Here is a 125,472-nt window from a genome sequence, read left to right on the forward strand (position 1 = left end):
CTATTTAGTTGCTTGTGATTTTCTTTTTTTAAAATTTCCATTATTTGAAATGTATTTGTGGTACAATGCTTTTGACACGAAATAAATAAACTGAGCATGCTTTTTGGTCTGATTTTTTGACCAAATTTCTTACACTTATACATGAGTATAGAGTAGTTTCCCAGATACTATTGAAATGCATCTGAAAGTTTGAACAGGGAAATTAATTTTTCTCCGACTGTTGCATGAACAGCAGACTATTTTTCACCCAAAGTGCTCTTTTTCCAGGACATAAATTTCAAGAGATCGGGATCCATCATCTTTGAAATAATTGTGTTTTTGGAAGTGTCTGCCCTCATCAGTTCTACCCATAAGTCCAGAGCTTCTTCCAAGAAGGTCCATCAAGTAGATGATATACACAAATCTATTGAAGTTACTGTTTACACCTCAGAAACCTCTTCTTACCCTCTTTATATGGATAATCCTTACTCTACAATCCTTCCTATTCCCTTGGAAACGATCTCTTTCATCATCTGACATTTTGCTTTGTTCATTGTTTGTTGTCACTGCAAAGCGGTTTCCATAATAAAGGAAATTATGACACTATATAAAACCAGCTTTGAAATTCACAATGTTTTTGTCAAAGATATGAAAAAACTCCTACAATATTTGTAGGATTCCTAAAAATCATGCTGGTGTAGAAGTTGTGGATTGTCCTTTTACTTCTGTTTGAGTATTTGGACCTTTGTTTTGAACTGAAAGCAGAATCTGCAAATACGATTAGGTTTTATCTCTTTTAAAAAATATATTTATATAGTAACTTGTTTCAGCAATGTAAATATAGTTATATAATTTGTAAAATGATATCAGGGCTCACCGAGTGGCAAATCGGCACCGCATCAAAGAAGGCAAAGATTTGGGGACTTCCGGTGCGCAGGCATGGCGGCGAGATAGGCACTTTAGATCTCTCCGGAGGGTGCCAGCTGAAACCGGGCGACTGGGTAGAGCAATAGCTCCCTCCACCTCATGGATTAAGGTGAGGTGGACAGCGGAAACCGGGGGTCAGCCGACGGACCCAGAAGGGGCCCATTCCTCAAGAGTGGGCTCCAAAAGGGACCCGGCAAAAGACCCAGTGGTTAAGGCGGGTCGCGGTGGAAAGCGCGCGGGGGAGAAATCCCCAGCAGGAATCGCCGACCGGGCGCATTGTTTTAATGGAAAAATGATGAAACGACAAAAGAATCTTAAGATCTAACCAAGGGGCATCGTAACGGAGGTTAGGTCTCTGGAGAATAAGAAGAGAGTAGGAAGAAGACTTGCCTTCCTGGAGGGGGGAAAGCTGTGGAGAAGTAAAGCACATAGCACATAGTATATGTGCCTACTGATTTCCTGCTGAGTGCTATGACAGAAACTAATTAATATTAAGGATCGGAAGGGAAAGGAAAAGAAAAGATTTAAAGGCCAAGCTAAGGCTAAGGCTAAGGATTAAAAAGGCTAAAATAAACAACAAATCAAAGCTAGGAAGATGGCGGAGTACTGACCTTGGAGGAAGATAAGATAAGAGCCCTCCTTCTTGTAAACAAAGCGAGGTGCTGCGGAAAGCCCCGTTGGAAGAAACCGGAAACAACGCAGAAGGGAAACCACGCGAGAGAAAGGAGAGGGAAAGGACGTGACGTGAAGAAGGGCAGAAGAGGCTCAGACGAGGGGGAGACAGAAAGGGCGGAAGCAAAAGGAAAGAACAGAAGAAACCCACAAAGGAGAGGCAGGAAACGCCAGCAGGATTGAGAGGAGGAAAAAAAAAGGGAGAAAGGGAGAAGCGGAGAAGGTGAATCTCCGAAAGGTAAAGTGGAAAAAAAAATATTCTGGGTAGGGAAGAAGGAGAGACTAAGGAAAGACTAAAGCTTAAATAAATAATAGAAATAGGTGTTGGAAATTCCCCAAAAGAAACGGCAAGATAGCAAAGACAAAGGCCCCCCAAGGGGAAATAGAGGAAAGAAAGAAAGACCAATAATAAAGAGATACAAAGAGATATAAAGACACAAGTAAGCGGAGGAAGGTGAGGAAAGTATAATAGGTAACTTGGGGAACTGTATGACTAAAGTGAAACTACCAAAAAGGGGGAAGACTTATAGGGGCGGATCGACAAAATAAGCAACTATATAAGAAAGCATACACGAGTGGAAATTTTGCCTAACTAATTCTATTGATATTCAAATTAATTATTACTAGCACGAAAAGAATATTTGAAGAAAAAAAAAATACTCAGAGAACACGATGGCTACATTTAAATTTAAATCAGACAGAGAAATAAAAGACTCAAGAGGTGCGATTAGAAGACCATCCCTGAATGAGGAAATGAACCTGAAGGATATGATGAAAGACATGATGAGAGAGATTCAGAAAATTCAGGAGAAGCAAGACGTATACCAGAAGATTCAACAGGAACAAATGTCGGATTTTAAAAAGGAGATTAAAGAAGAATTGGGGATAATGAAGAGCGAGATTACAACATTACAACAGGAAATAAAGGATCTGAAAAATGAAAAGAAAGAACTAAAGATAACTCAAGAAAAGACCCAATATAAACTAAAAGAACTAGAGAAAAAAAATGAAAAAATAAACGCAAAACAAGAAGCCATGGAGGCAAGAGAATTGGAACATCAATTAAGAATGAGAAATATACCGGAAGAGCCAGGAGAAAACATAAGAGAGAAAGTAATAGAGATACTAATGAAACTTCTGGACTGCTCCGAACAGGAGATACAATTACAAATGGACAGAACGTACAGGATCAACACAAATTTCTCAAGAAGAAACAAAACCCCGAGAGACGTGATAGTACACCTTACAAAGAAAATTGCAAGAGATGAAATATTGAGAATAAATAACAAAAAACAGATATTCTACAAAGAGACAAAAATAGCGATATTGAAGGAAGTACCAAATACAATAATAAATAGAAGGAAAAAATATACCTTCCTGACAGAGGAATTGAAGCAACAGAAGGCGAGATACAGGTGGGAAAGAGAAGAAGGATTAATGACAACGTATAAAGGTCAAAGGTATTGGATCACAACAGAAGAAAGAGCCCGAGAATTTTACAACACAATAAGAAAGGAGAAGGATGAAGAATCTGAAAGGAAACAAAAAGAGAAGAAAAAACCAAAGAGACAACGTATAGAGTCACCCGAAAAAGATGATTTGGACATAAAAGAATGCAGACTGAACCTAAGGGGAAACATGGAACCTACGAATTTAGGAAAAGTGGAAGAAAGACAGGTGGAAGAGGAACAAGAGGATAGAATGAGAGAAGAAGAGGAGGAAGAGGACGAGACAGAAGCAGTGGGTGATAAGGACGAAGATAAATATGAGTGAACTTAAAATTTATTCAAACAATATTAACGGACTAAATTCGGCAACAAAAAGGAATAAAGTATTTAATGAGCTAAAGAAAAAAAGATATCAAATTATTGCTCTCCAAGAGACCCACATATACCAAAAACACGTTAAATATCTGGAGGAAAAAAAACTGGGACAATGCTTTTATGCCTCGGCATTAGAAAAAAAAAAGGGGGTAGTGATGTATGTAGAAAGGAGAATACCAGCTAAATTAGCTTTTAAGGATGAGGAGGGTAGATTCATAGGAGTAAAAATAACGATTCAGGGAATAGATATATTAATATGTAACATATATGCACCTAATGGAGCAAAGTCAGCATTCACAGAAAAACTAAAAGGCAGTATAAATGATCAAGAATATGAACATTTAGTATTAATAGGAGATTTCAACGGTGTAGTAGAGGGGGAAATAGATAGGAGTAAAGTAGCGAAGAAAGGGAAAAGTAAAAATAATATAGGGAATTTACCAAAAACAATGATGAGCATGATGAAGGAACTAAACATTCAGGATAGCTGGAGAATAAAACATGAAGGAGTAAGGGATTTTACTTTTTTCTCGACCAGACACCAAAGCTGGTCGAGAATCGACATGGCGTGGGTGTCAAAGTCCTTAATACCAAAAATAAGAAAAACAGTGATATTGCCAAGGTTAGATTCAGACCATTGCCCATTAGAATTAGAGATATTCTACAATAAAAAAGAATGGAAGTGGAGGTTAGATGAAAATCTATTGAAGAAAGAGGAAGACATTGAAAGAATAAGGAAAGTAATACAAGAATATTTCGAGATAAATGACACAACAGAGATAGACCTATTTACATTGTGGGAAGCAAGCAAAGTAGTAGTAAGAGGGAGATTTATCCAACAAAAAGCAATTAAAAAGAAGGAAAGATTAAAAAAAATGAACAAGATAATTGAAGAAATAAAAAAGGAAGAAATTAGGTTAAAATCAAACCCAAGTAACAAGGATACCCAGAGGAACATAGAAATCTTACAAAAACAAAGGGAATATTTGATAATGGAGGAAAGGGCTAATAAACTGAAATTTATAAAGCAAGATTTCTTTCAAAACGCAAATAAACCGGGAAGATGGATGTCTAATAGAATTAAGGAAAGAAAGGAAAGTAAATATGTAACAAAAATAAAAGAAGGGGACAAAATATATACAAAGGAGGAAGACATAAAAACCCAATTCCAAAAGTTTTATGAAACACTCTACCAAAAAGAACAAATAGACGAGGAGAAAATAATGAAATACATAGAAGAGAGAAAAGTGACCAAAATCTCAGAAAAACAAAGAGAGGAACTAAATAGGGAAATTACAGAGCAGGAGATAAAGAAGGCCATACAAAATTTGAAACCTAATAAGGCCCCAGGCCCAGATGGGCTAACAGCAGTATATTATAAAACCTTCGGCCAAGAGCTAATACCATACTTGAAAAAAATTATGAATAGGATTAGAGAAATTGCAAAAATGCCGGAAACATGGAAACAAGCAAACATATGTACAATACATAAAGAAAATTCGGACCCAGAAAAAATTAAAAATTACAGGCCAATTTCACTATTAAACTTGGATTATAAAATTTTTAGCAATATAATAGCGGAAAGATTTAAAAACTTTTTAAAAAACTGGATAAAAGAAGAACAAACAGGGTTTTTGCCCAATAGACACCAAAGAGAAAATGTAAGAACCATCATTGACTTGATTGAATATTATGAAATAAAAAATCAAAAAAAAGTTCTTTTACTGGCCCTCGATGCTGAGAAAGCTTTCGACAATGTAAATTGGTCCTTTTTCAAATTATTAATAAGGGAAATGGATATAGGTTATTATTTCCAAAATACAATTGATGCAATATACACCTCACAAAAGGCAAAAATACTAATTAACGACCGAGAAACGAAAGATATAAATATAGAGAAAGGAACTAGGCAAGGCTGCCCCTTATCACCATTAATATTCATTTTAACACTGGAGATACTATTAAACAGAATAAGGGAGGAAGAAGAACTGAAAGGAGCAAAAATACAGAATTATGAATACAAAATCAGAGCCTTCGCGGATGATATTATATGTGTAATAGAAGACCCGGACACAAAACTAGGAAAATGGCTAGAGATAATAAGAGAATTCGGAGCAGTAGCAGGATTTAAAATAAATTTGGAAAAAACGAAAGCAATTACCAAAAATATAACAAAGAAGGAACAAGAAACTTTAATGAAAAAATGGAATATCCAAATCGCCCCCAAAATAAAATATCTAGGAATAATTATAACCCAGAAAAACTCTCAGCTACTTGAAAATAACTATCTAACAAAGTGGAAAGAGATGAAGAAGGAAATGGAGATTTGGGGGAAGTTAAAACTTTCATTGTTAGGCAGAATAGCATGTGTAAAAATGAGTATTCTACCAAAAATGATATTCCTATTTCAGAATCTGCCGATAATTAGAAACCAAAAGACCCTTAAAGAGTGGAACAGGGACATAATGAAATTTATATGGCAAAAAAAGAAACCGAGAATAAAGCTGAAATATATGATCCAGGAAAAGAACAGGGGGGGACTAGCGACACCAGACTTAAAACTTTACTTCGAAGCATCGGCTTTAATGTGGGTACGAGATTGGACAAAATTAGAAAATAATACATTGCTAAATTTGGAAGGAATAAATTTAAGATTGGGTTGGCACGCATACCTATGGTATGGGAAATCCAAAATTGAGAAAGAATTTAATAATCATTTTATACGCTCAGCAATTCTTAAAATTTGGGAAAAATACAAAAAGAAATTATATGACAAAACGCCTTTATGGGCTTCTCCCCTAGAAGCATCGCAGAGAAGACTACTGGGATGGCACAACTGGCCAAATTATAAAGAATTATTAGTAAAACAGAATGGAGAATGGGAAATGAGACCCCAACAGGAACTGAGAGAAATAAATAAAAAGATTTCCTGGTATCAGATATGGCAGGTAAAAGAACATTTTAAGACAGACAAACAAGTAGGATTTGAGGAGCAAAATACATTCTGGGAAAAAATAACACAAACAGACAGAAAAATAATAACAAAAATCTATAAAAAATTAATAGAATGGGAAACAGAAAAAGAGGAGGAAAAATCATATATGACCAGATGGAATGAAAATATAGGCAGGAAGATTAGGAAAGAAGAATGGGAAGGAATCTGGAGGGAGAAACTGAAATATAGCTATGCAACAGATCTAAAGGAAAATTGGATTAAGATGGCCTATAGATGGCACATGACACCACAAAAATTAGGAAAATGTTATAAAAACTTTTAAAAAAATTGTTGGAAGTGTGAGAAGATTGAGGGCACATACTACCATATGTGGTGGGGATGTGAAAAAGCCAAGATATATTGGAAGAAAATTAGGGGAGACATAGAAAAGATATTAGAGATAAAACTGCCAATGAAACCGGAAATATGGTTACTAGGAATAACGGAACAAAAACTAGAAAAAAATAAAGATAAATTATTATTTCTGCTAACGACGGCAGCAAGGATATGCTATGCGAGGATTTGGAAGAATCCTGAAATCCCTAAAGAAGAAGAATGGTTGAAAAAAATACAAGATATAAAAAATATGGATAGGCTCACTTTCCTTCTATCAAAAAGTAAGGGAAATCCGATAAAAGAAACAAATTGGGACAATGTAACAAAATACCTAGAAGGAAAGATAAAACATTCAAAATAAATATAAAAATAAATAAAACAGCAAGACCACAGAATAAAAATGGAAAGACAAGAGACATATATAAAAGAAAAGAAATAAATAAATAAATAGATAAATAAATAAACAAAAACAAAGATAACATAAGAAGCAAAGGAAGTCAGGATAAAATGAAAACTAAGAAGGGAAATATTAAAAAACAGAAGATGAAAAAAGAAAACCCCCCATCATGAATGGAAGAAAGACGGGAAGGAAGGACTCCAGAGAAACGATATGAAACAAGGAAAAGATTGAAGAATGAAAAGGAAGGAAATCTCCAGGAAAATGCCCAGAAGTCCAATTTATTTTATATATATTCTCTATTCTCTTTTCTCTCTTTTTTTTTCTCTCTTCTCTCTTTCTCTTTTCTTTCTTTTTTTTTCTCTTTTTTCTCCTTTTTCTTTTTTCTATCTCACTATCTAATCATGCTTATTATCTTATATCTATATTTTAATATGTAAATGGAAAACTTAATAAAGATTATTTAAAAAAAAAAAAGAAGGCAAAGATTTCTCTGGGCTCAGGTAGGAAACCCTCTGCTTCATGCATACTGGATAGAAAAATGGTATCAACTCCCTCTATAGAAACTATGAAAGCATCTACACTGGCTGGTTACACAGAGAGCTATGTAGTCAGCAGGAAGCAATGGCAACAACATACAAGATGAGGTGATGTCCATATAGACCAGTGGTTCTCAACCTGTGCATCCCCAGGAGTTTGGCCTACAACTCCGAGAGAACACAGCCAGTTCACCAGCTGTCAGTTGGGAGTTGACGGCCAAAACATCTGGGGACCCACAGGTTGAAAACCACTGTTGTAGACTCAACCAATCTGGACCATCTGGACATCAGCCCTAGATTTAATACATACATGCTGAATCCAGGGCTGCTTCAGGACAAATATACCCCAGAGTAACCTACCCGGTATGAATGCATTCACAGTTCCTCATTTCAAAATGTGATATGTTGTGCCATTTTAGAAGCCCTGCATGGTGGCAATCAAAGTATCAATTCTACTTTGAATTGATCTCCTTTTCCAAACCAGATTTGGGTGAGTAAAAGAAAATAAAGAGTATTATCATCTTTTCTTGGGGCGACAGGAGAAATCTGACAGCCATCCTACTGGTTGATCCTCAAATGGTCAGAAGCACTAGGATAGGCAACATCAAAGGAACATAGCAAGTCGTATCATGCATATCATCCCATACTTGGAGAATGAAATATAGTAAAATGAGGGTGGGGGGAGAGAGAGGAGCTACAACCCAACTATAAAATGAGACATCACACCATTAAATACATTTGCAGAGTTTATAAATCAGTGATTATCAGATTACATATGGTTCAAGAAATGAAGCAAAGCTCAAAATGACAGTGTATTTTATTTGTTTGGTTTCTATAAAGCCTAAATATGCTTTTTGATCTTACCAAAAGGCCGAGGAATTTAAATCAAAAAAGCCAAAATGAAGACACAGAAATGGAGAATTAAATGAAAGTTTTTGTTTGATTTTTGAAATATATTATTATTATTATTATTATTATTATTATTATTATTATTATTATTATTATTATTGTTATTATTATTATTATTATTATTATTATTATTATTATTATTATTGAATTTCCGTATTATGTTTTAAGTAGTCTCCTATGAGGCATTTAGAACATAGCATTCATCTTAGATCTGACCTTCGTCATAGTGTACAGGCAAATTATTATCACAGGCAATAACAATATATCTATTTGACTTGTTCTCTCTATAGTTACAAGGTGGACGGGTCGAGGCCCCCGTGAGCTTGAAGGTGGTGACAGAGAACTGTTTCTTGCTACGCCGCAATCTCGTCCCATAAGGCTCCCCTCCACTGCCACATACAGATATGATGTTATTCTTGGTGTCGTTGTCAGGACCCTGGCTGCAGAGCACCAATAACCTTACACAGAGGCCAGTCTCTATCTAATATCTTTATTTAAGAAATATGGGTAAATGATCTTGAAGGGCCACATCCGGCACACGGGCCTTAGTTTGGGGACCCCTGCTCTAGATCAAGGAAAGTCATAGTCTTACTAAAAGTTACTATAGACTGCATTGGTCAGACCTTATAGGGAATAACCCTGTGTCCAGTTCTGGGATCCACAATTCAAGAATGACATTGATGAGCTGGAAGGTATATAGAGAAGGGAGACAAAAAGTCTGGAAGCCAAACCCTATAAGGGACAATGTAGGGAGCTGGATATGCTTAGCTTGGAGAAGAGAGGATTGAAATGGGAAATGATAGCCATTAAGTATTAGAAAGGATGTCTTATTGAGGAGGGGGCGAGCTTGTTCTCTGCTGTTCTGGAGATCGGAATACATTGGAACAATGGATTTGAGTTGCAGGAAAAGAGATTCCACCTAAACATTACAAAGTATTTCCTGATGGCAAGAACTGTTTGACAGTGGAATATATTGCTTCAGAGTGTGGTAGAGTCTCCTTCTTTGCAGGCTTTGAAACAGAGGTTAGATGGTCATCTGTTGGAAGTGATTTAATTTGTGTTCCGTCATGGCAGAATGGGTTTAATGGGTATAATTCTATGATTCTAAGGTACAAATGGTCAATTTCAAGACTGGTTTGTGAGGGGAAACATGCAACCATCCCCAATATTTTTCCCAAACACCCCCCCCCCCAACTAGGTTTCTGCATAGTCTACATTTTTTTTAAAGACTGCAAAATGTAACAAGTCATCAAAACAGTACATAAACATTTTGGAATAATCTCCCATTGAGGTGAAACTTTTTGAAATAATTCTTTCTGGTGTGTGAGTGAATTCAGAACAGATTTAGAGGCCTATGTTACCCCCATGTTTAATGTTGATCAGCTAGAATTCACTCATTGCAAACAGAAGTTGGGTCTACTCATATATTGACAATATTTTCCATTTTCCTTTACTTACCCAAATCTGGTCTTGGAAAGGAAATCAATTTGGAGTAGAGATAAAGTAGGAAGTGTGGGTTGGAGTCTTTCCACACTTAGAAAAGAACCTGATATATAAATACTTTGCTAGTATGGGGAGGGGTACATGGTGAGATTGCCACCTCACCACAATCACATAAGGAAGTCATACCTAGAACTGGACAGGACCAATTTTGCAACAGAAAACCACATAGATGACACAAGGTTATTTTAAGAGCCCATTTTGCAGTTTAAATGACCCCAAATCTTCCTCAAGTTTTGAATGGTTGAAATGTTTGGGATTAGAACATTCCCACTACTCTGTTATGCTATCTGTACAGATAGTTATGCTATTTGTAGAGGATGGGTGTTATAGCTCAGTCTGTCTGAAGCAAGCATGGGCAAATTTTGGCCATCAAGATGTTAGAAATTGTGGGAGTTGAAGTCCAAAACACATGGAAGGCCGAAATCTACCCATGCTTAGTCTGGAGTTATGTCAACAGGTTGGGCAAGAGTGTCCAAAATGTCCTGAAAATCTGTGGGCCCTTCCACACAGCCATATAACCCAAAATATCAAGGCAGAAAATCCCACAATATCTGCTTTGTACTGCGATATCTGAGTCCACACTGCCATATATTCTAGTTCAAAGCAGATATTGTGAGATTTTATTCAGCTGTGTGGAAGGGGCCTAAGTTCCTAAAGAACATTTTATCTTCCCACAAAAGTATGAAAGTGACTCGCTCCATGGGTTTCTCAGATTTTGGGGGGCCTCTGGACATGTCAAAGGGGTCCCTTCTTCACCAAATAGTATATCCATATACATCCTAGGAATTCCAAAAAAATTAAAGGCTGTGTCTTCCAGTGTCACAGCTACGAACGATTTATGATACCATTTAATCAGGCTGTTGAAAAGCACATCCATCATTCCTCCAAGATGAAAATCAGACATGGCTGATAGCAGATAGGCTGACTGAGGTAGTTGCCTCAAGCAGAAGATGCTAGAAGGTGACAGCAAAGTCTTGGAGGAGAATGTCCTGCAGCCCTGAGGGTAACCTGCCTCTTCAAGGATGGTGGAGTGGCATTTGCATCATCTGTGTTTAAAATAGACTCAACAGCCCCATTAGCTTTTGCGCATAGAATAGGAAGGCACCACAATCTCGTTCTTTGCTTCAGGCATCAAAAGTCTTGGGACAACCCTACCCACAGGGTCTCCTCTCCCTCACAAGCATTTTGCTGTCTTATTTAGATATTTAGTAGAGTTATTTTTTTAAAAAAACTGTATTTTGCTCAGCGATATCCATGGTAGTTTGTAGTAAACACTGAAAATCAGGAATTTCTGATGACGCTTGATTTTGATGGTCTTCTTTTCCTGCAGACTCTCTGTTTGGAGTTCCTCCTTCCAGTTCTCTGGATATAATATACTATTCCAATTAAATACTGGGAGACTGGATAGAATACCTTAATTCAGCAGCACAAATTTACTTGAATCGAAAGTTGTAGTCCAACACTCTGCCATTACAACACACTATTTCTCTGGCTCTCACCATGCTGCCTCTTAATTGTATAGTTATGAATAATTTTATCTCTGCCCAAAAGCCGATCTTGGGTTTTCTTTAATTGGGATCTCGGCCTTTATTTCTGGCTTTCTGTACCACCCTTCCTTATATTTTACATACTCCTGATATTTTCCTTACTGGGAAAAGCAGGAGTGATACCCCATTTAGTTTCTCCTCACCGGGTGGAAGAAACTGAAATAGTTCGACTGGATTTTGGACTTTTAGGTCACCAACTCTATTTGAGACTTAAGAAAAATAGAATGATGAATAATCCAATATCTGAAGTCATTGAGCCCCATGGATTCTTATTAGCCACCTTTCATCAATGAGCCGCATGGATTCTTACTAACCACCTTTCATTCATGGCCAAAGCCTTGTTTCCACTCTACCTTCTAGTCAAAGTGATTAGCTTCCATTTGTATCTAGTTTTAAGTGCCTTTTGACCTCAGTAAAATGAAGCTTTGCTTTATTTAAACATCAGCTAGTTCTTTCCTCTTGGTGTGTCTGCAATCACTCAAGTGAACGATGGAATTTCACAAGATTAGGAGGAAAAATGTATCTGGATCTTTGTGAAAGATCTTGCTTTACCTGAATTTTCTACATTCTTGATCTCCCGAGGCTATGTGGCAGTCTGAACAGTTAGATCAGGTTTTAGCCCAACCCTCTCTCCAGAAAGACACAACAGTCATAATCCTTTCTCTGTGCTGTTCATATGGGAAAGAGATCACTCATCCCCATGTGGACACCACTACCTTCTGCCAGCCATGAAGCTCTGTGTGAATACCTGGTCTCAGTTGTCACACCTGTTGATGTCAGCATAAGCAACCCATGAAACCAGCAAATGGAAGGCCAGTTGACCCTCTCCTTCTTGCTGGTTACACAGATCTCTGTCATCAGCAGAGAGCAGTTGTGGCAAGACACAAGATGAGGTGATGTTCAAAGCCCATCTGGACACCAGCCACAGATTCAGCACATACATTTCAAATTCAGGGCTGCTCTAGTGTTATGTGATTTCAGCTTCGGCAAGAACCATGGGTTTGGAGCCTGGTGTGACAAGCTTCCAGAAGGAGATAAGATACAGATGGGTTGAAAGCAAAATCAGAGGCTTTATTCTCAATGGCCAAAAAGGATGTCAGCAGAGACAGTGCTCTCAAAGAATGACATACCATAATTGCAAACATACAGTTTTATTGATACTGGGTTGTTGTATGTCTTTCGGGCTGTGTGGCCATGTTCCAGAAGCATTCTCTCCTGACGTTTCGCCCACATCTATGGCAGGCATCCTCAGAGGTTGAGGTATGAAAGCCTTCGACAACACTTTATTGATACTACTTTGACAATTATTCAAAAATACCCAGTGATTTTGGTCATGAAAGCCTTTGACAATACCAAGGTGGTTTCTGATTAGTCCAAAACATGGCCAACTAGGATCTATTCCCTGGTTGGCCCAGGGCTCCATTTATCATAATTACTGGTTGGTCATGGACATGGCAGGAAATTTAATAAACTGTCATTGGAGTATTTTGAAGACTTGTGTCAGTTCAGATAGGGTTACAATGAGAAAGGAATGTGGTGGGGAAAGAGATAATGGGTTAAAATGGGTTTTGATATGCCAGCTCTGGTTAATACAGTGGGTGCCAGTTAGGAAAACAAAAAAGATGCTCAAGATGTTGGCTATTTCAGTGGGAACCCCTGGGAGGGGTCTAATTTGGTGACAAAGATGAGGAGACATTCTCAGAAATAAATCAGATCATATCAGGGGAAAACAGAAAAAGGCCCAGCGGCTCTGTTGTAAGTCCACTGTGTGTTCCATGTGTCATCCCAGGGTATTGTGAGAGGATTGTGCTATCTAAGGTGTCGCCATCCTCTGAGGCCTGAGCTGTGTGCAATGTGTGTGCAACATTTTACCGGGGTTTAATGAACATAACTGTAAAACTAAAGGAAAGTGAGATCTGTGTGGGCACCCCAATTCATCCTTATGGGGCCGTAGACTATGGGGTTTATCATTTTGGGGGTCTGGTTTTGACAATACCAGGACAAATGTACACTGGAGCAATTTACTCAGTGTAGATGTGTTCACAGTGCTTCACTTCAAAATTTGATATGCTACGTCATTCTAGAAACCCTGCTTGGTGGAGAGGAGAAGTCAATCCTTCCACTAATAAGCCTTAAACCAAAAATGTGTTGAAGTGTATTCAGAAGCAGAGTGAATGGCACCTCCTGGAATAAACTGCTTGACCTAATACTCTGCTTGAATAGCTGAGGCACTTTTTATGTAAAATGCTTAAGCAATAAAAACATCCTGCAATCAAATTCCCCATTAAAGTCCAGGCTCTAAAGTATAAAGTATCTGCAAATTATTGCAACGGGGTTGAGCAGTTAGTAATTTCATATCTTGGGAAAAAAACTTGAGCAAAACATCAAGAAATAGAGATCCCATGTGTTTTGTGAACTGTAGGGAATTTTCATCACATCCCTATTCCCATCTATAGTTCATAGCCACAAAAATGCCAGCTAGGTATGACACACGGAGTGACATTATTTCACTTTTGCCCAAGAACACAACCCCTAAATTGAAGATTTGTACATATACACTATAGAATGAATGCAGTTTGACACCACTTTAACCGCCATGGCTCAATGTTATGGAATCATAGGGAGTTTTAGTTTGGTGAGGCATCAGCACTCTTTGGCATAGAAGTCTAAATATCTTATAGAACTGCAACTGCAATGATTGCATAGCATTGATTCATGGTAGTTTGAGTGGTGTCTAACCAGATTAATTCTACAGTATAGATGTACCTTCTGACTTCACCTTATGTAAGAGAGCTGGCAACTGGAATATCAGCAAGAAAGGGAGGCTGGAGGATGTCAACTCTGCCTTTCTGTCTGAGCCTTCAACATCTATCCTATGACCTCATTGGACAGGGTGAATTTAGCACCTTCTCCACCCCATCTAGTGGACAGAGTCCCACATCAGACATCACATGATGTTGTGTGACTTCCAGTGAACCCCATACCCCCAAGTGGGGTGAAAGTGTCCCCAGAAGCTTTCTGTCCCCCAACACAGGAGGCTTCCTGTGTTGTGCCGATCCCAATGGAGCCAGCACAAGGCCTTGCCAGGAGAGTGACATTTTCCCCATGTGATGCGGCATGATTCATCTGGCCTTTTTGATGAGGCCCCTAAAGGCACCCAGACCAGGCAATGTAGAACTGAAATTAACCTTGTGGTTAGTTTCAGTTTTACCACGTAGTGGCTCCGTGTTGGCAATCACAAAGGCACATGATGGCTATGATAAGGAACTGAATATTGCTATGGAAGGAATCTACCATTCTCTCTTACCATCCCTCAAAATAATGCAATAAATTCAAATTCAGTTTTATTAACAGATTTTTTATTTCTACATAACAATAGCCAAAAGAACAAATATTTGCTTAGCTCTTAGCTTAGCAGTGAGCTGAACATGGCATAAGTACATTTCTCACACTAAATGTAGGGAAGGATAGCATAATTTTAGACTAGGATGGGGAATAGCAATTTTTCAATGCAGGAGACTTTCTAGAAAGGTACAGTACAGTTTTCATCTTAGATCAGACTTTCATCAAAGTGGACAGGCCTTCCACCTCTACATGCAATAACAATAAATCTATTTGACCTGTTCTCTCTGTAGTTACAGGGCGGACGAGAGGATCCCCCGGTAAGCCTGCAGGTGGTAACAGAGAACCTCCTATTGCTACGGCGCAAGTTGTTCCCAAATGCCCTTCCCCCTCTGCCACACACATCTATCAATTGTCTCTTGGAGCCATGGACAAAGGAGTTAACCCCCTTGCAGTTGGGTCTGGTCATGCCACGTCTTTGCATCATGGTATTGCAGTAACGGTTTCCCACGTTGCTCCTGGGATTGTCGTAGTGCTGCCTTCGGAAGGTCTGATAGTCGGCGGCATAGGTCCCAACGATGAACACCACGGCCAGGAGCACAAAGAGAACGGGGCCAGATCCCTTGAAGTTCATGGTCAGATCTGCAAAAGTAGAGCCTATGTGAAAGGATTTGCTTGCCAGCAGAGGGAGATATTCATCTTGAAATAGTTCAAAAATAATGTGTATTTCTCTTTGCAAGTTCTTAGCAGCTTGTTCTGGGACTGATTGTCTCAGGAGTGTGGTTTGCAACATTTGGTCATCCAGATGTTTTGGATTTCAGCTCCCACATTTCCTAATTGCTGGTAAGCTGACTGGGATTTCTGGGACTTGAAGTCCAAAACGGCTCTTGTATAAGGTCTGGTGGATGAATGGCATAAGCACTTTGCATTGTTTTAAACTTTGTATATTGTATTTTATGACTGTTTTAACTGTTTTAACATTTTAGTTCATTGTATATCAGTGTAACGGCATCAATTGCCACTTGTAAGCCGCCCTGAGTCCTCTCGGGTGAGAAGGGCGGAGTATAAATAATTGAAATAAATAAATTGAAATAAAACAATTGGAGGACTGACAAAAGGTTGGGAACCACTGAAGTAGAGAATATCTGATTTCCATGGTGTGACTGAGTGCCTTATGCCAACATTTGAATATACATGATTGCAAAAAGCATTAGTACAATATTTATATATTACGTTTTAAATTCTGTGGTCCCTTATAGTGCATCTAAAGACTAGTGGTTCCCAACCTTGGTCCTCCAGGTGTTTTGGATTTCAACTCCCAGAAATCCCAGCCAGCTTACCAGCTGTTATGAATTGTGGGAGCTGAAGTCCAAAACACCTGGAGGACCAAAGGTTGGGCACCACTGTAGAATTAATGTAGTTTGACACCACTTTAACACCACTTAAACTGGCATGATTTAATGTTAAGGAGTCTTGGGAGTTATATGGCAGTGTAGATCTATCCATTGCATGCTGATATCTCAAACTAGGGATAAAAGGTGTCATGATATCTCTCCATTTGAGAGGGACAATTGATGGATCCAATTCATAGCTAACAAAATAGCAGTTACAAGCTTTGCAACACACACTGCAGTTGTGTTTTTGACTTTTGAGGATTTGATTATTCATGAATTTGTTTTAAAATGTTGTCTCTTGGAATATCTAGATCCTTTAGTGTGATGCTATGGTCAGCCTTCTCCAATCATACTACAGAATCTAGAGATTTCTAGAGAAACATATTAAGAATCTCTAGGTCAGTGGTTCTCAACCTGTGGGTCCCCAGATGTTTTGGCCTACAACTCCCAGAAATCCTAACAGCTGGTAAACAGTTTGGGAATTCTGGAAGTTGTAGGCAAAACATCTGGGGGCCCACAGACTGAGAACCACTGCTCTACGTCCTCCAAAGCAATTTTATAACCAACTTCTAGCAGAGGTTGACCATGGAGTTGTGTTGGAAGACCTAGAAATTACCAGGGATGTGTTCTCTCAAATAGAAAAACAACAATATTCGTATTTGCCATTTTTCACTCTCACGGTGGTCTTATACCCTTAACATCAGTGAATCTGGAAGACTTACTGTTCAAAGGAAGAACAGTTCTACAGAGGATCATAAATCCTAACATGCAGAGGTACGAATGTCCACAAATATTCTCAAATATGACAGAAAAGGCTTTTGTATATCAAAATGCACGCTTCTTCCGAATACATGAGAGTAAAATAAGTCCATATTTAAATGCTTGTTATAGGGTGCATCTACACTATATAGTTAATACATGTTGACATGTTTAACTGCCACGGCTCAATGCTATGGAACTCTAGAATTTGTAATTTGGTACGGTATTATTGTTCTTTGGCAGAGAAGGCAAATGACCTTTCAAAACTACAACTGTCATGATACCATAACATTGAGCCAACATAGTTCAAGTGGTGTCAAACTGCATTCATTCTACAGTGTAGGTGTATCCTAATCCCATATTTAATATTTCTTACCTATACTTTACTCATTATACACAAAAGTAGTCTACCCAATATAGTAGCAAAGATGAGAGTATTCTTCACATACCTTTATTCGCTGAAATCTGGTGTTGAAAAAGAGATGAAGTTGGAAGTCTTCCTTGGAGTCCTTCCACTCGAATTCAACAAGCCCATTATATAAGGACTTTCTCAATTTGGGGAGGGTACATACTGGTAAAAGGAAGCTGAGCCCCCCCACTTCATCACACTCAAAATATGAAGTAATCCATCAAACTGGACAGGGCTAATTTCATAACAGAAAACCACAAAGGTGTTGCAAGATCTTAACTGCTAAGAGGCCCTTTTACAGTTTAAATGCCCCCCAACTAATCTCTTCATTTTGGGATTGTTAAAATGCTTTGCACTAGAACTCTGACCATTCCCACTATTCAGCTATGTTATTTGTGGAGAATGGTAGTTATAGCTCAATCCATCTCGAATTAAGTTGGGCAAGATGCCCTGAAAATCTGAGCTCTTAAATAATGTTTAATCAAGGTTATTATAAAGATGAAAGGGGACTCCCATTCCTTGGGCTTTCTAATAACCAAGAGACCCCTGGACATGTCATAAGGGCATGTTCTGCCTCAAACAGTATCTACGTTCATATCTGGGTTTCTAAAACTGTAAAGGTTATGGGCATGAACATTTTGCCATATTGTATTCACAGGCTTTACTTTGAATATTACATCCACTATTTCTCCAAGGTGGAAATAAGAAAAGAGTTGGATGGAACCCTCCAAGTGTGGATGACAAATAGGCTAAGTGGAGCATTTGTCTGCCTCAAGCAAAAGATGAAAGGAACATTTGCCTCAAGAGAAAGATACTACAAAGTGACAGCAAAGTCTTGGAGGAGGACATACTGCTGTTAGGTTTCTCTTTGATGATGATGATGATGATGATTTTATTTCTTACCTGCCTCTTCCTGTGGCTCAAGGTGGGTTACAGCATAATTAAAACACATAAACATTTTTAAAATATACATAATTATCCTGGAATTAAATGACCCAGTGGAGTGCCTCAGGGTTCTGTCTGCAGTCCAGTGCTGTTTAATATCTTTATTAATGACTTGGATGTAGGTTTAGGCCAGTGGTTCTCAACCTATGGGTCCCCAGATGTTTCAACCTTCAACTCCCAGAAATACTAACAGCTGGTAAACTGGCTGGGATTTCTGGGAATTGTCGGCCAAAATACCTGGGGATTCACAAGTTGAAAACCACTGCCCTATGAGGAGTGGTGTAAAGAGCTGGGTACGTTTAGCCTGTATGTTATCAAAAAGCAGCCCCCAAAAGAATGAACCCCCAAGTCTGTGGCTGGCTCCAGGTTTGTTCAGATAGAGACCTTTTTAAGTCTATCCCAGTAATAGGCAAACTTGGACCCTCCAGGTGTTAGGAATTGTGGGAGTTGAAGTCTAAAACACTTGTAGGGCCCAAGTTTGTCCATGCCTAATCTTTCCCCAACTGCCAATGTCTGACGCAACTTTGGGTTATACCTTCATCTCAATTTTAAAAATACAAGTTTGGTTCGATTCCATCATTGGTGGAGTTCAGAATGTTCTTTGATTGTAGGTTAACTATAAATCCCAGCAACTACAACTCCCAAATGGCAAAATCAATTCCTCCCCCCCCCCCCCCTCCAACGCCACCAGTATTCAAACTTGGGCATATTTGTGCCAAATTTTGTCCAGTGAATGAAAATACATCCTGCATATTAGATATTTACATTATGATTCATAACAGTAGCAAAATGACAGTTATGAAGTAGCAACAAAAATAAATTTATGGTTGAGAGACACCATAACATGAGGAACTGTATTAAGGGGTCTCAGCATTAGGAAGGTTGAAAACCACTGACCTAGAGATTTCTAGAAAAAGCACCTCTTTAGGAATGTCTAGGCCTCCCAATGTGATTCTGTGGTTAGCTTCCGGTTGAAGTTGACCATGAAGTCATGCTGGAAGACTGAAAAATTCTGAGAAAGATGTTATCTTGAGTAATAAAACAACAATTCCTTTATTTATGATTTTTGACTTTCGGGGTCCTATGCCCTTAAAGCCAACTAATGTGGAAGGCTGACATATTTAGCCTCATACGTTTTGGCAGAAGACAGAGCAATTTCTACTAAAGTGTCCCAAAGCTTAGCCCACTGATTGATAAACATGCATGTCAGAAGCTGCATCCATAGGTTTCATATTCTCCCACATGTTCTTATGTTCATATAAATTCAGGGACTTAAGAAAACATTCTTACAAGGGGCATATTTTGCCCTCCCTTTCTGGTAGCTATACCCATATAGCTTTCAAATCCGGATGTTTAACAGCTAGCCTAGCAATCAGAGTCCTTTCTATGGATAGGAAGCATTTCTGAATTCTACTACACATCCCCCCACATTTTATTTTTCATTTCTCAAAAGGTCCCCGTCATAGAAGAAATTTGTGAGATGTGGTAAATTTATATCAAACTCAATCTGAAACAGAAAACTTTATCCCTGGATGTGATTGACTCACTACAAGGCGGTTGGTGGTTTGGATACTGGATCACGTTCCTACCTTGGGCCTGAGGTGAAGTAACAATTTTGTGTGTAAGCTTTATGTAGAGCAAGACTGATTTTCACAACTCTTGAGTAACCAAAGGTTTAGGAATCACCTTGAAGTAAAGAAATTAGTTAAGCAAAAATGGATTTGAACCAGAAGACAAAAATATTGCTATTAAAATGCCATATAAGGTAAAGGGTGCACTAAACAATAGAAATGTTGTTTCCAAGACATTTTTATATAGCAATAAGTATAAGATTGTAATAATTTGTCCGTATAGTCCAGAAAACTGAACAATGTGAGATCCAAACTAGGGATTTCTTTAAAAGACAGGACTGGCTTGAATGTGAAGGCTTCTTGTAAAGTTCATAGACACTAAAATGCCCATAACTGACATTATAGTTACAAAGTACCCCTTTTCTAAAATGCTTGGGGCAAGAACTTTTTTGGATTTCTTTCAGACAGAGGAATACCTGGATTTGCATATAGGTACATTTTATTTATTTATGCCATATGCCAGCAAATATGGAAAACACCAGAATGGCTATCAGGTTGGAAAAAATAAACTTATATTCCACTACCAAAAAAGGGAAATGCTAAAGAATACTCAAACTTTCATACAGTTGCACTTATTTCACATGCCAGTAAAGGAATGTTCAAGATCCTGCAAGGTAGACTCCAGCAATACATGGAGCGAGAGTTGCCAGATGTACATGCTGGATTTAGAAAAGGCAGAGGAACGAAAGACCAAATTGCCAATATCTGCTGGATAATGGAAGAAGGTCAGGAGTTTTAGAAAAATATGTATTTCGGTTTTATTGACTATTCTAAAGCTTTTGTATGTGAGGATCATAATAAATTGTGGCAAAATCTTGATGGTATGGGGAGATCAATTCACCTTGTCTGTCTCCTGAGGAATCTGTATAATCTTCAAGTAGCAACAGTCAGAACAGACCAGGGAACAACAGACTGGTTCAAGAGTGGGAAAGAAGTACGGCAGGGCTGTATACTTTCAACCTCCCTATTCAACTTGTATGCAGAAAACATCATGTGATGTGCGGGCTTGATGAATCCAAGGCTGGAGTTAAAACTGCTGGAAGAAACATTAACAATCTTAGATATGCAGATGATAGCAGTCTGATGGCTGAAGGCAAGGATGTGGATGTGAGAGCTAGATTATAAGGAAGGCTGTGGTGTTGGAGGAAAATTCCGAGAATGCCTTGGACCACAGGAAAATCGTATCAGTCCATACTCCAGGGAATAATGCCCGGCTGCTCACTGGAGGGAAGGATATTAGAGGCAAAGCTGAAGTACTTTGGTCACATCATGAGGAGACAGGAAAGCTTGGAGAAGGTCATGATGCTGGGGAAATGGAAGGAAAAAGAGGGGCCGACCAAGGGTAAGATGGTATTCTTGAAGTGATTGGCTTGATCTTGAAGGAGCTGGGCGTGGTGTGGCTGACAGGGAGCTCTGGCGTGGGCTGGTCCATGAGGTCAGGAAGAGTCGGAAGCAACTGAACGAATAAACAACAATAAATGTATTTATTTACAGCATTTATATTCTGACCTTCTCACCGCGAAGGGGACTCAGGGAGGATCACAGAACACATATACAGCAAATATTCAATGCTGTTATACACAGACAGGGCAGATAACAGATAGAGGCATATAGGCATTTCCCATCTTCAGCATCCTGGAGGTTGTGCTCAATTCCAGCCACAGGGGTCTGCTGTTGTTCCAAGCTCCATGTTGAAGAGCTCCTTTTTTTGATCGCCAGCATTTTTCTGGTATTTCCTTTTATGGTGCTATTAAAATACCTCCCCGCTTAAGTGGTACCTATTTATCTACTCACGGCTGTTTTCAATCTGCTAGGTGGGCAGTAAGCTGGGCTGAAAGTCGGTACTGACCCCGAACCAGGCTTCAAAGTGCTAACCTTTGGACTCATAAGATTTATTGCAACTTGTGGTTAATTTGCTGTGCTAAACCTAGCCCCTATTATTATATAATAAGACAACCTGAAGTTGAGAACTAAACTAAGCATGAAGCTCATTTATATTTCATAAAAACCTTACACACGTAGTCTGAATAATTTTATGCATGTAACAAACGTTGTGTATTCACCACTTCAACTGCCATGATTCTTTCCTCTAGTATCATCGGAGGTGTAGTTAGAAAACTATTGGCAGAGAAGACTAAAGATCTTGTCAAACTACAACTCCACCGTTTCCATAGAATTGAGCTAAGGTTGTTACAAGTGGTGTCCAACTGCATTCATTCTACAGTGTAGAGCAGGCATGAGCAAGCTTGAACCCTCCAGGAGTTTTGGACTTCAACTCCCACCATTCCTAACAGCCTCAGGCCCTTTACTTTCCCCCCTCAGCCGCTTAAGCGGCTGAGGGGGGAAAGGAAGGGGCCTGAGGCTGTTAGGAATGGTGGGAGTTGAAGTCCAAAACACCTGGAGGGCTCAAGTTTGCCCGTTCCTGGTATAGAGACACCCTGTTTCATCCCAAGTTTACAGAAGGCCACGTTCCAAAGGTGGCTGAGGTCAAAGGCATAAGGATGATACCAAAAAACATCATTATTCCTTCTGGGATGACATCTGCAAGACCAACATTTTCCACCCTTGCCCTAAAGGGAACAGCATGTTATATGGTTTCCAGCAACTGCATTGCCTGGAAACAGAGAAAGAGAAACTGCCACTTGCCCAGACAGCAATCAAGAGATTCAGATTTCATTAAGAAATAATGGAGGCAGCGAGAAACGAGTTAGGGAGTTTCCTGCTCAAGAAAAAGTTGGCGGTACTAATTGCTCTCATCTCAGTCCAAAGTCATGGCAATTACAAACTATGCGCGAATTATTCCTTTGTCCAAGTCTGTCTGACCTACATCTTCCCATTTTGGCTGAAAGACAAGCCAACAGAGCTTCAGAAAGTGGCTGTTAATGTTCACTCCTTCTTCTAATGCACTTCATAACTATCAATTCCAGATGTTCTCTTCTTTGCTTAGAAAAACAAAACAATCATTTCGTTGTTTATCTTAGATGTGTTAACTCCAAAAGTCTTGGCAAATGTGCATCATTTTTGAAACTAAAAAAAACTTTGGACCAGATTCCCTTAGTAAAAAGCAACGACTCCGACAACCAGCCAATTTGTCTCTCTGTGGTTCATTGTTTATTATACCTCTCCCCCTTTTGCAGCGGACCTCCCATTTTCTCCCCAGGCAGTCCAAATTGCAAAATATCTTGGCTAGTCTGGATTTTCTGGGAATTGGATCTTCTCCTTGTTTCACAGCTTCAACCAAGCAAGCTCTGCGGATGAGGAAAGGCGGCTGAAAGGAAAAGAAGCTTTAGTTGTTTGCTTTGTAAGACAGGTGGGACTTATCGAAAGTGAAAAAGATCTGAGATACAGGTGAGTCCTGCAATGGGTAGGTAGCCAATGCAATACTGATGTAGTTATGCAGAGATGGAAGTATATTCGAGTTCAAAGGGGAACTGGAGATCATACAACCAATGCAAATTCAATGCATGGTGCAATTATGGGATACCTGTCACTTATCCAACCAGCTTCTTCTTAACATTTTCCACCAAAGGGAAGCTTCCATATCCTGTGGGAATCTATTCCATTTTTTTATCATGTGAGAAGTGACTTGAGAACATACTGCAAGTCACTTCTGGTGTGAGAGAATTGGCTGTCTACAGAGAGGTAACACATCTGGGGACACCTAGATGTATTACCATCCTGTTGGGAGGCTTCTCTCGTGTCCCTGCAAGCTAGGGCTGATGGACAGGAGCTCACCCCATCTCACGGATTCGAACTGCTAGCCTTCAGGTCAGCAACCCAACCTTTAGGTCAGCAGTTCAGCTGGCACAAGGGTTTAACCTATCGCACCACTGTGGCTCCTTGTTATTACATAGTCAAATAGTTCTTATCATTCGATTATCCTGATATTTATCTGAAATCTGCCATATCCATCCACTGATTGGAGCTAACAGCAATAATTTTCTTGAGCCTGGGCCCTAAGTGATATGTCCGCTAGCTCTTTGTCTTACCTTCATTGCCTCTAAATCTATCTTCCTTCCCTTGTAGTCCTCCTATACCCTGTTTCAAAGATTCTCTTCCAAACATCTTACAAAGAGCAGATGTCATCCTTTTGGGTATTCTGGATGTTCTATTCCCTTCCAATGAGAGTTCAGTAGGTTGTAACGGGTGAGGATCTTTCCATGGTGGTGTCCTACTTTTGAGAAATATCTCAGCAACTCACTGGCTCCTAATACTTGTGTCCCATAGCCAAACGACTAAGGCATTTTCTATTCTTCCTAAGTTTTAATGCTGCCTCCAAAATTTCACAGATTAAAGCTGGGTTGAATGTGGCGAAGCATGGTCGAAGTGTGCTCACAATGGAAAACAATATTAATGAGGAACTACAGAGAAACTAGGACAGGCTGCAGTAGATTGCTTTGCATTAAGGTTTTTATCTTTGTTGAGTTAGTTGAGGGCAAACTACTTCTGCACTAAATGGAGAAGAGATCAAAATTGGAAATTAAGAGCAAGAGACTGGCACAGCAATATTTTCAAAGCTGCTGAAAAAAATGGGATTATAGGGTATTAATCAAAATGGGATGCTTGGAAGGTTTGCATGTAATGGCATCTTTGTCAAACTTTTGCCTGTTTTATAGGACAGCCTCAAAATATTATGGGGCATGAAAAAGCAATGCATTTCCTAAGGAACTGCGAACTGCTTTTTATCGAGTTTAAAAGGATATATAAAAACAGAGAGCTAGGTCTACTTGTAATCCTTTCTTAACCAGTTTCTCGGCAGCCTGTTGCTTTCTCAGGTCCCTCCTCCGCTTCAGTTCTTAAGATTTCATCAGCCACTCCCTGTTGGTTATGACTGGATGCAAAAAAACAAACCATGTATCTCTGCACCATGGGATCAAGGCCAGTAAAAGAGCTCGTGAGCTCATAAATAGATTCTCCAGATGGTATTTCCTTGTTGTTCTAGTGTTATTACTGGAAAAGAATGGATAGTAAAATTTCTTTCCTGGTGCTCTCTGTATTTTCTCAACTTCTTCTGCCTAGGTTTCTCCCTCCTTCCTTCAAAGAGTTGAGTATTATTTGTATTCCCAGGAGAACATGTGGTTTTAAAAACTGGGGTGAACTTTGACTTGCTTCACAGAAGTTGTCCAGCTTTCCAGATTCTATAGCTGACGCTTCATCTCCCAGATTTTGGAATGTATTCATGGAAGATCCTTGACTTCAGAGCAACTCAACCAATATCTACAGAGGGAGAGGGATACCAGAAAAGGGCTATAACCAAACTGATCGTTTGTTTGTGTTTAGACCTAGCACTACTATTAAATAACTATAGGTAAAGGTAAAGGTTTTCCCCTTACATTAAGTCTAATCGTGTACGACTCAGGGGTTGGTGCTCATCTCCATTTCTAAGCCAAAGAGCCAGCGTTGTCTGAAGACACCTCTAAGGTCATGTGGCCAGCATGACTGCATGGAGCATTGTTACTTTCCTGCCGGAGCAGTACCTATTGATCTATTCATATTTGCATGTTTTTGAACTGCTAGGTTGGCAGAAGCTGGGGCTAACAGCGGGAGCTCATCCTCCTCCCCAGATTCAAACTGCCTACCTTTCAGTCAGCAAGTTCAGCAGCTCAGCAGTTTAACCCACTGCACTACCGGGGCTCCTAAATAACTATAGATAAAGGTTTTCCTTTGACATTAAGTTTAGTCATGTCCAACTCTGGGGGTTGGTGCTCATCTACATTTCTAAGCCAAAGAGCCGGCATTCTCCATAAACCCTCCAGGGTCATGTGGCCGGCATGACTGCACAGAGCACCGTTACCTTCCCACAGGAGCGGTACCTATTGATTTATAGTTAACATTTTTACATACAGATCTATACAAGGACCCGGGTTGTTGACTCATTGCAATCTCATTTAAGCAACGGGAACATACTGTCTTTTGAAGAATCTCTTTCACACCTCAGCATAATTGTGCAATGTTGCCACTTTGCTGATGGTAATTCTCTACCACTTCACTTCCTACCTGTGCTTGCCCTACCCAGTGCATGCACACTGCATTTTTCTTCTATTTTGCTGCAACTGTACAGTTGCGCAGCTTTAACATTCTTGTGAAACCATCTTCTGCTTTGTAATACTGGGTTGCAGCAGAAGGAAATCATCACACAAGGACAAAGATGTTGGATTCATCAATGCATTTTTCTGAGCGAAAAGAGATGATCCTGTCAGGATTCAGGTGCAATGCAACTATGGTTGTGCATTGATTGTGCTTTTCCTGCATGGCAGGGGGTTGGACTTGATGGCCCATGTGGTCTCTTCCAACACTATGATTCTATGGGGGAGCCACAACATTGTGCGCAAAGCACTCGCAAGAGGTGCTTTTATCCTACTGCAATTTTGCTTTAGCAGCCTTGTGTGACAAAGTCCTTAAATAAGTGTGCTTATTGTGGTATATAAATTCACATATTTAATTGAAAACTTATCAAACTTGGACTGAAACGGGAGGAGAAAAATCAGACCATAGTAAGGTTTGGGACTCAACCATTCAGCTACCTTGGGCATCTCCTGAACAAACCTTTCAAATGTTTACAAGTGTTATAATTCACATTTATGAAGTTCACCAAACCAAACGATATTCAGACATATGTTGACAACTTGAATTTTTTGTGCAGTTTATAACTGATCAGTGAACAAAGGTTTTTTCCCCATTAAATTGCTGGCTAGGGTCCATGTCATAGAAATGCCCACATTAAAGAATTAGAGAACTTTGATACCACTGTAACTTCCATGGAATTCTAGGATTTCTCATTTGATGCAGGTTACTCTAGCAGACATAAACAGCTCAAGAAACTACTTCCCATAGGATGGATTTATGGCAATAAAATGGTAACATGGTGATATAATAATAATAGTGCAATGTGAAAGAGGCCTTGATATTGATGAAATTTGAAGGATTGTAAATACCCTCTCTTGAACCTTGTGAAATTATTGCAAGGAAGGCAGACAATTTCTGGTAAATTTCTAACAAATCTTTACTGTTTTGACTCCCATAGACAGCACTGATACCATGGCTCAAAGTACCACCTGGTCAGCATTGCTGCTCCTGCTGGTTTTGCTGGGACCTCTGCCAGCTTTCACCCAAAGGGAAAGCCGTCATGACAAGTTCCTCCGGCAGCACGTTGACTTTCCCAAGACCAACAGTGAGCTGGACTCTCGGCGCTACTGCAACCTGATGATGCAGAGACGTGGGATGACTGCCACAATTTGCAAACCCTCCAACACCTTCATCCATGGATCACACCCGGATGTGGATGCCATCTGCAGTGACGGGGGGACCTACTACACTGAGAATTACTATGACAGCAGTGCCTACTTTCCCATCACCGCTTGCCGCATTGTTGGAGGTTCCCAGAGTCCCCCGTGTAACTACCGAGGTAGAACCAACACTCAGCGTGTTCGGGTGGCCTGTATTAATGGGGAGCCAGTTCACTTCAAAGCTCCTCTTTAGGAGGGAGTATCTGTGGAATCACTGTACCCATGTGATCAGTTTGGGATACTACATTTAAAGCCAATTTAGACTAAAGTTCCCTATATATTCTTAGTACATGTGCACATTTCAGTTGTATTTTGGTACTGCCAAATTATCACTTCTCTCTCTAGCAAATTACATTCTTTCTTATGCTTGTTCTTCGATTATTTGTGCCATTAAATGGTCATCAAGTAATGTAACAGTTCCCTATTGGATATCTTTCTTTAAAATGTCAATCTCACCTCACTACGATGGCATAGTGGATGAAAGCCTTGTGACTTGAAGGTTGGGTTGCTGACCTGAAAGCTGCCAGGTTCGAATCCCACCCGGGGAGAGTGCGGATGAGCTCCCTCTATCAGCCCCAGCTCCGTGCGGGGACATGAGAGAAGCCTCCCACAAGGATGGTAAAAACATCAAAACATCCGGGCGTCCCCTGGGCAATATCCTTGCAGACGGCCAATTCTCTGACTCCAGAAGCGACTCAAATTGCTCCTGACACAGGGGGGGGGGACTCACTCCCAACATATATTCATCCTTTAACTAGTATATAAATTTCTCAGCTCCCAGGCAGGCAAAGATAAAGGGAATTGTGTTGCTGTGAGTTTTCCAGGAGAATGCTTCTGGAACATAGCCATACAGCCTGGAAAACTCACAGCAACCCATTGATTCCAGCCAAGAAAGCCCTCGACAACATGTAAAGGAAACTGATTGCTCATTAGGAATTGATAGTATAAATAACAAATTATGGTAGTTCAATGGACTTGAGAAAAAAACTATGATACTACAAGTGATATAAACCATTTACCAATTTGTGGTTTTCTGTGAGTTTTATGGGCTGTATGGACATTAAAAAAACACCAGAATCAAGACAGTAAATAAAGAACAGCACTCAGTAACAGGAGAACTCCACACAACAAGCAATCAAAGGCCAGTTAACTCCTCCCAAACGAAGGATGCCCCCAGGCAGCAATATCCAGGCCTTGCAGCTATGAGGCTACTCAATGCTAATCAAGCTGGCTAATTGCAACATTCACACTTAAACAGACAAAAGTTCTTTATCCCACCCTGGGCATTCCACAGATATAGATAAACCCCACTTGCCTTATTCCCACTGACTTCTGAACAAACCTCTGAAGATGCCAGCCATAGATGCAGGTGAAACGTCAGGAGACGTCAGGAGAGAATGCTATTGGAACATGGTACCGCTCAAAAAACTCACAGCAACACAGTGATTCCAGTCATGAAAGCCTTTGACACACATTTACAAATTTGTTTACCACTTCTATTCTCTACTAAAACAAAACATAAATGATTTCCATTTGGAATATCAAGCTGTCCTTTGTTTCTTATTGTAGTAACACGATGTCACTAGAATGTGATGATTTGGGCAAAAGATATATGTTTACTTTGTGAAGAAACAGAGATGAACTGAACTTCTAGGATCATACTATTTGCTAATATTGTTGAGTTCTGAGAGTTTGGAGGTGTTGTATAACTAACAGCTTTTGCACTTATACTACCTTTACAATTTCTCTTGTGCCCTTGAATTTTGGCTGAAAACCTAAAATGGCACTGCAGAGGGCAAATGCGGACACTATAATTTTTTTTTCCTTTATGACTGAAAAGTATAAACTATGCCTGAATTTTTTCTTCTTGCAGCTTCATGCAATAAAATACCTTCTCTTGAAGTGATATGTACCAGAATTCTTCTTGTGTATGTAGAATGGAATTACCATTATTGCACCACGATCATCATCAACAAGAACACTATTACTATTACTTAAAGAAGTGAGGCATGCCCTTTGTCTATTTTCCAATCAAATTGGTCAGATTCCTTTCTATCCCTTGGTAACACGGATTATCCCATGCCCTCTTCAATGTTCAGTTTTCATTGGGCTGGGTTGGGGATTCTCATTTTCAGAATTTTTTCCCCATATGTTTCCTTGATCCTCCCCCCCCCCCCCCCCATCTGTTAAGTAGCCCCTCAAGGTGTGGATAGTGCCATCTGGGTTACCGAAGAACCAACATTTAAAGATGTATTTGTGAGTAGTATTTTTTCCATATTACTGTTAAGAATTAAAAGATGGGAAGCCTCCACTTACCTGATGGGTTACTGAACCACTGTCAGAAAATGGAATTGGTTGAAAAGTGGAACTTGTGGTTTTTTCAATGTGAAAATACAAGATTAAACACTAGAGTTGTGAACGGATCCCGTTTTCCTTCATTACATCCATCCTTCGTTACCTTCAGGAGCACGTAGCAGGAAGCCCTGTCCCAGTACAAAAATCAACTCAACATGAAAACAAGCAGGAGCCGATTCTGGCTCCTCACATGCTTTTCGTGTGCAGCCTCCTTGCCTTGGAAAGTGCATGTGGCGCGCAGGCCTAGATAGCGTGTGTGTCTGCCTGTAGCCAAACGTCCCCTCTAGAATAAGAAACAGGTAAGGAGCCTCCTTAAAGCACAAGCCTATCTGCAGCTGAGCGCCTCTCCTCTAGAGTAGAGCTTAAATGCCTAAAATGATGGGAATGGGAGCCTCGGAAGCCTCTCCCCTCCGAATGGGCTGATAGAAAACAGATCTTTCGGCACTCCAGAGGTGCGGAAAATAGATATAATTTAGATTTATGGAAACAGCAAAAAATTCCAAAAATGAATAATTGAAATGCAGGGGATAACTGTGCAAGTACAGTAGTGTCAAGTAACCCACATTATGTCTTGGCAACGCTCCTAGGACTTGCAGGTTTTGAGGTTTTTGATATTCCTTTCCAAAGACTTTTTGGGCAGGATTATAATATATTTTAATATACAGTACTTTATTTATATTATTCTCTATCTCCTCGAGGGGACTCAGAGTGGATTACAGGTACATATATATGGCAAACATTCAATGCCATTATATAATTGACAGAAACATACGATACATAAACAGAGGCAGGCTTCGCTCTTTCATTTCCGGCATCTGGAGGCTGTGCTCAACTAGGCCATGGGGACGTGCTGTTGTTCCATTCTTCCACGCCGAGGAGCCTGTCGATCGAACTGCCTGTATGTTTTTCAGGTGTACCTTTTACCTCTCTGCTTAAGCAGTACCTATTTATCTACTCACATTGCTGTTTTCTAACTGCTAGGTAGGCAGAAGCTAGGCTGACGGCTGGAGCTCACCCCACCTATAGCTTGAACTCGTTCAGCGAGATCTTCTGTAGCTGGTGGTTAACCCACTATGCTAGCCGAAGCCCCAAGGATTATATAGGATGCAGCCATGATGCTTTTGAAGAAGCATCAAAGTGCTATAATTGTACAAAGTCAACAAGAGCTGAGATCATGGATAAGCTGTCAGAGCCAAAAATACTGGGATAGATGTTCAAATATTGCCTCTGGGGAAAAGGCAGCTTCTCAAATCTTAGCTATGTTGAGTACATGACTCCCATGTATACCATGAAACACAATGGCTGCTTTGTGTTCGTTGTGACATTTTCCAAGTTTGTAGAAGTCCTTTGGAAGTAGTTTCTCTCCTTCAGTTGGTCCATAGCAAAGGTTTTGATGTGCCTCTTAACGCTGATACTGAACCATCAACCGTGTCATTATTTCAAAACTCATTACAAGAGCTTGTGAAAGTGCCCTTCTGTGATTTCAGTGTCCACACACCTTTCTTCAGAAAAGAGTCCTACATTTAACCACAGGTGTCGGTTGGGTCTTTGGAAATGAGCCAGTGTCCAAATCACAATGCCTTTCGAAAGAGAAACAGGTGCACTAGAAAGTTACAGCATGCCAGTTTGCAGATGTCTGGGCATAACAGGATTTACAATGGTAGACAGAACAGAATGAAACGGTTTGTTCTACAGAAAAGAGGGGCAGAAATTTCATGAGAAATTTCTTTTTGATACGATTGGCTCTTCTGCCGAAATCAATGTATAAAACAAGACAGGAAAGCACATACCTTATACTTTTAAGCTTCTGTCTATGGCAATGACAACTATGTTCTATTTCAAATAACAGGCACAATGCATATAAACTTAGACAGTGAAAGATTCTGGCCTGCATCAATAGGGGAATAGCATATAGATCCAGGGAAGTCGTGCTCCCCCTCTTTTCTGCCTTGGTCAGACCACACCTGGAATACTGCGTCCAATTCTGGGCACCGCAATTGAAGGGAGATGTTGACAAGCTGGAAAGCGTCCAGAGGAGGGCGACTAAAATGATTAAGGGTCTGGAGTACAAGCCTTATGAGGAGTGGCTTAAAGAGCTGGGCATGTTTAGCCTGCAGAAGAGAAGGCTGAGAGGAGACATGATAGCCATGTACAAATACGTGAAGGGAAGTCATAGGGAGGAGGGAGCAAGCTTGTTTTCTGCTGCCCTGCAGACTAGGACACGGAACAATGGCTTCAAACTACAGGAAAGGAGATTCCACCTGAACATCAGGAAGAACTTCCTCACTGTGAGAGCTGTTCAACAGTGGAACTCTCTCCCCAGGGCCGTGGTGGAGGCTCCTTCTTTGGAGGCTTTTAAGCAGAGGCTGGATGGCCATCTGTCGGGGGTGCTTTGAATGCGATTTCCTGCTTCTTAGCAGGGGGTTGGACTGGATGGCCCATGAGGTCTCTTCCAACTCTACTATTCTATGATTCTAAGATTCTATGATTCTATGACTCACTCATGAAATCTTTTTTAAAAATACAGTCCTTGAAATTTATAATTAGGCCACTTATGTTAAAAGCTGCGTGATCGTTGTGGGATCTCTGGGGCCATTCGGACAGGCCATTCGGGATGTTTGTGAAGCCTGCAAAACTCCCAGAAGTACTGGCTTTTTTGTCCTCCAAAAAGTCAATTGTCTGCCTTTGAAGGTCCCAAGAATTGGATCTTTTGCCAGCGCAAAATGTAGCTTCAGGTCTTTCCAAGAGCTCCTTAGCTTTGAAACATGCTATGGCTGCAGCATGAGTCCCATTCAGGGTTGAGAAGAGTGGTATATAAATACTGCAATTAAATAAAATAAATATTGATGGTAAATGATGTAACAGATGGTCCTCAGCAGAGGAGCATTGTAGTTCTTTTTCTGGTGGGGTTCATCATCCCCTCATAGTCCCTGGTACTCAAGTTGCTCCTGACACGAAAAAAAAAGTCCCTGGTAGAGCTGGGGACACAAATAAATATTATCCAGGCATATCCCTTGGCCAGCAGTCAAATCAAATAATTTCTTATTCAGTTTGTAAAGTTTTGATACAGTTGACCCTCCACATGTGTGAGTTCAACTTTTGCAGATTTTATTATTCATAGATTAAGGCCCTTCTACACTGCCATATATAATCCAGATTATCTTCTTTGAATGGCAGTGTAGACTCATATAATCCAGTTCAAAGCAGGTAATATGAATTATCTACTTTAATGATATGGATTATATGGCAGTGTAGAAGGGGCCTGGGTATACAGAAATCATTCCTATTCAACAATTGAGTGTGTAGTCTGTAATGGCTAATAAGAAACTGGTGGGCTTGGAAACTAAGCTCTATGAGGATCAGCCAAAAGAGTTGGGTATTTTTAACTTGGAGAAAAGAAGGATGAGTAGGGACATGAGAGCCATGATTAAATATTTGAAAGGATGTCCCATTGAGGAAGGGGCAAGCTTGTTTTCTGCTGCTTTACAGACTAGGACACGAAGCAATGGATTTAAACTACAGGACAATATATTCCACCTGACATTAGGATGAGCTTCCTGGTAGTAAAGCCTGTTTGGCAGTGGAATATACTGCCCTGAGTTTGGTGGGGTCTTCTTCTGTTTTTAAGCAGAGACTCAATGGCCATCAGTCAGAGGTGCTTTGTTTGTGTGTTCTTGGAAGATGTCTTTGGGGTCTCTTCCAAGTCTACGATTCTATGAGGTTCCATTGCCATTGTTTTTGGAAGCACCAGGGGACCCTATCTAATGGTATCGGTTTACCCTAGACAATATGATAGGGCTGTGGTTGAATAGTATATGGAAGGCTGTCTCTTGAATAAGAAATGAGAGATTGGGAGGCAAGTAAGAAATAGAGAAAAGAACAGGGTCAAAAGGATAATGAACAATGGACAGCATTAAACGGAGGCTATACTGAATCGTTCCTGCTTGCTGCTCCCTTATCAGTAGCCAAACATTGACCAGCTCAACTGAAACTGACCCAAGAAACAATATGTTTCCATCATTGGACAAGGCCTTGGATCAGCACTAGTTCACTCATTCAAGAATAGGCCTCACCTTTCTAAATAAATACATGTACAATTACAGTGTGACGTTCTCTATTGAATTAGATTTGCCCTACAGGTTTTATGGAATGGAGATGTGCTAACCATGGTCATAGAATAAAGTTACCGAGAACAGGATCTTTGAATTGGCAAGAGCATTAGAAAGAAAATCCCGCAACTTCTATGATTCCACAGCATTAAGCCCATTGCAGTTAAAGTAGCGTTAAAGTGCATTCATTCTACAGTGCAGATGCACCCCAGGGCTGTTGATAAACAGGGTGACTTAGAGGTTTCTCATGTATATATATGGTCACTCTAAGTCAAAGTTGACTCGACAGCAATGAACAATAATTAACCACAAAATAGTAGTTAAAGCCATCTGTACATATTACTCAAAACAGGAGCATAATAATAGTCAGACCTAACGATTATCAGTAGGAACTAATTATATCTACACATGCAATAAAAATTAGCCTGAACCCTATTGTTAGTTCCCACTAGAACACACACAGTAAGTCAATGGGACTTACCTATTTGTTGACCAACCTGAGTCCATTAATCTACACCAGGCATGGGCAAACTTGGGCTCTCCAAGTGTTTTGGATTTCAATAGGCTGTTAGAAATTGTGGGAGTTGGAATCCAAAACACGTGGAGGGCCGAAGTTTGCCCATGCCTGGTTTACACCATCCAGCTATGATTTTTCATTTTTTATAGATTGTGCTATAATGTTTTAGGTTGCACTGTTTTTCTAAACTGTCTTGAGTTCTAAGCGGGGAAAAGGGCAGATCATAACTGAAAAAAGGAACAGTTAAATATCATATCATAGCAAACAAACCACAGCAAAAAACATGCACGTTATTTCCAAATGTGACATTTCCAACCTTGAGTTGTACGCCAATGCCAACATGCAGGAAATTTGTGAAAATTCCAGAACTCGCCACAAGTAGAGCAAAATGTGGGAGCCTCCGATGGCCTAGGGGATAAAAGCCTTGTGACTTGAAGGTTGGGTTGCTGTCCTGAAGGCTGCCAGGTTTGAATCCCACCCTCTATCAGCTCCAGCTCTATATGGGGACATGAGAGAAGCCTCCCACAAGGATGGTAAAACGTCAAAAACATCCGGGCGTCCCCTGGGCAACGTCCTTGCAGACGGCCAATTCTCTCACTCCAGAAGCAACTCCGAAAAAAAGCAACAAAAAAAAGAAGAAAAAAAGCAAAACCAAAATGTGAACATTCACCCCAGAGGGGAAGGAAATAATTGATGATTCTGTCCTGATGAAATGTGGGAAAACATATATCTCCCACATATACACTACAAAAAAAATCCATGAGATGTCAGGACACCGAGAGAAGAGTTTACTATTTAACAGAGAGACCTCGGTCCATAAGGTCAAAGGATTCTTGAGCCTTAATGCAATTGTTCTTCATAATCCTAGTCATGCCTTCCATTTATTTATGGCTTATTGACAGTTTCTGTCCAGTTCCATGTGATCAGGGTTTCCAATCTTCTCTGGTACCTGGCTGAGTTGCGTATAAAGAACCCCCAGGGAAATGAAGGGAGGCAAGGAAGACTTTTGACTCCGCATGGAAACTGAAATTGCTACTTTATCAGACATCTTGGTAAGCTGGATGCTTCTCTGGGGAATTTCTGGCTGTGTAGGTGGTGTCAAGATGGAAAGGAGAATAGGGAAGTTGTCTTTGGTGGGAGAAATAGATTCCCTTAGCCCAGGGTTTAGATAGGCAACATGGTACCTTGTTTTGAACTAAAGCTCCCACCAGTCTCAGTGGATGGTATTTATAAGATCTTTGGGGGCTTTCTTTTGGTCCCATCACCATGGCAAGGTTGTTGGGTGAGAGCAATGGAAAAAGGTCTTCTCGGTAGTGTTGTCCAGGTTGTAGAATTCCCTTCCAAAGAAGATTTGTTTGGCTCCTTCTCTCCTTTCCTTCTGTCTTCAAGCAAAAATCTCTTCATTCAAGGAGACCTTTGGATTATCATTTCTGCAGCAGAAATATCAGTGGAGTTCTTTATCTTTGGAACTTCATTGTGTCCCCCCGTATCCACAAAACCAGTACCCACAATTTTACTTAGACACATCCAAAAAATAAGCTCTCTCTAGGCATTTTGTAGGTCCTCCAGGACAATTCTATGAGATATGTGTGTGTGTGTGTGTCTATATATATTTATACACATATATCAATGTATGCATATATTTTGGGAGGGATATATGTAGAGAGAGAGTGTGTGTGTGTGTATAGATCAGGTATAAGCAAACTTAGGCCCTCCAGGTATTTTGGACTTCAACAGCCTCAGGCCCCTTCCTTTTCCCCCCCAGCCACTTATGGAAAGGGCCTGAGGCTGTTAGGAATGGTGGGAGTTGAAGTCCAAAACACCTGGAAGGCCTAAGTTTGCCCATGTCTGGAATAATAATAATAATAATAATAATAACAACTTTATTTTTATACCCCGCCCCATCTTCCCAGTGGGGACTAGGAGCAGCTTACATGGGGACTGAGCCCGAAACATACAGCAATAAAACGATAAAACAATTATTCCAACAGTAAAACATCAATATCAATAAAACCATCATAAAAATCAACATACAGCATAAAATGTTAAAAACAGGAGACTAAAACAAGGATCTGGGCCAAAGTGCAGAATATATCAAAATGGGAGAGGTAGTTTCTCAGTCAAAGTAGAGAAATAGAGGAATAGAGAAAGAAAGGGAAAATAAATTTTGGTCAATGATCAAGATGAAACCTTTCAGGTCTCCCTAGTGTATTTTGTAAAACTGGATTAATAAAATGTTGCCGAAGTTCTTGAGAGAAAGAGCAATAGAATAAAATGTGTTCTAATTGTATGATATGCTTCTGCCAGAAATTGACCATACAGTTGTACTGGAGGATCTAGAAATGCAAGAGATATATTTTCTAGGTCTTCCAGGGCAATTCTATAGTATGCTTCCACCAGAGGTCATTGCCTGTGGTTTCCTATTTCCAAGGTAAGTCCAAGAATATAATTGTACTGGATGTTTTAATTGTATTATGTGTTGTTTTAACTTTGTGCTTTCACCATACGTCTGGAACAATTTTGGAATATTTTTCCCCATCTTTTGTACCAATAAACTTTTTTAGAAGGACCCTTTTTAAAATCAGTAATAAGCCATCTTGTGTCCTGCACAAGGAGAAGGGTGGGATATAAATGAATACTATTACTAACAGCAGGGGCCGCGGTGATGCAGTGGCTTAAACCGCCAAGTTGCTGAACTTGCTGATCAGAAGGCTGGCAGATCGAATCCGTGGGACAGGGTGAGCTCCCATTGCTAGCTCCAGCCTAGTAGTTCAAAAACATGCAAATATGAGTAAATCAATAGGAACTGCTTTGGCGGGAAGATAACAGCGCTCCCTGCAATCATGCTGGAGACATGACCTAGAAGGTGTCTACAGACTGCTGGTTCTTCAACTTAGAAATGGAGATGAGCACCACCCCACAGAGTCCAACACGACTAGGTTTAATGTCAAGGGGAATCCTTTACCTTTACTAATGCTAATTAAAATAAAGACTAAGAATAATGGCAGAGTATAGCGAAAATATAGTCATTTCTGAAAGTTTTTCAGCCCTAATTGGTTTTACTCCTGCATGTTCATGGTTTTAATTCCATTTAAACAATTTTAACCCTTTTAATCAGTTTTTTAAACTTGTTTAATGTGGGATATAAATATTTAGAAAACTACATAAATGTAGTATCTGGGGAGCAACAGGTTACAGAATGTATCCCATGCTGCTCCTGACAAGCATGGATTCACTCCAGTGTCCCAATCCTCATCTGTGATGCTGTTGTGTTTTGGGGGAAGTGAAATACCCCAGTTTGAGGATGATTTGATGTAAATACTATGTTGTTGTTTTTTTAAAGAATAAAAGTTCTTTTGGACCTGCGCATGCTCACTTGTCTTTCTGCATCTCTTTCTTATATTCCAGGGCTGAAGCTTCACACGTCAACCTACTTCTCTTTGTCTAAGTATATTTGCTCAAGTACCCAAAGTGTGAACATTTTTATGTGTGCGTATCATTGCATGCACCCACCCTCATAGTTTCAAGTGTTTGTCATTGAAATTAACTTTCTTTGAGGATTTCACTGGAAATGGTTCCTGTTACTACTAGATTTCTTCTGTGCCAGAGGTTTTATTTGGGCGGTTGGCCGGGGGGGGGGGGGGGGGTGACAAAAGAGAAATCCTTAAGGCAGTTTGTGCAAAAGGAAAGTATGATATAGTAGGTTGTTGTGAGTTTTCCAGGCAATATGGCCATGTTCCAGAAGCATTCTCTCCTGACGTTTCACCCACATCTATGGCAGGCATCCTCAGAGGTTGTGAGGTCTGTTGGAAACTAGGCAAAATACTTTTTGGCAAAGAAGGTTAAAAGTCCTCATAAAACCTTATCTCCCATGATTCCATAACACTGAGCAATGGCAGTTGAAAGTGTGTCAAACTGCATTTGGTCTGCAGTGTAGATTCAGGGTTGAATTCCCTGCTTGGCTGTGGAAATTCACTGGTGACCTTGGGCACGTCACAGGAAATCCCATGATAGCTTGACCTTAGAGTTGCTGTAAGTCCAAAACAACTTGAAGGCACACAACAACAAACACAAAGAAGGATTGCATATTTTTTCAAAGCAGTATAAAACAGAACATTTCAGCATTTGTGGATTGTCCCTCTTCACCATTGGCCTCATGAAATTCTTCCATTGAGGACTTAAAACATTTTGGGCAGAGGCTAATGACCTCATTTTTATATAAATCCAAGAATATCATTGTTTTTCCACTTTCTTGCTGCCCAATTCTTGTCCTCTGTTGCCATCTAGCGCCCACTACATGGCATGGGAAGCTCTTTCCTTGCTTCACTCAAAACCCATCAGATAAACTTTAACATGGTTTTTAAGACAGCAGCTTTTAAATGTGGTTGGATAAATTTGTGGAGGATAGAACCACCAATAGCATGCAGATACATATGTATTCCTCCGATATGAGAGGTAGCATGTTTCTATATCTCAAATGCAAACACCAGATGGGTGAGCAGGACTGGTGGATATGATTTATACTCTCTGGTAGGCTTCCAAAAAGTAACCTGATATCCACTATGTGAACAGAATGGTGGATCAGTTAGTACATTTTATTGGCCATATAAAAACACTGGTGAATCAGTTAGGCTGTTAGCACAGCACTTCTTATGAAATTATGAGCTGTTTATCTGCATGGAGATCATTTCCTCAACACAAGCTATGTTGGTTAAAGCAAAAGTTAGGTGCACATCACCTTTCAGAGTGTCAATTCTTCTGCACCCAGGTGTAATTATTGCCTGACCATTCAGTTCATGGTTTTCAGATTAGTGACGTGACACATTTGCTTTACAATCTAATTTTAAAGGAGCTATCCAGCTGCTGGTTTTGGTTTCCAAAATACACATCCAGCATCACAGGCAGCTCCAGACTGAACCCACAAGTGAACTCACCCACTTATAAGAACCCACCAATCATGATGGTTACAATGGACCTGCCACATCCATGGACTCAGGATCCATGGATCCATCACACTACAAATTCAAAGCAGAAGCTGAAGAAAAAAAATGTGCATTCTTCATGTGACAGAACTTCTGGGGAACCTGCCAAACACCTGCATCTGTCTTGCAATTGGACAAGCAGAAGTGCCATAGCCATCACCTCAAAGGCAGGAGTGAGCGACTAGCTTGCTTTTCAGATCTGGTTATTCATGAGTTTGATTAAAATTGTCTTCATTAGGAATCTCTATGTCGGTGGTTCTCAACCAGATGTTTTGGCCTTCAACTCCCAGAAATCCTACCCGCTGGGATTTCTGGGAGTTGTGGGACAAGACACCTGGGGACCCAAAAGTTGAGAACCACTAATCTAGGTCCTTCAGTGCAACTCTGTCACAAGTTGATCACAGAGTCATTCTGGAACACCTACAGATTCTTAGGCCACATCTTCCACTTCTGTAAAAAAAAATCCAGATTTCTGCTTTGAACTGGATTATATGCAGTGTAGATTCATATAATCCAGTTCAAAGCAGATAATCTGGATTATCTTCTTTGATAATCTAGATTATGTGGCAGGGTAGATCCAGCCTTAGGGTGAACACCTGCTAGGTCCTCCAGTAAAGCACTGTCATTAACTTCTGTCTGAAGTTAATTATAGAGTCCTGCTGAAGGATGGATTCCTAAGGAGAATATCACTTTAGGAATCAAAACACCTCATACTAAGTCCTATAGTATAAATCTAAACACCTCATACTAAGTTGCTGTGAGTTTTCCGGGCTGTATGGCCATGTTTCAGAAGCATTCTTTCCAGGCATTTTGCCTGCATCTATGGCAGGCATCCTCAGAGGTTATGAAGTCTGTTGAAAACTAGGCAAATGGGGTTTATATATCTGAGGAATGTTTAGGATGAGAAAAAGAATTCTTGTCTGCTTGAAGCAAGTGTGAATGTTGCAATTGGCCACCTTGCTTCAAACACACAAGAGTTCGTTCTCCCATCCTGGACATTCCAGAGATATATAAACCCCACTTGCCTAGTTTCCAACAGATCTCACAACCTCTGAGGATGCCTGCCACAGATGCAGGAGAAACATCAGGAAAGAATGTTTCTGGAACATAGCCATAAGCCTGGAAAACTCACAGCAACCCAGTGAATCAGGCCATGAAAGCCTTCAACAACACCTCATACTAACTTTTATAGTATAATTCTATGGTCATGCTGGGAGCCCCAGTGGTGAAGTGTGTTAAAGCACTGAGCTGCTTAACTTGCAGACCGAAAGGTCTCAGGTTCAAATCCCGGGAGCGGAGTGAGCGCCCGCTGTTGCTCCAGCTTCTGCCAACCTAGCAGTTCGAAAACATGCCAATGTGAGTAGATCAATAGGTACTGCTCCGGCGGGAAGGTAACGGCGCTCCATGCAGTCATGCCGGCCACATGACCTTGGAGGTGTCTACGGATAACGTCAGGTGAAACCTTTACCTTTACCTATGATCATGCTGGAGGACCTAGAGGTTCCTTTTGTGGGGATCCTTATCCCTCTAACACCAGTGAATGTGAAGGGTTGACTTATAATATTTTCCAAAGTTGAATCTGTGCTGGAGGCTTCTCACACTGTTATTGGAAGTCAATCCATGTGTCAGATTGCATCCCAGCTATAACTCCCATTAGTTTTTACCTTTCATCTCTATATGTGTTTTATCAGATGGAAAACTGAGGCCTTGAAGATATTTCCTAATAGAGTTTGGAAAGGTTCCTAGTAGGCCACAAGACACTTAATTTGATAAACCAGAGTCTATACCAGGCATGGGCAAACTTGGGCAAAGTTTGCCCATGCCTGGCTTATACCAATCTGCTGTAACACACTTTCCCTTTTCCAAATCCAGCCATGATGCTTCCTCTGAAAAGAACTGAAACTCTGATGTTCATCATGGTTTTCGCCTGCGTGATCGCCAGTTGCGTGTCTTCCCAAAACCCTCGGCATGAGAAATTCTGGAGGCAGCACCACGACTTTCCTCGCAGCAACGTGGCCGGGCAGGACTACTGTGGGGCCATGATGCTCCGCCGGGGCATGGCGAGGCCTTGCAAAGACACCAATAGCTTTGTTCACGTGCCTAGGAACCAGCTAAAGGATGTCTGCGGCTGGGCTGGAACCCACTACCGCCGAGCCTTGAGGATCAGCCGGGAGCCGCTCTCCGTCACCACATGCAAACTTCAGGAGACGTCTCCGCGGGGCCAATGCCGCTACTGGTCCCACACAGGCCAAAGACAGATTCATATTGGCTGTGATGCATCAGGATGGCCGATCCGGTTCGAAGAGAGCAATTTCATGTAGCCAACAGTCTCCTGTTTCCAACAACAGCATACAATAGTGCAGGGGTCCCCAAACTAAGGCCCGGGGGCCGGATGCGGCCCTCCAAGGTCATTGACCTGGCCCCTGTCCTAAACTTTAGACTTAGGGTTGACCTAAGTCTACCTGGTCTTTGGAGGTCTCTTTGCTTATCTATGGTCTTATGAGAGCGTCTAGATGGTCTTTGAAGGTCTCTTTGCTTAGCTATGGCCTTATGAGACCATCTAGATGGCTTTTGGAGGTCACTTTCCTTACCTATGGTCCTATGAGACCGTCTAGATGGCCTTGGAGGGTCCCTTTCCTTACCTATGGTTTTATGAGAGCGTCTAGATGGCCTTTGGGGCCCCTATCCTTGTCTATGGTCTTATGAAACCATCTAGATGGTCTTTGAGGTCCCTTTCCTTATAGATGGTCTTCTGATGGCCTGATGAGATCATCTAAATGGCCTTTGAGGGTCCCTTTCCTTACCATAGAATCATAGAATAGTAGAGTTGGAAGAGACCACATGGGCCATCTAGTCCAACCCCCTGCTAAGAAGCAGGAAATCGCATTCAAAGCACCCCCGGTGGTCTTATGAGACCATCTAGATGGTCTTTGGAGGTCCCGTTGCTTACCTATGGTCTTATGAGATTGTCTAGATCAGGGGTCCCCAAACTAAGACCCATGGGCTGGATGAGGCCCTCCAAGGTCATTGACCTGGTCTCTGTCCTAAACTTTAGACTTCGGGTTGACCTAAGTCTGAAATGACTTGAAGGCACACAACAACAACAATTTTAAAAAAAAACAATTTTGGGCTATTTCATCATAGTCCAGCCCCCTAACAGTCTGAGGGACTGTGAATCAGCCCTCCACTTAAAAAGTTTGAGGACCCCTGAAATAGTGTGACAAACCCCTTGCAAACAGATATTTCTGCAACAGAATGCCATTGACTTTGGATCTTCCAAACCCCAAATATTTTTTATATACAATGGACCAGGCATAGGCAAACTTGGGCCCTCCAGATGTTTTGGACTTCAACTCCCACAATTCCTAACAGCTGGTAGGCTGTTAGGAATTGTGGGAGTTGGAGTCCAAAACACCTGGAGAGCCCAAGTTTGCCCATACCTGCAGTAGACTCACTGCAACTCTCAAGCAACCAGAACTCTCAAGCAACCAGCAAAATATTAGAAAAAATAATATTTTAGATTTTTTTTGTTTTTATAATACAGTAAAACAGTGTTACATTAAGTCTGTCTTTATTTACTTTTAATTACTGTGTTTCGATATTAATATCAAGTCAATAGAGAGTTTATGGTATGGAATAGTAGCATAGTATTAGTTAGGCCTATTATAATAGGACAGTAGAGTCTCATTTATCCAAGCTTAAACGGGCCAGCAGAACCTTGGATAAGCGAATATCTTGGATAATAAGGAGGGATTAAGGAAAAGCCTATTAAACATCAAATTAGCTTATGATTTTACAAATTAAGCACCAAAACATCATGTTATACAACAAATTTGACATTAAAAGTAGTTCAATATGCAGTAATGTTATGTTGTAATTACTGTATTTACGAATTTAGCACCAAAATATCATGATGTATTGAAAACATTGACTACAAAAATGCCTTGGATAATCCAGAACCTTGGATAAGTGAGACTCTACTGTAACTCTCAAGCAACCAGAAATGGTGTCTATCCCATGGGTGACGGTTAACTGAGAGTCTATTGCACATAGTTGACTAGAGTATCACTGTATGCAAATTTCATAACTGTTTTGTACAGTTTAATATACTTATTAAGTCTTCGCAATACTAATAAATATAATTGATCCTAGTGTCATTTTGCTGTGTTACTAGTCTGCATCGTAAATTATTAAGAGATGCTATCTACACTGTAGAATAAATGCAGTTTGACAGCACTTTGACTGCCATTGGCTCACTGCTATGGAATCCTGGGAGTTTTACATGGTCTCTAGACTTCTTTGTATAAGGGTGGACTCACCATATTACACATTCCAAGATTGGAAAAACTTGTCACAGGGTTTTCTTTGCAATGTTTGCTTAACTTCTCATTTGCCTTACTGCTAAGGCTGAAAAGAATTTGACTTCCCAAACTGACCAACCGGGAATCGAACTCATGTCTCTAGCCTATAACATCACAGTCTAACACTCAAACCACTACACCACGCCCGCGCGGGCCGTAAAATTGTCCTTTTCAGGAAGTGAGACCCGATGACGTAAGAGGGGTTACGAAAACCAAATCTACCCTCTCCTCGCTCTTGCTCGCCGATTAGAAAGAACTCAAATAGAACGATGAAAGGGACATGTACGCATGCGTATTGCTCCCCTTCCTTCCCAAGATGGTGGCCAGGGAGGGCTTGAGAGCGCTTTTGCGCCTGCGCGAGAGGGGAAACGGGACCTTTCCAACATGGCGGCGCCCAGAGGCTTGAGGCGAGCATGGGGTTCCTTCAACAGCACCGTCCCTGGCAGTGCTTTGGCTCTCAGGGTGAATTTCTCTCAATTTTGTTTTCTTATTCTCCACGATGTTATGTTTTCCGTTATGAAAGTTGTATGTGGAAGCTGCTCTGATTCGGAATTCACTAAAATAATGTTGAATCCGAAGTAATTGAAAGGGAATAACTAGGCCCCGTTGTAAGTCATCGAGGAGTTTTTGGGTTCTGTACTGAAGGATAATATTTTTATGGCCAAGGGAGTCTTGGGATTTGTAGGATTTGGGATTTGGTGAGGAGTTAAGGTTCTCTAGGTGCGGACTCTGAATACAACCCTTTAAGATGTTGCCATGGCAACTAAAGTGGAATCATAGAGCGATAACTGTAGAGCAGGCGTGGGCAAACTTGGGCCCTCCAGGTGTTTGGACTTCAACTCTCACAATTCCTAACAGCCTCGGGCCCTTTCCTTTTCCCCCTCAGCAGTGGCTGAGGGGAAAAGTGTGGAAGTGCCCTAAATGTTGCCATGTTGCTGTTTGTCTTTTAATCATCTTTCTCAGGCTGGATTGACACTGCTGTGTAATGCACTCCAATGTATGTAAATGTAATGTGTGCTAATGTGCATAAACTTGTGTGCCAGCTGCACCCGTACCTTGAGAAACCAGACTTGGCCACGGTTGTCGATGCCCTTGTTGCATCTCTATCAGATTACTGCAACACACTCTATGTGGGGTTGCCTTTGAAGACTGGTCGAAAGTTTCAAGTAGTTCAACAGGCGGCAGCCAGACTGCTCACCGGAACAGCGTACAGGAAACATACAACCCCCCTGCTGTGTCAGCTCCACTGGCTCCCAATTTGCTACTGAGCACAATTAACAGTGCTGTCATTAGCCTATAAAACCCTAAACCAGTGGTTCTCAACCTGTGGGTCCCCAGATGTTTTGGCCTTATAATTCCCAGAAATCCTAACAGCTGGTAAACTGGCTGGAATTTCTGGGAGTTGTAGACCAAAACACCTGGGGACTCATAGGTTGACAACCACTGCCCTAAACAGTTCTGGCCCAGCTTACCTGTCTGATCTTATCTCCCTCTATGAACCATCCCAGGTGCTAAGATCTAATGGGGAGGCCCTGCTCTTGGTCCCACCCCCTTCGCAGGTGTGGCTGATGGAGATGAGGGACAGGACCTTCTCAATGGTGGCCCCTCAGCACTAGAATTTTCTTCTTAGTGAAATTAGATCGGCCCCCTCCTTCCTGTCCTTTAGAAAGCAAGTTAAAACCTGGCTATGGAACCAAGCTTTTGGAGAGTAGTACAGGGCTATATGCAGCTACGAAGTGAATCCAATGTGATCATGATGGCTTCTGGATGATGATTTCGCATCTATGTGCACTGTTTTAACAGCTTATTTAAAATATGTTAGTGTTTTATGATTTTCATGATTATAATGCTCAATGTATATTTTTATGTTAATAAGGTACTGAATTATTGCTAATTTGAAAGCTGATCTGAGCCCCTTCAGGGTTGAGATAGAATGAGGTAAAATGCAGTAAATAAATAAGTAATGCAGTTTGGTATGCATGATATGATCAGTGTAGACCAGGTGTGGACAGCCTTAGTGAGAAAGCCTGGTCAACTGTATATGGTTTATATATAATGCCTAACATTTCTCCTCTTTGCCTTCCCTCAGGGCCTGGCTACAGTCATTCCCAATGTCTCCAGGGTAGATAACACATCCAGTTTCTTGGAAAAACTACCACACCGCAAGCATCCTGGCGCTGTCCACCTGAAAAATATCAGTCTTCCGTCAGAGCTGGTGGAAGCAGCTCGCTTTCTGGTATCCCGTGAGTAAAACTTATAAAATTTAGGAGTCTCTGGGGTGTGAGACAGTTGGACTGTATGCAGTGAAGGCCCTATTTGTCTGGAATTATAGGTAGCAGAAGAATACGACTACAGTTATTATTATTATCTTTATTTATATCCTGCCTTTCTCCCCATAAGGACTCAGGGCGGTTAACATCTATCCACACTAGACTTGTTATGATTGAGCCTCGTGGCTCTGTTACTGACAGGCGTGGGCGTAAGACTCCTCGAGAGTCAGATACTCTCGAGGAGCGAGAGAGAAAAAGACTGCGAGACATATTTGCAGCACCATCTGACGAGGAGTCTTTCGAAGGGTTTACGGAGAGAATGGAGGAGGAGCTGGTTAGCTCAGAGGAGGATGAGATGGATTGGACTCGGGTAAGGGAGGAAGTGGGTGCCACTGGCCATGATGGGACAGAAGATGAATGGGGACCTTCAGGATTAGACCCATGGTTTAGCTGGAGGGATGGGACGGGATCCACAGCTGGAGATGCTGTTGGGCGTAGTCAGAGGTGTTCCAGCTCTGACGAGGAAAGTGATGAGGAAACGCCCGGGTTAAGGAGGACAGCTGACAGTGATGAAGATTTGTAACTGGCATAAAATGGGGCTTGGGAGCAATTGCAAATTGCGTTGGGCAAGGTAATCTGGGCAAACGCTTGGGATCCGTGTGTGTGTGGGACGCTTCCCTGAAGACTTGTGTGCTTTCCTGTGCTGTGACGTAAGTTGATTGGAATCCAGGGTCAGACGGCGGGAGGGATTGTGTGGGCATTTGTTTGTGCAAACCTGTGCTTACTCTTATTAGCTTGACCCTCCGTCGTCTTCTTGACGGACGCCATCTCCTGCTTTGAGAACTCGGACTGAACTGACCACGGCTTGTCTTCCCCCCTTCTTGGACTTGGAAAAACTACAAACGTCTGCTTCTGGCTTTGATCTACGGAACGGAACTGGTCTACTCAACTGCTACAATCCTTGGCTGATTTACTCGTGTTGGAGATCCTGTCTGCTGTGTGTGTGTGTGTGGGAGCGACGCAAGTTACTCTAAGCACAGTGTTGGCAGCAGAGAGGAATCTGCTGCCAATTAGTTGCATTCTTTGTATCTTTTGTTCCTTGGCTTTCGTTTCGTTTATACCCAGGCTGAAGCAAGCAGTTTGTTTTTACCCGGATTAAACTCCGGTTTAATCCGGTTTATCTTTTGAACATTTACTTTTGCCCCTTTTTGCTCCTAAAGGCAAAAACTGCCTGGCCCTTGTGTTTTACGGGCATTTTTTGAGTTCTGTAATCTAATAAACTCTGTTACTTTGAATCTTGTGGCGTTCTGTCCTTGACAGATTGCCCAACGCCCATAAAAAGTTTATTGCAGCAATAAACCCGTCAGGAAGACGATGGATGAGTTACGGGCCAAAGTAGACCAATTGCAAACGGCTTTTACCGTTAGCCAAACAGCTCAGGCTGTGAAAGGACATGTTTTGACTCCTGAACGCTTTGACGGAACCAGGTGCAAGTTGCCAACCTTTTTGGCACAAGTGGAGCTTTATTTTTCTCAGCTCAGTGCTCATGCTTTTCCTACAGACACTAGCAAGGTGGCCTTTATTTTGAGTTTGTTGACCGGTCCCGCAGGACAATGGGCCACTAATTTAATTTTGGGAAATGACCCAGTCAAGGACAATTTGAATAATTTCAAAAAGTTGTTAACTGATACTTTTGGGGATCCTCTCCGCACGGAGAACGCTGGGTGGGCTCTGTATCGGTTGAAACAGGGAAAGGGGACTGTTTTGGATTACTTAAATAAGTTTAACCTGTATCGCCACCAGCTGGATTGGGGGGAAAATGCATTCATGCTTTTATTTACTGCCGGGTTAAGTGATATGCTCCAGGATGAATTAGCACGCTTGGAGCCGGCTGAAAGCTGGGACGCCTTAGTAGCTAAGGTGCTGCGTTTAGACGCAAGGTTCGAGGCTCGTAAACACTCAAAAGCAATGTGTGCGCCACCCATGCATGTAACCAGGGCACCTGTGGTGATGGGGGAAGAGCCCATGGAGCTTGGGGTCTTTAAAAAGCTGTCTACAGAGGAAAAGAGCCGTAGGAGGCAGCTGGGCTTGTGTTTGTACTGTGGGAATGCTGGGCATTTTGCCAAAAATTGTAATGTGAAACCTTCCCAGCTTTCGGGAAAAGGCCAGCCCTAGTGCGACGTGAGTCCAACGCACTAGGGCTCCTCAAGCAGTCAACTGAGGGGAGGAAGCATGTTTTCGTACCCATTACATTATCTGTTGGGGGAAGGGAACTTGTTTCTACTTTGGCACTGCTGGACTCAGGGGCTACGGTCTCCTATGTAGATATTGAGTTTGCTAAGAAGCATGGCATTCCTAGAGTGCGCAAGGCATGCGACGTGTGGGTGGAAGGAGCAGATGGGAGACTGCTGGAGACTGGGGTGGTTAACCATGAAACCTCAGCAGTAACGTGGGAGGTGCAGGGAGTAACGGGAACGTTTGTGTGGGATATTACGAGCTTGCCTAGATATGATGTGATCCTGGGGATGGATTGGCTAGCTGTAGTAAACCCACAAGTAGACTGGGCAACACGTAAAGTGATCTTAAAGAGGCAGGATTGTTGCACTCTAAATGTTACTCATTCTGATATGGAGGGAGTGCCTGCTGAGTATGGGGAGTTCTCTGATGTATTTTGTAAAAGAGAAGCGGACAAATTACCACCGCACAGGCCATATGATTGCGCCATCAAGTTGGCAGAAGGTGCGAAACTGCCAGCAGGGAGGCTGTATGCCTTGACTGTACCGGAAAGGCAAGCTTTGCGGGAGTTTCTAGATGAAAATTTAGCCAAGGGGTTTATTCGCCCATCTAGTTCTCCAACTGCGGCACCAGTATTCTTTGTAGCCAAAAAGACTGGGGAACTTAGGCTGGTCTGTGACTATCGGATCCTAAATAAATACACCATTCGGGATAGGTACCCGCTCCCTTTAATCTCGGAACTGTTATCAAGGGTGCAAGGGGCTAAGGTCTTTACCAAGCTTGACCTGCGGGGGGCCTATAACTTAATCCGTATACGGGAAGGGGATGAATGGAAGACGGCATTTAACACGTGTTTCGGATGCCACGAGTTCCGAGTCATGCCTTTTGGGCTTTGTAATGCTCCTGCGGTATTCCAGAGGTTCATGAACGATGTGTTCAGGGACCTAATTGACCAATTTTTAGTGATTTATTTGGATGATATCTTGATTTTTTCTAAGGACGAGAAAGAACATCGTCAACATGTCAAGCAGGTTCTGCACCGACTGCGGGCTAATGGGCTTTTCGCCAAGGCTTCCAAGTGCGTCTTTCATGTGCCTGAAGTGGAGTTCCTAGGTCATGTAGTGTCAGGTAGGGAACTTAAAATGGACCCACATAAGGTTGACGCCGTCAACTCATGGCAGGAGCTGAAGACTAAGAAGGATGTACAAAGGTTCTTGGGTTTCGCTAATTACTACCGGGAGTTTATTCCGAATTTTGCAAAGCTCACGGTACCTTTGACGCAGCTTCTGCGCAAGAAACAGCCATTTGTGTGGGGGCGGGAAGCTCACGAGGCGTTTCTACAATTAAAGTCTAGTTTTCAATCGGACAACATACTAACCCATCCTGATGTTGACAAACCGTTCGTGGTAGAAGCGGACGCTTCTAGCTACGCGTTGGGGGCTGTATTGTCTCAGAAGGATTCCTCAGGGACCTTGCGTCCCTGTGGATTTTACTCGCGGCAACTAACACCCTTCGAGCAGAACTATACCATATGGGAGAAGGAGTTGTTGGCGATTAAGGTGGCGTTTGAGGTGTGGCGGCACTGGCTTGAAGGGGCACGGCACCAGATCGTGGTCAGATCTGATCACAAGAACTTAGAGCACTTGCAAACAGCAAAGAGGTTAAACCAGCGTCAAATCCGCTGGGCTTTGTTTTTCTCCAGGTTTAACTTCAAGGTGCAGTTCGTGGAGGGGAAGGCAAACTTGCGGGCCGATGCTTTATCCCGCAAGCCGGAATTTAAGACCAATGAGCAGGTAGTATGTCAGACCATCTTGCCTACTGCCTCTCTGTGTGTTGTAGATAATGAGCTTGGGTTACATGACCAGATCCTTGAGGCTCAGAAGGATGATGTGTGGACTCAGGAGCAACTGATGCTGCTCTCTGCAGGTAACCGTACCATACTACCGCATCTCCAGGATCAAGACGGGGTATTGGTGCGTAGGGGGCAGGTTTACGTACCAGTAGGGACCCTCAGGTTGGAGGTGATTAGAGCCCACCATGACGAACCCATGGCTGGGCACTTTGGCAGGTTCAAGACCGTACAGCTTATCACCAGGAGCTACTGGTGGCCAAAGATGCGGCAAGACATTCTGCGCTTTTGTGACAGCTGCGCCGTTTGTCAGCAGAGTAAGACGCCTGTTGGGCGCCCTAGAGGGTTGTTATCGTCTTTACCTGTTCCGGAGAGGCCATGGCAAATCATTTCCATGGATTTTATTTCAGATTTGCCTAAGTCTGGGGGTTATACTTGTATTTGGGTGGTGGTGGATTTATTTAGTAAACTGGCTCATTTTATTCCTTGTTCAACCATTCCGGCGGCCCCTACGTTGGCCTTACTATTTACAAAGCACATCTATCGTTTGCACGGAGCACCCGAGGTGATTATTTCAGATAGGGCTCCGCAATTTGTGTCACGCTTTTGGAAACACTTCCATGAGTGTTTGGGGACTAAGTTAAACGTGTCTTCAGCTTTCCATCCGCAAACGGATGGACAGTCGGAACGGGTTAATGGGCTCTTAGAGCAGTATCTGCGTTGTTTTTGTTTAGATCAACCCACGGCTTGGGTAAAGTGGTTACCGGTGGCGGAATTTGCTTACAACAATGCGGTGCACACGTCTAGTCAGCATACGCCATTTGAGCTAACTTATGGTTTTCACCCACGGGGAGGTGTGGCGCCGTCGACCAATGTGGTCTCTTCGGACCCTGTGTACCGCTCTTCGGAAATGGCTGCATTGCATGATGTTGCCCGTCGCTTACTGTTGGAAGCTAAGGCAACGCAAAAGACTCAGGCTGACCGCCACAGGCAGGCAGGGGAGGAGTTGGAAGAAGGGGATTTGGTGTGGTTATCTTCCAAACATATTAAACAGGCTGGGGGAAAGTTTGCGCCTCGGTATTTGGGTCCCTTTCCTATCGTTAAAAAGATTTCTTCTGTTGCGTTTCGTTTGCGTTTACCGTCTAGTTTAAAGGTCCATCCAGTCTTTCATCGTTCGCTGTTGAAACTTGATACCTCTAGTCGTCGTGGTGCTATAGCAGAGGGTATCACTGCCACTTCTCCGCCATCGGGGGAGGAGGCCTTTGTGAGAGGGGATAGTGTTATGATTGAGCCTCGTGGCTCTGTTACTGACAGGCGTGGGCGTAAGACTCCTCGAGAGTCAGATACTCTCGAGGAGCGAGAGAGAAAAAGACTGCGAGACATATTTGCAGCACCATCTGACGAGGAGTCTTTCGAAGGGTTTACGGAGAGAATGGAGGAGGAGCTGGTTAGCTCAGAGGAGGATGAGATGGATTGGACTCGGGTAAGGGAGGAAGTGGGTGCCACTGGCCATGATGGGACAGAAGATGAATGGGGACCTTCAGGATTAGACCCATGGTTTAGCTGGAGGGATGGGACGGGATCCACAGCTGGAGATGCTGTTGGGCGTAGTCAGAGGTGTTCCAGCTCTGACGAGGAAAGTGATGAGGAAACGCCCGGGTTAAGGAGGACAGCTGACAGTGATGAAGATTTGTAACTGGCATAAAATGGGGCTTGGGAGCAATTGCAAATTGCGTTGGGCAAGGTAATCTGGGCAAACGCTTGGGATCCGTGTGTGTGTGGGACGCTTCCCTGAAGACTTGTGTGCTTTCCTGTGCTGTGACGTAAGTTGATTGGAATCCAGGGTCAGACGGCGGGAGGGATTGTGTGGGCATTTGTTTGTGCAAACCTGTGCTTACTCTTATTAGCTTGACCCTCCGTCGTCTTCTTGACGGACGCCATCTCCTGCTTTGAGAACTCGGACTGAACTGACCACGGCTTGTCTTCCCCCCTTCTTGGACTTGGAAAAACTACAAACGTCTGCTTCTGGCTTTGATCTACGGAACGGAACTGGTCTACTCAACTGCTACAATCCTTGGCTGATTTACTCGTGTTGGAGATCCTGTCTGCTGTGTGTGTGTGTGTGGGAGCGACGCAAGTTACTCTAAGCACAGTGTTGGCAGCAGAGAGGAATCTGCTGCCAATTAGTTGCATTCTTTGTATCTTTTGTTCCTTGGCTTTCGTTTCGTTTATACCCAGGCTGAAGCAAGCAGTTTGTTTTTACCCGGATTAAACTCCGGTTTAATCCGGTTTATCTTTTGAACATTTACTTTTGCCCCTTTTTGCTCCTAAAGGCAAAAACTGCCTGGCCCTTGTGTTTTACGGGCATTTTTTGAGTTCTGTAATCTAATAAACTCTGTTACTTTGAATCTTGTGGCGTTCTGTCCTTGACAAGACTAGACAAGTTTAAAAAGAGTTTAAAAGTTTTTTTAACTATTAAATAATTACAGTGTTCCATGACTGAAGGGTTCCACGACTGAAAAGGTTTGGGAACCTCTGCAGCTCATAGTGTGAAGACAACATATGTGTTATATGAAAGCAAGAAAGCACATCATGTTTCAAAGAGAGAGTGTCTCCAACCTGACTTCTATTCCTTCTCCTAGAATCCTCCATGCGCAGTATGGAAAAGCAAACAAAGGCCCTCACCAATTATCTCTGGAGCCGCAAGCGCCCCATGGAGACAGTGGACCTGCGCAAGAAAGCAGAGCAGATGGAGCAGAAGCTACGGCAGGAGATGGCCCATATCCATCGGAAGGGTAAGTGTGTTTGTGGGGCAACTGGAGAGGGGACCCTTTTTGCCACAACAGTTAAAAGAGGATTTGTTTCAAAGGGGAGTTAAAGTGGTGTAGCCAGAGCAAGGTTGGGAGTCATGATCACTTCATTGTAGACTTACCAGCATCCCCATAGCCAATGACAGAGAATTCTGGGATTTGCAATAATTGCATGATTTTTGACCACTGGGTTAGAGAAGTGTTTCTTAATGTTTTTCCACTTGTGACCCCTTTCTGCCTGAAACATTTTTACATGAGCCCAGAGATATAGGTATATAAAATAGATTTAACAACTAAACATTTACTGATGATCAACCCTTGCAAGGCTTGCTAAACAAGCTGATTTTCCTTTTTGTGGAGTAGAGCTGCAGCATTTTCTACAGAGTCAACTATAAACACTGCTTGCTGCTAAAAGATTTGCATAAATGTCTAGGTGGTGCTGAGTAACCTTTACTGTTGCCAAATTTTTCACAACCCCAACATTGAGCTAAAAGGACCCCCTTTGTTGTTGGGACCCACAGTTTAAGAAGCGGTGAGTTAGAGCACTGGATTAGAATCAATCTGGGTTTAAATCCCACACTCAGCAATGAAGCTCTTACTTCATAACTGAGCTGATCATATTCTGTAAGCATGTAAATTCTGTAAATTATAGGGGTGGCTGTAATTGTACAATGAGAGTTATAGTACGTGCGAAACATGCCTTCCTTGCAGGAGAAAGGAATAAGGTGTGGCAGATAAAAATGTATAATGGTTTTAAACATTTTTAATAGTGCTGTGTTTAATTCTATTTTAGTGTTTATATGCTTTAAGTTTTTAATTGAACTGTATATTGTTCTTTGCATTGTTAGCCACTTTGAGTTTGTTTTAAGAGAGAAAAAGCAGGATATAAATATCACCATCATTTTTTGTCTCTTTGTCAGACGCATTGGACTCATCAAGTGAAGTTGATGAGAAAAAGTTGCAGAAAAAGGTCATGAATATCATCCGTAAAACAACTTACCACTGGGAGGCATTGGAGTAAGTGCCCTGTTCTTTTTAAAAAATGCCTGATTCCCAGGGAAGATTTGCTTCACATATAGCAGGTGCTCACTCAGCTCATTAAATGCAGATTAGTCTGCAAAGTCTTTCATTTTATGTAAAACATCTATGTGTGTATATCATGTAACCCATTTCATAGTAGAATATGTTGCCTAGGAGACTGGTGGACTTTCCTTCTCTGGGGATGTTTAAAGAGAGACTAGATGGCCAACTGTCAGGAAGGCTTTGATTGTGGGCCATCCAGTCCAACCTCCTGCCATTCAGGAAAAGCACAAACTACCCCTGAGAGATGGCCATCCAGCCTTTATTTAAAAGCCTCCAAAAAAGGAGCTTCCACTACACTCCAGGGGATTGAGTTCCACTGCTGAACAACTCTTATAGTCAAGAAGTTCTTCCTAATGTTTAGGTAGAATCTTCTTTCCTGTAATTTGAAGCCATTGCTCCCAGTCCTAGTTTCAAGGGCAGCAGAAAACAAGCCTGCATCTACCAAGGTTGTAACCCTATCAAAAAAAAAAAGATAAGATAGATTGATTCTGCCCCTTATAACACAACTAGCATGTATTCATCAATTGGGAGACTTTTTTCTAGTCTTTTATGATATGGCGTATTCCAGGCTTTGCTACCACACACAAACAGATCCCTGCAACTGACTGCCTCTACTTTGTCCTTCCAAGCTACACGGAAGAGCTCAGCTTTCTGTACATGGCAGCTCGGATGGATGGGATGTTTGCTGCAGTGTACCGGGCTTTACATGAGGTGAGTTGCTGTTTTAGTGTGGTGCTTATAAGAAGTATTTTTAAAGCAAAAGCATGGATTATCCAGGCCTGTGCCTGTATGGTGTTTAAATATAGGAGTGCATACTAAAACACAAGAGATTCTAGACATAAAGAAAAATGTCCTGGTGGTAAGAGCTGTTGAATTGTGGAATAAGCTGCTTCAAAAGTGTGGCGGAGACTCAGTTCTTGGAAATTTTTAAACAGGCTGGATTACCATCTGTTGAGACTGCTTTGGTTGTGTATTCCTGCATGCAAGGGGTTAGACTGGATGTTGGGGATTTTCTAATGCTATGACTCTATACCTCATACTATACCATGGTTTTCTTGGCAGCCTTTTGGCAAGAAGTAAGATTTTGGCATCAATGTTTTGTTTTCCAAATGTTCAAACTGCTTAGCAATATTATCTCAACAGTCTTTACTACAATCTTATCTCTAGACCAGTATTATTATAAGTGTTAATATCAATTCCATTGGACCTGTGCTGCAGTGGGATTTATACTTGCTGTTGCACCATTGTAAATGGGCTGTCAGATTTTGCGAACCTATGGCAGAGAATTCTCAGTATCCTAGATATTGATATAATACTGCAGATTACACCATTGATAAAAGTTTACAGTCCATCAATACGTGGATGACAGCAGGGTTATATGTTATATGTTATTGTCATAGCCTCATCTTTAGAAGGATATGCAGTTTTAGATGAGAAGAAGAACCTGCTTCTTATAAGGTAATAAATAATAATAATAATACTTTATTTTTCTACCCTGCCACCATCTCCCGGCAGGGACTCGGGGCGGCTACACGGGCCAGAAGCCCGAAATACAAAACAATAAATCAGTTAAAACACATTAAAATACAAAGACAGTAAAAACCAGCAGTTATACAAACAGTTACCTTAACCAAAACAATACAGTAAATCATAAAAACTCAATTAATATATAAATCAGTTAAAAATAAAAACAGTTAAAATAAAGTAAGATAAAATGGACCACCAGGTTGGTGGAGGGCCAAGCATGATGGGGCTACCTAAACTAAAGTGCAGTGGCATAGTTCTAAAGTGCTTTGCGTCAAAGGACAAAGTGTCCTTAGACCCAGGGCCTAAGGGGAGGGAGACGGCCAGCCAATTTGTTGTGAGAAAAGGGACCTGTGCGAACAAAGGTGTTATTGATCTGACTTTTAGACAAGGGGACTCAGTTATTCAAGGTACCCTGTATGTCAGTTTTTATGTGATCTGGTTCCTTATGAACTTGAGCCACTAAATGCTTGACATCAGTCATGTCACCCCAGAAGCTGACACCAGGCTGTCTTCTCTATTTTGACCCCTCCAGATCCAGAAGAGAGTCCCAGATTTTCAGCCCCGCACCCTGTTGGATTTTGGCTCTGGGACCGGCACTGTCAGCTGGTGAGAAATAGTGTGATACTAATGTGACATTGATTCTGCAGCGGTGAGAAAACACTTATTTGGGATAAGCAGGGAGGGAGGGAGAAAGAAATAACTGGGACACCCAGCAATTCCGCTATGCCAGATGCAGTAGGTAGATCTGTAACCTGTCCTCTTCCTTTACTCCTCCCACTTCCTTCACTGCAGGGCGGCTCATAGCATTTGGGGTGAGACGATTAAGGAATACATGAACATCGACAGCTCAGCTGCCATGTTGGATTTGGCTGAGAAGCTAATGAAAGGTGAGAGCTAGAGCTATGGATTGGGCATGCCAAACCTTTGACTTCTCAGCTTTCTTACTCTTCCAGCTCTAAGTGCTTCATAAATGTCAGGTGTGTTTTAATTAATAATAACAAATGTGCTGCAGTAAATAATAGCACAAAGCGATATATTGCTTTCAGGTGAATCATAAGGCTACTTAGGTTGATATAACAGAAAATATATTTTACACTAAAATTTCTGAACAAGAACATTTATTAAATTCCTATAAAGTGTGCAACAAGTCAGACAGTTGAAGTTATTTTGAAGTTATATTTTTGTACATTTCTACCCATGCTCACTTTACCCAAAATTGCTTTTGGCTCAATGCCCTGAGCTCCACAGACCTAATGAGAATAGTACACTGCATAGTGGGGAAGTAGGCAATGTGTAGGCCTTCCTTCCCCAAAACACATATTTTTAAGAAGCCACCTTGAAGCTCCAGTTTGATCAAGATTGTCCATTTTATTCAAATTCTCACAAGCCATTTCTTTCTTCTCTACATTTGTGCCTCTTTTGTTTTTCTCCTTTCCCAGGTTTGTCCGAGAACCAGGACCCCTTATTCCCCGGGGTCTATTTCCGGCAGTTCCTCCCTGTTTCGCCAAAGGTAAAAATGACAGTTCTTCAATGGCAGTTCTGTTTAGAAGAGCCTGGGGTCCCAAAAGGCCTTGTTAGCCATGATTCAAGCAACTGAGATGCCAGTGGTTAATTGTACCGGAGATTGGAATAGCAGCCTTTCTCCTAATGTGTTTTTATGGAGCTCCACAGGGTTATTTCAATTCACATAGCTGAACTCCACATTGTGTTGCATCCCAAGTCCCTTCATGGCTAAAGGTGGTCCACACTTAGGGTGTTCATAAAAGTAATTCTTTACGTACTTGCATCAACAAATGTAACAATGGTGACAGACCCCCATTGTCACAGTTATGTTTCATGATGCCACTGCCACAAAGCATTACTTTTTAAAGCCAGGCCATGGCCCAACCAAAGGGCACCTCTTATTGGAGAAATTATATCTGCAGCACTCTCCTGGTCATGGGTTGCATGAAGAAGAGGTAGCTGGAGAGACCTCTCAGGTGCCTGCTGCACAGCTTCTGTCAACATGCCCATGACTGATAGAGCACTAGAGACCTCAATTCCCAATCTTCCCAGAAGCCCAATCTTCAGCCTTTGGTTGGGTGCAATTAGGCCGAAGAGTTTTATGGGTTCACTTTAGGTCATTAATGAACACAGGAATCCCTAGCGGTTTTGAGACTGTAATTCTCACTTACGATCCCGAAACTACTGAATAGGGTGCCAAACAATGCCATATTTCTTCAGTTGTAAGATGCCATCTATTGTAAGACCTACCCTGATTTCAGTACCAATAACAACAAAGATACATAAAATGCATGTTTGATTCTAAGATACACCCTTTTTTTAGAGATGTTTATATAGAAAAAATGTGTCTTAGAACAGAAGAAATACAGGATTTTAACATATGTGTAAAAGTATTCTGGTTTTGATGAGGTGTAGGTGATGTGGGGATTTGGGCACAACAATAAATATTATTTTCACAAATATAAGTGTTTGTTCCTTTTTTTTGAGGGTTATATACATGGGCCTCTTTCTCTACCCCCCCACCCCCACCCCTATCAGATCCTTACAACAATCCTATGAAGTAAGATGTTCTGAGAGAGTGGAATTTCCTATGATCAGAACTTGGTCTTTCCAGTGTGAGGTCAAAAGTCTCAGATTTTAGTTCCCCGCAAATATTTGCCAGGCCTCATATTTGGTCTTAAAGGATCCCATGATTTTGAATTTAAAACCTTGTGGCTCCATGAATGTTTTTTCTGTTCCACTGCAGGTGAAATTTGATCTTGTGGTATCTGCTTATTCTCTTAATGAACTTCGTAGTTATTCTGAGAGAGTGGAGACAGTGCAGACTCTCTGGAGAAAGACCGATGGCTTTCTCGTAAGTGATGTATCTACCCTGTTTTGGTGATAAGCTATTTCTTTCCCCACCACTACTTCACTGCCAGGTTCTTGGGATCCAAAGCAAGGATTTGCTTTTCTTGTGACTTAGTCCCTTCATTTCCTAATGACCATGGTCCACATTACTTGGTGCCAGGACTGCAGATAAGTAATGAAGCAACTACATATTGCTTCCTGGTTCACACCTTCCTTCATGCTATCTGTTTCCCCTTTGTTGGGTACTAGACGTTAAGGTTCTTCTGGCTGGATCTTCCTATATTCCATAAACACTATGCAGATAGTGCTGTAGTAATAATAATCATAGTCAATTCTTCTTGGAATTCCCATGCTTCCAAAGCTCCCTTTCTTTCGTAAGAAGTAACTTCTCAGGCGCCACATATTGTTCATTCCTTGTCTATCTTTCCTAGGTTCTGGTAGAAAACGGTACCAAGGAAGGTCATCAAATACTCATGGAGGCCCGAGATGTTGTACTAAAAGTGAGATACCTAGATGTAGTTGTGCCTTGCTGAAATCAATATATATGGTGTATAAAATTATGATAGCAGTAAAAATGAATGCATAAAATCCTGAGTTTCATAAATATTTGTTTAGAAAGGCAGGATAAGTAAATTTCCCAATAGGTGACATTTTACCCCAAAGTCTACTTCTCATTGTAACTTCTCTAAACATTTAAATTGCACAAGTTATTAGAAAAACCTTTAATTGAAAAGGGAGAAATTTCTTCTCTCACACCCTAACTGGGATAAGAGAGCTCTTTTTTCTCCATCTTCATATAGGTAAGGGTGGTGTGGGGAGGAATAAGCTTTCTGTGCAACTGTCCTAATTAAAGAACCAATAGACTTTTTTATTTTCAGTTCCTCATTCCCTTCTTATACATTGCAGAATCTTGCCCAAAGGTCTCTGTGTGGATGGGAGAGTGTGTGGGTGGATAGTAAAATTCTGGAAAAAAAATGTGGCGGGCTGTTGTAATGACTTGTATTTTTCTGTTTTTCATCTTGTGCAGGGCACAGACAAAGTGGTTCATGATCCTCGAGAACCACATGTTTTTGCTCCGGTAAGAACTGCAAAAAAGCCAGAAATGGATTAAGGGCAGGATTAAGTTTTATTTATGTCCAACTGGCAGTCCACTCATAATCAAGTCATTGGCCAATGTGTAAACATGTTACTAGTCACTACTTTTTAGTGCTTCCATGGTTTATAATCCTGATTTTTGGTCAGAACGTTGCTTATAATAGGATCTTGAGAAATTCTGGAATTGTTAAATTAAAGATGTATTCTAGCACAGAACTTTGTTTATTGGACAATATTTGTTGGGTGTGAACCCATGCCAATTTGTTTTCAATTTAATAATGACTTGGGAAAAAAAGTAATGCAGAGACTTACGATTGCATGGTGTGTATGGTAGATGAGAGTTCTTTTTTCTGAAGAGAGCTTTGTCCTAAGGATCCGGAGGTTCTCACTACATTGTTATGCTGACATTGTATTTCATTGTTTCTTTAGTGTCCACACCATTTGCCTTGCCCTCTTTTGTCCTCTGACCGTGTTCTGCCATGTAACTTCACCCAGAGATATTATGCATTGCCTTTCAGTTGGGTAAGTGTCCTGCTTGGCTTTGAAAAGAGCTTGAATTACTTTGGAGGTTAAATAAGATCTCTGTGTGTTCAGGTTAGGCAGCTTTGAGAGTATAGTGGTTGAGAGCAGGAGATGTATAGACGCTGTGCAGGATTAGGCAAGTGAGTCTCCCTTCTTTGGCTTCTTTGTTGTGTTAAAAAGTCATACGAAAGCGTAAAGAAGGCTTAGTATCAGTCACAAAAATACTTTGTCCTAAATTCATGTGCGAGTCCCATCTTCACTGATTCAGTGGGAGTTTTATATTTATTTATTTTATTTTATTTCAAACATTTATATCCCGCCCTTCTCACCCGAAGGGACTCAGGGCGGCTTACAACAAATGGCATCAATTCAATGCCTACACATAATTAAATTCACCACAGTACATAAAATCAGTTAAAACTATTAAATACAATATTAAAAAATTAAAACATATGGTCAGATCCAATCGTCCAAGAAACCTCATGCTTTATCCATAAGTCGGTCCGTGTCGTTTTTGTCATTTATTCATTAAAAGCCTGAGCACATAACCATGTTTTTAGGGCTCCTCTGAAGCTTGTCGAATATCTCTGAGGAGGGTGTTCCACAGCCGGAGAACCACCACCGAGAAGGCCCTGTCCCTCGTTCCCACAAGCCGCGCTTGCGAGGCAGGTGGGACCGAGAGCAGGGCCTCACCAGATGACCTTACTGGCTCATAGGAGGAGATACGTTCGGACAAGTAGATTGGGCCAGAACCATATAAATGTTGATTAAGTTCCCATTGATTCCACAGGTCTGTTTTAGTTAGATATAGACCTCAATATTACATGTTAAAATATGAAGGATCATTACTAATTATCTTTGCATTTATATTTTACTCTGAGCTTGAATGGCTTTTACAAAAGTTTACATATCAGCTAAAATGACAAGTCAGGCTGATTTACAACATGCATCTAAAAAAGCACAGCAGAAAATGGAAATCAGACGGGGAAGAGAAAGGAAAACAAGAAAACAGATGCACGTGTTCTAAGTGTTTTATGACTCAGTCAAGTGAAAGGACTGTGGGACGACATTTGTAGAGGGGCAAAGCCTGACATAGTGGCTTGTTTCTCTTTTAAGGTCCGATGATAATTTTTTTTCTCTCCTCCAAAAACTGTATTTTTCTATTCTTGTCTACCTAAGTGGGTCCAGAGTCATTGGACAACATGCTGGACGGCCCAAAGTCATTTATGATTTAAAAGATTAGAAAGCAGAGACTTCCAGTTTGTGTGACCATGTTCCTTAGCTGCTCCACTAAGAGATAGATGCTGAATGTGGTATCATTAATAAATAACATGCCAGCAACTTGCTACTAATCACCTTTCCAGCCCCACATTTCTTATCTAGGACACAAACTCAAGGCCCATAGATTGAATCCTACCTGCCATGTCATTTTAGGCGGCTCTCCAGATGATGGACTCCAACTCCTGTATTCCTCATCATTAGACATCATGACTAGAGCTGATGGAGTTCTGATACAGTAACATCTGGAAAGCTGCTGTTCGTTCTGTTTAGTGAGGATAGTGGGGCTTGAATTTAGATACAAGGCTTATGAATATGACGTTAGAAAACATGACAGTACTTTTGATAAATCTGATTTTCTTTCTTTCTCCCTCCTATGTGTTTTCCTAGAACCCAGCACAGAAGGAGGAGAGATTTTCTTTCCTAATCCTGCGCCGTGGAGCAGGGGAGACAGAAGAGCCCTGGCCTCGGATCACCCAACCTGTCCTTTGCCGGCCTCGCCACATCCATGTCCGCCTGTGCTGTCCTGATGGCACTCTACAACATGCAGTTGTCACTGCTCAGAAACATGGCAGGTATGGAACTCTTCCATTCAAAGGGTTGGCAGAGTGAGGAGAGGCATTGATTCTGGGCCAGAGATGGGGCACTTTTGGTTCTCCAGCTCTTTTGGACTTCATTTCCCAGGTGATGGAGTCAGCAATAAGGGATTGAGAGAAAGGCAGTCCAAAACACCTGAAATGGCCAAAGATCCCCATCCCTTCTCCTCACTGGTTGCGTCATTCGGAATAATGACTAATTCTACGAATGGAATGTGAGAATCTTCATCTTGTCACCCTTTTGTTCAGGGATCTTTACCGTTGTGCCCGGAATAGTCAGTGTGGAGACCGCCTCCCTGTTTTGAACCCAGATGGTGAACAAGTACTAGAAGAAGAGAGAATCTCTGAGGACAAGGGTCAAAGTTGATAGCAGTCCTCTTCCAGTGTTTTCAACAGCCTATGAAGACCTACTGTGTGAACTGGCACAAGAAAACTGGCTAATGTCCCAACTAATGAGCAATGGACCATGTTTCAATGCCAAGTTAAATCAGTGTGTGACATTTAAAGTCGTAGAACAAATGTTGTTAAACCTCACAGAGTAAATAATTGTTCGAATTGTTGTCAATTGTTAGCTGCTCTGAATCCCTCTATGAAGGAGAGAGGGCGGGATACAAAAAAGTAAATAGAATAAATAAATAAAACTATTGCTGCTTTACAATGCACTGTATTTAATTAAACTTCTTTCTCCATGATCTAACATGGCCAGGTATAGCAATTGTATATTTATTCGTCTGATATCTTTCTAAGTTATGTTATGCAGGTCGTTAACTATGGACTCCAGTCTTCATCATGGCGCACTGAATGTGTTCTGAACTGGTCAAATAAAACATTTGAAAGGGCCAAGTTCCCTTTCTGGTGTAATAAACATATGTCTGTTAAAAGATATTTCAGATTTTTGGGTGACATAAAAGGGTTGAAATTGACCCTTGATGTCTTAAAGGCAGTGGATTGTTGTTGGTTTGAACTTGGCACATAATTCATATAAAGAGAGGAAAAGATAACTTGCTATTCTCTTACTCTCCTTTCAAGCTTATGGGTGGAGAATGATTCTAAACTAGATTGATTAATGTTGAGAACATGAAACCAGGAGGTGGTAGGAAATACCTCATTTTGATCCAGGGTGGATGGGTGTGATCCCAGGTATGTTCCAGCCCCAAACCTGGGATTAATAAATTAAAATAGGTCTTTTGAGAGCATGGATTAGGTTCCTACATTTGGAAATAAGCTAGAGAGTGAAAGAAAGAGGGAAGCAGAGACTCAAAACTGCATTTAAGTTTGGGGTTGCATCCAAAACTTCAAGAAGAAGATGAATCTTTCATCAAGTACAGTTGTCCATAGTAAAGTCCAGGTGGAGCAGATGAACTTGTTTCTATTCAAGCTATTTTCCTCCCACTCTCTTGAATGCCTCAGCTATTGCCCTAAAGCTCTAGAACAAATGTCACCCCATTTATAGCCATCCTTCAGACATTCCAGCAACTTAGATATCCATCAAGATACTCAGTTTCTATCCAGCCTCTGACCACTCCATAAATTGTGCTTAAGCAAACTAGAAGGAAGCCACACAACACATTGGAGGAGAGAACTTCCCATCAAGTGTTCTTTGCATCATGGAGAAAATGGGATTTCTGAACGCCTGACCTGCAAACACTCTGTTGCTTGTCCTGCCACTGCCTTCTCTTTGACCTGTTGCAGGCAGCTGTAGTTGAGCACTGGAGAGCAAGTTCTGGAGACATGCTTCCTCCTTTGTATCTGGAACAAGTGTCCCTGATCTTTGGGATTCTGAGATATATAATCTTATGGAAATGTTTATTTTACATGGTTTTCGGCCAGTTTTAGACCAGGGAAGAGGACCTAGAAGAGGGCTCTGTGGTAGTTACATGTTTTGCATGCAAAAAGTTCCATGTCTAACCTTGCCCAGGCATCTTCAAGTAGGGCAGCGGAACTGTGGCAAGTTTCTGCCGGTCAGCAAATACAATATTGAGCTAGATGAATAAATGATAAAAATCTGAAAAAGCAACCTTCTGTCTTTAAAGGAGGGGAAGAGCTTGGGAACAATCAGTAGTCGATAGTCTGCGTTCACACTGAGTGACACTAAGCAGGTTTCAATCTGATAGCATCCAGCTGAGATATTTAGGAATCTATTTGCAAGAAAAAAGCATATATGAATAAACCTATTAAGTTCCACCTCCAGTGGTTTTTTCTTTGAGTTCTGTGGTTTTTGTCTGACCCTATGCATATAGTGGGATATAACAGATCAGTGATAGAATTCATGATTATCTGAATTTGTGGATAATTCAAACATCTCCCCAAAAATCTTTTTTTTCTGATAGTTGACACTTTATGGTTTTATTGTAATCTAAAGGCATATATTTTTTTATCAACTCACTTTTCATGAAACTGCTCTTTTGACCATTCTGAATTACAACATATAATTTGATGTGTCATCTGCTTTCAACCATGTACTGCTTCCCCCCCTCTGACTGAAGTCAGTGCACTGTTTTTTCCCTCTCATGTGACTCAGAACATTGTTTTTCTTCACTCTTAGTCAATGCAGCGGTCTCTTGTATTCAGTTTTGCATTTGCAAGCATAAAAAGTAAATTCTGCTTTTCAACCATTTCCACTTTTTGAGAGTGTTCTGGTTCCTAACTCAGCAAATAAACAAAGGGTGCTGTGTAGGCAGTCATAATTCTTACAGTGTCGGGATCCTGAAGTTCACCACTTGAAAAAGATCACTGGAAGTAAGACTTTCTAATAAGAGTTCTTGATTATTCATTCTCTATTCACTGTGATTTTCTGGGGTTTTATCTTAACCATTTCTTCCTGGCAGTGTACAACTTTGCAGCTGAAGGAACAAGCAAATAACAGAACTTTCAGTATCAGTAAGTAGAGAATTTGCAGTTGCTACAGGATCGTGCAGTCATCACAATCACAGAGAGATTTTCTGTTTTCAAAAAATACTATCATTGGTGTGTTGAATTAAAGTAGAAGAAGATGAATTAAAAATAATCATGAATGATCCAGAGTTCAATAGTGGAAGTTGCTACTTCTAGGGCAGAACAGTTTCCCCTTTGAAATGTAGAAACTGATCTATTTTTAAAAGGCTTTTTTAAAAAAAAAACCACAGCTGTGGTTTTGCAAGAAGGTTTTAAAAACAGTAATTATAGTTTTGGAATGGCTTCAGTTTTGGTTTTCCTTAATGCAGTGCATAGTTGCTTGTTACAAAATCTGTCCTTTTCTCAAAACTGGAACAGAGCTGGTGTGATTCACTCATCCAGGAATGGGCAACTTGGAGTCTCCAGATATTGTTGGACTGCATTCTCATCATCCCTTGGCCAGCAAAGCCAACAGCATGAGGCAATGGGAGTTTCAGCCCAATAAGCTCTACAAAGCCATAGGTTTAGGTTTCTTTCTCCAACACTTGTTTCTAACAATATTTCCAAGTATGTGTAATATATGACTGCAGGTTGGTAACACCATCCTAGGCATGTTTAATGGAAAGTAAATTTCACTATGCATTCAATTAATCTTTAAAATATATATTTAGGATTGCAGCATTAAATGTACTAGGGGAAGTATGTGCAGAGAAGAGAAAGCAAATACCAAAGTTGTTGGATTTTCAGCGTTTCTCAACATCGGGGTCAGGACCCTTGGGGGAGGTCACCAAAGACCATCAGAAAACACTTATTTCTGATATTTCTTAGGAACCCCTTTGGCAGAGAAGACTGACGATCTCTCCACCTGTCCTTCACTTTCTTTTGGAAACAGACAGCAAATCCTCCCATCAAAAATACTGAAATTTGGGCGTATCAGGTATTTGTGCCAAATTTGGTCCAGTGAATGAAAATGCCTCCTGCATATCAGATATTTACATTACAATTCCTAACAGTAGCCAAATTACCATTATGAAAAAGCAACGAAAATAATTTTATGATTGGGGGTCATGACAACACGAGGAACTGTATTAAGGAGTTGAGGCATTAGGAAGGTTGAGAACCACTGACAGAAGCTTTTGTTTGCTCTCATCTTAGGGTTTTACTTCCCATAGACTATCAGAAAATGGGTAACAGTGTCAGCAACAAAGTAACTCAGGAAGCTGGGGTGCCAGGATGTGGACCTATTTCTTCACTCTTCATAAAACTAAAATCTTGGTCTGTAATGTGAGACACTTGGGTGTGGCTCTCCAGCCTGTCAAACTGGATTTGATGTTGTCTGCCAAAGGAAGCCAAGTGGGATCAGGATTGTGGCCTGGCCAGATTCTGCAGGTTTGGTGAAACGTGGTCTTGTTGCCTGGAATATCCCATCCTTGTTCTACCTGCCATTCTGTACTGGCCCCTCATTAAGAGTTGTTCCAATTGATTGGCTATGTTATCTTTCACTTAAAGTATTTCCACATGACCACGAGTGGCTTGTACGTATATAAACTAAATGTTTTAATGACTATTAGCTGGAGATCAAGGCATACCTTTCCCTTGCCAGAACAGGTTACAGCTGCATTTGGACTGATCCCATTCATGCATGGATCCCAACCCACCAGTAGGAGGCCAGTTCTCAATCTTGAGCTAGATCAACTAACTCCTCTTTTTAATTATTATGTTTATCAGAAACTTAAGGTGGGGCCCATGACTCTACCTGCTTGTGGCCTCGTGACCTCACGTTAATGTGGAAAGTCTCCCACAGATTATTTACTATGTATGCCATTGTATATTTACATAATGAAGGGACTGGAATGGGCTGGGGCACCAAAGAAGGCGTGAAGTTTCCTGGTTTGGAGTATCGGGATTATTATTTGCAGGCTCCCAAGGAGTGGCAAGGAACAGAACTGAGCTGGGATGGACACAAGCAAAGGAGAGCAGTGAAAGGAAGAGAGGAAAGAGGAGGGTTGGTCAAGACCAGTGGAAGGACAGAAGGAACAGTAGGGTGCTGGAGAACAACATGGGAATAAGACAGTAGCAGGAAGTCTTAACTAAATCTGGCAGAAGTGGAAGAAGGAAGTGATACCTTTGGTTACAACTGAGACATCTATTTGCTTATGATCTTGCCAATGCGTAGTTTTTGAAGACTGCACATGCACAAAATTGTTCTCCTCATTTTTCTTCTACCAATAATTCAAGAGGAAGATTATTGAACTACAAGAGCGCCAAGCTTGGCAAATTTTTCTGAGATGGGATTCAAGTTATGAAAAGTTATCTGGTCTGTCTGAGCTGAAAGGAGACAAACACACATCAGCCCAAGACAGGATTTTTCAGTAGCTGTTTCCTCTTCACGCTTTTTCTACCCAACTCTGCAAAGATGGATGAATTGCTGACCGTGAAAATTGCCTGCCTGGCTGGCGTTTTGGTGATCACACTTTTTTGTGGCCTCATCCCATCCCAAGTCAAATGGTTCCAATTCAACATGGCCAGAGGTGAGGAATTGATGAAAGGGATGACGGGGGAGGTCTTCCAGTCTTAAGTGTGGCTTGGATGTAATCTATCTAAAAGAACTACGAGTATAAAACATCAGACTGCAAAATGGAGGCCATGTGTATTTCATTGGGCAAAAAGTTCTGTCCATGGTACTGGAATTATTGAGGTCAATTTTGTGTGTGTGCCTTCATGTCATCTATTGACTCATGAAGGCGAGAAATAATCAGAAACGGATTTGCCAATTGCTTCCTCTGAATTACAAACTGTAGCACTTTATATTCATTAGTAGCTGCCCATTCAAGTACTAAGCAGGACTGACCCTGCTGAGCTTCCAACACATAGGATGCCTCTATTTCGGCTGTAACATATTAAAATATATATCAGCTTTCCCCATAACTATTTTTTTACATAATCAAATTACTTCTGCCTGTATAAGAATTTTACCAATGAGGGTAAATAATTCAAGCTGCAAAAAAAGAATTACTGTTTTCCCAATTGAACTCTTCCAACTCAATACGTATCGTCCAAAATTTTAAAAAGCAACCTCAATTCAGCACTCAAATAGTTCAATGTACAGAAATTGACTATTCAAAGTTCTAACGACTGAGCCTGAATGAAGAAGTCAATCCATTTCAGTTTCACGTTTATTTTTCTTTTAAAAATATCTTACATTATCTGCACTCAAGATAGGGGGAAACATTTCTAGATTTTTGGTTTATTGTTATCTTTTAGTGATGTGAACTTCTTTTCCATTCTTAATCTTAGTAGTCAAATTATTTATTGGACAGATGCTCTCTCTCTCTCACCATTCCTTATTATTTATGCTGGCTCGGGCTGCGGGAACATGCAGTCCAGTTTTTAAGGACTTACACAATTCCTATTATTTATATCATGCTATTTTTTTCTTGAAGAATGAAACAAGTCATTTAAACCATTTTCTTCCTGTTGTGAAAAAGTCAGGACCTGTTCTGCACAGAATTCACATATACTTGTTTTGCATAGAAAAATGCCATTCTCACAAAGGAAATGTTTTTTGTGCAGAAAGGAACAGTTCCTTGGCAGAAAAAAAAATCTGTTTTCTGTGTGAAACAATCACATGTGATTTTTGGGGTATTATTGAATATTCTTTCCATCCCTAATCTGACCTTCCTCACAGGAGCTCAGGGCAGCTGATGAGTCACCTCTATAAATTCTTCAGGACATGATAGACACTCTTGGCTTCTAACTACATGTGAATCTTATGTAATAGCTTTCCCTCTTCCCTTCATCCCTTTTAGGGAAGCATCGGCGCATCCTTAGTTGCATTGGCTGCTTTGCTGCTGGGGTGTTCCTGGGTGCTTGCCTAATGCATATGGTGGCCGATGCTTTGGGAGACATTCAAGAAGAAATTAAGAAGCGGCAGCGACAGGTGAGTGCCATTGCAGGTGTGTCTCATATTAGATATTCCTTGAAAATCTAACAGCCCATGGCTGAGTGGAAGAACTGGTTGTTGGGGACCCCCGTGTTGGTGGGACAGTGAAGTCTTTCTGGTCAACTCCAAGAGTCATCCAATGTACTGAACCCTAATCCCAAAATACTTCTCAAGCTACTTTAAAATTTGGAATAAAACCTGATTTGGATTGACTGTCATACTGATATGATATTTACCAACTGGCCTTGCGAAGAAGGCTCTAGTACAGGTTGTTTAATCTCTTATATAAAGCGTACAAGCAGAAATGTTCCATATTTTGGATTTTTCTTAAATACTTACATAATCTTGGAGATGGGAATCAGGTCTAAACATGAAATTTATCTATATGTTTCATATTTATCTTATACACATAGTACGCAGTGTAGCAGTGGGTTAAACCCTTGTGCTGCTAAACTGCTGACCTGAAAGTTGGCAGTTCGAATCCACGGGACAGAGTGAGCTCCCATTGTCAGCCCTAGCTCCTGCCAACCTAGCAGTTCAAAAACATGCAAATGTGAGTAGATAGATAGGTACCACTTCAGCAGGAAAGGCATAAAGACACTCCAAGCAGTCATACAGGTCACACAACCAGGAGGTGACAATGCAGGCTCCTCAGCTTGAAAACAGAGAAGAGTGCCTCCCCAGAGCCAGAGATGAGCACCGCCTCCAAAGCCGGAAATGAAAGGAGAAGCCTTCGCCTTTACCTGTGTGGGTCTCATTGTATTCTAACAAGGCATTGAATGTTTGCCTGTATCTGTTTACATTGTAATCTGCTCTGAATCCCCACAGGGAGAGCGATGGAATACAAATAAAGCATTATTATTATTATTATTATTATTATTATTATTATTATTATTATTATTATTATTCTGTGCATGAAACAACGTTTAGGTACATTGAGCCATCAAGAAAGCAAAAGTGTCTCTATCTCAGCCACTCATGTGGAAAACTTTGGATTTTGGAATATTTCAGATTTGGGAATTCCAAATAAGGGAGACTCAATTTGTTTTTCTAAATTTAAATGGATTAGGTAACAAAAAATTGGAAACTTCTCCGCTGGAATCTCTGAAGAACTACTGTAAGTCAGATTAGGTGACACTGTACTGGATTGATCTAAGTTGACATCATATTTGCTTCCAGGTCTGACTTCTCACCTTTGCTTACTTTTTTGCATTGTGATCGTGCATACTGTGAATTTGGGCAGTGGTTCGGACAAAAAAAAAAAAGCACACACCATTCTTTGAAATAAAATTTCAGTACCAACTTGCAATGATCTCACAATTGAAAGAGATGAATTTAGATTATGAAGACATTCCAAATTGCTTTAAATCTGTGTACAGCTTTTCACTGCCTTCATTACAGCACCAGTCTAACTCTGCTGTTATGTTTACATACAGGGAGTTTCCACAAACAAACTGAATACCACCTCTGATGACAACGGTGATTCTGATGTAAGTATGTCAAGAAGTATATGATCAAGTTTAGACACGGGGAAGGAATTAATTTGGTCTCATTATCATGTAAATTTAATTTCACACCTTTTAAAAACAATGGAAATCAAGTTCCTGTTATCTTTTGTGATTTGTAATTTTACATTTTTTTCAGTGAATTCTGCTTTTAGGAAACATGCAAAATGTGCATATAATAGCAAAGTGAACCCTGAAAAGGAATATATTAAGGGAAATTATATGTTTAAAAATATTTCTAAATAGAGGGTATAAGGCAAAAGTGCATCCATTATTGGATGTATTAGGAGAAATGTGTATATATTTTATATTAATTTAAAACAAAATTACCCAGTTTTTGGGGTTTGGGTTTTTTCGCATTAATAAATTCTTTTGCCCAAAAGAAAATTCAACAAAAATGCATGAAAATGCATATAGTTTCACTCATTGGGAAAAAATGTTTACATTTGTACATGAAAAAATGAAATATGTGAAGATTTATATCACTAGTAAATCATTACCTAACACTCAACTTGGTGGATGTTAAAATGATAACATGTTTATTATAGTTAAACTGCAAGGTGTTATGGATGATGAACTATTTTTAACTTTAATTTCAAGATCGGAGTGAGATTAGCATCATGATCTTGTTCTTTGTATGTTTCGTAACCTGTTTTAATTGTCTGATCTTGCTCACATGTGGTTACAATACTTCTGCAGCAGAAGAGAAACCACAGTAAACTCCAGAGGACTTATCTTGATCGTTCTGTTCTGAAAATCTGTTGTGGTTTTACTTCTGTTTGGTTTTGATTAACCGTTTAAATAAATTGATTATTGTTCTTTTTAGGTTGAAGAATTCAGTAAAACAATATCAATGAATAACATTCAGATGGAAATGCTTAGCTCACTTTGAACTGGAATATATGGCAGTGTGGAGTCAGATAACCCAGTCAAAGCAGATATTGTGTGATTTTCAGCCTTGATATTCTGAGTTATACGCTCATGTAGAAAGGCCCTAAGACAATGAGTTTTGTTGTAGAAGCAGTATGAGAATACTGCTTTCATAGGCAGGATCAGTTTAAGACTACAGAGGCATAAATCCAAAGTCTCCATGAAGTTTATTTGGTCCCATCACTACTAAATCAAGGATAGCCAAAGATAATATGCAACCATGGCTCCTTTTGTGGTCCATAAGGCCCCCAAGAGGTCAATTGATTTTTTGGGGGGAAAGGTTCAAATATTTGTTTGCCCCCAAAAGTCCTTTCCTGTGCCATTTTAGGTCAGAAGAAGCCTATTTCTAAAATAGGAAGTGTGGTGATTTCCAGTCATTTCCTGTTGCTAAAAAATACTTCTTTGAGACTTGAAGTGGTCCAAGGTCACCAAAAGCAATGTCTCTCATGCTCCCAACATCTCTATAAACAATACCTCTCATCTTCGCAAAGTCTCCAAAAAATAATGTCTTTCATACTCCCAAAGTCTCCAAAAATAATGACTTTTGTGATCCCAATATTTCTAAAAGCAATACTTCTCATACTCCTAAACTGTCCAAAAGCTGTGCCTCTATTTCCCCCAAAGTCTCCAAAAACAATACCTCTCATGCTCCTAAGGTCTCCAAAGGCTATGACCCTGGTTCTTGCAAGGTCTCCAAAACCAATGACTTTTGTGCTCCCAGGGTCTGAAAAAAGCATGCCTCCTATGTTTCCATTGGCTATTTCAATATGAAACAACATACATTTTGTGTGCAGGAGTATGTGGGTGCATGGTGTCTTGTGGAGGTGATATACTCCCCTTGCTTCTCATTGTTGTCCACCCTTGCTGTAAAGAATCTAACAAGGCTCTTCTAAAAATAAACCGGTGATGGAAGGATCTTGTACATTACTTCAAGCCCCTTTGTGAGAGGAAAGTCATAACATGTAACAACCAAGAAACTCCCATAATCCCTTGCCATTGGCAAGACCTAGCTGATCTTCTGGGAGCAGAAGTTCAGAACACCTAGAACAGTAGTTCTCAATCTTTAGTCCTCTGGGTGCTTTGTACTTCAGCTCCCACAATTCCTAACAGCTGTTACAATGGCCAGAATTTCTGGGAGTTGAAGTCCAAAACAACTGGAGAACCAAAGGTTGAGAAACACTGATCTAGAAGGTCATAAATGTTTCCCTCTGCAGGTTAGCTGTTAGTGGAAATCCAGCTGCACTCAATGCCCACATGTAAGACCTTCCATGTACACAGAACTTGTTTTTACATGTTTCTGTTTACACTGAAGAACAACTATATTTTTCTTTCTACAAAACAGAAATAATACTAGTGTTGCAAACAATGACAACAGGAAACAATTTGGCTGATAGAAGCTCTTGACTTCCACCTGCTGGTTTAACTTTAACATTGACACCAGGAGACTTGTGACTTGATCACATGGACTTACAGATTTATATCGATTGCAAGGGGGCCCCTGGTGGCACAGTGCGTTAAAGCGCTGAGCTGCTGAACTTGCGGACCAAAAGGTCCCAGGTTCAAATCCCGGGAGCGGAATGAGCACCCGCTGTTAGCCCCAGCTCCTGCCAACCTAGCAATTTGAAAACATGCAAACGTGAGTAGATCAATAGGTACTGCTCCAGCAGGAAGGTAACGCCACTCCATGCAGTCATGCCGGCCACATGACCTTGGAGGTGTCTATGGACAACGCCGGCTCTTCGGCTTAGAAATGGAGATGTGCACCAACCCCCAGAGTCTGTCACGACTGGACTTAACATCAGGGGAAAACCTTACCTTTACCTTTTATCGATTGCAAATGGCTCTGTGAAACTTTTACTCCTTCCCATCCCACTGTTTTCTTAAAGCGTTCCTGACTCCTTGTTACCTGCCTTCACATTCATCACATGGGGGAAAGCTTGTCAAGTCCTCCCTGCTTTTCCTCCTTCTCTTTCAGTCAAAAAAATTCTCTTTTTCTCTTCTGCCTCCACATCCTCAGCCAAACACTACTCTCAATTGTTCTCTGTCTGCAGCAGTTCCTTCTCACTTTGCAGCAATGAAACAGGACAAGGAAGGATACTTCCCATCCCACGTGTTTTTAGCCTTAAAAAGTGGATCAAATAGCAGTAGCACCTCAAAAGACACGGTGAGAGTTCCCTCCTTCAGGCTCATTTCAATGCTGAATGGGAACACATGATGGCTGGAAGTAGTTCAATGTCATGTGATAGACTCCGTGCTTCTCCATCATTGAAATGAGCCTGAAGTGTCCTTGGATGTGGAAATAACATGATGAAGTTCTTGGTTAAACATCAGTAGCCCTTTAATCCAAAACCTCTCTATTGATGCAGGATTAATTGTGTAGCTCTGACTTGTTAGAATAAAGCAATGGATGGAGGCACTCACTGGGCTAGACACAGAAAGCAGACTAACAAAATAATCTTATGATACCAACAGAAAATCTTGTGCATCCTGAAAACTAAGGCCGCTTCCACACATCTGAATAAAATCCCACATTTTCTGCTTTGAACTGGAATATATGATAACCCAGTTCAACACAGATATTGTGGGATTTTCTGCCTTGATATTCTGGCTTAAATCGGTGTGTTGAAGGGCCCTAAGACATTATCACATAGACTTTCATGGGTAATATTACAGTAGAGTCTCACTTATCCAACATAAATGGGCCAGCAGAACGTTGGATAAGTGAATATGTTGGATAATAAGGAGAGTTTAAGGAGAAGCCTATTAAACATCAAATTAGGTTATGATTTTACAAATTAAGCACCAAAACATCATATTATACAACAAATCTGGCAGAAAAAGTAGTTCAATACGCAGTAATGCTACATAGTAATTACTGTGTTTACGAATTTCGCACCAAAATATCATGATATATTGAAAACATTGACTACAAAAATGCGTTGGATAATCCAGAACGTTGGATAAGTGAGACTCTACTGTATCTGATTCATCAGATGCACAGAACACCATTCTGTATTTAATCTGTTAGCCTTCTAGGTGATATAAAACTTTCCTTTTTTGAGTGTAACAAACTAGCATGGCTATGACACTGCAAATTAAGGCTCATTTTATTTACTTCAATTTCTTTTCCTTTTTGTTTCCTCCCCATGGCAGGGATACCCTTTTGGCGAGCTGATAATCTCACTCGGCTTCTTCCTCGTGTTTATTATCGAGAGTGTGGTTCTTCATTGCTGTCCCCGGGCTGTTCATGCCCACGGCGACCATGAAAGTCAAGACAATCACAAGGACCTTCCAGAAGCCCACAGCTCGTTGCGGGCGTTTGTGCTCTTCCTCTCATTGTCCTTCCACTCAGTCTTTGAAGGCCTAGCTATTGGAGTTCAGAAGCAGATAACAGCAGCCATTCAACTTTGTTTAGCAGTGCTCATTCACAAGGCCATTGTGGTCTTCAGCTTGTCACTGAAGTTGGTGCAGAGCGGGACCAAGGTCCGGTGGAGACTACTTTACCTGGTGGTCTTTGCTTTGATGTCTCCAGCTGGCATCGGCGTGGGCATCGGCGTCTCACTTTCCAATAGTGATGGGAGCAGCCTGGCTCAAGCTGTGCTGGAAGGATTGGCAGCGGGAACTTTCCTCTATGTCACCTTCCTGGAGATTCTTCCATACGAGTTGCGGTCACACGAAAGTCCCCTCACCAAGTTCTTCTTCATTAGCCTAGGCTTCTGTGTCATGGCCGTCATTGCCATTTGGGCATAAAAGATTGTTGGCATTGTGATGCCTGGAGAAACATTTGACAGCTACATCTCAAGGCTCTCCTGAGCTCGCACCTTTCAGACACCATTGTATCTCCATGTCTTGGTGAGAGATCTGAGACTGCAATGGAGCCCATGGTGGTGCAGTGGGTTAAACCCTTGTGCTGGCAGGACTGCTGACTTGGAGGTTGGGTTGCTAAATTGAAGGTTGCTGGTTCAAATCCGGGGAGAGCATAGATGAGCTCCCTCTGTCAGCTCCAGCCCCCATGCGGGGACATGAGAGAAGACTCTCACAAGGATGGTAAAACATCAAAACATCTGGGCATCCCCTGGGCACCAGAAGCAACTTGCAGTTTCTCAAATTGCTCCTGACACACACAAAAATGGCTACCTTGCATAGGGACCAGTTGTCATTTAACTCTTCTTTGCTTCTTGTTCTACTTGAATTTGCTAGTTTTTGTCTTTTCCCTTTCCTTTCTTAAATCCTTAAATTATTTTAAAACTGTAAATTTCCTAAGTGTGTCAATAGAAAGGTCTCATTGAACCCTATAATCTACATTGCATGACCTAAGGAATTGATCCCTTGAACCCACCTTAAACTTAAGGGAGCCTGTCCATGCAGTGGAGATTTGGGTCATGGTCATGTGGGGTACATAGTCTGTACGGCTTCAGAATGACAGGGACAGAAATCAACTGTCCTCTTAAGTTGGGTGATCAACAACCAAGCTGATCAGACACAATCACACCAATAGTAGTTATTTAATGAACTGTTCAATGGTTGACAAAGTTACTTATTTTAGTTGAACACCTAAAATCATAACAATTGTAAGAGACTTTAAGTACTATCCAGTCCAACCCCATTCTGCCATGCAGAAATACACCATCAAAGCACTCCTGATAGATATCCAGCCCCTATTTTAAAATCTCCAAACAAGGAGGCTCCAAAGCAATGTGCTCCACTGTCGGACAGCTCTTGCCATCAGAAAGCTTTTCCTAATGTTTAGGTGTATCAATTAATAAGATATTCTGTAATGTTGTTCACTGTTTTTCTTTGTGCATTTGTGATAGCTTCTTCAGTTTATGTATCTGTGGTCAAGACCCTTCCCATCTGTATTTGCAAGTTCCTCTGACAACAAATACAATATCTGGTATTTGTCAAAGGTGTTGAATTTTAGTTTTCAGAAAGCATTTTTTTTCTAACATGTAGATATAATTCACAAAATCTGTTATTGCATCACAAACCATCTCACTTCATTATTCTTTTATATACAAATATACAAATATACAATATACAATATACAAAACAGTTAGGCAATTCTGCCTTCCCCGTAGATTTCGAACAGGAGTCCTCAAACCTTTTAAGTGGAGGGCCGGTTCACGGTCCCTCATACTGTTGGAAGGCCAAACTACGATGAAATAGTCTAAAATTAGGATTGTTGTTGTTGTGTGCCTTCAAGTTGTTTCAAACTTAGGTCAACCCTAAGTCTAAAGTTTAGGACAGGTACCAGGTAAATGACCTTGGAGGGCCACATCCAGCCCAAAGGCCTTAGTTTGGGGACCCCTGGCTTAGAATAAAGTGGAGGGAAGATTTGTGCTGCTGTAATGCCCAATAATTAAACATAATATTCTCTGTATAAAATAATATTATCTGCAAAAGGAAGGGGCCTGAGGCTGTTAGGAATTTATTTATTCATTTACAGTATTTATATTCTACTCATCTCATCCCGAAGGAGACTCAGGGCAAATTACAATGCACATATAAATGGCAAACATTCAATGCCATTATTAGACATACAACATATAGACAGACACAGAGGCAATTTAACATTTTTCCAACTTCCACCTTCATGAGGGTATGCTTGATTCTGGCCACAGGGGGAGTTGCCGCTTCATCGTCCGCTGTGGCACCGAGTCCTTTGATGGTAGTACTTCCTCATTCCTTTCTGCACACTGCTGGCAGTTTTTACAGTGTCATAAATTAAGTTAAATTAACCTCCCTGCATAAGTGATAGCTAGAATTTCCTACTCAACAGATGCAACTGTTTTTCGAGCTGCTTAAGGTGAGCAGCGAGCTAGGCTATTAACAGTCAGGAGCTCAATCTGACCCAGGCTTCGATTCCATGACCTCTCAGTCAGTAGTGATTCATTGCAGCTGGCTACTAACCAGCTGAGCTAGAGCCCGTGGGAGTTGAAGTCCAAAACATCTGGTGGGCCAAAGTGTGCCCATGCCTGGTATGTTTGGTAAGCATAGAAAACCTTTCTTAAAGAATTAAGTAACATATTTCCTTTTTCTTACTAGCTGTGCCTTTGTGTTCAGCTCAGGTCTCAATACGATGATATACACTTTGGGAAGAAAGATGAAAGCCAGTATTCCCGAATTAAATATTAAGATAGAAAAGGCTGCCACTGGGGCCATATATTTTCTCGCTGCATTCAGACAGGCTGCAACAAAACTTGCCAAAATGCTGAAATGCATCATCATGCTAAAGACAATCCGCTTGGTGTCATTAAAAACATTGGGCAACCTTCTGGCAAAGAAAGAGGTGGTTAAACTGATGATGGCCAAAAGACACGGGTAGCCATTGGCAGTGTAGAAGAAGACCGTGGAACCTTCTTTGCAGTACACTGCCATCTGTTCAATCTGAGACTGCTTGTCAAATTCTGGAAACGGAGGAGAGGTTGTCAGCCAGACAGCAAATAAACCAGTTTGAATAAGGCAGCAGACAATAGGGACTGATATTCCTAGTGTCTTCACTACCCATTTCCATATCTTGTTTCCCGGTTTTGTGACCCTGAAGGCAAAAAGCACAGTGAGGGTTTTCCCCAGTAGACATGAAAGAGTGGATGAGATAAGGATGTCATACACAGTGTGTCGCAGAAAACAGAGTGCCTTTCCAGGCTGCCCGAAAAATAAGAAGATGCTCAGAAAACAGAACAGTAGAGAACAAAGTATAATACGGGTAATGTTCCAGTTGTCAGCTTTCACAATGGGAGTATTGCGGTGTTGGATGAAGCTCCCCATCACTAGCAATGTGACCAGAGAAAAGAAAGCAGCAGAAACAGCCAAAGCTATCCCCAAAGGTTTGTCAAAGGATAAGTAAGTTATAACCTTGGGAATACATTGAACCTGATCTTTGCTTGCATATTGATCTTCTGGGCACCTCTCACAATGTTCCACATCTGAAAAGAATATAGAAGTCTTCAAATTACAATAGCAAAAATACACAAAGATTTGTTTCACTAAAATATGACACATCTGTCTTCACCTCTCTAGGAATTTCTAGGTCTTCCAGTGTAATTCTGGCCAAGCTAACTATGGAGACATGCTGAAGGATCTAGAAATTCCCAGAAAAGTGTTAAAACTGGCAGTTTTGTATTGATAGTTTGTAGAAAATTTCCATGGCCTTCTGAAAGGCATGAGAAATGGAATCTGTGGTGGAACAATTTCAAGAAACATACTTACTGACTTAGGCAATCCCTCGTTGTCCGAGTATGATGGTCTCCCAAGTGTAGTATCTTGGCGATGAGTACGTAGGTGACTGTAGAGCCCTATTCTTGAACCACATGTTCTTCCACAGTGAGGACATGGGTTTCCCAGTCAGGGTTGACTTGATGCACTTTCCTCTTGGCACTTTTCTGCCTTTTGCCCTCCATTTGTGCCTATTCAAATTCCACATCACTGCTGGTCACAGCGGATCTCCAGCTAGAGTGCTCAAGGGCCAGGGCTTCCCAGTTATCGGTGTCTATGCCAAGACACCGAGAACTGCTTTGGAAGATGGTGATCAGGCATTTGGACAATGTGGCCAGTCCAGCTAAGTTGATGGCAGAGGAGCATTGCTTCAAAGCTTTGCTTTAAGCTACATGGGATGAAGAACATCCACTTAGATTAGTGGTTCTCAACCTGTGGGTCTCCAGATGTTTTGGCCTTCAACTCCCAAAAATCATAACTGCTAGTAAACTGGTTGGGATTCCTGGGAGTTGTAGGCCAAAACACCTGGGGACCCAAAGGTTGAAAACCACTGTCGTCGTCTCACTCGTTCAGTCGTATTCGACTCTTCATGACCTCATGGACCAGTCCACGCCAGAGCTCCCTGTCGGCCGTCACCGCCCCAAGTTCCTTCAAGGACGAGCCAGTCACTTCAAGGATACCGTCCATCCATCTCGCCCTTGGTCGGCCTCTCTTCCTTTTTCCTTCCATTTTCCCCAGCATCATGATCTTCTCCAAGCTTTCCTGTCTCCTCATGATGTGGCCAAAATACTTCAACTTTGCCTCTAATATCATTCCCTCCAGTGAGCAGTCAGACATTATTTCCTGGAGGATGGACTGGTTGGATCCTCTTGGGGTCCAAGGCACTCTCAGGATTTTCCTCCAGCACCAGAGTTCAAAAGCGTCTATCTTCCTTTGCTCAGCCTTCCTTATGGTCCAGCTCTCGCATCCATAGGTCACTATGGGGAATACCATGGCTTTGACTATGCGGACCTTCGTTGCCAGTGTGATGTCTCTGCTCTTCACTATTTTGTCAAGGTTGGCCATTGCTCTCCTCCCAAGAAGTAGACGTCTTCTGATTTCCTGGCTGCAGTCTGCATCTGCAGTGATCTTCGCACCTAGAAATATAAAGTCTGTCACTACCTCCACATTTTCTCCCTCTATTTGCCAGTTGTCAATCGGTCTGGTTGCCATGATCTTGACTTAGATCTAAAGCCAATTCTGAATCTGGCCCCCATATCTGTGGAAGCAGGATCTGTGGTTTCATTTATCCATTTGTGCCAAAATATTCATCTCGACCTTCAAGTCTTCCAGCATAACTCCAGGGTATTTTTAGGTAAAAAGGATTTCATATCACTAGAGTTCACTATTATGTGCAGCTTTGAATATTGATGCAAAGTCCAAGAATGCACACCACATGGATACAGGAGTCATACTGCATTACCATTTTGATTATCATCCATATATAAGAGCATCCTCTGCAATATTCTTCCCAAAGATTACCAGTGCTATCTCTAACTCACCCAGCTGGACTGATATCATCCCTTCAGGGCACCGAACACAATTGTAACAGCAGGTGTGTTTCCCTGGCCAAACAGTTTTGTGATATCCAGGATGGCAACTCTTGGCACAAGTGGAAAGGGGCAATGTCTAAAAATATCCAAAAGAAAAGGTGTTTGTGATGCTTTCTGCTTCAGATGCAATCATGTAGTGCAAGAAAAAAAACCCTCTTCATAAAGGGACTAGACACTTCTGAAATATGCTGCCATGTGCCAGTAGAAGGAGGAGATGCTATGCATCTCTATCTTTGCACAATTATATGATATGTGAATCCAACTGTCCGTGTTTTCCTACCCAAAAACACTACTGGGCTGAACTCTAGCAATATAAGGAATATTTATGACCTAAGAAAGAGTTGACTATAAAGCACCTGGCCTGGAGTGTTTTCCAGTAATCATAGAAAGTGTTTTAGAAAACTGAAATGAATGAATACCTGGTTGAAGTAGGGATTCCACACAATGTCATCCTCAGTGATGGTAAACTCTTTGCCATCTGGAGCTTGGCTATCAATCTTTCCAACCTGTCTTCTACTGAAAGATCGATTGGGATAAATGACCCAATTCACAATATCATAACCACCCGTCAATTCCATATTATTATTGAAAAATATTTCTTCTCCTGCACTATTGTTAAATCGGACTTTGTTCAGAAAGAGATGAAGCTAGATTGAAATAAAGAAACAATTAGCCAATCAGATCAATGATACACAAATACATAATTACAGTTTTTCAATTGATTTTGAATTGTTTGAATTCAAGAGATTTCTTTTCAATCATCCTTTGCAGTTCTTTTTTTTTTGTTCAAGGTTAAGAATGATCCCTTTGCATATTATAAAATTATGTGCAAGAATTCACTTGTTTTCTCTCTTTTTCCTTTCCTCATGAGTGAATGGGAAAGTTGTAGACTACACACCATAGAACAATGATTACCACAATAGTAATTTGTTTTTACCCAACATTTTATGTATTTATTTACTACATTTATTTCTTGCCCTGCTCACCCTGAAGGGACTCAGAGCGGCTTACAAATTATATGTACATACAATAAATTAAATTATTAGCATAGCACAATATTAGCATTATGTATTGTACTATACCACTATATTGTACTATACCACTATACTGTAATATTATTAGTAATATTACATGTAATATATAATTAATATTATTATATTGTATTATTATTAATATTATATTGTATTACATTACAATATTATTATCAAATTTATATGAATATACAATATATTATATATTATATATTATTGTATATTATATTGTATATGATATATATACAATAAATACAATATATACAGTTCATCCTTCTCCAGCAGCACTACTAGCATAAACTCATAAAATCCCACCTGCCATGGTTGAACATTCATAGGACTCCATGTAAGTCCATCTCTCAAAGCCTTATGCCTGGTTCTTGATCTATACATTGCATGAAGAGCATGTGCTACAGCATAAACAGCATTGTAGATACTGTAACTCTGACCAAACATTCCCATTTCAAAGATAGCTCTTTGCTTCTCCTCCCCTGTATAGTGCTGGTTTGTGGTGTAAAGAGGATGACTAGGAAATGAACAATTGAAGGCATACTGCCAAAATGCATGGAGGAGGTACAACGTGGGCTTGTAAGGATTTATGGTTTGAAGAAAATTCTCAAATCCAGGTATCACCTCTGTATGGACTGTGAAGGATAGGGTGCCATTCAAGGTCCTTCCAGGGAGTTTCCTCTCACTTTCCATGGTATTTATATCCCACTGAGCTGTTCTGATCCAAACTTTTCCTGGGTGGTACTTTTCATGTAATATATTATATTCTAGAGCCCACTGAAGCACCTTGAAAAAGTAATTATAGCCATAGAAAAGAATCACATTGGCTTTGGTGAAAAGCAAGGTAAAATATATTTGGACTAAATTGTTAGATAAAGTGTCTGGGAAAAACACGGTTGGAATCATGTCCAAGAAAGCAACGCAAATGTTGTTCTGGAGGAGTATAGGCACCTGTTTCTGCAGAACAATTTCACCGTTGTCATCATCTGGCACAAGGAGGCCAACCCAAGTCCATCTGAAATGGTTAAGCAGGTGAACAATCCCAATGTATTGCAGCATTTCATTCGGCATCATCTTATAGAAAAAAGGGAACCACGTTTTGTCATCTAGTCTTGAGTCAAAGGATCCATAACTGAGCTAACAGGAAAAATAAAATGCTTTCATCAGTTGATATTAAACCATCAACAAATGTGGTCATTATTAAAATTATTGTTATTATTGTATGACACAGCAAACAAGATATATTAATAATAATAATAATAATAATAATAATAATAATAATAATAATAATACCCCACTTTTTCTCTCTACAAAGGAGACTCAACACGACTCAATCTTACATCTTTGAATAAATTCAGTTTTCTCTGAGGGAAGATTACACAGAAGTGGAACTTAAGCAGAGACAAGTATATGGGATGAGAAGTTGAGAAAAGCTACTTCTAAATGTTGAACTGAAAAACTAACATCAAAGATCCCTATAGAATAGTTTGAAAGACACAGCAACACTCAGAATAGAGATGGGAAATGTGTAGCACTCCATAATTTTTATTTAAACTGCCCTACATTCCTTCCCATTGGCTATGTTGGCAAGATTTGACTGAAGATACAGTGCAGTAACATCTGGAAGGACACTTGTGTGCCACCCCTGAAACATATGCCATTTAATTAATGGCTCTTATTTAACACAATTTTTGTTCTTGCGTTATAAATGTCATTTCCTAATTGGTTCTGTCATAAAAACATGGGGAAAGTATATTTAACTGCAAAATCTTTATTTTTGCAAGACATCCTGCAGCACATTTTGCTATAGTTTTTCAATAAATGAATGGAGTATCAACCAAGTCAACACAGTTTGTGGCAACCACAAAAAATAAGTTTATGGAGTATAACAACTACTTTCAAAGTAAATACTGCATAATTAAACAGGAAATAACACCTTCAAACCAGGAACAATCTTTTTCAAATTTTGTTGCACAGTGTACGGGCTTATCTAGTCAACACAAGTCCAAATCCCAGAGTCACCCCAAAAGAATCTCTGGCTGTAAAGTTTGCCTTAGTATCCCAGGAATGATGACAGTCTTGATACCTGTATTGAGTCTGATTCAACCCAATTTGTTGTCCAGATGGAGGCCAGTTTCATCACCCTTTCCTGAACTCATAATCACAGCAAAATAGGATGGATTGTGTCCATATTTCCACTCATGTTCCTAGCCTGTCATAGAGCCCCGCCTGAGCTCCTGGTCATCATGGCCACCTCTGCTAATATCAGAATGGGATGACCACGAGATTAGCAAGAAGGAAGGAGACAATTGTCTTGTTGGTAATGTGGGCATCCCATTCTGACATCAGACAATGCACACATCATGGTCAGAAGTTCAGATGAAACTCCATGGTTGACTACAAGCAGCAGCAACAGCATCACAAGAGGTGAAATGTAAGCCACCCAAGCAGAGGAAATGTTGTCCTGGTCCTTATTGACAATGGTCCCAGATTCAGCACTAATATGCCAAATCTGGGACTGCTCTGGGCTTTTTTTTTCGTGTCAGGAGCAAATTGAGTTGCTTCTGGAATGAGAGAATTGGCCGTCTGCAAGGACGTTGCCCAGAGGACGCCCGGATGTTTTGATGTTTTTACCATGCTTGTGGGAGGCTTCTCTCATGTCCCCACATGGAGCTGGAGCTGATAGAGGGAGCTCATTCACACTCTCCCCGGGTGGGATTCGAACCTGGCAGCTTTCAGGTCAGCAACCCAACCTTCAAGTCACTTAGTCCACTACGTCATCTGGGGGCTCCTTGCTTTGGGCTAGATTTACACCATGCTAACCTGCTCACTCACTCACTCTCTCTATGTACTTGCTCTGTCTCTCAACATACCTGTGGAATCTTGAAGACATTTAATATAGTAGCCATCTGAGTTGAATGTTGAGAATTGACCCCATCAATTATAGCCACTACATTCTTGTTTTGATCACAGTTGTAATTAAAGGGATTTCTCTCTCCTGGAAAAAGCATATCCAGAATGCTCCAGTAGGTCCGGCTTGCACCAAAAACATTGTCATAGAGGTTAAATCCCAGTGTTGTATTGGGCAAGAGTCTAGTGCTCTTGTTGATCTCATTTATGGCAAAAACAAAAGCAAGTATATGCTGGAATTTTTTAAGGTGAGGTCTATACAATTTAAAAGACAGAGAGAGAGAAAAAGGACAATATTATTCTTTAAAAAATTCTAAAACCTGGAAGTGATGCTAAGCTTTGTCTCTTTGAAGTCAGTTTGAAAGGAGCAGAAATGATACACTGGAGTCTAGCAGTAGCAGGACTAGCAACAAGATTGTGCAGAAAGCTGTAACATACAGTGACATCTAAACCGGCCATACACTTGCCTTGCTGAACCATTATGCAGAATTTCAGATCAAACATCATCCCATGCCAATTCACCAATCTCAAAAACACAGCCACTGACATTTCTGTGAACTATGCAGAATTCCACAAAAACAATACACCAACCAAATACATCTTGACATAGAAAGATTATTAGTAGCCGACTGTGTGTGGTTTGAGGAAGAAATGAAGCAGGTGCAGCTATTTTACTGCTGTGGGAAGAAATGAAGCAGATGCAGCTATTTTGCTGCTGGTTTGAATCAACTCATGCTAAAAAGGAAAAAGAAAAATAACAATGGAATGGGTTCAGGACTTGAAGATTTTAAGGAGAGAGCAACTTTTAAATTCTCCCAAAGCTAAGCTCTCACCATTTGTTATTCTACCCAGGGATGTGGATAGTTCGTGTGTGTGTGTGTATGTGATATATATATATGTGTGTGTGTGTGTGTGTGTGTGTGCACAGTAATGTGTGTGTGTGTGTGTGTGATATGTCGACCCAGAGTGTTGTATTATTTTTTGTGATTCCAAATTTCTAAATGTATACATGAGGATATATTAGGGAAAACAACTCTATGTACTCATGTATAAGTCTAGAAATTTAAATACACAAGTATGTACATACATAATCATGCCACCTAGTAGTTTGAAAACATGCAAATTTGAGTAGATCAATAAGTATTGCTCTGGCAGGAAGGTAACAGCACTCCATGCTGTCATGCCGGCTGCATGAACTTGGAGGTGTTTACGGACAACGTCGCTCTTCAGCTTAGAAATGGAGATGAGCACCAACCCTCAGAGTCAGACATGACTAGACTTAATGTCAGGGGAAAACCTTTACCTATAAATGTTTTACTGCTTTTCCTTGTTTCTCAAAGGACTTTCACACTCAGTGTACCATGTGCATTCAATCTACATTCACGGCTTCTCCTGCTGTCATGATCCTTGAATAAGTCTCACTAAATTTCTCTCCTTAAATTTCAGTAAACTCACAGAACTGTAGAATGGTAGAGTTGGAAATGATACCAAAGGCCATCCCATCCAACCACTGCTAATGTATAGGTAAAGAATTGTCATCTGATGGCAATCCAACCTCTGTTTTAAAGCTTCTCACACTGAAAAGTCCAGCACCTTTGGCGAGAATGCTCCATTCCAAGGCTGGACAAGTCTCTGTGTTATTCCCTATGCTTATTTGAGAATTCTTTTCTAGTTTATAATTTAAACATATCAAAGCTTCCCTTTTGAAGTAGCAGGAAGCAAATTTGCTCCATCTTTTCAACATTCTATGAACTACTTACAAATTATTTTGTGAAAAAGCCGGGCACTCTCTAAAGCTGAATAAAGGTTCTTCGGCACATGGCACAGATAAAAACTGACCCAGGATAATGTCTTCAGAGTTAAGTAGGTTGCCTTGATTCATTTCCTGACAGTTACACAAAGAGAAGTTTGAAGTCTTGCTGAAAGTATGAGGCAGAATCCAAAGCAAAAAGAGCAGCAACAGCAGTTTAAGTACTTGCAAAGCTTGGATTCTGCTCCTCCTGAAGAACTGCATTTTCATCAACATAAACATCAATGTTAGTACCAGCTGCAGTATTTTGAAGAGAATCCATAAGTAACCACTCTTGAGTACCGTAAGTATTAAGTAAAATTCACTAATGCTTACATTCCTTCCTGGAGATTTTCACCTAAAGAATGAGACAAAAAAGACTGGTTGGCCTTGCCAATTTTACATCAACAACTAGATTAAAAGTAGTTTGATGGGAGTCTTTATAGAAAATAGTGTTTGACTTTGTTGATGTTATGAATTTCACAGATGCTCTGTCACACTGGGGCCTCTGCAAGAAGCTGGGTGAAATCACCATAATTTTAATAATTACAAGGTTGCTTAGAAATTATCTCCAAGACCAAAGTCTCTGTGTAGATCAGATGATATGTCTGTGAGATTGGGCTAAATATCTTTTGACCAGAAACGGGCAACAGCAACTGCATTGTTTGTAGCTTCAAACAATTCTTCCTCTGCACATGAGGCAGGGCATTGCGGAAAAGCATACAGATGTGGAGTTGTGTTCTGCTCCACAATTGCACAAAGTGGAGGATTCTCTTGGGTAGTGCCATTTTGCCAGGTTGTCTTTGGATCTGCCCACTCCACTTCTGAGTCTGTTCAGGGACTTCCAAGTTGTCCATTCTTGGTTTACTCCTGGAGGAAGACCCTCATGGGAGACCATCCAATTAGGATTCCCTGGTTTACCTGCCCAGAGGGATACTCTTGCTGTTGCTGGGGGAACGTTAAGAGGAGTGGTGGTTCTCATGAAGCTTTTCCTTGATTTGAGTCTACTGGGAAGAGGCCGATATCCATGCAGTGTAACTTTCACAGTGTTCAATCTTATTTCTCTCACTGTTAGCAGCAACTTCCCGTTGCACATCGGGCGGGCAATGCCAGCTAGCATGTAGAGTTGATCAACAGGTGTAGGTTTGGAACATCCTGTGATTATTCTGCATGTTTCAGAATAAGAACATATGAGTCCTTTCATCTCTCAACTGGGCAGGTAAACCACTTACTAATGGTTTCCTCAACTTATGTGCACACATTTATTGACTCATCGTCATTACCATCTTTTATTTATTCATATCGTGCCAATTCTGTACATTACACTTTACAAGTAAAATAACAACAGGGCGGTTCTATGCCCTCCGGCTTACAATCTAATGGCATGACAAGACAAAAAAGGAAAAAGGAGTGGCATGGGAGATGGTCTCATGTTCAGCAAATCTTCATGGCAAAGAGAATCAGTAATGTCTTAAACTTGAAATAGATCTACCTTCTAAGGAACCAAGGAATATCCAGTTCAAAACAAGGCCTGAAGCCTAACTGGAATGCAGTTAGGAACTGACTAGCCTCTACCCCATCTGACCCAAATGGACAATATTATCAACCACAAGCCAGGTTTTGACTTCCTTAGAATCCAAGTTGAAGAGCAGTCCATATTCAACTTCCTATTATTCTGTCCATGATAGACAATCTATCCCAATGACCCCTTATACTAACGGAACACAATGTAGAAAGCAATAGATACTTGACCATGGAGCGTTTTGCATTGTCTCAAGGATGGATGGAATTGTGAAAAACAACAGATCTTATTTATTTATTTATTTATTTATTTAATTCGTTCAAATAGACATACATTTGCAAGTGTTTGTTGCATACAGTGCAATATTTTCCAGCTATTAATCTTCCATAATCATTTCTCAGATAATATATTTTCATTAAGGGGTCAGAGTGTTCTATTTAAATAGTACATATAAAGGTATTATAGGCTCCAAAATAATATTCGTTTCCTCCTTGTCTACCGTCTTATAGCTTCCCCTATGTACACGTTTACATTAATTTTACATTGAGATGTTGGATTATTGGTTGCCATTCTTCAACAAATTTCACTAAAGGTTTTCCTCTTAAGAGTACAGTTATTTTATCCATTATCAGCAAATCTGTAATGTATTTTTCCCATTCTTCTAAGGGAAGAATCTCTGAGGTTTTCCAATATCTGGCGTATACTATTCGAGCTGCCACTGTCCACAACAGATCTTTTTAAAAGCCCAGAATACATCATGAATGCATTTCCTTCCACACTGGTATAAAAACGGAACGCTCAGGTGAAGTGATGGGATCCTATTAATGGAATATTTGGCAGCAGTGCGAGAGACTGCCCTACTAAGAATATAACATTGTGAAGTCGTTTAAATGAACTATAGAACCAGCTACTGGCATTACTATTTATTTTAAGTATTAATGTCAATGTATGTATTTTACTTATATATTAGTATTATTATTTTATAATTCAATAAATCTATAACATGTTGCAATGAATTTACTACTGGTAAACTAAATACGTCCCTTTGGTTGGTGATTTTAACCATGGCTTATTTTTAGGGTAGGGCTTATATTATTACTACACTGAAAAATGATGCTAGGGTTTGTTTTCCAGTTAGGTCTTATTTCAGGGGAAAAGGGTATATCATAAAGCATCCAACAGTAATTTTCCATGTCTCCTGAAAGGTATTGACTCCCTGAACATAAATTACCCAAAGAATCGTGCAAAGAAGTAATATGGTGACAGACCTAACACATGATAGTATGCCTTTTCCATCAAGTGACATTACAATGTATTGGTGCTGAAGTCCATAACCATTTTTCTTCAGCATCACGGTGGTCATGGCAATAAGCACACCTCAATCCCAGGCACTATAGTACTTTTTCGTATCAGGAGCAACTTGAGAAACTGGTGTAGAGAATTGACCATTTGCAGGGACATTGCCCAGGGGACGCCAGATGTTTTTGATGTTTTTACTATCCTTATGAGAGGCTTCTCTCATGTCCCCACATGGAGAGCTGGAGCTGACAGAGGGAGCTCATCCACGCTCTCCCCGGATTCAAACCGGCAACCTTCAGGTCAGCAACCCAACCTTCAAGTCAGCAGTCCTGCCAGCACAAGGGTTTAACCCATTGCACCAGTGGGGACTCCACTATAGTACTAATCCAATATTATTCCCTGTCAGACACTGATTTCCCTTTATAAACTGATATGAGATCATTCATCACAAACATGATTGCATTTTGTGTAGATATCAATTCTTTTTCTTTACAAGCTTTTCTCTTATATTCAGCTCTGGCCTCACCAGAATAATATAGCATTTGGGGAAGAAGATACAACCCAGTAGGGCAAAACTAGAGACCAAGATGGAGAAGACCTCCACAGCCACCATATTTTTCCCTTTGGTGCTCAGGTAGCTTGGGACAAAAGCAACCCAAACACTGCAAAAGACCAACATGCTGAAAGTTATCAGCTTGGCTTCATTGAAACTGCTGGGCAGCTTCCTAGCAAAGAAAGCAACAGTGAAGCTAATGAAGGACAGCAGCCCCATGTAACCCAGGACAAGGTAGAACATGGTGTCGGAGCCTTCGTTGCATTGCAAGACGATCTCTGCAAGCTGGGAGCGCATGTCAAACTCTGGAAATGGTGCAGAGGTGGACAACCACACTGTGCAGAGACCAGCTTGAATAAAAGCACAAAAGACGATCACCAATATTGCCAGCTTCTTCCCAATCCATTTCTTCATCTGGTTCCTTGGCTTTGTGGCCATGAAGGCCAGCACCACAGTGATGGTCTTGGCCAACATGCAAGAAACTGCTATACAAAAGACAATGCCAAAGACGGTTTGCCGGAGAAGGCAAGAAACTTTTCCCGGTGTGCCAAGGAAAAGAAAAGAGCACAGAAAACAGAGCAACAGAGAGACAAGGAGAATACAAGTGATGGTCCAGTTGTTGGCTTTGACAATGGGAGTGTTCCAGTAACGAATGAAAGTCCCCATCACCAGAATTGTGATTACTGAAAAAACAAGGGCGCAGGAAGCCAAAATTGCTCCCAGAGGTTCTGTATAATATAAAGAAGTGGTTCTCTTAGGAAGGCATTGGTCTTGTTTCCTATTTGGGTAGTGATCCTCTTGGCACTTGACGCATTCACTTGCATCTGAAATACATTAAGAAGTTCTTAGTGTTTCCCAAATCAGTGCGAATTGTCCACAGATATCATTTGGATTCATGAAGCCTGCTTAGATATGAAGAAACCATTTTCCCTCCTTCTTTCTTTCATGAGAATGTTTGGTGAATCTGGTATGAGTTCTAAATCTGTTCCTGTTTCTCAATCTCCCAACAATTTTTTGGCATGTCTATTTTCAATATTATTTTCTCAGTGCAGATATATTTTAATTGCATTTTTGTGTACAGAGAAACATTTTGGAATTATGATGAACCCATTCTCTGTGCTTTACAGTATATATTATATTAGCTATTTCACTTCATCCTGAATTCTATACCATCAGAATAATAATAATAATAATAATAATAATAATAATAATAATAATAATAACTTTATTTTTCTATCCCGCCACCATCTCCCCAAAGGGTCTCAGGGCGGGTAACAATAGGACAAAGCCCAAGGACAATGGAGCAAATAATGATCCCTATTATGATCCTGATATTAAAAGTAAACTCACAATTAATTAACAGCCCTGCTCTTTCAAGAGGTACTAGCACTCCTTTGCACATGCAGCAAAACCGCGAGTGACTGTGAAAGGAATTACCATATTTACTCAAATCTAATGCTCATCTCTTTTTTTGGCTAAATTATCTTCCCAAAATTAAGGTGTGCATTAGATTTCAGTTAATATGGTAATCTTAGTGGTGAGCCAAGAAATAGGGATAGCTCATCCATGTTCTCCCTGGGTTGGATTCGAACCAGCAACCTTCAGGTCAGCAACCCAACCTTCATGTCAGCAGTCTTTCTGGCACAAGGGTTTAACCCACTGCGCCACCGGGGGCTCCAATCAACAGATCAAATATATCCAGAATAGGGCTAACATTTGAGACACCAACATGTGTATTGGCCAGTGTTATTCTCCCATGTGACACTATATTGCTTTTCTCACCAACATTGGCCGAAATCCTTCCCTGAGTACATTGAACACAGTCATAGCAACAGACTAATTTCTCCGGTTGAACAATCTTGCTGTATCCTGGACGACAATTCTCAACACAACGGGAACAGGGTGGAATCTAATAAACAGAACAAAGATATGTATTCGTGAAGAAAATAAGTTCACATTTGCTTATTCTGACAATTCCCAGCTTTATTATAATGCAAAAATGTCATCAGTGATTCAGAGTCACAGATAGAAAGGATTTGCAGAGGAAAATTTAGCTCCCTTCAAAAGTCTTTTCTGAGTTGGAGAAGAACATCTGGATTTCCCACATAATGGGACTGGAGAAGAATGATTATATGCAGAGAGGAGAAATGAAGGGAATCGTATGGAAAATACAATGCTTATTGGAAACCTTGATGAATCAAGAGAGGACCTATGCGTAATTGTCTTGAACAGGAATCCCTGGTTTTCAGTTCTTCATTCTCTAAATTTTCTCATATTCCAAGACATGGAGGAAACTGACTCTAGAACAGTGGTTTCCAACCTTTTTTTTTTTTTTTTTTTACTAGAGACCACTTGACCAGGGATCATTTTGACCAGAGACCACCCTCCAACATTAGTACCAAAAGGGTTACGAATCAGTTTTTGGTAAACTTTAAATTGGTTATTTAACTTTGGTTATTTGGGGTGCCAATTCAGAAAATTGCATTGGATAGACTACATCAGCTCTAGTTTCTGATACAGAACACATGTCATCCAGTGGTCATCATCTGCTCGCTCACAGAAAACCATATTTAATTATCCAGAGCTGATTTTCCCCACATGTCTCGTGGACCCTAGTTTAGGTCTCATGGCCCACCAGTGGGCTGGGGCCCACAGGTTGGGAACCACTGCTCTAGAAGTGGTTTTTTCCCCAATCTTACCACCATGGCCCAATCTATTTGTTTACGTCTGCATGCTGAAATTCATCTTTGACTATCAAAAGTGATCTTTAGAAGCGATTTTTTGTTTATAAAGATTACCCTTTGCAGACTAAAAGAGGAAAATTTACCTGTGTGAACTTGTGATTCCATGTGATGGCACTGCCATTGAGGACAAATCTTTTGGTCTTTTGATCAATCCCTCCAACTTGGACCTTTTTGAAAGCTTGATTAGAAAATGTAACCAAATTAACAATGTTGAATCCAGATGCTAAGTCCCCATTTTCATCAAAGAAAACTTCTTCCCCAGCGCTGTTATTAAAACGAATAGATCTCAGATGTGAGCGAAGCTAAATTAAACAAAAAAGAGTGGATAGTGAAGGTCAACTCTTGTGATATCTATAATTTAGTCATATATTTTACTACCTTTATCCTGATAAAGGAAAATTCATAATCAGGCAAGTGCAAACTTTATCAGATCTAGACATTATTGGTCATTCGAAGCACTTTACATTTGGCCTAGAAAAACATGAATATATTTAGGAGAAGATCCTGAGAAGAGCTTTTAAAAGATCAACTTGAATAAAGAGAAACTCACTGTCTCTCTACTTCTCTTATCAAACATAATTCGTGATCAAAGTTCCAGTTACAAAATTAGAACCAAAAGTTTTAGTGCATAACTTCCAAGTAGATAGATAGTGATGTCAATGAAGAAGTTCAAGTTTTTCCATACCTTGACTGAGTTATAAGCCAGAGTGGTAACTGCAGTCAAGAATTCAAAAGAATCCCAAGACTCAAAAGGACAGCTATGTGGAAATTAGACAAGACCCCAAAGTGGCAAGATATTTAATTGGATATTAAAAAATTGTCCAAGCTGTGATATTTCAAATTTCTATGTGAAATCTAGACAATGTAGAAAGCTGACAGATTTTCCTACTTCGACATACCATGATTAGACATGACTCGCTAGAAAAGACAATAAGACTATGTAACACAATTTTTGTTCCTGGATTATAAATGTCATTTCCTAATTGGTTCTATATGAAAAACATTGAACATTTTTATTAAACTGCTGACATCCTGCAGCACATTTTGTTATAGTTTTTCAATGAATATCACATAAAATCTCAACCAGTTCAACATAGTTTTGATGTTTCTGGAGTAGAACAACTACTTTCAAAGTAAGTACTGCACAATTAAACAGGAAATGACACTTTCAAACCAGGAACAGATATTTTTTTTTCAAATTTTGTTACATAGTGTAACACTTAGCAAGATAAAAGGCAATAGGAGAAGGGGAAGTTGGTGCTCCGGGTGGATAGACTTAATCAAGGACGTCATGAACAGGGCTCTTGTTTGATAAGAGTGAATTGGAGGTGCCTCGTTTGTGTGGTCACCATAATACAAAATCAGCTTGTCAGGACCTAGCAACAAAATTAGAAAATGAATATTGTTCATTTCAATAAACATACAACAATTCAATGTATTGTTGAAGGCTTTTACGGCCGGAATCACAGGGGTGATGTGTCGTTTTCAGGCTGTATTGCTGTGTTCTAGCAGCATTTTCTCCTGATGTTTTGCCTGCATCTGTGGGTGGCATCTTCAGAGGATCCTCTGAAGATACCAGCTGCAGATGCTGGCAAAACATCAGGAGAAAGTGCTGCTAGAACACGGCCGTACAACCATACAGCACTCCATTCAACAATTCATTGAAGTTCATTTGTTGCTCTGAGCACTAACGGTTTACCTGCCAAGGCTGAATATTTAGACGATTCCAACGGTTTTCAGTCTCCAAGGAGTAATGTTTAGTTCTCATTGAATAAGCAGCATGGAGAGCATGGGCTACTGCATAAACTGCATTGTAGATATTGTAGCTCTGCCCAGTCATCTTCTTTTCAAATGCAACTCCAGGAAGGTCCCCCAATTTCTCTTCCCCGGTGCAGTTCCCTCCTGGCCCATTCATATTATATGCTGGCAAAGAGCAAAAGAACGCACTGCACCAGAACTCCTTTAGGAAAAATATGTTTGATTGGAATGGGTTGAGGCTCTCCAGAAAGTCCTCAAATCCTGGCACGACAGTGGTGTGAAGGGCCAAGGACAAAGAGCCATTCAAAGATTTTCCTGTTAACACTCTTCCAGAGAAAATATTTGTGACATCCCACCGCGCAGTTGTGATCCAAACTTTCTCCAAAGGTTTCTGCATGAAATGTTCATAAATCTCTAGAATCATCCGTAAACTTTCCAAAGACTGAACATTTCCATAGACTAGAATTACTTTAACTTTCTTAGAGAAAAGAAGAGAGACAAGTCTAATTATTTTTCTAGTTATTTGTGTATCTGCAGTGAAACTTATTATTGCAGGAACAGTGTGGGTGAAAGAGATGCAAATGTCTTTCTGGACAAAATGTGCACTGAGCATTCGCTGAAACCTTTCTCCACTGGCACCCTCGGGAACAATGAGGTCTACCCAATTCCAACCAAAATACTGCAGCAGCTGAACAATCCCAGGATACTCAAAGATTTCATCTGGCACCATCCGAAAGAAAGAGGGAAACTGAGTTTTATCACTGAAGATGGGATCAAAAGATCCATAATCCAGCTAGAAGTGGAGAAAAAGCACATGGGCTGATATTACTTATTTGATAAACTTACATTTTAGAAATTTTGTGTTTGGCAAAACCTTTGTCCCATCCATCTCAGCACAATAACTCTGTGTATAACCTTTACTACTTTCCTTTGGAGCTCTTTGGACCTACATTTTCTCTATTTTTAGGATCTGATGGACAGTTGGAAATGTGTGTGGAGACAGAGAGAGAGACCTTGGAAAGGAATTAGAGACTGTGCGTTTCCCCAAAATACTGCATCCTTTGCACAGGAATTTTTTATGTGTGTGCAAAATATGCTGGTTCCTATCCAAGAATATTATGTAGAAAATATATTTTCTATATCCAATATACACAATTAGATATGGTAGGTAAGAGAGCGGGTGTATTTGAATCTGGAATCCTTCTACTGAGAGTGGTTTCTATGCTGGAATGCAAAGATCTTCCTCACATTTAACATTACAGAGTGTTCCTACATGGCTAGAAGTGTATTTCTACATGAGAAAGGGTTAAATTGGATGTTCCTTGTCATCAGGGCCGTAGCCAGAAAAAAATTTCGGGAGGGGTTTTGAAAATTTCGGGGGGGGGGGGTTGAACCCCTAGCACATACCCCTCCTCGCTACAAACCTGTCAATATCTGCTTGAGATAGTGCCTGGAGGGACTCTTAATGTTTTGCATCTCATAGTCTTAGCATGGGGATTTGGTTAACCAGTTAAAATTCATGAGTAAACGAGATTTTTTTTATAACTTGAAAATTTGGGGGGGGGGGGGGGGTTTGAACCCCTAACCCCCCCCCCCCCCCCTCGCTACAGACCTGCTTGTCATATCTTCCAACTCTGATTTTATGCTTCTGCCAGGAACGGGAACAATGATGGCTGCCCAAAGCGAAGATTGAGCCAATTGGGAGGCAAAGTGCTGCTTTAAATAAAACAAATTCTCAACAGTGCTCAAGTAAAAAAATGAAACCATTAAGTCAATATATAATAAACTGACTAGACCATTTGAACTTTGGACATTAAAAGGATAGAGATGGAGAAGTGATGGAGGAACTCCATGTCTCCTGTTTGCTGAAATATATGGCATACATATAGTGATACCTACCTGTGGGATTTTGTAGATATTTAAGATATTCGACACCTGGATAGAAGTCTCAGAGTTGATATCACCAATGATGGCCATGACTTTCTGCCTCTGGAAACAGTTGTAATTGAAGGGGTCCCTTTGTGCCGTGAAGAGAAGATGCAGAGTGTTCCCAGTGGCTTTCATTGCACTAAATATATTGTCATAGATTTCTGATCCCAATGTGATGTTGGGCAACAATTTGTCATTCTGGTTGATCTCATGAATAGCAAATGCAAAGGCAAGGATCAGCTGGTAGTTCTTAGGCAACATCCTGCATTGAGAGTTTCCTGAAAGTTGATCTTTCAAACTGACATCAGGCATTTTATATATTTCATATACAACCTGTCTTACAAACTGCCTTGTGAATGAGACAAAATATGGTAATAACAGAAATAGATCAATCTCATGTTACTATTTTATGAAAGGACAGCATCAGGCCTGAATGTATCTGTCAGAGGTTGAAGCAACTGCACACTGAATACACACAGAATTAAAGAATTCTGGATCCAGGGATGTGGTTATGAAAAAAAAATGTAGGTTAAAATGTTTCTGGTATATCTTTCAAACCATCATTTCAAGGACATAATCAGGAACTGTCACTTTGATTTAGCCATTTTGAACACTTTGGAGTCATGAATCCCCAGCACAACATAAAGGTAAAGGTTTCCCCTGACATTAAGTCTAGTCGTGTCTGACTCTAGGGGTTGGTGCTCATTTCCATTTCTAAGCCAAAGAGCCAGCATTGTCCATAGACACCTCCAAGATCATGTGGCCAGCATGACTGCATGGAGTGCCGTTAGCTTCCTGCAGAAGCGATACCTATTGATCTACTCACATTTGCATGTTTTCAAACTGCTAGGTTGGCAGAAGCTGGGGCTAATAGCGGGAGCTCACTCTGTTCCCCAGATTCGAACCATTATCCTTTCGGTCAAGAAGTTCAGCAGCTCAGTGGTTTAACCCGCTGTGCTATCGGGGGCTCTCACCACAACATATTGATACATTTTAATCTACCTTCTCAACACAACACTTGATTCTAAACTATGTTACATTTCCTTTTTGATGGGTTTTCAATAGATATTGTTTGATATTTGCTTGCTATCATCTGAGTACTGACTAGATTATTTGGTTTGTTCAAATGGTTTGACTTTGTAGAATTAAACCACTAAGTCCTATCAATGGGAAAGCTTATATATCAGTTGATCTTAACTGCCTTTGACTAGATGCTCTTTTACGCATCATAACTTACAACTTAATCTGGTATTTGATCCCTTGCAAAGCTTGTTTTCCAGCATGCTGTAAAAACCCTCTTTGGAGTTCTACATCAACAATAAGTATCTCATGCAGATATGCTTCTCATCACTAAAAGTTTCATTCACCAGCATCTTGTTATTATATCTAAAACCGTTAGTCTGAGTCTACACTACAATAATTGAAATGAGACAATAGCTTGAATTAAACCACACAAATGCAAAGCCCCATTCTGCCCTTTACTTGTTTTTATAAATTGCTTACCATGCTTCATAATGAGAATTCCCTCCTTCCTTTAAGTTGTCTATAGTCCTTTTGGACAACAACATGGACATAAATTCCCCAATAATAATATCTTCCCCAGAATTAGGGACATTTTGTTTTACCTCTAGCCGCCAATCACATATGGAGCCCAAACTCTTGCTCCAAGTGCCAGGAAAATGAAAGAGAAGAAGCAACCAAACCTTTCTGAGTGCTTTTGCATGTGGCACCCAGTCCCAGCTGTTCACTTGCATTTTTACTGAAATGTTTCCCAGACACTACATTGTGATTTCATGTAGTATCAAAATGCACAAAAGTACCTCTACTCAGACAATAGATTTTCCCAATCCAAAAAATTCGACGTGTAGCACTGGCACTAAACAATGTCCAAGCACCACAAAACAGATTGCCTGCCCACTTCAAACAGACCTTTATCGAGAGCATGTAGCCAAGATAATTGGTCTATCACGGTTGTTGATTCTGGAAGCTATCTTTGGCGAGCTATTCCACAGACACCCAAATGTAATTATACTAATTTGGATAATTGCAGACCAGTAAGATCACCATTTCTGAAGTTTGACAGTCCCAACTAAACTAAACAAGTATGTTGCCAACTATAGTCGAAGGAGTTGGAAAAGTTACAGAAAGTATTAAGGAATCATAGTGCATGTTGGTTACATGTTGCTGAGAAATTGTACCCCCCCCCCCAATTTTTTTTTTTTTGATAATAAGCTCTGATGGCACTATGGGTTAAACCCTTGTGTCGGCTGAACTGCTGACCTCAAGGTTGGGTTGCTGACCTGAAGGTTGCCAGTTTGAATCTGCAAGATGGGGTGAGCTCCCATCTGTCAGCTCTAGCTTGCAGGGACATGAGAGAAGCCTCCCAGCTGGATGATAACACATCCAGGTGTCTCATGGGCAATGTCTTTGTAGATGGCCAATTGCCTCAAGTCACTTCTGACATTATAAAAATGTCTTTTTTGTTGAAGTTTTCAAGTATCAGAACAACAAAAGGAAATGAGTTTGTTTTGTCTTGCTATTGAGGACAATCTGCTTCTGGTCAGATGAACAGAACAGAAAGCAATACCAGGGGAAAGCCTCGAGCAGAATTAGTATCACTTTCAGAATTTGTAAGTTCCTGGCCCAGGGCCAGTGAGATGAAAATGAATGAGGGGGATCCCATATATTTCCTACTTTCGCTCATAGGCATCTGAAGTTGCCTTCAGCTAAGTCAAACAGTAGTCCAGCCTTGTCCCAGGAGACAGCCCACTTTTGCTAGCAATACCCTTTGGTCAGATCATAAACAAAGTAGTGAAAAGAGCTACTGGTATAGGCCAGAAAGGCCATACAATATTACTTGGCTAAGGAGATCAGAGAAAAAATTGGAAGGGACAATCTTTGGGTAAGGGGAAGGAGACCGCATCAATTGTGAGAGCAGCTCAATCCATGCTATTTTGTGGGTTTGTATCTATCTAACACGTTCTTTAAATTTCCAACAGTGACTATCAAGGTGCTTTCAGGAAGCTGACAAGCAATGTATACAATGCAGCCACAGGGCTCCATAAGTGTCAAATGTGACAAATAACTGCTGAGACATACAGGCTTCAGCTTGAATATTCTCTTGCAAATAGGACTCTTCTAGATGAGAATAATAAATTACACAATTTAATACCATACACCATAACCCCACACTATCTGTATTGGGCTCTGAGGCCACTAGGCAATCAACAGTTATGATCCAAGTTCGCCATACTGGTTGGCTTTTGCTACTTTGTGCACCACCAAGCTCTTTCTCTCTGGGGCACCAAGAGTGTATTGAATGAGTCACTCGTTATTTAAATGTGCTGTGGATTTCTCCACTTGATCCATTCTTGGTGACGAGTTTAGAGTGTCCTTATCACTACAACTGGAATCTTCTGCTTCGTGCTTTCAAGTAGATAGAACCATTTCAGCGTCTACTGCTTCCAGGCGAATCAACAAGTTGATCTGAGCATTAATTTGTCTTCAAAATAAGGGAGGGTTTTTTTTTCTTATGTGCTTCATCAATACAAATGAAATTGCAATATATTTTCTGACATAAAAAAAGGAAAGAGGCATAGAAGATGACTCAGTCTACTGAACTTCTTCCAAATTTGTTGCCAACTTGGAATGAAGCTGAGAGTCAGCTACGGATCAATATTGTTTCCCTGCACTTTCTGGGGCACAAATCTTCATGGTATGTAACAAGCAGAATGAAAGTTGTGTGATAACAGCAAAGACTGGAGGAGACTGCTACATTATAACATAATAACACAGCTTTTTAAATTGCTTTCCAAAAGCTGACTGCCTTAAACTTTTATGTGATCAAGTTGATTCTATTGAAGAAAGATGGATGCATTCAAAAATGTTAATAAATGCTCTGCTGGATCAGTCTAAAGATCTATCTAATACAGCTTCTAATTTCTAACAGTAACTATCCAGATGTTTTCGGGAAGCTGACAAACAGTATATCAGGCAAGTTCCTTGCACTCCTGCCAGATCATAGCATCTGATGCTCAGGTACAGAGCCCTTTTGAATGTGGATTTTTAAGATCATGGTTAATACCCAGCATTTGATGTAACATTTTTTCCACCTGAGGATGTGTTGCAATGTATATATGTAGCTAGAGAAATCAACTTTATTTGATGACTTGCTTATTATTGTCACAATAAGAAAAAGGGGTATATAAGTCTCTCACAAATGTCGTACTATGTCTTATAGATAAAAAAGGGTAAAGTTGTGCTCAACATATGGCCATAATCAGCACTCACTCATTGTGGCTTGGTAATCCAAGAGCTACAGCACTTCCAACTTACAGATGTGAAATAGTGGGGTTTGGTTCCCCCACCTCCATAACTCTAGTTGTGAGAAATATGGATTTTAGTTCTGATGTTTTGCTCTGTTGTGAGAACTTGTAGAAAGGTAATGTTGTACCCAACATATGGCCATAATCAACATTCATTCTTCGTGGCTTGGTAGTGCAAGAGCTAGTACACAGCACTTCTGACTTGCAGTTGTGAAATACGGTAGAGTCTCACTTATCCAACATAAACAGGCTGGCAGAGTGTTGGATAAGCGAATATGTTGGATAATAAGGAGAAATTAAGAAAAAGCCTATTAAACATCAAAATAGGTTATGATTTTACAAATTAAGCACCAAAACATCATGTTATACAACAAATTTGACAGAAAAAGTAGTTCAATAGGCAGTAATGCTATGTAGTAATTACTGTATTTACAAATTTAGCACCAAAATATCACAATGCATTGAAAACATTGACTATAAAAATGCATTGGATAATCCAGAACGTTGGATAAGTGAGTGTTGGATAAGTGAGACTCTACTCTAGTGGGGTTTGGTTCCTCCACCTCCATAACTCTGGTTGTGAGAAATATGGATTTTGATATTGATGTTTTGCTCTGTTGTAAGAACTTGTAGAAAGGATGAAAGAAATACCTTGACTTCTCTAAACCAAATTGCTGAAGTCTAGAAGCATATTCTCTGTGCTTCTTGGTGCTGCTGGCATACTGTCAAACTGCCGGCACAGAGTACCAGAGCCCATCAAACTATGCAGGGCTACTTCCGGCAGAGCTCTGTTGAGCTCCATGCCAGAAGCATGCCAGCAGAGCCAAAAAGAAACTGGGGAGGAAGCGGGAGAAAGCTGGGGACTGCAGGGAAACATTATAGAAGGAATCTCACAACCACCAACGGTAAGGAGTCAAAACCTTACGCTGCCCCATGGTTTCCCCCACTGTCCCTGGCTTCTTGTCCTTAATTTGATGAGGCCCCTACTCACATTGTGCTTACTCCACAGTGCACACATATCTACAAACATACCGTACACGGTTTCAAGGACATACTCTGTGTACACTCAACTCACAAACCTGAGATGACTTATCCATGGGTCAAAGTATTTACTATATCTTCATTTTTATCAAAAGGACCCAGCCCTTTGCTGAGTAGGATGTCAAAAGGCAAGAGCTTAGACCACCTTGAGGTAACTTAAATGAAATGTTGACACTCACCCCCAACCCTCCACCATGGTGCCATTTCTGGCCTTTTTGAATGTCAGTGTGTGGAAATGGCAGCGACCAGGGATGGCTGGGTCCTCACAATGGCATTGGTGCTTTCTCCCTCTGCAGTATGACCCTTAACTTATCCATGGATGATATCAAAATCCATAATTTTGCCCCCAAAACCTGCCTCAGCTCATACATGAGGTCAAATTATAGACTGATATGTATACATAGTGTTCTCTTTGGACTGGTGAGCCTTAGAGTAGATAGAACTCTGACTTTACATTGCTATGAAATACCTGCTATGTCTGTTAATAATCATAGTCTTCTTGTTCATGCTAGTCTTGACAATATACAGGTCTCTTGAGGAGAACTGGAGTGAATCCAGCCTAAATTCAGAACATATGGAAATGCAAAAGAACCAGACAGCCATTCCTGAGTTTCTCTTGGTAGGCTTATCCAGCTCTCCTGAACATCAGATGGTCATCTTCGGAGGATTCACTTTGATTTACACAGCTGCTTTGGTGGTTAACTTTCTCTTCATCTTTACTATAGGAAATTGCAGCAAGCTCCATACCCCAATGTATTTCCTGCTCGTCAATTTGTCCCTAGCAAATATGTTGTGTATCTCAGTGACTATTCCCAACATGTTGCACACTACGTTGGTCCACAGGAAGACCATCTCCTTTTGGGGCTGCATGGCACAGGTCTACCTTTTACTCTGGGCTCTGGGGACAGAACTCTTGCTCCTCTCATTTATGGCCTTTGATCGCTATGCTGCCATCTGCCATCCTTTGCAGTACACAGTCATCATGAGGAAGGAAGTGCACATTGGGGTGGTAGCCGGGGTGTGGATGGCTGGGTCTGTTAATTCTGCAGTTCATGTGGGACTTATTCTGCGGCTCTCCTTCTGTGGCTCCAATATCATCAACCATTTCTTTTGTGACCTGCGTCCACTGCTGTCCCTCTCTTGCTCAGATGTCAGCCTCAACGAGACCATGGCTTACATATCCGATGCAGTCTTCTCCATGGGCAGCTGCATGCTGACATTAGCCTCATACTCATTTATTCTGTCAGCCATATTTAGAATTCGATCCTCTGAAGGGAAAAGGAAAGCCTTCTCCACTTGTTCTTCACACCTCCTGGTGGTCAGCTTTTACTTTTCCACCATAATCTATACATATATCAGGCCCACCTCAGTCTACTCTCAAGAAGAAGACAAGGTGATTGCTATTCTTTATTCAGTTGTGACACCTCTGCTCAATCCACTCATATATTCCCTAAGAAATAAAGAAGTTAAAGACGAACTGAAGAAGCTTACACATAAATACACACTGCGAATAAATGTAAGGTAGTGGTGAGAACATTGGACTTTATCTGCTTAGGACTTAATCACATAACCTGCTGCTACATCATTGCAACCACATTCTTTAAGCAAACAGAAACATGCCATGATTGGGTGATGGTTGCCAATACAGCAGGCATGGGCAAACTTCAGCCCTCCTCATGTTTTGAATTTCAACTCCCACAATTCCAAACAACCTACCTACTGCCTGTTAGGAATTGTGGGATTTGAAGTCCAAAACACTTGGAGGGCTGAAGTTTGCCCATGCCTGCAATATAGACTAGTTATGACTGCCTCTCCTGGACCCATCCTCCTCCTTGGCTCATCTTAAGAACCATTGGTAAGATTGAATGAAGTATGTCCATTCAACTTATAATTGGTGTGTGAAGAGGATGATATTTCCAGCCATCTCCTGCTATCTAGGCAGGCTGTGACAAGGACTTGTCCTCTTTTGGATTGTTGCAATTTCACTCACTGGCAGGAAGAGTTTGGATATATCAACCTCCTTGCACCTCAGTTGAGTTTGCTTGATCCAATCGTTGGCTGTTAAAGTAGACTGTGGCGGACATTTATTCAGTCTTTCTGGATACAAAGCAGCTATGGGGGAATTAACTCTAGATTACAAAGATATAAATTAAGTTTTTGTTGTTGGTGATGGTGCTATTGGTGATGGTAGTAAAACATTCATCAGTTTTGGTCCTGCAATACCTTCTCTGAAAGTCATGTGTTTGGTCAATGGTCTAAGAAGGATTAGACAACACTTTGTAAATCTGTATCAATAAAGCAAGCATCATGTTTATTAGAATGTGTGCCTGCAAGTTTTTGAATTCATGTGCAGTTTCTTATATGTCCTTCTTTCAAGCTTAACTCTGATAGGCTGCTCTCAACTCTGGTAACTTGCTCTCAAAGATCAGTCCTGAAAATCCATACCTTCCAGTTTCCATCAGAAAAGGAAATAGGAAGTTCTGCGTCTACAATGGCTTAAAACACTGAGTTCAACCAGAAGTTAGTCCTGGATATCCAGGTGACATCCCGGGACTTCCAGTTCATAACTCAATATAAAACCAGTAATAAAACTTCCACATTATGAGGTCAGGAAATGCTCAGAATTTTTGGCGAAGGCAGTAGGAGAGCTCCAGAGAGCTCATGGACATAAGCAAAGATGTCCATGCAACCAAGGAAAAGGAGAGAAGGCATCTCACTGATGTCCTAATATGCATATTCACAATTCAATAATAACACTTCTGTAGCATAAAATTACGAAATGTAGATGGGGATACAGGATTCCAGCCAATATAATGAAGTTGCTTGATTCTGGTGGTAAAGAACATTTTACTATCTTTGGGTATATTCCATCCACTATGATTATTTTTCACCCAATAGAATTTCCTTTTTTGTCCGTTGCTGCCATCAAGTGACCATTGGTCTTAAATACATATATTTAAATTATTTTCTAAGATTGTCAGCCTATGCAGAATCTATATCTTTTTGTCCAGTGTTAATCTGTGATTTGAAGCTCTCTTGTCCAAAGAAATCTGTGGAGTTCCAGAGGAACCAATTAAGGCAGGGGTCCCCAAACTAAGGCCCGGGGGCCGGATGCGGCCCTCCGAGCTCATTTACCTGCCCCCCGCCCTCAGTTTTATAATATAATATATTGTATATACATATAATATTGATAATCTATATATATAAAAGAGTGATGGCATCACGGCAGCGGACAAAACAACAAAAGTAGACACCCCCCAACCTCGAAAATTGACATCACAACCCCTCATCCATGCCTCTAGGTTGATACAACAAAAAGAAAAGAAAAATAAAATCCTAATTAGAGGGAGAGGAATAATAGTTTTTATCCAATTGCTGCCAGTTACAAGGCTAAGCTCCACCCACTTGGTCTCCTAGCAACCCACTCAGCCCAGTGTTAATAAAATAATGATAAAAAATAAATACAAATAATACCATAAGAAATTATAAAAAACACTAAAATAATTAATACAATAAAATACTATAAAAAATGACTAAAAATAATACAACAAAATAATAAAATATAATAAATAAAAAAGATAAGTGACAATAAAATTGATTTAAAAAAATACAAATAACGTCAAATAAAAATTCCACAAGTTTTAACCGATACCACCACCACTTTGCCACAGCAACGCGTGGCCGGGCACAGCTAGTAATATTATAATGTAATACAATATAACACGAATAATAATACCATATAATAATATTAATTTTATATTCTATATTACATATAATATTACTAATAATATTACGGCATAGTGGTATAGTTCAATATAATAATATATAATGCTAATATTGTGCTATGCTAATAATATAATATATTGTATGTGCATATAATTTGTAAGCCACTCTGAGTCCCCTTTGGGGTGACAAGGATTGATACAAATGTAGAAAATAAATGCAGTAAATAATAAATAAATAAATAAATTTTAGACTTAGGCTCGCCCAAAGTCTGAAATGACTTGAAGGCACACAACAACAACAACAACAACAACAACCCTAATTAACATGACTATCTCATTGGCCAGAAGCAGGACCACACTTCCCATTGAAATCCTGATAAATGTATGTTGGTTAAAATTGTTTTTATTTTTAAATATTGTATTGTTCTTTCATTGTTGTTGTTCTTGTTGTTGTTGTTGTTTTTGCACTACAAATAAGACATGTGCAGTGTGCATCGGAATTTGTTTGTATTTTTTTTTCAAATGATAATCTGGCCCCTCAACAGTCTGAAGGATTGTGGACCGGCCCTCGGCTTAAAAAGTTTGGGGACCTCTGAATTAAGGTTTCAAGGAAGTTTTTTGAAACTTTTTATATCATTTCTATGGAGGTTAATTGTAGTTTATTGTATTCCATAATGGCTGCAGCAAACTGGCCCCTTAGGCCCTCATCAAAAGTTGAGTTGAAATATGAAATTGTTTGAAAGCTAACAGGTACTAAGAAGAAGAATCTGCCTCATTAATTCTTATCTAGCACTACATACATAAACAACTAATTATATAAGTTTCATTTTTGAAGGATGCTTCTGGAACATTGCCATACAGACCCGAAAACTCACAGCGACCCAGTGATTCTGGCAATGAAAGCCTTTGACAACACAATGCTTTATAATGAATTAATACCAAAGCAGAACTCAACTCTGGATAACTATTTTATTATATAATGGCTGTCAGTATGGTTAACATGTTCATAGTTCATAGGTTTTAGCTACCATCTGGCAGTGAAGCTCTGATAGCATAGCTTATGTGTTGTCAAAGGCTTTCATGACTGTAATCACTGGGTTGCTGTGAGGTTTTCTGGCTGTATGGCTGTGTTCCAGTAGCATTCTTTCCTGACGTTTCACCTGCATCTGTGGTAAGCATCCTCAGAGGTTTGTGCAGATGTCTGTTGAAAATTAAGCAAGTGGAGTGTGTGTATATATACTCAATGCTATTCAAGCTTGCTAATTGCAACACTGACACTTGCTTCAAACAGACAAGGGTTCTTTCTCCCACCCTGGACATTTGGACTATTTAATGAATGTTAGGCACTAGGCATCCATTTGACAACTGTCAGGAAACTATCCAAAAAGTAAGATTGACTATAACTACAATTGGTTGGTTGGTTCATTCAAGCAGGCATGTATAAAAAGGCAGGATAAAATGTCTATGTGATCTTTTTTACAGATTTTTTTTAAATTTTGTGATGGGAAGACATGAATGCAGACATTACAGAAACATAAAGTACCAAAGAGGATATATTAGTGGAAACTGCTAGCAGAAAAATATACATTTGGGAATGAAAACTGTAAAAATATGTACAAATTTATGTGCAGCTGTTTTTAAAAAGTGGTCATATAGAAATATTATCTTGGAAAGGAATACAAAAAATGATAAAGATGATTTGTCACTCACTATGTAAATCTATGCTTACACCTGAGGACAGAAATTCTGATGTATTAATACTGCAAATTGATTTTGTGTTATGTGTACCTGTGCTTTCAAGTTACCAGTTGTCTATGTTGTACTCTATGTGATTGTCTCACCTACATTAAAACTGCAATTTCAGTACAATTTCCAAGGAGTTGGGACAATTGAATTTAGAAGGGTTAATAATTATTAGACTTGATATGATAAGGATCAAAATAATCTGATAAACCTAAGACACTTCAGTTAACTCTGTGCTCATTTCTTTCTTTAAAGGTCTTATGGTGTCTCCATCCCAATGACGCCATGAGAGAGTTCAACCAGACTTGCTTGACTGAGATCATCCTTTTAGGCTTCTCCAATTTCCAGACCACACAGAAGCTTTTGTTTGGTCTTGTACTAATTTTCTACCTGGTGACACTCGCTGGGAACAGTCTGATTTTGATCCTCACCATCACCGAGCCCATGCTTCACACACCAATGTACTTCTTCCTCCAGCACCTGTCCATGCTGGAAATTGGCTACACTTCATGCATCATCCCCAAGACCCTAACACACTTGTGGTCAGAGAAACAAACCATCTCCTTTGCAGGTTGTGGAACTCAGATGTATTTCTTTGTTCTTTTTGGCATCACAGAGTGTTGCCTTCTCTGTGTGATGGCATACGACCGCTATGTTGCCATATGCAAACCTCTGCAATACCCATGCATCATGACTCCCCGGGAATGTGCTCAGCTGGCTGCCATCTCATGGGCCATTGGTATTTTGGTAGCTTTTGGACAGTGTGTTCCAATATTTACTCTTCCCTTTTGTGGACCTAATAGAATAAGCCATTTTTTCTGTGATATTCTGCCTGTCTTGAAACTGGCTACGACCAACACCATCATTAATGAGATGGTAGTTGTTGCTGTAACAGTGTTCTTCATCCTTGTACCCTTTCTGCTCATCATCTTGTCCTACAGCCTCATCATCTCCACCATCCTCATGATGCCTGTGGCTAAGAACAGGTACAAAACCTTCTCTACTTGTGCTTCCCACCTCATTGTGGTTTCTCTTTTCTTTGGAACTGCCACCTTCACCTACATCCGACCCAAATCAGCCCACTCCTTGGGCAGCGATAGGATCCTGTCCCTCCTCTACACAGTAGTCACGCCAACATTTAACCCAATCATTTACACATTGAGAAATAAAGAGATAAAAGTAGCATTTAAAAAATCAATGTTGCAGAAAACTGTCTTCTGCAGATAATCGGAAATCATCACCTGTTATGTCAAACCACTATCACATATTTTGTTACCCATTAAACTAATCCATATTCAATTATATATGACAGGTATAGGTTTCCTCTTAACATTAAGTCTAGTTGTGTCTGACTCTGGGCATTGGTGCTCATCACCATTTCTAAGCTGAAGAGCCAGCATTTTCCGTAGACACCTCCAAAGCCATGTGGACGGCATGATTGCATCGAGCTGCACTGCCTTCCCGCCGGAGCGGTACCTATTGATCTACTCACATTTGTATGTTTTCAAACTGCTAGGTTGGTAGAAGCCGGGGCTAACAGTGGGAGCTCACCCTGCTCCCTGGATTTGAACTGCCGGCCTTTCAGTCAGCAACTTCAGCAGCTCAGCAGTTTAATCCACTGCACCACCAGAGGCTACAGTACATTGATAAATTTCATTATATAAATGGCAATCAAACAGGCAAAATCAAATATGATAGCATTCAGGTTTTTTGCTATGGTTAACCAAACAGTAGGACAGCAGAATGGCAACATTAAAGTGTAAGAACAAGGTAAGATTCTTTATCCTTTACTGAATATAGTGTGGAATAGTGAGGGGACTGTAAATCCACTTGGCTTTGTTGGGCTGCTTGGAGTTGAAAGAGTAAAGTGTGAAAAACAGGAGACAAAACAGAAAGAGTAATGAGATGAAAGAGAAGAGGTTGTGACTGGCATCACTGGGAATAATAGGAAATGTTTTGTCCAAGTTTAAATCCTTTTTCTTTAACAGTTCCTCTGCTGATTTTAACTAACTTATGCTTCTGTCTGGAAGTCTGTGGATAAACTATATGTCAAGCATCGCTTTGAAGGTGAACAGCCACTATCTCAAACTGAATATGGGTCAAAACAGATATCAGACTATTCAGCTCTACCATCTAGTGCAGTAGTTCCCACCTATGGTCTACTGACCACCAGTGGTCTGCAAGAACTAAAATATGGTCCGCGACCTAACTGTTACTACACCATTGCGTTAAAAAAAAATCTTGGTGTCTTCCTTTTGAGGCCTGTTCCTGGGGTTATTTGGGGTGCTGATTCAGAAAATTGCATTGGATAGACTACATTAGTTCTAGATTATTAAATATGGTTTTCTGTGGGCGAGCAGATGGCGACTACTGGATGGCATATGTTCTGTATTGGAAACTAGAACTTATGTGGTCTATCCAATGTAATTTTCTGAATTAGCACCCTAGATAACCAAACTGAATCTAAAGTTGACCAAAAACTGATACGTAACCCTTTTGGTATTAATGTTGGTGAGTGGTCCCTGGTCAAAGTGGTCCCTGGTCAAGTGGTCCCAAGTCAAAAAAAGGTTGGGAACCACTGATCTTGTAGCTGTGTTTTCAGGTTTGCATAGACATGAAGGAACCTTTTTGCTGGATGACCATTTGTTCCTGTACCCCTTTATTATGACAACAGCAAAATAATGTAATTTCCATCTTTTTTGCATCTAGGATCCATAGGTTCTTGGTCTACAAGGCAGTCCTTTTGCTTCTTCACACTTGAGACCTATATAATTTTAACAACCTAATGGCAACATATGCCTCCTTGTTCTCTTTCTTCTTGTCTTAATTCAGAATACTGCTGTCAGGGTCACTTCAAAACTCCACAAATATTCACATATTTCTCCCTGTCTGTCCATCGATTCTTTCATTTAACTATAATAATATAATAATAATAAAACTTTATTTATACCCCGCCACCATCTCCCCAACGGGGACTCGGGGCGGCTTACATGGGGCCATGCCCAAGACAATACAATAAACCATAACATAATACAATTAAATAATACATTACATAAAATAAACAGTACAACATAAGATCAAAACAGCAATATAACACGAGCGGGCCGCATGAATACTACATTTAAAAACTAGATTAAAAATTAAAACTCTGGGTGAGAAAGGGATCAGAATAAAACCTCGAGGGACGGGACATCAGATAGTGAACCAGTCTAGAGGATAAATATCGGGGGGGAGTAGCATAGAACATTTACTCTCCGAAAGCACACCGGAAGAGCCATGTTTTTAAATCTTTCCTGAAGGCTAAAAGGGTGGGGGCTTGCCTGATTTCAATGGGCAGCGAGTTCCACAAGCGAGGGGCCACCGCAGAGAAGGCCCTCTCCCTTGTTCCTACAAGGCGAGCCTGAGATATAGGTAGTGGCGACAGGAGGGCCTCCCCCGATGATCGGAGAGGTCGGGCAGGTTTATGATAGGAGATACGGTCACGAAGGTAGGCGGGTCCCAAACCGTTTAGGGCTTTATAAATGATGGTCTGCACCTTGAATTGGGACCGGAAGATGAACGGCAGCCAGTGGAGCTCCTTAAACAGGGGAGTAGATCTCTCCCTGTAACTCGCCCCCGTTATTAGTCTGGCTGCCGAACGTTGGACCAGCTGTAACTTCTGGGCCGTCTTCAAGGGAAGCCCCACGTAGAGCGCATTACAGTAGTCCAGTCTAGAGGTAACTAATGCATGCACCACCGTGGTCAAGTCAGACTTCACGAGGTATGGTCGCAGTTGGCGCACAAGTTTGAGTTGTGCAAAAGCCCTCCCGGCCACCGCCGACACCTGCGCTTCAAGCGTCAGCGCTGAATCCAGGAGGACCCCCAAACTGCGGACCTGTGATTTCAGGGGGAGTGCAACCCCGTCCAGCACAGGTTGCCACCCAATACCCCGATCCGACGAGCAACTGACCAGGAGGGCCTCTGTCTTGTCAGGATTGATCCTCAGCTTGTTCCTCCTCATCCAGTCCGCCACAGCGGCCAGGCACTGGTTCAGCACCCGAGGGGCTTCCTTGGAGTCAGGTGGGAACGAGTAGTGGATTTGTGTGTCATCTGCGTAGAGATGGCAACACCCTCCAAAACTCCGGATGACCTCTCCCAGCGGTTTCATGTAGATGTTAAAAAGCATGGGGGATAAAATAGACCCTTGCGGGACCCCACAGGTCAAAGGCCAGGGGTCCGAGCAGGTGTCCCCCAGCTTCACCATCTGGGAACGGCCCTCCAGGAAGGACTGGAGCCACTGCAAAACAGTGCCACCGAGTCCCATCCCGGAGAGCCTCCCCAGAAGGATACCATGGTCGATGGTATCGAAAGCCGCAGAGATGTCCAGGAGAACCAGCAGGGTCACACTCCCCCTGTCCAGTTCCCTGCGGAGGTCATCCACCAAGGCGACCAAAGCCGTCTCAGTGCTGTGCCCAGGCCTGAAGCCAGACTGCGAGCGGTCCAGAAAATCAGTGTCATCGAGGAACTCCTGGAGCTGCGTGGCCACCACCCGCTCCAGAACCTTGCCCAAAAACGGGAGGTTGGAAATTGGTCTGTAGTTGTTACATACAGATGGGTCTAGCGAGGTCTTTTTTAGTAACGGTTTTACCACCGCTTGCTTAAAACAAGATGGAAATGACCCCTGACCCAGGGAGGCATTTATTATAGCCACAAACCAATCCAACAACCCCTCTTTGGCCTGCTTAACCAGCCAAGAGGGACAAGGATCCAGAGCACAAGTGGTCGCCCTCACAGACCCAAGAATCCCCTCCACGTCATCCGGAAGAACAAGCCGGAAAGAATCCCACAAAATCGGACAGACAGGTGCCTCGGTTACCTCCGCTGGAACTACAATTAAGCTGGAGTCCAACTCATGGCGTATCTGAGCAACTTTGCCTGCAAAGTGGTGCGCAAAATCGCTGCACCTAGTTGCCAAGTCATCAGGAAGCCCCTGGGTCTCAGGAGGCCGCAGGAGCTCCCCAACAACTCGGAACAACTCCGATGGCCTGTTGGCCGCAGACGCTATGCGGGCAGTCGTGAAAGCTTTCCTGGCTGCTCGCAGAGCCACGGAGTAAGCCTTAATAGCGGCTTTAGCCCGTGCTTGGTCAGACACATCCCGAGATTTCCTCCAGATGCACTCTAGTCCCCTCCTCGCACGCTTCATCACAGCCAGCTCCTCAGTGAACCAAGGAGTCGACATGACTCTACGCAGCGAAAGAGGACGTTCGGGAGCGATCGTGTCAAGTGCCCTTGTCAGCTCACTATTATAGCGATCAGCCAGGACATCGACAGGATCGCCAGTCTCCAGAACAGGAAGATCCCCAAGAGACCTCAGGAGTCCATCCGGATCCATCAGCCTCCTGGGGCGGACCATCTTAATGGGTCCACCACCCCTGCGGAGGTTAGAAGACATGGCGAAACTCAAACAGATCAGATGATGGTCAGACCATGACAATGGAAGAATATTTTGCTCTTCCACTCTGACTGTCCCACCGTCCACAATGAAGACGAGGTCCAGCGTGTGTCCCGCCTGATGTGTGGGCCCAGATATAACTTGAGTCAGCCCCATGGTCGTCATGGCAACCATGAAATCCTGAGCTGCACCTGTCAAAGAGGTCTCGGCATGAATATTAAAGTCCCCCAAAACTATGAGTTGTTGGGAGACCAGGGCCGAATTGGAGACCACTTCTGCTAGCTCGGACAGAGAGACTGCTGGGTCGCGGGGTGGACGGTACACCAGCAGAATCCCCAAGCTGTCTCGGGCTCCCACCTTCAGGAAGACACACTCAAACCTCGAAGACTGCGGAACGGCGCATCTGATCAGGGCGATGGACTGCCGAGCAATCACCGCGACTCCTCCTCCCCGCCCCCCAGCCCTGGCCTGCTGATGCACCCCGAAACCTGGTGGGCACAGCTGAGTGAGATTCACACCACCCTGCTCGTCCAACCACGTCTCGGTGATGCATGCCAGATCCGCCCCCTCATCCAGGATCAAATCCTGGATAACAGCTGTTTTACCGTTGACGGATCTGGCGTTCAAAAGCAGGACCTTAAGGCTGGGAGGTCTGTCCTGAAGACTACCACACCTATTCCTCTCCAGGGTCGCAAAAACTCTGTTGCGCTTCTCCCTGGGTCGAAAGTGACCGTTCTTCCTTCTCCCCCAAACCACCTCAATGAGACCCTGCCCGTGGAAACCCTCTCCCCCCTGGAGAGATGACTGATTGAGGTTGCCCATTGAAGGGGATAGTCAGCTGTCCTGAGATAGAAAATCACCAGCAATACTTGGTTGTTTAAAGGAGGGGCCTATCTCCGCTGGTGTAGGAGGAAAGGAGTCATCTAACAGATCATCATCTAGCGTGGGAAGGGGGCTAGGCACTAATGATGTCTGAGAACGGGACTGAGAGGTAACATAGACATGGCCTAAACCTGGGGGGTCTTGTCTACCAAGATTCCGCCTGATGTCCAGGGGGCGAATCAATGGGTCTACTAGTACCCTCCTGAGAGTAATGCCCCACTGTTGAAGTTTGGGCCTATACAAAAACAATTCCTCCATCAGTGTTCTGTCTTCCAATCCAATGAGAAGACAAATGGAGCGGTTCCAGGACTGATAGTCTCTACGAAGCCAGTCGATAGTCTTGATCTTCACTTTCGACCAGCTTAAAGATAGAATTTGTGAGAGAGACGTCCGGACCGCTCGCTTAGATGTCCATCTTCCTCTGTTCAATAGTGAGTCTTGCACTTCCACTGCCACCTTATTAGTTCGCAACAGATGTTGGGAATTGCAGTAAGTGTCCAGGGAGTGTCCAAACAGTTCTGGGGACAGCGTGTTGTTTGTCCTCTGAGAGACTCTATTAGTTTCCTTCCGGCCGTCCCTCCCCTGACTCTGACTCTCTTCCCCAGATAAAGACTCCACCCCATCCCTGGCCCCTTCCAAGCCTGACCTATTGCCTTCCTTCTGCTCCTCTAGCTTTTTTCTTCCCTGGCTTTCCAGAGCATTTAATTCCTCATTAATATTAATAAAGCTGGTTGGTACAGTTTGTATAATGTCTATAGGAGAAGGATTCTTCACCATTAGGGAAATTCCTTTGAAAAGATGGTCAATTTTCTTGTTCAGTGTCTCCAACTGTTGTAAAACAGTACTGAACGATTTTCCCAGTAGATCACATAGGAAAAAGAGTTCGTTTTCCCTCGATGTTTCCTGCCAACTCATTCCTATTACCTTTCAAAAACCTTCCTATAATATACCTCTCTAATCTTTCAAAATTACCCCTCGTTTCTACTATCTCTTTCAGCTCAACAGTATCTCGTCCAACATACACATACCTTCATTCACATTCTGGGACCATCAATTTACCAATCAATAAAACTCAAGAACTCTCGAATCCTATGTGATCACTTCCTATGACCTAAGTACCAGGTTCTCAAACCTGCTTCCTATCAGAGTCTCCCTGAAATTAGATAAAAACTTTCTCACTCCTATCTATAATACACACACACACATATACACACTCAAAAGAAAAAGAGGGGGAAAAAAATTAATAATAATAATAATAATAATAAAATAAAAAGAAATAAAATAAAATAGATGGCAGGCTGCAGCACTGAAGAAATGATCCAAGCTATTCCTATCTAGAACTTCCTCATTGATTCAGTCTCAACCAGTAAAATTAAACTCTCTAATTAAAAAAAAAAAAAAAAAAAAAATAAAATAAAATAAAAAAGAAAGAAAGAAAAAAGAAAAAGAAAAGGCTTGATGGTGTCAGGTACAGGAAAACCCTTCGTCACGCGGCACTGGCCCTAGCTGTTGATTCCAACAGGGCAGGGGCAGATGGAGAGGTCGGCCAAGCCCAGGCAAGTCCCAAGGAGCAAGATGGTACACTCCACAGCGCTGCTTCCTGTGTCCTTTAGGAGGATAGGCAATGCAGGAAACCCCAGCGGATGGTGAATAGCAGCTGCAATAACAAGAATGCCTCCAGGGGGGGAGGTCTCTAACAACAGCAGCAGCAGAAGTAGAAGTCTCTGCAGCCTTTGAGCCTTTGAAGCAGCTAGCACTGATAATTGGGTGTTAATGGCTTCGGAAACAGCCAGTCCCAGTCCCAGATGGAGAGCCGCCTCGGGAAGAAAGCTCGCTGTCACGAGTCAAACAGGTAGGCAGTGTTAGGCAACACAGCGGCCAGCTGCAGAGCAATGATCGGCTCCGAAGAATTCAAAGCAGCGGGAGCAGTGTAAACCCTCCTCCCAAGCTGGTCGTTAGCGATGGAGAGGTTAGAGACCAGCAGTGGCCCTAGTGACAGAAAAGTCAGTTCCAAACAGCAGCAACAGCAGCAGCAGTTGTTTAGTATAGAGAGGCAGAATGAGGGAGAGCGTTCCAGCCCTGTTGTAATGGCGGCTGCAGTAGCCCTCTACCTCTTCTCTCCCGATCGTCTCTTTCCCCTTTCTTCCTGCTGAGCCACGCGAATTAGCCCCCAAGGCCTCCTCCAAGACCCTGGATGACCAAACAAGAGCTCTAGCTAGCAAGGGTGGACTCAGATGGGAGGATTAACTTGGATTATGTTTTCTCTTACCGAGCTGCTGTATAGTTCCTGCTACCTCTCCGCCATCTTAGCCAAAAAAAAAAAAAAAAAAAAAAAACTATGGACCCCTTTAAAATTTTTGATCTTTTTTTATGACTTGGCACTCTAATCTCCCCCAATACCTGCCAACTTAGATAGCATAGTATGAACCATCTAGGATTCACACACTAGTCTGTCAAAGATTTTTAAGATCTGGCTCTGTACCTATGGAATAGTCTTTCTTTGGATATCTAGAAGAGGATTTAATCCATTTTCACAAGGAGTTGAAGGTCTTCCACTTTGATTTACTGCATAAAGTAATCAACTTGCACCTGAAGTCATTAGAGTGGGATTTTGGGAGTTTTATATATGTTCATAGTGTTATATTTTATTGTCTTTGTCTCTGATTGTATATGTTTGATATTCTATCCTTTGGTGTAAACAGATTTATAAATAAAATGATGATGGACATAGTATCCATGTTCTTCATAAACGAGAAAATTGATTTGTAATAGTTGAGTATTTCACTAACGTTGCATTGTGATATTCTAAATTCAAAAATAGCATGGGGCTAGTGTTTACTTTTATAATTTGCTGTTTATTTAGTGAGACATTGATCTATATTGCCAAACTATACTATTTTGGAGTCAGAAAGAAATAAGATCATATCATCTGCATATTCGGTACATTGATATCCCTTTGCAAAAGGAACCATGAAGAACACAAAGCTGTTTTTAGTCCAGCCTATTCACAACAATGGTCAAGACCAATAAACTTTATTTGAAAGCGTCATTGATTTATAGAGCTTCCAGTTTTAGGTGAACAGAAAGAATGAGTAAAAGTTGTTCAATATAAATAGCAAGGTTAAGAGAACAGAGTCTTTGGGACCGTCATAGCACAGATATTTGTAAACAATCCAATATTCTCATGGTAGGGCAGCCAGTTTCAAGCAGTTACAGCAATTTAATAAAGGCCACTGAAATAGACACAAAGTGGATTCAAAAGATTTAACCCTCCAGAATTACTTCTTTAGAATAGCTTAGGAACTCAGAAATAAAAGATGAAATGCTTGAAAATACTTTTACACCCAACACCACCATCTCCAGTACTTTCTAGGGATTTGTAACCCTCATCTCAAATTTTCAGGAAAGTCACCACCACCTTGGAGGAAGACGTCACCAGTGACATGTTCCCCTCCACAGATTTAAATGTGCAATATTGTGTACATTTGAAGTTTTAGTGAGTTGGACCTGCGGGGTGTGAGCCCACAGATACAACAGGCCAAGTGAACATAGTGTTCCCAGCAGCCAAAAGTATATGGTACATGATAGGAGTGAAAGGTTTGTTTTAAATGTCTTTGACTATTGTTATGTTTGGCTTCTATTAAGTAATATTTTATTAATTGAAGCTGAACATAAAAAATAATAATTGAAGACATTTAAAATAAACATTTCACTCTCACTCTTAAAACACCAACTCAGACTGAGAAGCCCAACTCATTCATTCCTAAATCAGATTTTCTTAACAGTAATGGTCATTCAATAGCCCCCATTCTGTAAGTCATTATCTACATCTGATAAATATCTATGGGGCATAAATCCTAATTGGTCTTATCTATATATATAAAAAGATTTTTTAAAATTCGGCCTAGGACAAAACAACAAAACTACACATCCGAGAAACACTAAACTTGGCAACACAACCCCTCATCCATGCCTCTACGTTCATACAACAAAAAGAAAAAAAAATAAAGTCCTAATTACAGGGAAAGGAATAATTGTTTTTTATCCAATTGCTGCCAGTTAGAATTCTGCTCACTTGGTCTCCTAGCAACCTACTCAGCCCAGGGGACAGGCACAGTTAGGCTTCCCTACTGCCTATAAAATACAGATTATCTGATTTTCACTGGATTATATGGCAGTGTAGACTTAAGGCCCTTCCACACAGCTATATTACCCATTTATAATCTTATATTATCTGCTTTGAACTGGATTATCTTGAGTCCACACTGCCAAATAATTCACTTCAGTGTGCATTTTATACAGCTGTGTAGAAGGGGCCTCATATAATCCAGTTCTAAGCAGATAATATAAGATTATCAATATACAGTAGAGTCTCACTTATCCAACATAAACAGGTCGGCAGAATGTTGGATAAGTTGGATAATAAGAAGGGATTCAGGAAAAGCCAATTAAACATCAAATTAGGTAATGATTATACAAATTAAGCACCAAACATCATGTTATACAACAAATTTGACAGAAAAAGTACTTCCATGCGCAGTAATGCTATGTTGTAATTACTGTATTTACAAATTTAGCACCAAAATATCACAATGAATTTAAAACATTGACTACAAAAACATTGACTACTAAAAGGAAGACTTTCTTGGATAATCCAGAACACTGGATAAGCAAATGTTGGATAAGTGAGACTCTACTGTAATATGAAATAATTACTGTGGTAATCCAGTCCAACCCAATTCTGCCAGGGAGGACACAATCCAAGCACGCCCAACAGATGGCCACCCAGCCTCTCAATAATAATACAGTAGAGTCTCACTTATCCAACACTCACTTATCCAACGTTCTGGATTATCCAACGCATTTTTGTAGTCAATGTTTTCAATATATCATGATATGTTGGTGCTAAATTTGTAAATACAGTAATTAATGTGTACATTAATATGTAAGGAACTACTTTTTCTGTCAAATTTGTTGTCTAACATGATGTTTTGGTGCTTAATTTGTAAAATCATAACCTATTTTGATGTTTAATAGGCTTTTTCTTAATCTCTCCTTATTATCCAACATATTCACTTATCCAACATTCTGCCGGCCCGTTTATGTTGGATAATTGAGACTCTACTGTAATAATAATAATAATAATAATAATAACAACATCATACAATCATAAGGTTAGGAGACACCCCTAAGGATCATCCAGTTCAACTTCCTTCCACCATGCAGGACGACACAAACCAAGCACTCCTGACAGATGGCCATCCAAGATCTGCACAGTAATAATACAAATCGAATCATAGAATCAGACAGTTAGGAGACACCCCTAAAGGCCATCCAGTCCAACCCAATTCTGCCATGCAGGACACAATCCAAGCACTCCCAACAGATGGCCACCCAGCCTCTCAATACTAATACTAATATTAATAATAAGAAGAATAACATCAACATCATCATACAATCCTAAGGTTTGGAGTGACCCCTAAGGATCATCCAGCTCAACTTCCTTCTACCATGCAGGAGGACACAATCCAAGCACTTCTGACAGATGGCTATCCAGCCTCTACATAATAATGATGATGAATATAATAATAATAATAATAATAATAATAATAATAATAATAATAATAATAATAATAGCATAGAATCCAAGAGTTTGGAGAGACCCCTAAGGGCCATCCAGCCCAACCCTTTCTACTATGCAGCAGGACACAATCCAAGCGTTCACAACACATGGACAACATATAAATACTATACAATACTACACAGGGACATAGACCCGCTCTACCTTCACCACTTTCACAGTACACAAACAACAAAATGCATACATAAAGACAACCATACCACAGACATTCAATACCACCACTACCTCAACAAGTTCTCACCAACACCACCAGACAATGCCACAGCAACGCGTGGCCGGGCACAGCTAGTGATGATATAAAAGAGTTTAGCCTCTGTGTTGTAATTTTTTTCTGGTCTGGGTTTAATAATATTATTGGCCAAGATATGTACACTGGGAAGCAAGTCTGAGGGTTATGACAACTATGAATATTTTGGAACCCCTACATCTTCTCCTTTCTGAGACAGCTTCATATCTATCCTGCAAAAGTATTTGTGTATATGTACATTTATGTAGGCTGTGTTTTCCCTTTCAATCCATCAGAGCCTCCAAGGCAATCCACAAAGGAATATCTCCTGCTTGACCAATAAATTTTCTTTTATTCAACCATTTGTGCTGTGCCAAATCCAGCTTTTGCATCTTTTTCTGTAGTTGTACTTACTGCTGTTATTGTGTCCGTTGATCCTTAATAATTCAAGCATGGATTATTCTATCCATACTATCACATTATTCATTTAGGGAAGTGGATACATGTACACTCCACATTTTGCCAAGAGATAAGTAATTCCTATAAATAAAAATGCTATATAATACACTACAGTTTCAACACATCAAGTGAAGTACAACCAAGTAGGGGTACACTAGTTTTCAATCAGACATTTTGTCAAAGGTCATACGTCAACTGAGAGCCAAAATATAGTTTATTAAAGTAATAGTCCAAAAATAGTTCAGTAAATTAACAAAGACTTGAAACACTTAATCTTCAGTGTTATTAGGCAGTCAAAGCAGGAAAAACACCAAAAGCATTAATTGGCATATAATCTGGATTAACTAGAGATATAATCCGAATTTAACATAGAATACTTGAACTCAACCCAAAAGCTCAAAACGGGCTTAAAATGGCAAAACAAACAAAGGCAAATGGTTATGAAGCCCCAAAAACTTTCCCAAAACCCAGAAGTACAACAGCGATTCCAAACTGAAACAAGAACCCAAACCGGGCTAGAAAGCTCTTTGCTGTGAGCGGAAAAACAAGCAAAACTGGAAGACGCTGAAGAGTTTGAGGCAAACCGCTGCAGAGACAAACGCCGAGCCAGGAGTTAAAGGAGCAGAACGCTGAAATGTAGTCAAGCCGGTCCAAAGTCGGGATAAGGAGAATGCGTCAGGGTCGGAAACAAAACCAGTAGTCAGCAACAGTAGACAGCCACAAAGACAGGAACGACACCAAGCCAAGTTTGGGAGCAAAAGGAGAAGCCGAGTTGAGTTCCAGTCCAAGGTCCAAGGGGTGAAGTCGTCACAAGAAGGTCCACGTCATGGAATGGCACAAAGAGCAAAGACAACGGAGGCAAACAGCAGCTAATGCAAAATAGTAATAACAGTGCAGTCCAGGGAAACCCACACAATTCCAGCCCTCCGTTGCAGAATAACCCGGATTAAACTTACATCTGTTGCAAAGTCCCAAGCCAGTCTTCAGAATCACGTACAGGAAACCCAATGGCACCCAACAACACCTTGCCACACGCAAAGCATAGTGACCCAACATCCCCAATTTATTTAGGTTTCCTTGGGCGTCCAAACCTCTAACGCCCTTGGATCAGGTGTCCCAAACTCCTCATCAGAATCTGAGCTCCAAACAGCCAACGCCCTTGGATCAGGCATCCCAAACTCCTCATCAGAGTCAAGATCAACCTGCCCACATCCAACTCTATCCACACCTGTGGAACGACCCTCATTCCTCCAGGCAGACAATGTGGGATCTGCTTCTGAAGATACCCAAGTCTCTCCAGCATTTACAGCATCCATGGACCCAGATTCCTCCCCAAGATCCTCCGGAGCCCGTGCCCAATCTATGCCAACTTCCTTCAACACCACTGGTTCTTCAGCATCCATTTCCAGCTCAAGATCCCCTCCCAAGTCCCCACATGAATCTTCCTCAGAAGACTCCTGATCAATCTCCCTGATTCTTTTCCTGTATAAATCTTCCAGCGAGCCCTCCCCGCGAGGGTTCTTCCTTCCTCTCCTGATCCCTCCATTATCACTCACAACCTCAGAAGACTCATTCACAACACATTTAGTTATTTTTTCATGTATGGCTAATACAACAGTTAGCAGGAAAATGAGATAAAACTTTAAATGATAAATATGTGTTGATCCAAACATTCAGTAAACACTCCAATAGCTAAGTTCAAAATAAAACATGCACGTCAAAATACTTGTGCCATATATGCTTTCCAAAAGATATCCAGTAATGTTCATTCCAGTTCTATTTTATAATTCTTCTAGAGTTAATGCCGCTTATAAATCATCATATGCTTCAGGGCCTCTTTTACCTCTTTGTTTCTAAGGCTATAGATGAAAGGGTTCATCATGGGGGTGATCACCCCATACAGCATGCTCACCATCCTGTCCTGGTCTGGATGGTGGCTGGAAGAAGGCCTTACGTAAGTGAAGATAGTGGTCCCATAGAAGAGGCACACCACCATGAGGTGAGAGGCACATGTGGAAAAAACCTTATATTTCCCCTCCACAGACCGGATTCTGAGGATGGTGGAGATGATGTAAACATAAGAGATCAGGATCACCAGAAAAGCTCCCGGACCAAAAATGCCACCAATGATAAGGACGACCATCTCAGCCACATTAGTGGAAGCACATGATAAGACTAGGACAGGTGGAATGTCACAATAGTATTGATTAACTATGTTGGAATTACAGTAAGGAAGTGTGGACGTCATCATTGTGTGTAGCAAGGAGATCAGAAACCCTGTGATCCACGTACCAGCAGCCATCTGAAGACAGAGCTTCTTGTTCATGATAATCATGTATCTCAGGGGGTTGCAGATGGCCACATAACGGTCATAGGCCATGGCGGCCAAGAGGAAGCCCTCTGTCCCTGCCAAGGCTACCAAGAAGTAGAGTTGGAGCATGCAGCCAGCAAAGGAAATATTTCTATTTTCCGTTAAGAGGTTCTCCAGCATTTTGGGCACTGTTGCGGTGGGGCAGAAGATGTCTAGCAAGGAAAGATTGCTGAGGAAAAAGTACATGGGATTGTGCAAGTGTGAGTCTGCTCCTATGGCAAGAAGGATGGTGCCATTTCCCAGCAGGGTGGCCAGGTAGATGAGTAGGAAAACAGCAAAGAGAGAGAAGCGGACAGCAGGCAGATCAGAAATCCCCATTAAGATGAATTCTGTCACTGTGGTGCCATTCCTCATGACTCGCCTAGAAGAGCTTTCCTTGACAAGAGAAGGAAGATATTAAGTTTGTCAAAACTACACCATCATAGATTGTAAGCTTTCTTTTTTTGCATGTCACCATATTTACTACAGTAATCGGATTTATGTGGCTACCTGGGCATGTAAAAAACAAAAACAAAGCAAAAAGTGAAACTAGTCAACTATTTAAGAAAACAAAAGGTAATCAAACTGCAGCTTAAAATATAGCATAAAATGTCATAACTAAGAAAAGGACTCAACAGAGCAATAAAACCCCGTGTTTCTTTTAAAACAATCAGAGCACCAGATGTGCCTGGAATTCAGTATGTGACTTACACCTGCAAGAACTGAATAGTTTCACAACATCCATATTCAGCAAGGGTCTGTTGTGACATTACTACATAAACAAGTAAAAGAAGTGGTTATTTGATATTAGGACAATGTGCAACAGGCAGTAATGTGCACCAAGCATTCCCAATGTCTATCTTTGATGTTTCATATTTTATCATTGCTTGTATTTTGATTTTGTTGTAAGCCGCCCCGAATCCCTCCCTGGAGGCGGGATATAAATAAACTTCTTCTTCTTCTTCTTCTTCTTCTTCTTCTTCTTATTATTATTATTATTATTATTATTATTATTATTATTATTATTATCTGGACAATGGCTAAAGAGTGCCATTGCATATTGATAGAGCTCAATATGCATCAAGATAGCAGCTAAGGAGTGTCAATGTACAACAGTAGAACATGCTCCATGCAGTGATTCTTCTGCTCTTTCCTTGTTGAAACATATGAATTGTCATGAAAGCAAAGTACCAATTCTATGTTAGTCTCTGTGTAAAGGATCTGCTCCCTTTAGGAACAATGGTCTCTCTTTTCAATACAGTGAATTTGGGGAAACACACACAAACACACGCATGTATGTGTAATGTATATGTGCACGTTGTCCACCATATTCAACAAGGAAAGAGATGGATCTGTTTGCTGTCTGTGAAGCTGCTTTTACACTTCCAACAGTGCAAACATAACCAACACTTTCTATAGTTTAGACTTTTTCAGTTCTGCAAATATCACTCGCTATGGACAAAAAGACCCTTCAGGTATCATAGACAAGGAATAAGAATCTTTTATACATGCATGCATGCATGCATATATGCATGCATGTATGAGTTTGAGAAAAAATGCTTTAAGAATTATTGATCTTTCTATTCATCTAAGCATCCTTTGTGTGACAGAGAAGGCATGTTCAGTTTGAAATTTGGAATTTCAAATCCTTATCTCCCTTGTAATAGACAAATCTATGTACTAGCGCATGCCAGCCTATCACTCTTCATTCCAGCAGCACTTTGGTCAGTTATCTATATAACATAACATCAAAATCCTGATCCTGGCTTGTTTCTTTCCAAGGTAGAAAAAGCCAAATGCAAACCATAATCCCTTTCTTTGGGTATGGAGGGAGAGTATGCATGAGCACCAGTTTCTGATGCATTTGAGTGTTTACAATAAAACAAAATACCAGATATCCTTGCTTAGTTCACCTGCATGTGAGAATGACTTGGCTGAATCAGCCTGTATGGTGGTCACAAATGATAAGTCAGGATTCTGGAGACGCCATAGGTTGTCTCTGAACTGGCCTCACAATCTTCCACTCTCGTTCTATACAATTCTACTACTGCTGTCATTGGGCCATGATGATACAAAGCTTTTGAATCTGTAAACGAATGGCAGCTTAGTTTGAAGGAATTATTCAAGATATAAAAATAAATAATAAAACTTTATTTATACCCTGTCCCATCTTCCAAAAAGGGACTTGGAGCAGCTTACAATCATATAATAAAACATAGTCAATAATATAAACAAGGTAGATAACATATCAAATTAAAACAAAACAAAACACAAACCAAAAAAAGATATTTCCCACAAATGGAGTCTGTGCCTTGAATTGTTTCCCTCAAATTCAGAGTGGACAGTCAGGTGGAAAGTCCTAGTGCTCATCACATCTTGGACAAGGAAGACAACATCTACTTACAATTAGGACAATCCTAAGTCCTAGCCTGCAAAAGTGCTCCACAAAGCTCATGCCCTTCAGTACTCACTGGAAATGGCTGCCTCATGTCCATTTCCTTGAAGAATGAGAATGAAGAATTCTTCTACATGTTGACATCAAGGAGAGGTTTGGACTGAATGGCCCTTGTGGTCTCTTTCAACTCTATGATTCTATCTGTTCCTCTGACAGCCTAGTTTTGTCTGTCCTTTATGTTGGGACAGAAGGGAGCACAAGGAATAATAAACTGGAGAACTAGTTCCAGCAAAGCTAGTAAGTAGCTTCCACAACAAGCATCAAGGTGAAGATCAATGTGTGATTTCCCACCACAATCAGATATTTCAGGGATGGTCCTCTGAGATCTTCGCTCAAGCCATGATTTCCCCATGGTTCTGCTACTACTCACATGCTAAAAGGAAAAACACAAGAAGACTGAACTTTAATGAGGTACAGTTTGCATTCACGGTGGAATAGCTATTGTGGCACTCTGGTGAGGCTTGTAGACTGGGCATTCATGGTAGTATGGACATCTGGATCAGGTCTGGTTTGGCCCAATCCCATATCTAGACAGTCACTATCATCACTTATCCCCATGTCACTGCCATATCCACCTCAAACACAGAGTTCCTTTTAAAAGCCTGGTTATCACAGTCACATCTGTGATGTCAGAAAAAGGTGTCCATGTGACCAGCAAGAAGTAGATGGTTGATCTCCCCTCATTCTTTCTGGTTGGGTCGATACCAGGTGCTGAGATGGAGCTCAATGATAGTCAAGAACTGGTGAAAGTGACACAGAAGGACAAGGGATGCCTAGCAAGAACAATGCAGTTTCAACACAGTTGCACTACCTGAACGCCAATACAGTGCTAGCCTGGTATGTCTGGCCACCATTACAATTACACCACGGCCATTTCCAAGTTCTAGTCCTCACTGTCCCACGAAGCACTCTGGATTACCTTGGGACCATTGTTTCCTCCCTGCTTAACAACCTTACAGGATTAATGTGGGCAGAAGAACAAGGAGAATCGTGTGTACACGTTGGATGAAAAGCTGGTTAGCCCTGCCTCAGAGTATTGTTGTAGGAAGAAGAAGAAGAAAGACCATGTGCCCTCATTGTAGAAAAGAGTGGATATATGACTAGCAGCAAGTAACTGTTCATGTAGCTCCTCCAGACCTTTTGGTAGATTGGTCAACACCTGAGCTTGGAAAAGTGCATGTTTAGGCTACAATTCTCATAATCCTCCAGATAGCAAATAAGTTAATAGTCCAGGGAAACAACTTGATCAAGCCATAGTCAATACATTGAATCAATTTCCAGGTTATGCTACTTCTGCATTTTTAGAAACAGTTTTTTCGAATTTTGTTTTTTTGAAAAGCAAAGGAATCAGCACAGCCTATCTGCCTTCACTCCTATCTAATGCTCTGATCTTGAAATTAAATGGCTTGTGGGAGCATGAAATATATTTATTCTCAAATATAAGAAAAGTGTAATTTAGTCAACAACACACTTTTGGGGCCTACCTTGCATACGTTTTGGCAATATTCAGTATCTTCCAAACCAGGAAACACAAGAAGAGTTAGTAGAATTTCTATTTTCCGTTAAGAGGTTCTCCAGCATTTTGGGCACTGTTGCAGTGGGGCAGAAGATGTCTAGCAAGGAAAGACTGCTGAGGAAAAAGTACATGGGTTTGTGCAAGTGTGAGTCTGCTGCTATGGCGAGAAGGATGGTGCCATTTCCCAGCAGGGTGACCAGGTAGATGAGCAGGAAAGCAGCAAAGAAAGAAAAGCGGACA

The 125,472-nt window shown here is 41.0% G+C and overlaps 10 protein-coding genes across 10 annotated transcripts; 6 read left to right on the plus strand and 4 right to left on the minus strand.

The window, feature by feature from the left end:
• Nucleotides 1–8,782: 8,782 nt before the first annotated feature.
• Nucleotides 8,783–15,603, minus strand: LOC134292381 (angiogenin-2-like). The gene is made up of 2 exons (XM_062957093.1): nt 15,481–15,603; nt 8,783–9,013 (listed from the first exon to the last, which is right to left on the minus strand). Exons 1-2 carry the CDS (start codon nt 15,601–15,603, stop codon nt 8,783–8,785), a joined length of 354 nt encoding a protein of 117 aa, XP_062813163.1.
• Nucleotides 15,604–23,246: 7,643 nt separating this feature from the next.
• On the plus strand, nt 23,247–29,295 carry LOC100555482 (ribonuclease). The gene is made up of 2 exons (XM_003223813.4): nt 23,247–23,455; nt 27,132–29,295. The coding sequence occupies exon 2, from the start codon at nt 27,146–27,148 to the stop codon at nt 27,584–27,586; it is 441 nt and encodes a 146-aa protein (XP_003223861.2). The 5' UTR covers nt 23,247–23,455; nt 27,132–27,145; the 3' UTR covers nt 27,587–29,295.
• An 11,977-nt stretch (nt 29,296–41,272) lies between these two features.
• Nucleotides 41,273–41,677, plus strand: LOC103279583 (angiogenin-2-like). The gene has a single exon (XM_008115473.1). It carries the CDS (start codon nt 41,273–41,275, stop codon nt 41,675–41,677), a length of 405 nt encoding a protein of 134 aa, XP_008113680.1.
• A 2,345-nt stretch (nt 41,678–44,022) lies between these two features.
• Nucleotides 44,023–62,544, plus strand: mettl17 (methyltransferase like 17). Its single transcript, XM_008115383.3, has 14 exons — nt 44,023–44,179; nt 45,807–45,960; nt 52,714–52,866; nt 53,802–53,898; nt 54,594–54,675; nt 56,024–56,097; nt 56,284–56,378; nt 56,931–57,001; nt 58,241–58,348; nt 58,776–58,844; nt 59,372–59,422; nt 59,869–59,961; nt 61,630–61,814; nt 62,085–62,544. Exons 1-14 carry the CDS (start codon nt 44,102–44,104, stop codon nt 62,200–62,202), a joined length of 1,428 nt encoding a protein of 475 aa, XP_008113590.2. The 5' UTR covers nt 44,023–44,101; the 3' UTR covers nt 62,203–62,544.
• A 3,175-nt stretch (nt 62,545–65,719) lies between these two features.
• On the plus strand, nt 65,720–75,993 carry slc39a2 (solute carrier family 39 member 2). Its single transcript, XM_003223881.4, has 4 exons — nt 65,720–67,240; nt 68,519–68,649; nt 70,089–70,142; nt 74,241–75,993. Exons 1-4 carry the CDS (start codon nt 67,126–67,128, stop codon nt 74,835–74,837), a joined length of 897 nt encoding a protein of 298 aa, XP_003223929.2. The 5' UTR covers nt 65,720–67,125; the 3' UTR covers nt 74,838–75,993.
• A 4,532-nt stretch (nt 75,994–80,525) lies between these two features.
• Nucleotides 80,526–85,245, minus strand: LOC103279584 (vomeronasal type-2 receptor 26). Its single transcript, XM_062957095.1, has 3 exons — nt 83,808–85,245; nt 81,191–82,071; nt 80,526–80,541 (listed from the first exon to the last, which is right to left on the minus strand). The coding sequence occupies exons 1-3, from the start codon at nt 83,943–83,945 to the stop codon at nt 80,526–80,528; spliced, it is 1,035 nt and encodes a 344-aa protein (XP_062813165.1). The 5' UTR covers nt 83,946–85,245.
• A 2,080-nt stretch (nt 85,246–87,325) lies between these two features.
• LOC100553069 (vomeronasal type-2 receptor 26) lies at nt 87,326–95,699 on the minus strand. Its single transcript, XM_062957096.1, has 3 exons — nt 95,409–95,699; nt 94,149–94,302; nt 87,326–89,831 (listed from the first exon to the last, which is right to left on the minus strand). The coding sequence occupies exons 1-3, from the start codon at nt 95,697–95,699 to the stop codon at nt 88,930–88,932; spliced, it is 1,347 nt and encodes a 448-aa protein (XP_062813166.1). The 3' UTR covers nt 87,326–88,929.
• A 5,394-nt stretch (nt 95,700–101,093) lies between these two features.
• On the plus strand, nt 101,094–102,329 carry LOC100553257 (olfactory receptor 13G1). The gene has a single exon (XM_003223883.4). It carries the CDS (start codon nt 101,265–101,267, stop codon nt 102,327–102,329), a length of 1,065 nt encoding a protein of 354 aa, XP_003223931.2. The 5' UTR covers nt 101,094–101,264.
• A 3,986-nt stretch (nt 102,330–106,315) lies between these two features.
• LOC100553453 (olfactory receptor 10C1) lies at nt 106,316–107,582 on the plus strand. Its single transcript, XM_003223884.4, has one exon. It carries the CDS (start codon nt 106,558–106,560, stop codon nt 107,497–107,499), a length of 942 nt encoding a protein of 313 aa, XP_003223932.1. The 5' UTR covers nt 106,316–106,557; the 3' UTR covers nt 107,500–107,582.
• A 12,795-nt stretch (nt 107,583–120,377) lies between these two features.
• Nucleotides 120,378–121,636, minus strand: LOC100555675 (olfactory receptor 5V1). Its single transcript, XM_008115476.3, has one exon. The coding sequence runs from the start codon at nt 121,634–121,636 to the stop codon at nt 120,710–120,712; it is 927 nt and encodes a 308-aa protein (XP_008113683.2). The 3' UTR covers nt 120,378–120,709.
• Nucleotides 121,637–125,472: the final 3,836 nt, after the last annotated feature.

The sequence above is a fragment of the Anolis carolinensis genome, chromosome 6, assembly GCF_035594765.1.
Source record: "Anolis carolinensis isolate JA03-04 chromosome 6, rAnoCar3.1.pri, whole genome shotgun sequence".
In the NCBI taxonomy this organism is placed as follows: Eukaryota; Metazoa; Chordata; class Lepidosauria; order Squamata; family Dactyloidae; genus Anolis; species Anolis carolinensis.

Coding starts and splice junctions, on each gene's coding strand:
- slc39a2 (XM_003223881.4), top strand. CDS start 67,126: ATGGATGAATTGCTGACCGTGAAAATTGCCTGCCTGGCTGGCGTTTTG. Junction 68,650..70,088: donor TTAAGAAGCGGCAGCGACAG/GTGAGTGCCATT, acceptor GTTTACATACAG/GGAGTTTCCACAAACAAACT. Junction 70,143..74,240: donor ATGACAACGGTGATTCTGAT/GTAAGTATGTCA, acceptor TCCCCATGGCAG/GGATACCCTTTTGGCGAGCT.
- LOC100553257 (XM_003223883.4), top strand. CDS start 101,265: ATGAAATACCTGCTATGTCTGTTAATAATCATAGTCTTCTTGTTCATG.
- mettl17 (XM_008115383.3), top strand. CDS start 44,102: ATGGCGGCGCCCAGAGGCTTGAGGCGAGCATGGGGTTCCTTCAACAGC. Junction 44,180..45,806: donor GCAGTGCTTTGGCTCTCAGG/GTGAATTTCTCT, acceptor GCCTTCCCTCAG/GGCCTGGCTACAGTCATTCC. Junction 45,961..52,713: donor AGCTCGCTTTCTGGTATCCC/GTGAGTAAAACT, acceptor TCCTTCTCCTAG/AATCCTCCATGCGCAGTATG.
- LOC103279584 (XM_062957095.1), bottom strand. CDS start 83,945: ATGCTTTTTCCAGGAGAGAGAAATCCCTTTAATTACAACTGTGATCAA. Junction 82,072..83,807: donor ATGTCTTCAAGATTCCACAG/GTATGTTGAGAG, acceptor TTTTCCTGTTAG/CTCAGTTATGGATCCTTTGA.
- LOC100555675 (XM_008115476.3), bottom strand. CDS start 121,636: ATGAGGAATGGCACCACAGTGACAGAATTCATCTTAATGGGGATTTCT.
- LOC100555482 (XM_003223813.4), top strand. CDS start 27,146: ATGGCTCAAAGTACCACCTGGTCAGCATTGCTGCTCCTGCTGGTTTTG.
- LOC100553453 (XM_003223884.4), top strand. CDS start 106,558: ATGAGAGAGTTCAACCAGACTTGCTTGACTGAGATCATCCTTTTAGGC.
- LOC134292381 (XM_062957093.1), bottom strand. CDS start 15,603: ATGAACTTCAAGGGATCTGGCCCCGTTCTCTTTGTGCTCCTGGCCGTG. Junction 9,014..15,480: donor ACGACAATCCCAGGAGCAAC/GTGGGAAACCGT, acceptor CTCTGCAGCCAG/GGTCCTGACAACGACACCAA.
- LOC100553069 (XM_062957096.1), bottom strand. CDS start 95,699: ATGTTGCCTAAGAACTACCAGCTGATCCTTGCCTTTGCATTTGCTATT. Junction 94,303..95,408: donor ATATCTACAAAATCCCACAG/GTAGGTATCACT, acceptor CTCCACTTCTAG/CTGGATTATGGATCTTTTGA. Junction 89,832..94,148: donor AGACCTCATTGTTCCCGAGG/GTGCCAGTGGAG, acceptor AATGTATTTCAG/ATGCAAGTGAATGCGTCAAG.
- LOC103279583 (XM_008115473.1), top strand. CDS start 41,273: ATGGTTTTCGCCTGCGTGATCGCCAGTTGCGTGTCTTCCCAAAACCCT.